Here is a 121,896-nt window from a genome sequence, read left to right as displayed (position 1 = left end):
GTGTTTTTCTCTGTTATTCTATATGAAGTATTTTGTTCTTGATACCTTTACTGGTTTCCAACAGCAAGAACTCGAGAGTTTTTAAGAGAAACTAAAAGATCCATGGAGCCGACTACAACAGCAAATATAATCTGGTGTTAAAGGCAAACATTTATCTTCATGTTTCATCTCATTACTTCCATGCAAAAGTCACAAGCGCTGGTTCACAACAAGAGCATGAACTCTTAGTATTTTTCCAGCTTAAATGTTTTTCTTCCCCACTGCAGAATCACGCAGATAAATCCTTCCCAATTCCCAACTGAGGACTGGAAAGAATCCTTCACAAAACACAGCCTCTAACAACCAGAATCTGGTAATGGTCTTGCTGTGCAAGAGTGCTTGAGCAGATCTCAAGCATCAGCACACAAGATTGCTCGAATCTCCTTCCTTTTCAACCTTGAAAAATGCTGAAGAACCTCATGGTTGTGTGCTTTCCTATCTAGACGAAAATCTACACACAAAGTACGTGCTGCTTTTTCAGTTTACAGTAACCATCATCTGCTTGAAAAGAATTTAAGCGTCACTATCTTAAAAACAGGTTAACCAAGATCTTTGGTTTCAGTCTGTAAAGTTGCAGTCAATTGTCCTCAATTTGCTTTGCTTTTGGACTGCAGTTACACACAAATTGCAAAATCATCAACAAAAGCTCTGGAAACCACAAAATGCAGCGCCAAGAATACACTAATTGTTGAGTCTTACCCATTTCTGCTTTACCCTAAGCCCTCCAAAACACCTTTTTTTTTTTTTTTTCCCTCCAACAGTAATCAAGCAGCCAACCATTTTCCCACTGAAGAGTAAGCTACCTGCTAAAACAAGCCTTTCATGTGACAGCCATCGCATCAGATATTAATCACTGAGATTAGAGAAAGAGCCAGTCTGAAGTCAAACAACAAGCAGCAGGTAAAAAATTTTTTCAAGGAATGCAACCTCATTTTCAAAACAGGCACAAATTAGGCATACCACAGCTGTGAGGCATAAGCACCCATGGTGGCATTAATCAGCCAGAGGACTGTTTACTATGCATTAATTTGGAGCAGCACAGGAATGACTGGGTGCTAACATGACATCACTTCTTATTTATAATAACTCTTAATATCCTGAAGGATAAGATAAGCTGAGACAGAGAGACAATCACAATGGCTGGTATTTTAATTCTACTCCTACCTCCAATTATCAGTTAGGCACATACTCTTTCCTATCAAGCCAGAACAAAGATCTCCTGGAACATGGGAGATACGGGAGATGCATCAGGAGGCTGGAATCTGGGTAGTGGTCCACCCAGAAGCAAGAGTTTTCCTGCCCTCAACAAGTTAACACCAGGAGAAAGCCCTAAAACAACCAAGAAGGAGGGGGGCTGAGAACCCCGAGGCAGACAGAAGTTAGTAGAACCTCGATAGTTTTGTCTTCAGTACTGGAAGACCCACAAGAGCAGTCTGGCAGAGAGCTCTGACATTCTGAAATACAGTTAAGAAGAATCCAAATATTAAGGTCAGGCAGGCTTCAGGAAAGCGTGCAGAAAATCCTCGGAGAGCGTGGCTACGTGCGTAATTCTGGACTCGCACCACTACCGAGGGAATGGAAGTTCACTAAGAGCTAGAACTCTCATGGCTCCTCTGAAATCATAACCAACAGCACAAGCCAGTTAACGCACAAATCTACCAGGCTCCATTACATTTCAGCTGGAACTTCCCCACTAATTTGACGTGGTACAAAGATCCACTACACACAGACGTCCACTTAAGCAGAAGTTGACATTAGGTAAGTTAATTTAGAGAACAGTTTAATCGAAGGATTAGTTTAAAACTGCCTTTAAGTCCCCAAAGCAGATAATCCGAGTCATGTGATGAGCAATACTCCTACCCGTGGCACACAGCTCTGGAATTACCATGTAGTAACGTTTCAGTCATTCGTGCTGTGACTCAGAATTACACAGACAACAGCAGCCACCACTTACACAGCAGTTTGGAAACAGCTGAGCGTATCTAACAACAAACTCCTAGGCCCAGAACGCAGAGGTTGCACGCCTTCAGCTCTTCCAGCACCTAGGTAGCTGCAGCTTGTGGTGCAAGCACCAAGCACCTGCTCTAGCTTAGGAACAGACTTCCTTTGATGTGTCACTTAAATCTGAAGGAAGACACGCACAGCTGTTTCCAGTCAGCTGCAGCAAGTTAAATCAGTATTTTGTCAGTTGTGTCACAAACATGCTTCCCTAACTGAAACAATACATCCAATCTAAGAAGCATTTCTTAGCCTCTGAAGAATTATGTGAGGTTTCCATCCACTTCCTTTCCTAAAATTCTGACCCACCCACTACTGCTAGTAAATACAGTTTTCATTTAAACACTCAGATTTAAGTTTATTCATACACAGCAAAAGTTCCACCTGCATATTAAAAACAAACAGATTAGAAGTAAATGTTTTATTCTTCCAACTAAATTCCAGTACTACAAGGGCAGTAAAACAATGATACACTGAAAAATTGCAGCAATAAACATTTGTTAAAGACTGATAGAATAAATAAAAACTACAAAAATGAGAAATCATATAAACCCATTCTTAACCCCCAAAAAAGTCATGGAATACAGAAATGCCCTCCTTCACTATTTCACAGGCAGTACTGTGGGCTATTTGCTTAAAATTGTCCTGGGATTACATTCTAATTTAACTGTGATTACAGCTCTGTTGTAGTGCACAGTTATGAAAACCACACTAACTTCAGCCAGAAGTGTCATTCTACATTTTTATTTACACAACCAGTGAAGGGCAACTTCTAGAACACCAGCTTTAATCCTTTACTTTTTCAAACTTATTAACATAAGAAGCCAAATCGTAATGATACAGCAAATGAGGCCACTGGTATTATTACAGGTAGCAAAGGTCCACATCCAGGTGGTACTGACATCAGGGAGCACTCCAAAACCAGTTGCTGCATAAGAGTGGTTGCCACTGACAAAAGCTTGAAATAACCTGTGTTCACAGGGGGAAAAAATATGGCATTGCTGCAAGTCATTACTGGGACAGCTTGCAACAATAAAACGGGGTGTATAGGGCAGCCCACATATGCAGAAAATGTGATTCATGAAACGTCTGAAAAAAGAAAAAAAAACAAGAGTTAATGATGAAGGTAACAAAAGGCAGGGCTATCACAAACCTGGTATAGCAATATCAAAACCTTTTTCAACATCAAAAACCAGCACCTAATGGGTGACAGCTCTGCATGTTTTAAAACCAAAGCTGCATTTTACCGCATATCTTCCTTTCAACCTCGGCTCTCCATACTACCAACATGAAGAATTTTTGCCTTGGGTCCTAGTCGAAGCTTAACAATGAACAAAGGCCATTTAAACTATTGAACGTTTGGTAATCCAATGCTGCTACAGGAACCGCAAGAAATAGATACTCACAACTGGCAGGCTGTTCTCCATATCGTCGCATGATTTGATCATGCGTGAACTTCACAAATGCGTCGTATTGTTCTGCAAGCATGAAACATTAGAAGTGTGAGTCTATTAAGTTTAACTCAGGCTGAAAAATATTCAAGGCTACTTTTTATACCATATAAATCATATCAATTAAACACACATCCACTAACAGCAGTTTTAAGTGACTGCACAGTTCATAGCTGCCATTTCTTTTCCATCCCCCATGAACGATGCAGCATGTCCCCTTAATTAAAAGAATTTCCCTTAGAAAAACAGTAATATTATCAAAGATAACTATATTGCACATACACAAAGACCTCGATACACCCAGTATATGCTAAGAGTCAGAATCTGTTATTTTGAAGTAACTGAGTATGCTCATTTCACAGATGCTAAGAAGGGCAGAGCAGTTCAGCAAACACAGCATTATGGTCAGTGCTAGGGCTGGAAATGTAACTTCTCTCTGCTCTTGCCACTACCAGATGTAGAACCAAATTAGTTTAATGGTATGGAAACAAAGGTACAGGAAAGGGACTTGCTACAAAGTTAGAAACTCTTTTTGGTGACTAGCCGAAAATGAAAAGCAAAAGGCAAACTAAAAAGATGAGATGCTAAGTGACTAGCACTTCACTAATCCCAGCCACAGAAGTAGCCACACAGCTGACTGTGGACTGCATGAAAACAGCCACTGCGTGATCTGAAATGAAATTTAGGTATCAAACATTCGTTTAGCTTTGGACTAAGCACTGTTATTTCCCAGACAGATTATTTCTATACACACATACATACACTCACAATATTTTATTCAGCTTTAATACTGCACTCATCAGCAGGATATCACCTTTCAGAATTAGGAAATTGAACAAGGAGAGTAATATCTACCAGATGCCGCTCCTCTCCATTCCCCTTCCTCCCTTGTGGAAAAATACATGTGCAGCAATGTGGGGTGTTCTGAGAAAAGGGCAAGGTCAAAGAAGGCAATCTTCAACCAAAAATGCAGTTACATTGGTAGTGGTTCCTAGTCCCACAGGTTTGCCCCATTAAAGTCCCCATCCTCTTGCAGGGATGAGCTTCACCTTTGAAGTAAACAGCGTATCAGTAATCAGCAAGTATTGCAGCAGCCGCAGCAGCCCCAAGTATGGACCTGACTCAGTGATCTAAGGACATTCATCCTTGCCTGAACGGGCCCAGTGTCATGGCAGCCAGTTCCCCTCTGCCCACAAGCAGAACCTCTGTTTCAGTGCAGTTCTGATTGATGGCTTTTCAGCAGCCATGTGAGGATCTTAGCCAAACAACAAAATAACACAAAGAGCAGATTGAAGGATTTGTTGCCCAGAAACCATTTCCAAAAACAACAGCAACCAGAACTTTTCCTAAAAGTTATGTATTAAAGGCCAGAAACCATCCTGCAACCTTTCTTCCTTAATGGTTTAAGTCAACATAGACAGCCACTTTTGTAGTGTCATCTTTGTTAACAGTATGGCTTTGGCAATTTAAAGAATCCACGGTTACTAAAAATCCCCTTTCTTGTGGCACTCAGCTTGAGGAAGTTAAGCAATCCAAAGGCAAGAGTGATCTAAACTGAACTGTTTGAAAACTGAAGTGAACAACTGTAAAGATACTTGCCCAGCTGGAATCCCGCACCATACATTCTAACAGTTTAAGTCAAAAGATGGCCATATACCCTACACACAAATGATATTGCTATACTCTAACTACTCTATAACTTGAACCACAGTAATAGAGAGCTATTTTTCACAAGCAAATTCTAGAACAGCTTTCAAGCTAAAGTTTCACGGAGCCCCTTGCACTCCCTCCTCTGGTTTTCAGATCTGCAAAGGATTTTGCAATCCCAACTTTATGCTAACACAGAGGTTTTGAGTAACAGACAGAAAGGAAATCAGGGCATTACAGTGATCTGAGTTTTCCATTCATCAAACGCTAACTCTGTATGAAAGGCAACTCTGCTCACAAAGAACATGGCAGAGAGGGGAAAAAAGGCAGTATCTGGCTAACTACTTACAAGAAAACTGTGATTCAGACAGGAAACAAGGAAAATACCTGAGATCCAAGCATTCAGTTAAGTCCCTTGAAAGAAGCTATTCAATTAAGATCTCTTACAGAATTTCCAGTTACATTTCCACTGATTTCACTAGTCTGTAAGGAGTAGTATCACCTTACTGCACAAAGTTTAGAAAAGCATATAATCACTGTCAGCAGAAAAATGCTACTGGCCGCCTAAGGAAGGAATTAGTCTGAATTCTTTTGGCAGTCTCTCTTTCTAAATTCCTACATAAAACTGAAAATTTACTAACAGCTTGATATATGGGATGCAGTAACTTGACCTCTTTCAGCAATGACCCTAAGAACAAATACACCTCATCTCATCTCACTGTAAACTGCCCCATGCCCCCAGCAGAAGCCACCCTTCCTTCCTAAAGGACTTTCAGACTGACACAAAGAGCACATGCAAGAACTTGCCAGAAGGGTTCCTGCTGTAAAGAACTACAGAAAATGTCAGAAAACATCTGGGGCAAATCTACAAACATATCTGCTCTTCAACTGGTTACGATGATCACTGTTAACCGAAATATGCTTTAAGAGAACACAAGAAGTGACCCAATTCCTAACACACAAATTAGAAGAAAACTCTACAGAATCCTAGTTCATCAGTCTGAAGCAGGTTAAAAAGAAAACTGGAGAAATGGAACATTAGGCCCAAACAAAATTAAGTATTTAAGGCTAATTATGTATTAAAGAAATGTAGATTTAAGAGGGACTTAGAACTATGCCAGTTTTTATAGAGCAGTGGCAGACCAGCAAGCACAGAACATGAACATGGGCTCAGGTGCAGAGACAACACTGTCATGGACAACCCACAACCCTGACACAAGCCTGGTGACCTCCTGTGTGGGCATACCCGCAGAAGGTTTTACTCCCATACCTGGATAGACTTACAAACTTTAATCCTGGTGTGTGTTCAGGTGGGATGCAGAATGGTGATGGGTGGGTATTTAAAAGCAGATTTGCTGCCAAAGAGTGCACTCAGAAGATATTCACTAACCACTAAGTATTAAATTAGACACCAGATCACATTGTGAAGGCACCTACCTCTGAACGCACCAGAATTTAGGTGCTCAGACATTACCAAAATGCTTAGAAGTAGAGGACAACGACAACTAAAGAAAGGTCCTTTTTTCAGTGCCGACATTAACATGATCCTTAACAAAATATAAGTTGGCATCAGGCACCAAAAGTATCAGTTGAGTGGTAGGAAATACAAGAATTCAACACACAGTATCAGAAATGCATCTCAACTAGTGATGCTCAAGCAGCAACCAAACTACTCCACTGGCAGCAGTGTAATATAAGTAACTGGGAAGAGAAAGGGAAATCTTAGGTACTGTCTTCTTGCCAAATTCCAGAAGAAGGAAGTCAGTTCCCAAGCAGGAAAAAAAAAGTCCTTCACAAAGAGCTCTTAAGCCAGTAAAATAGAAAGTCTTTCTGGCAAAAAAACACGAAGAGGAAATGATCAATTCAAACATGATAGCAAGAGAAAATTCTATCTGAAATAAAACCTCTGTTTCCATTGATTGGTAATACCCAGGAGTCACAGTTTCTATCCAAGGCAGCACAGAAGAGAAAATCCTATCAAAGAGACTACACATATTTTTTTCTGTCCCGTATACAATCTCATTCCTTAATCAGATTAGGTCAGAAAAAAACACAGCATATCACAAAAATGACAAAAGAATTACAATTCTGAACTCATCCTAGCACATTATTTTGAACTATTAAATACCTGCAAGTTTTGTGGTCAAAATTTCTTCATACTCTTCACGGATTTTCTCTTCACGCTCTTTCAGCAAACGTTCACAGATCATTCCAACTTGTCTGAGAGTAAACAGAGGCTGTTCTTTTTTCAATGGTGATGATGCTGCAGATGAAGTACCTAAGAAAATATTTGGGTGCACCAATTTACCACTCGTAAGTAGTTCTGAACCAGTAACATAATCAGTTTTCTTCACATCTTTTACGTTAAAGAAACTTTACAAAACATTTGGAGAAAAGTTTGTGTCATTTGAACACTTTTAATTAAAGTAAAATTTGACTGAACACTCAAAAGGAAGACATCTGTGATTGATGATACGCATCAGTATCAAAACACCCAGTGTTGTTCCACAATGTTACACAAATGGCCATTGCCACTTACATTCAAGCTTCCATTTAGTATTAAAATTGTAGCATATTTTTGCAAAGACAGCTGCTCCACTAAAGCCTATTATAAGATCAGCTGCAGGGTAAGCAGGATGGTCTCTTGAAAACCTTAAAAGCTTTGCGTCCCACTGACTGCTAAAATGAGAAGGTACAATCTTCCAGATCAATGCTGGTATTGCCCAAAAAAGAGTAAGTGATGAGAAGGTACCATAAAACACAAGACAACTAGGGAAAATTATTGACTCGGAATCCGAAAACATAGTGAAAATTACACAGAATTTTCTGGGTACCTGGCAAAGCTGGTCCAGTAAGGAGAAATGCATGTGGCTGTGCATCAGTAGAACAACAAGGATCTGTCTGCTGGAAGCTATTTTCTAAGTGTCTCCTCTTCTGCATGCGTTTGTACTCCTGTTTTATGTTGTACAGAATTTGTTCTAGAAGAAAAACAACAGAAGAATTAAAAGGCTAAAATAATTACATTTCAGAATTTCACTTAAGTTTATTTCCACTCAAACGCCAAATACTGTAGATGACAAGAGCTAGACTCTTAAAAACACGTCCTGCAAAAACAACATTTTACCTAAGACACAAGCCAAATAATGAAACTTAACCAAAAGGAAGGTAACTCCAGACTGTTTCACAAGGAAAACACTAGCGAAGTATGTTGTTAGTTAAGGTCAAACATCTGTGCCAGAGTACTGCTAACAAAAATTAACAGCAGAACTTTAAAATTTAGGAACCATCAACTGTACAACACACGTGGTAAAAAATAAGCTGTAGAACTTCCACTGGCATTCATCACCTTCCCTCCAAATGTTTCATCTGCAATCACCTTTCTCCTCCACACACCATGGTTATCATTCACAGAGCTAATGGGAACAGAAGACTCCAGAATACCACATCTCCAAGAAATACCACTCCTCCCTGTACAGTTACTGGCACACAATCAGCAAAGCAGAGAGGGAAACAATTTAGACAAAGTATTTCTAAAGCAACTACAGCTTAAAACCTCCAAGAACTAGAAACTGACAGGCAAAATACGAATGTATTCCTCAACATTTTTTCATAGCCCCAGATCTATTCAAATAAACCCTGTGGATGGATCAATAGCCTATTTTAAATTAAGTATGGCAATTGGTCAATGGTCAGCATTTGATCGCACCGTGAAAAATACAGCAGGTGCTTTCAATAACATGATTTCTGTTGAAATGAGAAATGACAAGGAAAAAACAATCCTTGCAATAAAACTATCAGGCCTGTGTGCTTTTTCTCTTAAATTCCACGTGACAAAAAGCTCTCAGGAACATCAGTGCCCTGAATGGATATCCCCTGGCTATGTCAAATATTTAAAAAATGCATTCCCCTCCCTCACCTTCCAGGGGACCTTCACAGAAAGAGACCTCCAAAGACTTCTTCCTTATGACAATTCTTAAACACTCAAATACATTTTGAAAAACCATTTCCCTAAGCAATCGGCTTCCATTGAGACTGAGCTTCTAAGCTTCTGGCAGACAGCTTTCCAAAGCTCACATACACACAAATCAGCATCGTCGTGTCAGAGCTAAAAAGGACTCCACTCGGTTCCTTCCTGCTTCTGTTCATTTTACCAATACTGTTGAAATTTCTCTACCAAATTTCAGTGTTTGAGAACAGAAAGTTCTTGAGGTTCCATATTTGCACATTTCCTTGTAAGCCACCAGCTGAAGCAGGTTTACTTCAGCAGACAGCTTTTTCAGTTCATGGCTGAAGCCTATGCTAGCGCAAGCAGAAACAAACATTTGCCAATGCCTAGTTCAGAGGTTTAACGATTGTGTTGGGTCTCCAATTCCATAAATCAATCCAGGAGCTTCCAGTTTATTAGAGAGGAAACCATTTCCAGTCAACAGAAATATCAGTGCCTTCTCAGCAAAGGAGCTTGTTTGGATTTTGTTCGCTGGTGAAGAGCCCTGCAATTTCTACCTTGTCAGTCCCATGCCTACAGTGCTTGAACAATTTTCAGTCTCCTACAAGGGGAACAGTAACTTTGCTGAAAGAAACTGCAGCTGCAGAAGACATAATAAAGAAATACAATCAGCAAATGAAGGAAGTGAGGAAGGGGGGGGAAGAAATGCACTCAAGGCTGACTGGAGAATTTATACTTCTTGTAGGACATATTTATATATACACCTCCACTGTGGTACAGAAATACATAGATCAGGTTAAACCAAGACAAAGGTAGGCTTCCAAAACGAAGCAGAATCCCATGTAGGATTTGTCTCATGCATACACACTGCATCAGACATTTGGAGGCAGCGCTGCAATGTTTTACTCAACAGCATTATGGCCACAAAACAGTATTTTTCCTCATAATCCTGTGCTGCTCTAGCTAAAGAGATACTGCTCAATTGTGAGCAAGAAGCGAGTCAGCTCCTAAGATAACATCTGTCCTAAAGCATGTCCACACTACAAGGACACACGCTGTATTTACATCAACAGACAAACACAACACGCCACGTGCAGCCCTCACTATGACTACGTGGTCTCGGGCAGGCTTTCCAAATTCTGTATGTAAGCCAAATTTGGGGTGTAACAACTTAGATAGAAATCTTCTAACTCTTCTTAGTATTATAGTTATGCAGAAATATTTTCAAACCAGATTAACCTCCAAATTTGTTAAGAAAAAAAAAAAAGCTGAAAAAAAAGCTGGTCACTGGATAAAACCACAGGAGTTAAAGCAACAATCATCAGCTAGGTTCCTTCCAGCCCTAACAACCTCTGCAAATCAAAAAGAAAACAATTCAGAGAAAACGTAAAAATGACAGGCAGAAAAGAAGGATCAAAAGCAAGATATACAAGCAGGGGAAAAAAAAAATCATGTACTGACTTTAGGAAAACAGCTTCAACTGGGACAGGAAATGAAGGGCTGTGCACCAAGGATACACAATTCTATTCAAAATTATATTGAATTGTGGGCACAGAAATCTCAATAATATTAGACTAATTTCACCTACTTCTAATTTGACAATACTTTTTCTTAAAAAAAAAATAACTCGCTTTCTTCTAATCTTGCACTGACAATCAAAAGCCTTAAGAAAAGCTTCTGACAGGCACACTGGGACAGCCCTCCCCCCTTTAATAAAAAGCTGCTTTGATGGCTTGCACAGCTGTAACTTGAGGGAAAGGGCTAAAACTAAACAAATACAGGAGGGAGCAGGGAACTATGTCGAAATGACAATGCACTGCCTGCACTGCAAACAGCTACCAGAAAAAAAGGCTGGAAGTTGAAGTCCTGGCTGCACACGTGAGCATGCCGTTAAGCTCTTTGGGTTACCAGCACTCCTATATTTGGTCTAATGGGGGGATTTAAAGTCCTGCTGGTCAGCGTGTAGAGCAGGACTACAGAGCGCTGCGAGCACAGGCAAGTGACTGAGAATGACTCAGGCTTCCCCATTTGTGACATGGAGACCAAGATGCAAAAAGTGCTCCTTTAACACACCATCAAGCCATTCAATCTGGACTAGTAATACTTCAAATTACGCAGGCGCATTTTTGCAGCAGGCAGGACCACATCAGTATATTCTTTACTAACATACAGCGGCATAAAATCCATTACTTCAAGCTAAATGACTTCACTGCAAAGTGTAAATTTGCAAACATTTACAGCCAATTTCAAATGAAAATTAAATAACAAATCCAAGTCACTAAAACTGGATTAAAACTGGCCTAGATTTGATCTGTATTACACTTGTTTATAAAAACATTTCAAGTAACTATTAAAGGATGCAAATAATGGGTTAATACATTATGTTTAGAAAAGCGTAAAAGAGCTAGAGTATGTCCAAATTCACAGAGGTCACACAGACAACACACATTTATTCACGTTCTTAATTTGCATTTATGTTTATAAGTGAACGAAGCATTCTGGATTTGCCAGAGTGCATTCACACAAGCACTACCCAAAGTAAGCGTAAACCATGATTATGACCTTAAAATTTATTTATTTTAACTGAACCTAGCAGAGTAAGAGTAGTTGTTGAATGCATCAAGCCACTTTCAGCATTTACCGTTTTGCTTAAAAAATCCAGTCAAATATGTCCAATGAATAAACATTTTCTTTAAAAACAGTTTTTACAGTGCATCAGTACATGAAAGCAGCCATGAAATGCTAAGGCAGTGAGAACCAAGCAACTTCTGAACAGTATCTACAAAGCAGACGTCGAAGTGTCAAGCCCTTTAAAACTCTGGCCTAGTTAAACGAAGTTTAAAAATTAGCAGATCTCATTCTCCAACCTACTTTGGATTCCAGAAAACCTTCCTGCCTTTTCACATTGTTTCTTCACTTCCTTCACTTCCAGTAGGTGTACCTACTCTCTCTGCACTGACAACTAAATTAAAGCATTCATTTAACTGGTGTCAAAGACAGGACAGGTTTGCTCCTTAGATATGAAGGCCCAAACTGTCTTTTTCAACAATGACGTGCATTTTAATTAACAAATTTCTTTATACGTAGAAATCTAGAATCTGAAAGTGTACTGATTAGAGAAAACCTAAATTTAAGCAAGCTTCTCTAAGACTGTAAAACTGAAGTGAGAACTTGAATCATATGTACTGGAATTCATTAGGTGTTCTAAATAACACTTGCATCCATCTTATTGGTGGTGAAGTTCAAGCCAGCTATTGTGTTTCATGCAGCAATGTTACGTATGAGACGACAGAAGGCACATATTTAATACAATCAGACCTACATCACGGCGGCCTACCTTTGGTTTCATTTTAACTTCACCATATCCCCCGTGCTCAGTGTTTCCTATGGGCTAGGGGTAGCTCAGAAAGCACAAAGACAGCTACAGGAAACCCCGGGCAGAGGGGCTGAAAGCGAAAACCAGGCCTGCTGAATGTAGGGCAGCAGAAAGCCAAGCTCCTAACACACTGAAATGAAGCGGCACTCCTAAGTGATGTTCCCAATTCGAGATGACTGTGGATGCCAGCGGTTACGCAAGACCGAACCGTGCGTCCCCTTCTTCTAACCCTCATGTAGAAGGCCAGGTTCAATGCCAGGACAAAGAAGGGTAAGACTGCTGTGGTCGCCATGACTGCGCAAGGCACGGGGGATTTGGCTACATACACCTGAACTTAATGAAATGCACAGATACTCCTTCTCATCTGGAGTGCTGTCTGCTAGGATCATCATGTGAAGTATCTTTGCTCGTGAAATCTTGCATTCGGGTGACGGATGGCACTCGCCCAAGCCTTCTTTCCAAATCTGAGCTATGATTCAGGGAAACAGAATTACACATTTATGTTGCTTTCGCACGCAACGAAGAGAGGTGAAAACCTGAAGGGGCAATTCAGAATTCACATTTGACAACTGAAATATGATCTGTCACACTGATGCATTACCAAGCCAAATATTTACTTCCTGGGAGTGATGTCTACTTCTCACTTCCTTTAATTCATGACAAAAAGACGAGAAATTATTTTTTTTCCAAAGTTCTGTCATCTAATTACTTCATCCTGACCTGTAATTACCCAGAAATTATGTACAAGGGAAGCAGCAGTTCAATTTGAAAAGGTAACAAGGCAAACAATTATTTTCTCCATTTTAATAACCTCTTATCAACTACAAAAGTGATGATTGTTTCCCCTGAAGGATTTTTCTTTTTTGGCTTGATTTTCAAACCGGCAGTCTCGCATCTCAGTTCCCAGCTTCTCTCGTTTAGCTGAAGGAAACGTTGGCAGAACAAGGAGGTAGGTGACTCAATAGGCTGAAATCAGAGCAGCAGTTTTCCTGCCCTGAAATGGAACCTGAAGCTCGGGTTTCAGTCTGCAGTGTCACTGTTCAACGTGTGCATTCGGACCTGAACCCTGCCTGAGATTTCTTCTAAGCGAATCCGTCGAGCGCTATCCCCACGTCAGCAGCTCGCATCTTAAGGGCGTTCGGCTCCCTCTGAAGCAAAACCACTGTCCTACTTCAGATCCATCTCCCTTACTCAGCATTTAGTTGCTGCTACCACATTCCTAATTTTTATCTCCCCACCACATTACTGACACACAGAATCGATTTGAAGCAGCTTGTTGCCCCTAAGGACAGCCCTGCCGCAGAGCAGTGGGTTAACAGCATTCCTCGCTTTTTTATCTCCTCATACAGAGCATCCACAGACACAGCACAGAAATTAAAACGGTCCAGATACTCCTCTTTCCGCTTTGGTCACAGACATCCATCACTCCAGCTGTGTTTCTGAATTAGGCATGGTGTGTTAGGCTTCAGTAATCAAATGTATACTTTCAGAAATCACGTTCATCTCAGAGAAGCACACTCCAAGACAGAAAACCCTGTAACGGGTACAAGCTGACACTTCACAGCCAGCGTCTCCGGCTCCAGAAGCAGCTCGTGGCGGGTCCTGCGGCACACGACCGGCTGCCTCGCGAGATCCAATTACTCGGCTGCTCAGCCTGATGAAGGTTCTGGTTCTGCCACGGCGAGCCGGCTGCTCGCGCAGCCGTTAGCTCATCCTGCCAACGTGCTATTTCAGGAAATCCCAGCTCTCCTGATCAAGGGGTTGAGCAATGAAAAATAAATCAAGCAATGCAAAATGTATTAGATACAGCAATTAGATCTTTCTCTTCGCACACAAAAAAATGTCACGTTGCATTTATCAGACTTGCCACTGAAATGAAAAAACTGCCTCTACGTTTTACGACATCTAAGTCCAAGGGTACTTAACATTTATAGACACCACAGGCATCTATACAGAAATTTCTCAAATAAATTAAATGATCAAGACCAGATGCAGCCGTTACGATCCTTCCCCCTGCCCCCCCTTTTTTTTAGGGGATGGGAATGTTTTGTTTTTCAAATCCTGATGGTTTCTGCAAAACTGGAGCACAATGAGAAGCCTGGCATCTTGCCATGGTAATTTAGCAATAAATACACATGCCGATAAATGTTAACAAAACAGAAATTAGGCAGAAAGAGATGCTGCAGGACCTACACTCCTCACTGCGAAGCTGCTACGTTTGTTCATCTAAAATGCAAACCTGGACGTGGCCACTGCCCAACCCGAAGTTTCAGAGAGAAGTCCCTCTAAGTTTGCTCAAGAGTACGGCGGAAAGGTCATGGGAGGACACTATGGGGCAGGCCAACTGCTCTTCCTACTCAAAAAGTTCAAAGTCATTTTCTTGCCTAACTTTGAAAATTGGTGCTAATTAGTCCACTTTTTCAGATTATTCTGTGAAAGACAAAGGCCTTGTATTTAAGACATTTAACTATTTTCTGTTTGTAAATATTCGGTCACCTCCCAGAAGGCAGGCTCTTCCAAACCCCTCTCTTTGCCATCTCCAACCAGAGACGTTTGCCAAGAGGCTGCCATTAAAGCAGCAAGCACCAATTATGCCCGCCCATTCCTAAGCAGCGCGTAACTTCAGGAGTTTCCATACACTCTCAGATTTTTGACATTATCTCCGCTTGGCTTTCGGCCAGTGACCTGAGGTGAAGACTATTCTCAATAACCCCACCCATACAGTTTTTGGTTTGCAACACCAGTGAGTAACTGGGGAAACGTTCAAGCAGATGAATGTTTCAGATGGAGAGAAGCGTTGCACACACAGATGCAAGAGCTTGCTTGGGGATTTTTAAGAGATTTCACAAACTGTTTTTAAATACAACATTCTTCTGGATTCTACAAGGTTCTGGCTGCAACTTAACCTCTGATTTTGAAATAGTAGTAGGCAAGAAAGCTGCTGGGCTGGGTTTGTCTTCTTAGCTACTGTGTATCACGGACGAGGAGATTTCAACTTCTGCCAGCATTATCCCCCCTCACCCTTGGCCGGATGGTTTTGTTTGGACTGCATTTCCCACTGCAGCTTCTGTCTCAGAAATACCCAGACAGGCAGGCTTCCTAACACTGACCTGTGCTCTTTAATTCAAGAAAGGACTTGAATGTCATTTATTCATATATTTATATGAGCTATATTTTATAGTAAATATTTTATTCATATGTTTATAAAATTTTCTTGCCCAGAACGCAATCTTTCTTTGGGGTAAAACTGCAATTTATCAGTTCTAAACCAGATCCTCCAGCAGAGAATACAAAAAATACCACCACTTCTGCCCTTCAGCTGCTGAAATTTAACAGCTTGAAACCAAAACTGTGTACTCCCTCAGGACTTCCCCGGGAACAGAACACATACAGTGCATCACCCAGACGTCCCGACCCAGTCCCCTCCTTACCAAGTCCGCCCACTCGGCCATACTCCTGTGATACCGCAGCGCACACCCAAGAGACCTGCAGAGGAAGATCTTCAACGCCCTCAGTAACATCAGGAGCTGCCTTCCTGTCTCGCCCAGCGTGTCACCAGAGTCTCACCTATAGCCAGAATTTGCACCGAAGTAAAACTCATCTGTAGGATCCGACCAGGAGAAAACTCCTCAGAAGAGACACTGCTGCAGGATCAGGCCCCCCTCACGTCAGGCAGCTATGGATGGGTGCTGCTCACAACAAGCTTACTTTTCAGAAGATAATTCTAGATGCAAACAATGCTATCCAAAAATTACCAAACGTACTCACAGAGTATGCTTAAGTAAGCATAAGGTCAATTCCACAGAAAACATAGATCGTGAAGCCACAATTACAGCTTGGCTGCCAAATTCATTGAGAAACTGGAAGTGACCTAACAGCTGTTCAAATAACCACAAAATATTAAAGTACTCTTGTGAGAGATAAATTTCATCATGAATAAGCCTTCCCTGTCTCAAGCAGACTTATCGTTTATTTGTCTGCAAGCAATCCACAAAGACAGCTGTTTTCTCATCTGACTGCCCACACTGTGTTCGTGGTTCTAAACCCCCCCCCCCCCCCCCCAATCAATTCGTATTCTGCTTCCAGATAATTCGTTCCTGAAATGATTAACCATGTGCTAAGCAGTTCTGGTGCTGATAAGTTAAACAGTACCACGGCACGGTATTAGGTTGAAAAAAACACTTTAACATGAAGTTCAAACGAAGTACTGGCATGTGGCTTTATATCCACACCTCTGGTTTCATACCAACATAATTTTCCTTAAATAAAATTCAGACAGATACCTTTTAAGTGTCGGTAATCTCAGCATTACAGCTACACCCTGAGAAAACCATAAGTGAAGTCAACTGAATTCTGGCTATTGTTACTGAATTTCTCAATATAAAACCGAACAAAACAGTGACTCAGTTGGGAACACTTTGAAAATCAGACTGGAATTCTTTTCAGACAGAAGGCAAGATTTATCTGACCCAAATGGAGACATTTGCATCAGAAATGGTCACATAAATTCATTTTACAGTCAACGGGAAGCAATACATATTTCTAAAGTAGGCTTTGCCTCAACCCCAGGCAGAGCTCTAGAACAAACCATCTATTTCTTCCAACTGACTATCAAGAATACCACAAATTATTAGGTCAGATGTACGTTTACAAAATTAGATTGGATGAATCCCGCAAAATCTCTGTGGCCCCTTTAAAATGATAAGCTCTATTTTGTCCACTGATGGCTGAAATAAAATATACCCAACATCATTATCCTCCTAAATTCAACCAAAAGGAAAAAGCAAGCAAGCTCCTTTACGGTGACATTTGTACTAGCACTGCATAAAGGTTTTTTTTTCCTTGTAACAGAAACCAGAGGGAGCTTTTACACAAAAGCCACGTAAATGCGCCCAACTTGCAAACACATCCAGCTTTGCTCAGGATCTTTCGGTGCTGGAAGAGACATTTTGATTCAGTGCCCTTCACTTTTCACTACTTTATATGATGCCTTCTATAAAAACATCCTCGTCAGTGCAGAACCACCTTTTCGCATGGATTACAACCTCCACCTCTAATTTTTTCAAGAGAGGCCTGTATCTGCTCAAGTTCAGTAGCAATTTATTTTTTAAGGGCTTCAATCATTACGATAGGAATGGAGGCATTACCTCAAATACTGCTGCAGCTATAATCTCTGCTGAAAATTGTATTGATTTGTCTCCTTTCAGCAATACACATGTACTGGCCAGATAATATTTATATTAAATATTCATAACCTAAGCTTTCCAAATCCCAAAGAAACAAGCCAAAATAAATCATCGCTATGAAGCAACGCTTATCTTCTAGAAAGAATCAAATGATTTCTGATGTGAAAGATCTATCTCAAAGCACATATAATGCCTCACTGTACCGGGGAGTGCAATCCATCACAGCTCTCATCCCAGACCGCTGACTCATTCAAGATCTTTTCCTAGAGGTTCAAAAAATATCAACGCGCTGATGCCAAGTGTAAGTACTTTGTATGCCCTCTATACACTTCCCTCCGAGCAATTTTTTTTTTGTAAACCCATGAAGGAAAAGAAGTGTTCTACTGTACAGCTTCCAGAACTAAGAATACAGAAACGAGGGACGTGGAGGAGATGACAATCTGAAAACGCATTCAAACTTACTGCCTGGTCAACACTGGCAGTTATCCGGGGCAAACTTCTGCACAGAAGGGCGTAATGAATGCAACAGCAGAAGGAATTCTATTGTAACAATTACAGAGGGCTTTTTCCTGCACACAAAGGACACAGACCTATACCTCATCACTGCAACCACTCATGGCTGCAAGCATAAACGTTCTTAAGTGCATTACTGGAAGCCACCCACTAGACTAACCATAGGAAGGGCCAATCAGTCCTGCGTGCCCAGCCAAGATTCATTCCTTTCTTCTCTTCGTACTCATTGGTAAAACGAACTCGGTTGATTTTTAATTGACACAATTACACAAGCCGACCTGAAGCCTTCAAGGCCACCAGTTGAATCATCCCTCGCACGTTAAGCATGGGGAAGGGTTTCGTTCTCGCCCAGCGTCTCCAAGAGACGAGGAGACTGCTTGATCCCATTTTATCTGCCCTAAAGGCAACTCTCACACCGGCACACAATCGCTCCCATCGCTCCCTTTTCGTTGGAAACTCGAAGGATGCCGCAGGATGGGCCATCCGGGACGGCAACGCGCCTTACGGGGCTGGAAGCGGAATCCCCCCTTTGTTTTATCTGCTTTTGCCTTTTCCCACTGGCGTTCTGCGGGTGATTGATGACAGGCCGCCCTCCCTCCCTCCCTCCCTCTTCGCTCCCTCCCTCCCACCCCCCCGCCGTCTGGGCACGGCGAGGAGGTGCCGCGCCTCGCCTCGGGCCCCCGGGAACGACCACAACGGTCCCGATGGGGGGGTCCCAACCCCAGCGGGATCCCCCAAGGAACGGGCACGCCCCCCCCCCCCCCCCCCGCCCGCCGGCAGCCCCGGCCCCGCCGCCCCCCGGCATTTCCGCAGTCCTCGCCCCTGCGGCTCTCCCGGCCACAGCCAGGCACCCGTGGAAGAGAAGGAGGAAAAAAAAAAAGAAGAGCCGTAATTACCAAAAATAAATAAATAAATAAAGCACAACCCTCCCTCCCTGCCGAGCCCCCCCCAGCCTCGGCACCGGCTCAAGCCTCCCCCCAGCCCCACGCCCCCCCCACCCCTCCACTCTTCGGCTCCCTTTCCCCAGCCCCCCCACCCCAAAACGCCCCCCCCCCCCCACCCCGACCCCTCTCCCCAGCCGCCCGCGCCGCCCCCCTCCTTCCTCGCCGTCCCTCCTCCCCCTCTGCTGCTGCAAACGGCCATTTCTATTGTGTCTCTCCCCGCCGCCGCCGTGCCAAGCCGAGCAGGGATCGCCCCCCCCCCCCAGCCCAACCCAACCCAACCCAACCCCCGGCTGCGACACAAAATGGCCGGAGGGGGGGCGCCGCGCCCACCCCAGCCTCCCCTTCCCAAAAATAAATAAATAAATAAAACCAACCCCAAACCCCGCGGGGGGGGGGGGTGTCTCCCGAGCACGGCGAGCCCCTCACCTGTGGTGAGCCGGGACGACACCTCTCCGAAGGGCGAGGGCTCCATGCGCAGGTATTTCTGCGGGGAGGCGGCGGCGAAGGACGAGGAGGAGGAGGAGGCGGCGGCGGCCGAGGCCGGCGCTGACAATGGCGCACATCGCCTCCGCTTCGGCGACGCCGGGCTGAGCAGCGGGTCGAAATCCAGAGTCCTTTTCAACGTGGCGCCGCAAGCCATGGCGCCGGGCGGCCGCCCAGGGGGCTCGCAGCGACGGGCAGGGGGCGCGGAGGCGGCCGGCCCTGCCCTGAGGCGCCTTCCCCGCGCTGCGCGGCGGGCGGGAGGCAGGGACAAGGGGGGGCGGCCGCGTCAGGGCCCTCCGCCGCCTCCCTCTCGGCCTCTCCCCGGGCCCCCCCGCGGCTCGGGCTCGGGCTCGGCCGGGCGCCCTCCCCTCGCTCTCTCTGCGGCCGCCCTGCCCCGGCGGCGCCCGATACCGGCCGCGAAAGGTGGCGGGGGGCCGGGCGGGTGTCGGGGTGCGGGGCCGGGCCCGCTCAGCCGGCCCTCGGCCGCCGATGACGAGCGATGGCGGCGGGGCCCGGGCGGCGGCGGCGGCGGCGCTCCCCTCCGTGCCTCCCGCACCAGCAAGATGGCGTCAATAACAACGCCGCGGATTCAAAAAGCAGCCCGCCGCACCGCGCCTGCGCTCCCCGCCGCTGGGGGGCGGGGGGGGAGGGCCATGGGAGGCGTAGTCCGCGCCCGCCCTCCCCGCCGCTCCGCGCAATAGCGGAGGCGGACCGCAGAGACTACAAATCCCGGCATGCCCCGCCCCGGGCTTCCGGGGTGCCGGTTTAAATCCCCCCTCGGCGGGGATGGCGGTGCCGGCCTTGAGATGGCGGCGCCCCGGGGGAGCGGAGCTGCCAGGGGGGAGCCCTCGGCGGGGCCGGGCTGCCCGCACCCCGCCTTTATTCCGCTGACAGCGCTTGTGTGCCCCGAAATAAGGGCAGGGTGCGGGCAGCAGCCCCCCAGGAGCGTAGAGCAGTCAGCCCGAGCTGAGGAAGGGCTTAATTAGTCCCTAATAATGGCTTAAACGCAGCCCTGTGTCCGTGGTGGCACCGCGGCCGTGCGGCGATGTGTGCAATTCTGGTGTAACTGAGGCGTTAAGCGCTGGGGTGACCTGGCAGAGCCTTTCTGCAACAAAAATAGAAATAGTAATTAATAACGTGCGTTCTCCGTGACGGAGAAGTTCACGACAACGTTGGGACAATTAGGAGACGGTCTCCTCAGGTTTACCTGGCTTGCCTTGGCCTAAAACCAGTTACGGAAAATAGCAAATCTATCTAGCTGTTATCTCTGCCCCTGTGGAGGGAATACTTGGAATGCTTCCTTAGGAAGGAGGATGCTGACGAGCTTTTCTAAAGCAAAGACAGGTCCTGGTTCTCCATAGCAAGGCTGAGGAAACGCACTGATGTTGTTAGCGTTGTAATTGTCCTCCTATTACTATACCGGTATAACTCCTTCTGTGGACGCTCTTCTTAGGAATAATGATGGCTGTTTTTCCATTCATTTAATTCTTAATTTCCATTGCATTTCCCTTAGCAGATAAGTTTCCCTATGGTCGTGCAATAGTCTTAAGTATTCTTACCAAAGTGTTTCTCCCAGGAAGGCTGAGGCGAAGCTGTTCTTACAAACTTTGAATTAAGCAAACCTTGCATGTCTCCCAGTGTGTGTATGAGGCACTTGCTCAGGCCAAGAGCCCTTTGAGCCCACACAGGGCTGACACAGCAACTTCTGCCATAATCTGTTTGCTGAGAAGTGCCTGTGTTTGGGTGCAATATCGAAAATGTTGACCTCAATTTTAGAATAACCACCACTTTCCCACTTAGTGTTGGTGCTGTTTTATCTCTGTATAGATCTCTGTATAGATATTCTGCCTTCCCCAGCAGAAAAGATTGGTTTACGCTAACTCATGTGACACTAGATCCTAAAGACCATTCAGCCGCAATTTAAGTCAATTAAGAGTCTGAGAAATCCGGCAAAACTTCATCAAGATAAGCTACTAGAAAGCAAGCTTTTGCCAGCACAAGCAGCACTGTAATTGTAAGCAATTGATTAGAACCATGATTGTCCTAATCAACAGAGCTGCTCGGGCTTTATCTGACCTCTAATTTGTTGAGCTAAACTGAAATAATTCTGATTTAAGTCAAAATAAGAATTCACACGTCCCTTTGCAGCAAATTAAACCCAGCTAAACCAATGTAGCTTTGCATGTAGACAAGCCCTAAGGCAGCAAAATGTCCAACAGCAGTGACAAAGTGTTTGATGGTTGTCAGAGAACATGTGTTTTTACTTTCATTGTGGCAGGAAACACCATAGGGTCAAGGCTGCAAACCACTGTTTATATTGTTCTTTCTTCTACTTACTTATTATATAACCAATTTGCCGTGTCCCATTATGTGCTGCATAGGGTGCCTTTAAAATTAAACCCTGTTATGGGCATATTTTTAAATAACATCCACAAATTTTATGAATACTGGGAATGGGAGAGCTTATTTACAGCCAGTGCTCGTACTAAATTTTATTGGATCCGCACTTCAAGCATGACACCTGCTGAAAGGACAAGTCCAAATGTAGGACAACGTTTTGACCTTTGTGCAGTTCGGAATGGAGTAGCCCTTCCAGTATATTGCTCTGGGACCGTGGTGAAAATTTAGTTGTCTGAGTACTACTCTTTATCTTCCCCTTCCTTCTGCAATTGTTCCACTCCCCCATTGTTTTTAGGTTGCTTTTTTTTTTCCTGTCTTCCTCTCATTCTCTTTAACTTTACCTTGACTCTGCTTCTTCCTTTTCCTTGAGACATTTTATTCATTTCATGCAGGGTCCACATCACAGTGCTTTTCTTTTGTGCTGTCTAACTGTATTCCTCCCACTTCACAGTGTCTTATTTCTCATTAACAGGTTGTTCTCACAAGCAAGTGACCTTCAGTTAGCAGAGCTCTTTTCGAGGCCTTGTTCCATCTCACCCTGGCTGAGGAAAAGTCATCTTGAGCAGTGTCTGTCATTCCGCTCCAATTTGGTCATACATATTGAAGGTTTTTTACTGATGTATCAAGCACTCGCCGTTTGCAGATTGTGTAGATAAAATGCAGAAAAAATTATCTGTCAGGACTTCAGTGAAGTGTTTATGTGGTGCTGAATAAAAAAAAAAAAAATTAGTTAAGAAAATGGGGATTAGTGAAGAAATTGTAAGGCAGGAAAATCAGCTGAAAGAAAAATCGAATGATTTTCTCAATCTGCTTTGCTACACAGTTGCACAGTGCTGGCAAGAGAAAAGGATAAAAAGGAAAAGGAATGAAAGCCAGAGGTCAGTGAAGGTCACCTGTGCATATTTCAGTGCTGACTTACGCTGGTAAAATGTACCAAAAATTACAGCCTAAACTTGCAAAACGGAATGACCTTCAATAGGACAATGTGTTTCTCAGATTTAAGGTATTAAGGTATTTCTAGCAGAAAGTATCTTTGCCAACATGAGAGGCATTGAAAACACATTTCAGTTGAAATACTGTGTATAATTCCACTCATACACATTCAGGAAAGATTAATTAAAACCAGAAGTTCACCAGAAAAAGGTGATTGGGCTGCTTGGGAAAATAGGAGTAGAAAATGTGGTTATTGCAAGAAATTAAAGGATTATGGCATGTTTAGCCCAAATAACTGTTAACATCTTTATTTTTTTTTTCTCTAAAAGTGCAAGGAGCTACATTTTGAAAAATGTTAAGATGTGTTTTATTGATAAGGAATACATTGACACAGGAACTGGCAGTTATCTCAACCAAACTGGAAATAAGAAAAAGAGCTGTAATTGTCAGAGAGGAATGAGATTCCAGAGCACTCTTCCAGTAACAGTAGTATGGGTGAAAATAAAATCAAACCCAAACCTCTAGATGAGGCTTCATGCTTTAAGAAAAGGGTTTCTATGGTGTGGCTGCTTTCAACGACCCAGGCAGCCCTTGCAGTCATTTTGTGATGCAAGGGGGCAACCATGAAGTCACGGTGAAACAGAACTTTTTACTTGCAAGGAGGTGAAACAGCGATAACCCATTTGAGTCGGTTCACATATATTCAGGACAATACATTGAGGCTATAAAAAGAAAATTACTGAACTCACTGGTGTATAAGTGCGAATTCTGATAGCAGACCTGGATATAGAATAATTAGGAAGCAGTGAGTAAAATTTTGCAGCTCTGACTACTGCAATTACCTCTACAATTTCAGGAAGGTATCATCACTGGCAAAAGGTGGAACAATTTTCCATCTGCTGTGAATCATACCATTGAATACCAGGGTAAGGTGGATCGGGAGGGCAGGTGCTGGAAATGTTACTGCAACCTGAAGAACAAATGCATTACATCCACATGTCCTGCACACCCTCACACTCCGCTGTCAATAGTTTCAATAAAAAAAAACAAAACAATGCTTGCATTACCTCTATCTATTATCTTCCTTCCTTTGTCTCCTCCGAAAGAGTCCATATTTTCAAACTTCATGTAAAAGGTTTCCTGACTGATTTTTTTTGAGAAACACTGCACCAAACTGAATTCTGCTTTTATCTTGATCTTCAAACAAACAAACAAAAACAGCTGCCATGGCGTTCAGCAGAAATGAAAACTACAATTTTTCCTACAAAGACTTTTTCCAAAAGACTTGATTACGTCTTTGTAAGACAATTGCTCATCAATGATTATACCGGTAAAGGAGCAGTATGGTATTGCGTATTAACTGGAGAGTAGAATCAAGTCAACTAAAAATACGTTGAACTGGAATGTTGAAACAAATTACAGGCCAAATGTTAATCACATGAGTAATACCGAACGTGTGAACTAAGAGCTGTTGAAGTTAAACACGGTTAGGGTTGTCAATGTCTCAATTGTTGGGGTGGAGCGGAGCCCAGATTCTCCGTGACCTTATGCAGCTGTTTAAGGCTGAGATGTGAAGATCGGGTTTTTCTTCCACGCAAATGTTAGTGAAAAAACTAGCATAAGACACAGGCACAACTGAGACTTATTAACTATTTCCTACTAATTACTTGGACTAGGCACAGAAGTGGTATCTCTTAGAGCATCAACCAAGCTGTAAACTCTGGGGATACTCTTGTTTTTCAGAAGTGGGTTTAACGTTAAGGTTGATAGGCAGCTGTTTAGATATTCCTCAGGTGGAAGGAACCACACAGCTCCTTTACCAGTATAGACACCTTCCATTCTGTTTACTCACAAGACCTACCCCTCTACTTTGGTGTGCACATTGAAGAAACGAGCTCATACTTGTAGTTGCAAACTTGTTGCTTCTTTGGAAATTTTGCATGTAAGCTCTGTGGAAGCCAGTTGAAAATTTTGCTTCTTTAAACTCACTTTTCTACAAAGAACAATGAAGAACCGAGGACTTTAATTAAACCTTGTTTTCCCAGATCATTTACTAAGTGTTCAACTTCTCTTTCAGTATCTTTCAGTCTTCTCCATCCTTCTCTTTTTTTTCACGTAGTATCTGGCTACATTCTGTTCTCAAAAACCTCTGTAGCTGAGCTCCACCCTCCCTGGTTTTACAGGTGGTATACGTGCTGTACGATCTATCTACATCTAATGCTTAACTTTCTTCTTCTCTTCTCATCTATGCACCCCTGCACTTCGATACCTCTGCCCCCCTGCCAGTCCCATGCATTACCCCTCACTGAACGTACATTTTCTGTTCACAAAAGTTTCTTCTTGTTTTGCAAGAAGAAAACCTCTTGTCCCTTCCTTGTCCTTTCTCCACCACCGCAGAGAAAGGTGACATCCTCCCAGCTCCTTGTTCCCTTTTCTCCACCACGTGAGAGCTGCTTTTGGGCTGTGCTTGTTCTTCCACTATTTCCACAACCCTAATTTCTTTTCCCCATCGCAGCAGATAAAGTTTTCACTGCCCTTTTCCCCATTCTCCTCACTGTACAGCAGCACCTCACCACCCTTTCGCCCCTTCTTGGGCTGCTGGTGTTCTCTTCAGTTTCAGGCCTTGCCTTTGTGGTCCTGCATTGTTCTGCCACAGCTTTAATTCAGGGTTTGTGTCTGTGCTTCTGGTCCACCCCAGCTTTCCTCTGATCACTTCCTTCCTTACCTCCTCACGCTTTCCTCTGAGGGATCTCATTCACGCCACTCTTTTTGCTTCAGCCTGGAACAACTGCACTCATCTGGTGAACCAAATCCACTCTGTCCTCATTCAAACCTCCCTATAAAACAAACTTCTGCCATAAAGCCTACCCAGCTCGGATTGCTCTGCTGAAATATATCCCATTCCTCTATAAGAAAAACAAAGCCTGTTTCATAACAAAACAAAAAGAACTGAGCGAGAGGCTGAGTACACGATTAATTTTTGCCAGTTGCTTTCTGCCAAGAGCAACATGCTCGCTCTTATCCCGCTCCTTTGATTGTCCTCCCCTTGTGCCTCGTGTTCGTCCTTTTGTTTCGTTATCAGCTTCTGAGTCCTTCCTGACGGGTCCTGACCAGATCCCGTGCTCGCAGTGGTGTAAAGCGAGGAGGAGTAACGTCACTGCAGCGAGCAGAACTTTGCCATGATTACATTTGTCTCAAAGGAAGGCGAATCACCCCTTTGTTTTAATGTTAGCTAATAAAGACTGCCCGGCTTCATTCCGGCATTCTGGTTTTAATTAATAAGAATTAGCATATACATCTCCATGCGCTCTTTTTTCCCTTTGTGGGCTCGGCCACTTTGAAGAAAACCTCTTTGGCATGCCTTCCTGGTTTTTCTATATCTTGACGTTAAAAAAAAAAAACAACCCTGAAAACCGAAGTAGCATAAAACTCCCACGCACACAGCAGGATTAGCTGCTCCGGTGCCGGGGAGCCCTGGGAGAAGCTCTCCCCGCCTGCCGAGAGGAGCTGCTGGGGAGGCATCCAATTCCCAGCCCTCCGTCCCTTCCCTGGCGTTTGCACAATCCGGCTGCAGCGACTTCCCGGTCCTAATTGGAGCCTCTGGGCATTATTGTGTTATTATTATTTAATAAACAACCACATAAAACACTGGTTGACATTTAAATAAGAGTAAAGAAAGGGAAGCTCTGACTCCTAGGCTCTTTTGTTTTCCTGTTGACTTCGGTGGAAGCCGGTTCTCTCTGCAATACCTGCGCTGGCATGACACACGCTCACCTTTATGGTTTTGGGGAAAGCACTAATGCGGATGAGGGGGCAGACCTACTGCAGCTGTCTGCCCCTGTCGCAACATAAAACATAACCTGGGCATTCCCAAGTAAAATGCATTAACGACTTTTCCTGCCTGAGTTATCCTGAGCGAGTATTCAGCGTCATTTTCTACATTGTTACCCGCAGCATGTAGTTTCTAGTGGTTATCTGAAAGGCACAGCCATCGGGATGCTCTTAGCGGGAATAAATGGAAGGGAGAACTTTGTTTTTGCATTTGATTGTAAGTTTGAGACATTTCAGAATAGGAGTTATCATGACAAAAGAAAACATTCTGTCCTTGAAGTGAACGCAGAGGAGCACAGCTCGTTCAATAAGGTTTTGAAAGAAAACAAAGAGCTGAAGGCCAGAACTGACTCCTTCAGAAACAAGTATAAAACGAGACAGGACTCAAAGTGCTTAAAATACTTCGGTGACAGGCAACAAAGAAATGCCTGTTACCATAATTGCTTGAATTAAGTAAAGAGCCAGGAAATCTTGAGAACTTTTTAAAAAGTAGAGGTTTGATGTGTGGGGAGTGTAAGAACAAAATTCTCTTGGGCCATGGCCGGAGCCCTGAATCAGCAGAACTCTTTTCCTTGAAGAAAGTGAAAAGCAGAGGAGGGTGAGTACATACACCCTTATTATCCTTGCTCATTGTGGATCAAAGAGGTGGAATTCTCAGGGCTGCCAGCTCGCCAATTTCCTGCAGTGAATCTGGTGCAGGTTGGGCTTATTTCTCTCTGTTCGGCAATTTCTCAAATGCTCTAGATGATCAGGTCCTATAATGGACTTCTTATGAGATCTGAATCTTATTTACTAGCTTGTATGTGGTATAAATATTTAAAAAGTATTCAGTAGGAGTGAAGCATTCCTGCCATTTACAAAAAATTATACACATGTATGCTTTAATTCCAGGGAGTTCACCCCTCGTTCTTCCCACCATTTCATTACATGCTTGTTCTCCCTGTGTTATATATTAAAAGCTTCGTGGAGTGGTTCGCTTGCATTTACATATGTGGACGGTAATGATTCTGTGATGTTGCTTGGAACTTCTGCATGAACATGTTATATAAAGTCAGTGTGGGCATGACAAATGTATTGCAGATTTTTCATAGATAAACACAGTCAGTGATTGCAAATATGAATGAGGCTGTGTGCAAGTTTTAATATCTAGGCAGAGCTTTTAAGTGCGTAACACCTGTAACCACAACTGTCAGTGCAAACAGGGAAACTAGTTTTAAGGCATTTGAGTTGATTTAAAAGTGCTGGACTTTGAAATACTTCAGCTGGCGTGGTGCAGATGTGTTCGTCCTCCGGCAGGTATTTAAGTGCATAAACTCTGTTATTAAAGAATACAAACTTTATTAGCAGATGATATACCAGAGACGTTGGGAAAACTGGTATCTGAATAGTGAGACTGCCTTATGAGGTGAGCTGTGGGTTTTAAAGACATGTAAATCTTACTGGGAAATGGATTAAAAAGTGAGGGTTGATGGTCCTAGGGAGTTGAGTGTTAAGCACAGAGAATTTTTTAGGTGCCAAAATGCAAATGTACAGGAGGGGTGGTGGATTTGCATCAGTACCCATGTAGCTGGTAATAGGGTTAGATTAGAAGCAGAGAGCTTTTCTGTGAAAGACACTGCAGGGCTATACAGCATAAGGAGAGAACGGGGCTGTTAGAACATGGACTGTAGTAATCTCCCCCTGAAGGGAGACTGAGTGACTGTTTCTTGTGAGAGTACTGAAACAATAGTAAATTGTTACCAAAAATGTAGAGACATGTCCTGTAAAGTTTTCTGGTGCATTTTATCAAAGTTGTTAATGTTGCAGGAAGAAAAAGGTATGTGACGGTCCAAGACTTTAATCAGCACAAAGGCAAAACAAACCTCTCTCAGCCTTTTCTTTATGCAAGAATACAAACCTTTGCTTGTTTTGTTATTTGTTGAAGGTAAAGTTGGCATGAATTGGCCTGCAGAAAATTTCCTAAATATAGAGTTCAGGTTCAACATGTGAAGGAAATTTATTCTCAGATTGACAGGTGTCCACCTACTCAGTCTAAATAATGCCATATTAAGTGTCTGTTGAACTGCTATAAGAAAAGTTATGTTTTGTAGTGAAAGGAAATGAAATAGTCTTTGTGATTGCATCTCTTTAGAGCTCAGTCCGAGCTGTTATTCATGGAAAATCAAAAGAAGGCCATCTTCAAAATGTCCAGTAGACAAAAGAAGCTGGGCTGGGAGCACCTGTATCTCCTCATTTGACAACCTCGCCTGTTGTTTGCTCCTACAGGGTACCTAGAAACACCAGTAAAAAAAAAAAAGAAAAAAAAAAAGACAATAGTCCCATTGTTTTTTAGAAACTATTTTGTCTGTATAACATTAGGATGATGTCAGAGGTTGATTATTAGTTATGTTGTCCCAATAAGAACAATTAATTTGGGGGCAAAAGGCGGTGAGGACCCTGTCAGACACTGAACAATGTTTTTGGTTTTCATGCACTGAATCATCACTGTTTATAGGCCTCCAACATGTAAATCACCCTGAGGTAATCTGGAAGGGAAGGATATGAATAAGCCAATTAAATTGGCAAAGAGCCTAAGGAACACCCTGTTTAGGGATAAAATCACATGCCTGTCCTAGTGCCAATAGTTTGGGAGAAAGAAATGGAGTTAAAACCTTTGTAATTCATTTCTTTGCACAGAGATATGATTTAGAAGACTTTGGTCTTCTCCTTTTGTATGTGCGAGATCAGGTGACTGAGATAAGGTAGTCAGTAATGTGTTTTGTGCAAGTAACTTTTATTTTGATGACACAAAAGGATGTCATCCAGGTTGCAGAGGGTGTAGGAACTGGTTGCCTCACTTATGGTAATTATTTCTTATTCAGTTTTATGATATGAGCATACAAAGGACTGAATTGCCCTTTACCTTTCTAAGTACTTACCTTTTTTTTTTTTTTTTTCCTTTGGAAAGGGAGGCACTATTTTCCATCCGGAAGCCTTCTTCACCCGACTCAGCAGTAACTAGCATATTTTAAGATGCCTTGTATCTAAGTAACAAAAACAACTGCTCTCTTCCTACCACATGCCAAGCCCATACCTTCGAAGGTGTGAGGTAACGGGGAAAAAAGGCAGAGGTGAAGAAAACTTTTCACTGGAAGTTGTGCAGAGGAAAAAGTATTTGCATTCTTCGTTTACTTTTCACAGTATGAATGGGCAATTGGGTCCTTTTTGTGTTTTTGAGAGGCTTGCTGCACTTGCTGGAAGTCTAGCTAGGTAGTTCTGCCATCCTGCCCAGATCTTTGAACTCAAAGGCCAATTCCAGTCAGGAAAATAGCTGGCTCTCTAGAAGAGACATACCCTGCACGTGCCTCCTCTGTCAGAAAAGCTCAAGCAGAACTCGTGGTAGACATCAGACAATTTACATGGGAGTGGAACATTATGACCTCCCCAGGTGTGGGAGAAGCTGTAATTGGCATTTGTACATTATTAGGCATCCGAGATATAAGTCATAAACACAAATCCATAGGAAATCAGGAGTCACCAAATACGCTTCTCACTCATTTAAGGCACTTTTGGGCCTTAATTCTTCAGACACCATTAAGAGCAGGGGAGATGCAACCTCTTCTCTTGCTTCTCCATCTTCTTTGGACTTCTAGAATTACATTCCTGGTTAAAGGCATGTAACTCCCAGAGAACAAAACCATCCAGAAAGCAACAGAGACATCAGGTCACTAGAGGCACCACCTAACACCCCTCTGGATGCCTTACAAGTAAAAGCACCAGGAGATCCTGAATACAAATGCATGGACTGGCAGAAGACCCAGATAAACATAGCCATTCAGGATGGTTTAGATTCCTTTCACCTAACCCCAGCCATCTGATAGCTCGCCATCTAGCCTCAGCTGGTCTCCACTCCCTGTGGAGACAGAGGCACCTTCCAGGAACAGTTAGCTCCAGCCCAAAATAAGTATAAAATGGGTGTGATGAGCTCTTCTTTTTTTGTCTTCATGCGTTGCGTGCTGAGGAGGCCTCGATGACGATCTGAACTTACTAGACAGCTCGTGTTCAGCGAGGTGAGGCCCACCTGGGCGCTCAGCTCCTTTGGGGCCTGCCCATGCGTTGCTGGCAGTGGAGCAAACTCCCATTACCAGAGCAGGGCTTGAAGTTTTGCACCAGAGGGTTCCTACAAGGGTCCCCTTTGTTTTGAGCTGGAACCGAGTGGATCTGGATGTCCACTCAGCCTCTTGGCTATGTCTCTGGCCCTTACTCATTTTCAGCCATTCAGTGGCACTGCTCAGCGCTGTGGAAAGAAACAGAAATAGCCGCTTTCACTTCTCTGTTGGTGTATGGGCCCTGCACAGAAACAGGAACCAAAGTAAGGTTAAGCAGGGTTTAAAGGAACAAGACAGTGTTCGGTAGAAGAAGGGAGAAGCGCATGAGCTGGCCAAGCCTAGCTGCAGAGCAGTGTCCGTAAACTGTTGGTATGTCCCCAGGGAAACAAGGGACAGGGGAAACGGCAGAAAGCTGGGTGGCACGAAACACAGAGCACACGGTCCAGTCCAAGTCCCTTTGTCTCGACAGACAGCGCTCTAGAATCGCTGTGACCTTACTCCTGCCCTTGTTAGGCTGAAATATGTAGCGCAGCTGTAGGACATAGTTCATCATTTATCAAGGGTAAATACAGTTCTGGATGGGAACGTGGAGGTGAAAAGTGTTCTGCACACAGCGTTCGCTCGCGTGTTGTAACTTGCTGCTCTGAAAAAACAGAACGCTTTGTCTTCTGGTAACGCTGGTGAGTGACTCCTTATCATAACCTTGCAAGAGGTTTCAAGTGCATTCATGAATAGGAAGATGATTAAGATGACACATCAAGGTTTTCTGAGTACTTATTACTATTCAGCAGCATCCTCATGTTTTTCTTAGTTTTCCTTCCAAAACAAGGTGTTTCTAATCGCTGATGTGATTGGTAAACCACATCCTCTCACTCTTGGTGGCCCTGCTCGCTGTGAAACTCAAGCAGAGCAATATGAAAGTGAGTTTAAATGAGGAGCTGTCAGAGCCACAGCAGATAATTTGGCTGAAAGACACTGAGGTGACCTCTGCAAAGGAGGCCTCCCTTGCTCTGAGCAGTCGCTGTGACAAAACCCAAGGCTAAAAATGAAGTGACCTGACTAAAGAGCTTAGGGGGAGAGAGGCTAAATGGGGGATTTAGAAGATACGGTTTGTAGAAGAGATAGAGAAAATAGCTGTGTAGTTGGGGAACAGTTGAAAGTCTTGCTCTGAACGCATCCATAAATCATCATGCCAGGTAGAGTATTTGCTCTTCCCCCAACTGTTTTGCAGGCTGAGAGCCTGCTTTTGCCACAGCTGCTTCTCTTCAAGAGTCCATTAGAGTCCCGAGTCTCGGTTTGGAGCAGGCTGCGTATGAAAGATGTAATGCTTGTCTCTGTCATGCAGCTGGAGAGTTAGGTCTGCAGACTGACTAAAGTGCCTTTTTCGAGGAGAGGACTCATATTAATTACCCTACATCTAAGGAAATCTAATTTCAGAAGCACAAGGACACAGAGGGAAAAAAGGAAGCCTAATTTTTCCAGAGCTGAAGCGATGGTATCAGATGTGTGTCACCTGGAGCGCCTCTGGGCCCTCTGGCCACCGTGCTTGTTAACAGGGGAAAGGAAAATGACTGAGGCTGATGGCTTCAGTGACAGACATCCCTGGAGTGCAGATGATGTCTTTTGCATAGGGCTGAGGGGGCTGCAAGAGACAGTGCAAGGGCTGAAAGGTTTTCCCAGGTGTCTGATTGCTTCTAGGGCTGTAAATGAGTCCTGACCGTACAGATCAGCAGAACAAGTTTCACCATGCTTGCAAAGAGAAGTAGCTCTGGTGGTTTCCTTTTCTTCGAAGTGTTTTACACTTTCTGCAAAGCCGTGTTTGGGGTACATGCATTATAGGCATGCCCAGTTCAGAGGAGGTAGAGTTAAATTTACGTTGTAGCCTTATTTCCTTGATTTGATAGGGCAGAGAGAGAAATTCCAGGAGCCACGCACCTTGAGATTTATTCCAAATTGGTTCCAAAGAGCAAATGAAAAAATAGGTATGCTTCTTGACGTTGCCACCTGTGGCACAAAGCCCTTCCCATCTGCTTTTCCAGCTCGTCCCCCTTAGCTCTGTAGCCCCAAGGACCCAGTTAACACCTGCTCCTTGCTATCTGGTGCCCTCTGGTGCTGCAAATACCTGTCCAAGCTGATCCCATCACACCCTTGTGCAGGTGTGGGGACCAGCAGGTACCCCAGCGGGGGATTCGTGAACTGCTATCTGCTTTTTCCCCATTGCAGCCTGGTTGTGGCACGGGCCCTCAAGTATGAGACAGTGCAGGTGGGACTGGAGCTGGGAGGTAGGAAAAGCTAGTCCTGTTCCAGTCAGCCATGGGAGAAAGTGCGAACTGGACAGGCTTGCCCCCCACCTCCACCCCCATCCAAGTGCCTCTCCCTTGCTGTACTCTCTCCCCTTCCCTAGCTTTAGCCCTCTAGCTCCTTTCCCCTCTTCTACCACCCGTTCCCTCTTTATAGTTGCCTGATCTCACTTCAGAAAGCCTCATCCTTTCTTCCTCCTCCAAGACACACCTCCTCTTCCCCTCAGATGCTATTCCCAACACATGCAGTCTCTGACCCCGCTCCAAACACCTCCTGGCTCAGGAATGCTTGGACCTTACACGTGCTCAGATCCATTGTTCAGAAAACAGGATTACAGTATCTTTACTGTCCTTCATCTCCCCTCTAATTAATCAATGCTAATTGATTGATTGATGGTGGCTTTCTGGCACAACAATCTCCCAGGTCCGAAAAGCAGCCACATGCCTATCATTCTCACGTATCTGCCCCGAGCATATGGAACGTATTAACCTCCCAAAATTAGTTAGAGCCTCTTCTAAATTAGTTTGTAGGAGCTGGCAGGGCTCGTCTCTCTGAACTAAAAGAAAGCTGATGACAGAGGCAGATAGCAACGACAGGCTCACAGGTCATTCTCTCAGTCTTGGTCCAAGTAGACTTCACCCTTGCAGGGAAGGAGTGGATCACATCATGCCTTCAGGGTGCACTCTCTGATTTGCAGACACTCGTGTGTCCCCAGCTTCTGCATGAAGCCCCAAGTCACTGAGCCCTTCTCTCCTGCTCCAGCACTCATCTCAGATTCCTCAGCCTTCCCTCGTTAGGCTTTTTTGGGACAGCCTCACTACTGGGATTTCAGAGTAGCAATCAGATGACTGCTCCCATGCTGTTGGTGCAGTTGGGAGTAGCCACGGTAAGGAAGGGCCATCTTCACCTACTCACCTACTGTGACCCCATACAGTAGCTTGTTTGTGATCTGATTACCACCAGGAGATCATTTGGCATGGTCTTTCACGGCAGATTCACAACCCGAGGACCATCAACAAATATCAGTACTCTGCCACAGGGAACAATTGTAGGAAGAAAACAATCTGATTCTTTCTTTCTTTCTTTCTTTCTTTCTTTCTTTCTTTCTTTCTTTCTTTCTTTCTTTCTTTCTTTCTTTCTTTCTTTCTTTCTTTCTTTCTTTCTTTCTTTCTTTCTTTCTTTCTTTCTTTCTTTCTTTCTTTCTTTCTTTCACGAAGATCACTCTTGGAAACAGCTGAACTGGTTAAATGGAAAGTAAGATATCCTCCCCAAACTCAACCAAACCAAACCCCCAAGCCCAACAAGCAAGCAATGAGCTGTAGGCAAGCACGAAGCTTGAAACACGTCAGCTGGAACTGATAAAGGGCTGGCAGAGCTGTGAGCAACTAAAAATGGGCTCTTATAAAGACGAGTTGGGCAATCTTAAAAAAAAAGTGGTGCTACCAGTCCTGCCAATGAATACTTAGATATGGCCCTTGCAGATTGCAGGTCCCTTGCTGCCGCGCTCGCTGGTGAGTCATGTGGAAGATCGCTAATTGAAGGATAGAAAATGGCCTGCTGTGGCCTGCAGCCATTATGAGCTGCACATTTTTTCAGGGATGCTTGTTGCAATCCCCTCTTCTTCTGGAGATGGGGTGTGGCTCTCCCATTCCTGGCAAAGTGGCTGGTGCCGGCTTTGGTTGGGAAAATATAGGTGCTGTTGCATGACAAGCTAGGCGTCCCCTGGGGGGGATGTCACCTTCCTCTCCAGCACAGCATCAGGGGTGGGACAATGCCCTAAAGCACAACAGAGCCACACACAGATCTGTCAGCTTTATCCAGCGTGTGGTTACATGGATCCGGCTCATGGAAACGCCTGAAACATCTTTCACACTATTCACATACCTAACTACATTAACACAACCTGATCCTCTTCTTAGGATCTGAGCATTATATTCTGACTGTGCCTCCTTTTCCTTCTTTCACCAGAGGTCTCGTGACTCGTGTCCCTTGCATAATTATTCGTGCTTGTGTTCAAATCCCCCAGCCAGCACTGAGAAGTCGCTCTGTCCAAATTTAAGTGCAGGTCCCCCAGGTTTCTTTGGCAGTGACGCATTAGGCAGCTCACTCTCCATGCCGGATGGGGAGGAGCACAGCACTCAGACCTGCAGATGATGAAGCTTGGGCACCACTAACCCTGCAGCTGACCTTATGGTGGGTGAGACAACCCCTACAATTCCCTGTCTCCTTTGTGCCTTTCCACTGCTTTGCCCTCCAGAATTCACTTGCTTGGCCAGTCCAGGATTGCCCGGGCTCATGCAGCAGAAGAGAGGCTGGGGCACCACGCTGCAAGTACACAAATCACAGAATCATAGAATCACCTAGGTTGGGAAAGACCTTCAAGATCAAGTCCAACCATCAACCCAGCCTACTGAGTCCCATCACTAAACCTTGTCCTTCAGTGCCACATCCACACGTCTCTTAAATAACTACAGGGACATGCACTCTACCACTTCCCTGGGCTGCCCATTCCCATGCTTGATCGGTGTTGGGTGAATCATCGGCTTACTTTTGCAGAGGCTGCAAGGAGGGAACAATCGGTGAGTATTCTCACAGATATTGCATCCAGCCTGGCAGGCAAAGAAAAAAATGTACCCTCATTTATAGGAAGCCATGGGCTGCTGTGCTAGTCGAGAGTGATGAAGTTTGGTATCTTGCTTCAGACAACGAGCACTGGCTGCTATGGGAGGTGCAAGAAATGCTGTAGTAAAACAGATTAAATCATTCACTGTGGACATTTATCACTGTCCTACTGATAACTAGGTCACTAGTTAGCCATGTCACCAACTAGTGACCAGCATGAGCTGGGAAGAATGAGGGCTTTAAGCTGGACTACTCCCTTTGCTATCCTACATGATTCCTCTCACTTGGACGAAACAAAAATGAAGAAAGAATGAAACCTCCATCCTGTTCCTTCAGAAACCGATGACAAACCTCTCATTGTTCTCAAAGGTGCAGGATCAAACCTGTTGTTATCTCACACAGAGCGCAATTAATATCGTGACTAAGACCGAACAGTGCGTCAAAACTGATCATCTCTAAGTCTCGTTGGCAAGGCTTTGCAGGAGCTGAATGAGGTGGTCAGCTGCCTTCTTCAATGACGGTACAACAAACTACCCTGTAAAAACATTTTATCTCACTGTATGTACAGGTGATAAATGCAGGTGAGCAATATTTTACACACACTGATACAAAACTCGTAGCATTACAAAGAACTGAGTGAACAAGGCATTTTTATTTTTATTTTTATTTTTTAGGAAAGTGAGTGATGAGATCTCATTACCTGGAATCAGGATGCATCTTGCATGGTGAACACAATAACAGAAGGGTTCTTCAAATCCCTAGTTCACAAGCATTTCAGAGAGAGGCAGTTCAGCAGCACAGGAAAGATGTACTATTCCTAGAAATCTCCTGACTCAAGTCCTGTCCTGCATCTGTCAGTGATTCAGTAGCATGGCAGTTGTAACTGAACACAAGAACACTTCTGTTAGCAAGCAGGAAGAAGCTGGTTGGAAGCACCACGATGGAGATGGGCTGTGTGGGTTCCAAGGTGGAGAGCACACCTGGTCGGGGCCCTGAGGCCAGTGATATGGGCAAGGCGGTCAGGATTGCAGGGGGAAGTCTGAGTTGCCTGTCACTGTGTGGTGATAAGAGAGGTAGATGCACAAGGAGCATAAGTTTAATGGGCAGTTAACGAGGCAGAAATGAGAGGTAGCAGTACTTAATTTCTATTTCTTTATCTAGTAATTCACTTAGCTTTTCCTTTAAACAGAATACTTTGTATACAAAAGCACTGGCTACAGCACTTAGAGGCTTTGCACATTGTGTGTAGACTTCTGTAGGCTTCCAGACATCGTGGTGACATGGATGGAGAGAGAATGAATCAGGGAGCAGACAGCCAGCCTCCCGGGAAGAGGTTCTCGAGATTTGGCTACTTCCATATGCATCTACTCAATTTCACTTTCTCTGCTGAAGATCTGAAACAAAACAAAACAAAACAAACAACAACAACAACAAAAAGCAGACTCTGTTCTATTTACGAAAGTGATAGTGATGGCATAAAGACAGGAATAGAACATAGAGGTGATTTCAAAAATTGAGATGATGCATGTAGGTCCTGAAACTAGAGATTTCTTCCAATGGCTCTTCAGCGAGAGAAGAATCTGCCCAAATTATCCCAAAGAGAGATTATGGCTTTAGTGATTAAACTCCTTGGGACAGTAATGTGCCTAACAAGGCTGATGCCTGCAAAGGATGTTTAGTTTCAAGCACAGTTCCAAAGGGAAGAAAGGTCTTGCTGCCAAATCCGAGTGGTTTTCTAGGCTGAAATGTTTGCTGATGACTTTTATGTGTGAATAGGTCATGTCAGCAAGCTATCTTGCTCAAACAATCTCAGTTACATTGGTTTTTTTGCTAACTTCTTCTGACAGCCTTTTGGAGAGAGGAGAAGATGTCATGAATGCAGAAGTACATCTTCATTAGTTATTTCTTTTTCTTTTTACCAGCACGTGGATCTAAAATGGCCTTGCTGCCCTCTCACTGTAACTTAATTGCATGGATCGGAATTTAATTCACATTAATTTTCTGGCCCTAAATGTTTGAAGTCCAGAGCTAATCCAAAGAATCATTTTATTTCATTACAGCCTCATTTTCCCCACTGGTTCTTATTCTCTGTGCCATGAATGTTTTGTGATGATCTTTATTTTAGCCATTCAGAGACAGACATCTGAGCTATTCTTAGGGTTGTAAAATGGTTTCTGGCAGTCAGTGCTTGAATTTTTTTGGAATAACACAATTTGTAGCACAGAAATTTCAGAAAGGCTGGGAGATCATCAGGGAGTCGATTACAGGACGGCGTTGTCCTGATTCTTCCGTGTCGTAATGCAGAGAGATCCAGCTGTGTGACAACACCAAACCACACCGAAGCCTTGGCCCCTGACAGAAACAATCCCCCCGTGTGCTCAGGACGATCGGTGCTCTGCCCCAAACAACCCAGGACGTGGCTTTTCTCCCTGCCTGTGCCGTACAGGGCTGTGGCTTCAGGGAGCTCCCCAGTGATGTTAACTCTATGTCGGTAAGTTCAAAAGAGGGCATGAGCTCCCAGCCAGATGCACAGTTCTGTGGGGAAAATCTGGGTGCATGTGGCATGACCACCACGCAGAGGCTGTCATCTATGGCCCTGCGTTGTAGCAGTGCCACCAACAAACGGCTGCTGGGGACAGCCATGTCCCTGCAGTGCTCTTGGGGTACCTCGGCTCTCACTTAAGCAACTGAGCGAATGTCCAGGGAGAGAGGAGGATGCCGTCCTGCAGGCATCCCTTCCTGTACTTTGCCCAGTCTCTAATCTGCAGCTGCTGTGGACTTTCCTTTCAGCATAGAGCCTGCTTTGTCTGAATAAGCAGCAACAGCATCTAAAGAAGCGATAGATTTTGAAACCGAGGCAACTGGAGCAATCACACTTTGATCTCTGGCAAAGCCCAGGGGCTTGACTGTTTTCCAGTGGAAGGAGCCGAGATAAATGAGTTTTCGGGAGTAGGGAACTCGAGGAGTTGAGGCTGGAGGTGGATTAGAGCGAAGGGTTAGGGGGTGCACCCTCTGCCTAGGATAATGAGGCCAGTCATCAGCGAGCCGCGGGGTCCTCTTGCTCCCTGGCACTCCACGGGGCTCACACGCATTTCGGAGGAGCTGGCAGGAATGTTTCTTTCCATAGACCTCTGCCACCTCCTTGGAAGTCGATCAAACCCGTTTTATTAAAAACCACCACTTGACTCCTCATGTTTTTATACTGATTAAGAACACTGCCTTGGCCAACTGAACAAGGGGGCTGATTGTAGCTCAGCTGCTTCGTGCTGGAAAAAGCTTTGATCGGGCTGAGTGGGAGTTTATGTTTAAGGTACCATATAAAATGAATTTTGGTGATAAGCTTATAAACTGAATTTGAACCTTGCTAGGCTCCAGAGAGAAGGAATAAACAACTCAATTTATATTCTCCGCAGATACACACCAAGATGTCCCTTTGACCTTCAGTTATTTTCCTTGGGGGGTCAAACTGCTTCTTAAACTGTTTGAAATTATTTGTCCAGATTAGCTGTCCATGCTAAAGATGGAGAGCTTTCAGGGTGGCTCCCAAGAGCCCTGAAGCCAACTATAATGAATGAGTTTGGTGTTTTACTCTGAGGAGAAAAAAAAAAAAAAAAAAAAGCTGAATGAATTACAGAGCTGCCAAATAGCCCTGGTTCATTCACACAAACTTGAGGATAATGCGCTTCTCCTGATCCCAACACGATAGCGTTAGAACAGCCTATTTCAAGGGCATTCTTGTCTGACATCTTCTCTCCCTCATTACTCACCAGCCTCTATCGTTATACACAGCAGCGAACTGCAATTAGAAGACACTGGGATCTGGCAAGAAACCCTGAGGAGCATGTAGGGTTCGTCTCCCATTGATGCTGAAGCTGGGGACCAAACTTGAAGCGGACCCAAGTGGAAGCAAGGTCAGATGGTCATCCTTGTGAAAGCCTCTGGTCCGATGCATCTTGGGGTGTACATGCGTAGAAGCCAGTCTGATGAGTTTGGTAATTGGTCAAATAATTATTCATCACCAGCAGTGCGTGCAGTGCAGATCCCAACACGGACATCACAGAAAGTCCGGGGCTGTCGCAAACCCTGGGCATGAATGAATTGCCCACAGAGACAGGCTGCGTGGGGGTCTCTGCCTGGGAGAGATTTTCTTTAGAAGGAGAGGTTGTGATCTCTCTGAACAAATGTCTGTGCATTTTATCGGAGGAGTCATCCAGCTGATGTGCAAGTCCTACAGCTGTAGGAAAAGAGAGTTTTGTTTGTGTTTTCTTGAGGCAGAGGGCTAGAACTGAGAAGCCCAAGGTTAGGCTCAGTGATGGCTTTCTGCATACCTGTCTGCTCCAAAAGATGATTGCAGAGACACCGCAGCACCCTGAGCTTCCACAGTCATTCTCCCTTCCCTGCCTCAAAACTAATCTGCTCCATTTATCATAATAAAGGGAACATTTTTTAAACCTGGCTCACAGTTCATGCCCTGTGCCTGTGTATCTGCCTCTTTGTTCCTCCCAGTGACTTCTGACCCTGATGCCCAGCTTCAGCCAAGAGTCACTGAAGTGTAGAGGTTTCGGTGACATCAAAGTTCAATCAAGTTTCCAGAAAATTGGGAGCTGAGTAGAGGAGAGTGAGTAATGCTTCAGATATCACCTCTGCTGAAAGAGAAGTCTTGCCAGATACCAGAGGATCCCAGTGGGGAAGAGGAAAGGGGGACAGAGAGACACATAAGAAACCAGACCTCATTTGTTCATTCTGTTGTGCATGCTCAGTGTGGATTTTGTTTTTGATTTCTCATCAAAACCTAGTTATCTAAACCTTTCTGGGGATTTGAAGTGTAAGTTAGTATGCCAGCAACCAAAAACTCCTCCCATTAGTCCTCAGTTGCTCTCAGCAGGGTGCCCAGAGAGGATCAGAGCTCACTCAGTGTTGACTCTGCACCCTGACAGGACTGAAGGATATGCAGCAACAACACTGAACATACCCAGGGAACAGCTCTAGTGGAAGCTGGAACAGACCCATTAATCAACCAGTCTCACCGTACGCTAAGGGAATGCAATAATGTAAGAGACAGATTGCAAAGACTAATTTGTGATCTGGGACCCCGTTCTTTGGGGTAAAGTTCTTTTGCTTCTAACCTAGCCCCACTAGCTTTGTTTGCACACAAGTAACTATGGGAAAGGATGCCATGCACAGTCGGGTTCTGCAAGCCTTCCGAGAGCGTTATTGACTTCTTCAAATGCTGCTGTTCAGAAACCACAGACTTCCTGCATACTCAGCTTCCACCTGGATAGCTTTACTCTCAGGATACTCTCTTCATCACACATTATTTTATTCTACTCTGCCCTGAAATAACAAGGTTTAATTGGCAATCTGGCTCTGATTTACTAGTATCTCCTTGTGCACGGAAGGAGACCTCAAATTCAATGCACTCATTCTCAATCAATGTCAGCTTGGTATTAACTCCATGTTATTACACTATTGATTTTATTCATCCCAGGAGCTACATCAATTTATCCTGGAATTTACACTTCTTTAACAACCAACACAAATCAAGAACATTTGTTACGCTTGCAATGTAGACTGGAAGGTTTTTGGAATCTGATCCTTATTTTCCTTTACATTTGTTTAGATTTCCAGTTAATCTGAATTCCTATCTTGCCCCTCTGAACTTTCAACCAACTGTAAATACTTTTGATGAATTTCCCTGCTAAAAACTGTATTGCAACATAGTTCTGAAAAAAATGATCGGCAACTGCAAAATACCCACTGCCTTCTAATGAATTGATATAAGTGGTTTGGGGAGATAAATGGTTGGGTGCTTTACGTTACACAGTGGCCACATGTAAACAATAAAAACTGTTTGTAGTCTCGGTCATCCGTTTGGTTCCATTATACACAGTATAACCATTTGTAGCTTTAACTCATATCTTGAAGGTGTGTAGCAAATTAAAAATATAGCGAAAAGTTGGTCCTTTTCCACTGCATTTTACTGGCTGACTTGTTTGCAACAGATAAAGAAATTCTGGGAAAGTTCATTGTCTGTTTCTGCATTTGTTAGGTCTTCCTCTGGCTGGACTCTGTGATGGCTGGAGAGATACTGAAAGGATGATGTCAGAAGAGTGGGAAGTGAAAGCTGAAGGGGTTTTTGAAGTTGAAGCTGAAGTCTATTTTTTATTTATTTATTTTTTAATTGGTTAATGTCTACATAGTTGAAATGATGATCTAGCATTTAGGAGAAAGGATGTGGGACTTTGGAGCAGTGCCTGCACTGGCCTGGGTTAACAGAGGTACATTTTAGAGAGCTAAAGCACATTTAGTGTCCTTCCTCATTCACAGAGAAACCCGCCGCTGGCTGGAGAGCAAGGCACAAGTGTAAACCCTCTCTTCTGTACAGTAATTTTCCACTGCTGTATATTCAGCCTGTTGTGTCTGTTACCTGTGTGCAGTAAATATAAAACTTTCAGGATGTACTGTTCCTTAGTAGTAAGAGGATAGAGACCAGTCAGAAACACAAAGAGGGACTTTACTGAAAATAAAAGGGACGATACAGCTGTGTTTAAGTTAAAGTGCATGAGTAAGCTAGAAAAGGGAGGATTGCAAAATCTGTGTTTCCATGGCAATGCCACCCTTCAGTGTTACCTAACACGGTCAGGATTACATCATCAGAACAAACTTTCATCAGTTCATCACAGTTTAGGCTATATGACACTGTTTTGAGCTCACTGTGGAAGTGATGTTTTTCTGAAAATTTGCAGGGAACCCCATCTGCCCATAGCCTGGCACAGGCTGCCTTGGCAAGAAAGGCCACACCACCCAAAACACTACATGAAAAATTCAGGAGAAAGAGGATTTGTAGGGACTTTCTCTTCAAAGTCACCAAAGCAGAACTTTCTTGGCCACACAGCTCAAGAGAATCTGGGGGACATATAGCACCAGTAGTTCCCAGTTAAACATCCTTGTTTTGTGTTTCATGTCATCACACAGAAGCGAATGGTGGATACCAAAGTGACGGAGCGCTCACAAGGTTTGAAATAGAGGCATGCAGGAGGCAGGGAAGAGAAGACAGAATCCCAGAACAGCGGATGCTGGCAGGGCCCTCTGGAGGCCACCTGCCCCAACCCCTGCCCAAGCAGGGCCACCCAGAGCAGGCTGCCCAGCACCACGTCCAGGTGGCTTCTGAATATCTCCAAGGAGGAGACTCCACCACCTCTCTGGGCAACCTGTTCCAGTGGTCAGCCACCCTCACAGTAAAAAGCGTTTCCTGATGGACTTGCTTTGGATTTGCCTGTGTGGACAAATGTTTCTACTGTGCTTTTACTTTGGTAATACAGCTAGCTTCATCTGTGCCAGAAGCCTTATGTGTGAGGTGTTCCCCTAGAGCTACCTGTGATGCTGAAGTGCTGTGGAGAGGTGTAAAGTATCCTCTCAGACTGAGAGGTGCAGAAGAAACCCTTCTCCAGGTCAGACCTGGGACCACTGAAGTGCCAGGAAGACCACAAACCACAGCAGCGTGGCAATGCTTGTGGCAGGAGGAGGAGACGTAGTGGCTGTGGAAGGTGTCAGCCATCCATGCCACCTTCCCCTCTTGCCCTGGACAGGGGGTGAGTGAGGAGCAAGCAGTGCCCCCACCAGCATCAGGTATGGTCATGCAAGGTTAGCTCATCAGTGTTTCTAAACAAACGTGAGCAGCCAGAGCTGATTTATCAAAGCTTTGCACTGTGTGGCATTTGGCTTGGCATAAGGCATACTGAGGCTGGCTTTGGGATACTGCTGAGTCGTGGCTCTGAGCTGTGGCAGAGGCTTGGCCGTGGTGCCTGGAGGGCTGGTGGAGGTGCCTGTCCTTGGGGTGGAGGTGTCGGTGTGTTCACCTGCACTGCTGGTGCCGCTGGCGCTGCGACTAAAAGTCCCCGTCCCCCTGAGCTGAATCCCTGGCCTCCGCAGCAGTGTTGGGCCTGCACCAGCTGCATTGTGCAACCTTGACCATTAAAATATCTTCACTTGTTGCTGGGACTCCATCATTTCCCTTTTGCTGTCTGGACGCAGATCGGTGCTGTTTCGAGGGTCCATATCAGCAAAGGTCAACGAAGTCAGATTTCCACACATAGGGAACACTTTTCTTACCCTACCCCGTAGCCATGGTGACTTGTTTTCTTTTAAATTCCTTCCCCTTAGGTTCAATGCTATCTTTAGATGTCATCCTGTTTTGACAAATGTGCGTGCAGTTCCTGATACTATCAGGGAGCTATGGCATGACAAGGACTGGCTTAAGTAACAGCTGCATAACTGTGTCAGGGATGAATGATGCGGCTGGTGCCCTTTCTGGAAACGCTCCCATTTTCTGTGATTCTTGCTCTGGCCCCACACCCAGTGGTGGATTGGCTTACCCCTCTGTGGGTTGTCATCCTTTTTCCTCTGCAGATCTTGTGCAAGCACCTCCTCACCACAGAGTTTTGCTTGCACTCTGGACTTAGGGAGGCCTTAAAGCGGCCTTCCAGCACCTGAAGGGGGCCTACAGGAAAGCTGGGGAGGGACTCTGTCAGGCAATGCAGTGATAAGACAAGGGGTAATGGTTTTAAATGGAAAGAGGGTATGTTAAACTAGCTATAAGGAAGAAATTCTTCCCTCAGAGGGTGGTGAGGCCCTGGCACAGGCTGCCCAGAGAAGCTGTGGCTGCCCCATCCCTGGAGGTGCTCAAGGCCAGGCTGGATGGGGCTTTGGGCAACCTGGGCTGGTGGGAGGTGTCCCTGCCCATGGAAGGGGGTGGAACTGGGTGGTCTTTAGGGTCCCTTCCAACCCAAACTATTCTGTGATTCCATGAGTTCAAAATGTGAGAGGTTGGAGAGCTGGGGTGTGCACGGCTGGCAGGACAGGGAGATGGGAACTGAGGTCTGAGGTGATCAGCCCTGCTGGGAGCTCACAGGGCACCAACAGGCTGGAGTATGGACCTATAAGTTATTTTCCTGGCTCACAGCACAGGCCAGTTGCGTTCAGGACACTGGTGAAATGGACTTCCTAGCAGAGGTCATGGAGACAGAGGGCAAGTGAAATGTTGTCCTCTGAGGTCTTGAAGTTTTGTCTTTTATTTTTTTTTAATTTTTTTTTTATTCAAAGGCAACCTTAAATTTGCCATGCTTAAGTGATGCAAATTTTTTTTGTTGTTTCCTGCAACATTTTGCATTAAACCTCTGATGCTCTGGATATAGCAGCCTGTCTCTCTGCAGGTGTGTGTTTACCAGGGGTAACTCTACCGTACCGCCTTTACTCGTTCAAAAGCCACAGTTTTCCTGATGGTTTTCCCTCAGAGTGGTGGGGGTGAGCGGGGCACACACCTGCTCTCACACTTCCTACTCTCTGTTGCTCAGGTCTGGTCAGGGTGAGGCTGCTGTGTGTGTGCAGCTGTTACTCGTGCGAATACAGCAAATACCACCCCAAAAGTTGTTTTGACAGCTAGAGGAGATGTGCGGGGCAGCGAGGCTGTCGGCCATTCCCTTGACATCTCCAGCTATTTTTGCACCCCCATGCTTAAGGGTGCTCAGAAGCCAAAGTCTGACCATTCAAGTCCATATGTCAGAGACATCAAATCAAAATATTATTGGAAATCTGTCCTAAATTATAGACCATACAGTGTGACATCACCTTCAGCTAAATCACACGATGACATTTCCTTCTTATAATGGACTGCATAAGCCTCAGCTTGAAATGGCTAACGAAATTATCCCTTCATTACGCAGCTGATTTAATGCCAGTGTGCATTCGGAGTCGCAGAGGTGATCTTTAGCATCACACATGAATTTTATTTTTCTTTAATTAACTGCATCATACTGCACGTTGGCAAGAAGCAGTAATGATATGTCATCCTCCGTTGACCAAACATCAGAAAGTTGCAGTGATACTATTGTCAAGAGACAGACTCTGAATACCACAAACCAGAAATATTTGAATAGTTAAACATTATATGCTCAAAATACTTGCACTGTAAGTGTAATAGTTCCTTGGTATAAATAGTTGAGACCAATATCAGTGCTATAGCTGGGTCAAATGTATCTTTCCAAACAATGTTTTGGATCCAAATAGCTACAAGACCTGGGCATCATGCAGGTTGTTGTAGGTAGGAGGTGCAAAGCATGATAAAGTTAGGTCAATCGTGTTTACTCACAAGAGCATACTTGGCTTTTCCTAAGACACGGCCAGGGTTCAGGATGTGTCAGGCTTCCTTTCCAGGTCCCAAGAGCAGAATACTCCTGGTCTGCCCCCGAACACTCAGCATCGAGCCAGGCCGGTGTGGTGGCACTGCAGCCAAGGTCTCCAAAAGCGGTGTCTGCGGCACAGCTATCGGCTATGATCTGCTTGGAAAGAAGCTGACAAAAGGTCTCTGAAGTCAGAGTTGCTGTGTGCACACCCAGATTTGCCTGGGTTGGGAAGCAGGAGTTTTTTCTCACTCTGAGCCAGCAGCGCTATACAGCCGGTTATGTTTTCTGATCCAAGTCCAACAGGTCTGCTTCTGCGTGTTGTCTCACCGCTCCTTTCCCTCACCCACCCCATGCTCAACGTGATGCTCAGGGTGCAGCACCCTGTGCATTCCCTTTCATACTGAGCCAGGCTGAGAAACTCCCCCTCCGCCCCTGCCCCTGGCTGCTCATTTCCCCTGCTGAGCCCCAGGTCACTGCCCTAGGGCGACCATCACCAGCCCAGGGCATGGGAAGGGAGTCTCACCCTCCAAGAAAATGTGCAGCAACTCCACCCTTGGCCAATCTCCTCTGCCCAGAATTTAGAGCAGCTTGGTGTTTGCTTTTGTTTTGGGTTTAAATACTTGTTCAGCTATCTCTCAGAGCTATCTTAAATGAAGGGGTGTGGTGAAACTGCCTAATTTAACCCAGCCTGGGACATCTGCAGATGGATGGCCCATCTCCATAAAGCCCTTTTATCCTTTTCATTTAGAGTGCTTTAAAAGTTGACCATTTATAGACTGTCGCCACTCTTCTTCTGGCTTAATGAGACGTAGTCTATATTTGCTGGCAATCAAGACAAATAAAGTAAACCCTCCCAGAAACAGAAAAGGCCCCTGCGGACATGTGAACCATTTTGAGAGCATGTCTTTCAATGGCCGGCTGAAGGCCTAGGAGAGATTTGGTTGCGCACCGGATCACGCTTTGAGGAAAGAAGAAATTGCGGCATGCTCTGGTTGTTCCTCTCCAAACTTTCATCATCTCCTCACCATTTCCCATCCTAGGGTTCTGCAAACCCCGGCTGCCAGGCAGAGTGTCTGCAGGACGAGCCACCTCCTTCCCAGATCAGCAGCTTGGTACTTGAGCTTGGTACTTGGGTACTGAACAGGGAGAACTAATTCCCAAATCCATAGTCACTGGAAAAATGCCCCTGGCTTTCACAGGGCTAGGATTTCAGCCTAATGAGTGCTCTGTAGCTGAAAAGCTACAGGCCAAACACACCCACAGGATCCAAAACATACATCTCCAGCAATCTGTTCTGATTTTAATGTATTTGCATATAATCTTCTTGATGAGGGTTTTCTCACTGAACTCCTGCTCTGACATGACAAGGAATGTTTAAGGCAGCAAAATGGAAAACACAGCAGGGAGAGATGAACACCTAAACAAAGATGAGAAGGGCAAGCATCATTAGCTTTTTCTCTGCTCTGCTTTCCCTTTTTCTGGCCATATCACCATCATTTTTTTTTTCCAGAGGTACTCCATGGTGACCCCAAAGGAAATGCTGGTGGTAGCCTATTCCTTGTGCTTGTGCTTGCTCATGTACATCGCAGTGTACGTTGGGTCTGCACTGAGCTTGCATGCACATCTCTGGCTGAGGGCCCCACAGATATTTTTTCTCCAGATCTGGTGGATCTCCAGATCTCCCGAAAGGCGGATCCAATTCTTCTTTTTGCTGCCAGGGCCTTAGAAAGCACACAGTGATGTGCTGTCTGTTGGGGATAGACAGCAGGAGGATAATTACAATGCTGTCATTTTTTACATCACAGGGTAAGGTGTCACCGAAAGTATGTTTTTAGTTGTCCAGAAGATATTTCTGTGCCACAGTCTTTTCTGTATTTACCCCTTTGTGAGAGAGAGAAGTGCTACTACTCACTTTTCATGGACTACCTGAGGTCACAGAGCACGTGAAAAGAGAGAAACTGAGCCCTAGGTTAATGCCGCAAACACAGGGCTAACTACCCCCCTGCAGCTCTGGACTCATCCTTGGGAAGAGAGAAAGAAATGGGTGCCTTTTCTCAGATGTGGTCACTCCCACCCATCCAATGGCAGTGGCACACATTTCTTTCCTTCTCTGCTATTCTTCTAAGGAAATGTTGAGTTTACTCCTGAGGCATAAGGATCCTGGCCACGTTATGTCGTTCTGTGGCAAGCAGTTGTGCTGTGGTTCCTGCCTGGGGTTCAGATCCTCTGCAAGGTGCTCTGGCGAGGGCCCTCACCACAACGCCTCTCCCTGCTCGCAGCACTGCCAAGCCCTGGCAGTGATTTCCAGACATCTGCCAAGTCTGGTCTGGAAGAACCAGCTCTAGGTAGGAACAGACTTCCAGGGCCAGCTGCACACACCAATACTGATTAATGCCTTTTTATTTTTCCAGATACACCCCAGTCCAAGAGGGACTAGACACAGACCACCAGCAGTACAGATCAGTCATTATATCAGGGTAGGATTTTTTTTGTTGTTTGTTTTTATTTTTTATTTTTTTTTCCTTTTCAGTAGCTATTAATTTGGGATGCATTTCAACTGTTGACCTCAACTGGAAAAGTACCAGATCCCATGCTGTGTATCTCATGGGTACTTCATCTCATTAATAAGCACCTTCATTCCAGAGTATTGTCTGTTTATTTTGGAAGGTTTTCCTCCCCTCCCTGAAAAAACAGAGATGAATTGGGATAAATACAGGCAGGAAATGGTTTCCCTAGCAACACTAAGAATACATAAGAACAACCTCATCATTCACTTTTCTTCCTTAGATACACTTTTAAAAGAAGTTTGAGCTACATTAAAAGACATCTCCTGTTCACAGTACAACACCCAAGTCAACAGAATTAATCAGCCCTGATTTCACTTTCAGTGCAAAGGGAACTAAGTCCCTTTAAAAAAACAGGGACATAAGGCCTTAGATTCCAGGGAATGAAAGCTGAGTCAAAAGAGGAGTTCATTCAGATTCAGCACTGGTCAAAAAAAAGGCGCTTTATGTAATGTTCAGCTTTGCTGAAGTGTAACTTACACTAACGAACTTCCAGCATGTCCTGTACAGAGAGCCTCGGGTTTTGGTAAACCCTGGGTTGGGCTGTCTGTAAGCAAAATCTAATCTAGTTGTGTAACTATGCTGGAAAGGAAATCAGAAAAAAACTGTTTCTGAGAGGTTATTAGGGGAGACATCAAAGCTTGGTGCTGTGTAATTCCTACTCTCATCACGTTGCACCAACACAACCCCCTCCCTCCTGATCTGCTCGCCATTGCTGCCAGCCTCCACACACACTGTAAGTTGCATGAGGGACATTTCCGCAGCTGGGATGGCTTCATTTTTTCATCTGGAACAGTGTGTCCAGCCTCAGAGGCCAGGGGAGATCTCTCTGGGCACATCCCCCTCACCCAGGTTGGTCTATCTCCATCCTGTAGGGAGGAGGGGGTGTTCCTGAGGGGAAGCCATTAGGGGAGCAGGGTTTCAGGCTTAGCTCTGCCAGATTTCTACCTCCAGGGCGGGCAAGATCTATCCTTTCTCATCATTAAAGAGGGATCAGGCAGGCTAGCAATGTTCACAGCATCCCAAGAAACTGGTGTTCAGCCTGCTTCCTTATCTCACATCCTTTTTAGGATCACTGCTTCCAAGACAAGATCCTCCATCCTGTATGAAACGCCTACTTTCTTTGTTCCTGATTTGCCTAAACAGCAATAGATTTGTCTGCAGTTACTGCTGGGAATAAAACCATAAGCATGGATACAAATCATTATCCAGAAGCTGTGTTTCTGTTGAACATTACTGATGTTGCGGAACAACATCAGCACCAGAGAATGGCTAAGGAGTGGATAACAAAGAAGTCAGGTCATAGGGGGATCAGTTGTTCCTCTGAGCACAAACATACAACATGATCTGCCCAAAGTGTGTCTGACATGAAGCCACAGATCTGGGAACAGAGGTTGCAGCACATTGGGAAGGCTCCAAGGGCCTCCTTCTATCTGGCTCATTGGATAGAAGGTTGAGAAGTGGGTTGGTCACTACTTACCGTCATCTGGATGAGGACAGATATTAGACGGTAGAATGCTCTTCATTCTAGTAGATGAACAGAAAAAAACAGCCGGTGAAAGCTGAAAGTAAGCAAATTCAGACAAAAATAAGATGTGTTTTCTTAGTGTGAGTGCAATAGCCATTGGAATGATCAACCAAGATTGAAGCTGAGTTTCCTTCCTCACAGGAAACTTAACATTAATGGTTCTTTTCTTAAAGGTGGACCTTTGATCATTTCCAGGAGGTTCACTGGGCTATGCTGAGAAGATCAGAAAGGATAGTCTCAGTGGTACATTTCTGGTTTTACGTTCTATCATTTCCTACTCAAGAGGCGCAGAGCAGCTGGAGAAGGTAGACCAATATCATGGCCAAGCCAGTACTGCTTAGCCTCTGGGAAAGCATGATGGGGAGAAAGGGGAATATATTGTGCTTTCACACCTTGGAAGGGCTCTGATATTTGCATGACTGTGCTGATACACAATTTTGTCCCTCAGGCCTGCTTGAAGTAAAGATCCCTAAGAAGGAGAATGTCTTGTTTTACCAGTCCCACTAGCATAACTCTAGGGTTTGTTTGGTCTCAACATCAGACTAACTCTATGCTCAGTAACATTATTGCTACTTCATGCCAGAGGAATGGGTTAGTGGTCTTCTGGGATAGACTAACAGCATCTTTATCTGAATTTGCTCTATGTGGTCCAGCTGATGGTGTGCAGAGAACATGTCATGGCAGCTTGTGCTACAAAAAGTTGGAGGAGAATGGTGGGATTTGCCAAGAGCCTCAAAACCTGGGTCTGGTTCCCATTGATGTTCTGCCACTCTGAACCAGCTCATAATAGGAACTGATGCTGTAGTTTGAGACAGCTCTAGAAACTTAGTCACTTCCTCATTTCCAGGGTACTGATTAAATTCAAAAATGGTTTCTCAAGCTGGTTCTCTATTTTCCGTCTACAGTAGTGTTAACCTCAAAGTTTAAAAAATCCCAAATGCTGCAATGCCATAATGATGAAATATGACAGAGTTGGTGGTGAGGCACTGGAACAGGTTACTCAGAGAAGTTGTGGATGCCCCAGCTCTGGAGGTGTTCAAGGCCAGGTTGGATGGAGCCCTGGGCAACCTGCTCTATGGGTGGTATCCCTGCCCATGGCAGGGGGGTTGGAACTAGAAGATCCTTAAGATCTCTTCCAGCCCAAACCATTCTATGATTCTCTGACTGAGGTACAGATGGTTTTGTTCTGTAGTGAACATGTATGATTTGTTACAAGACAAAAATCCAACAATCATATCCAATAATAGAACTTCCTCTCTGGGGTGGGATTCTCCCAAACACAGCTCTCAGTCAAGAAACAATCAGTCCTTGGAGGCCCAATGAACCAGTTAACAGAGACCAAACCAGATAACAATGGTGCCCCCTTCCTGGCTTTAAGCTGTAAAAGGGGATTTCTTGAGCATGAGGGACATGGCAGCCACAAGAGGTAATCCAATGTGATGGCCGCCTAGGCCCTGACACCATGGGGTCCTAGGCCCACCTTTTGGGAAGTAACGATGGGAAGAAAGGAGAAGGTTGTTCACATGGAGGACTTTGCAGGGCCCATGTGCTGGAAAGAGCTCTTTAGAGCAGTGTGAGAGTTGGGCTGCAGGCCAGGAGCAAGAGCAGCCAGGCATGGCCCAAACTTGCACGATCCACAGTGACAAAACACGCAGGGCTCTTCTTTTGGGAATGAGACACCTAAGGGCTTGGTTGTGCCCCTGCCTGCCCCGGGTGTGTGCAAAGGGCAGGACTGTGAGGAGGAGGTGGTGTAGGTGCTCTCTTGAGCTAGGGTACAGCAGGGTTTGGCTGGAGGATTGCTCTGCTCCTGCCCTGGATTAGCTCAGCAGCAAAACCCTCACTGATTTCAGCCCCTCTCTCCGTGCTTCTGTGCTTCCCTGCAATGTACAGCAATTAAGCACAAGCCCCAGACATCCCCTTGCTCATACAATGCTTTAATTATAAAGCAGTTTGCTTCTGATTGGCAATTACTCTGCCTGGGAAAGGGCCTCGCAAGCGGGTGGGCCTTTGAGACCCGGCTGTCGTTTTCATCTGCCTCGTCCCCTTCTCCATCTGGCTGCTGAAGAATAAGGCCTCACAGGCTTCCCCATTAAGTAATAGCACTATAAAAAATTAAGGAATGGACAGGGTTGGCCTTCACCGAGGCTGTAGCTTTGGCTTGTTTCTTTGTTTCCCCCTCTCCCCCTTGGTTGTTAATAGGAAATGTCTGATTCATTACCGTGGCCTGGCTAATCCCATCACGCTGACAGCGCCGCGCAGCACCCGGCTCCTCCTGCCAGACGTGCCGTAAGCAGAGTCGTGACACGGTGGTGGCAAGCGGGTGACCTGCCACTAACCTTCTCCCCAAGGCAACGGGACTGCCCTGGGAGGAGCACTTACCAGAAACACAGTCCTGGCCCCAAATATTGGGGTCTATGTGCAGTCTGGGGGGGCATGATGGGGGTCTCTGCAGAGGATCAGGCTGGATCTTCTTGCTGTGGAGTCCCTGGCACTTGCTTTGCTCAAGGCTAAAAGACCAGGGAGAGAGAGAGAAATGCAGAAGTCTCCTCTGCATCCTGACCCTACTTTGCAAGATGCTTCAGGTTGGGGATAGACGTAGGAGCTTGGGCAGAGCCTGTGGTCCTGCTCCCGGCCTGGGGAAAGCCACGGCCATCTCCTGACATCAGCTGCCCACAGTCCTTTGCCCTCCCATCCCACAGTATCCTGGCTGGTGGCACAAGCCAGTCACAGCTCAAAAATACTGTGGCAGGTGGGAGTGCCGTAGTGCTGGGTTGGCTTCTGACATGGTCAAAGGCCACATGCCACCAGCATAGAGCTTGTATCAGCTCACCCGTCAGACCCCGTCCAAGCCCTTTCCCATGTCAGGAGGCATTTACAGGCAGAAGTGATTTCCTTTCCCTACCAGGAACTCCACGGGATTAGGTCATAATACCATGCACTTTGTTTTTCTTTGGCACAATCACACCGATTGTAGGTAGCTGTTCAATAGTAAATATTGGCAAAGAGCAAATATTTAGGGGCACAAAGATTAGGAACCGAGCATATTTTGGATGAAACTCTCCCTTTCTTTAGCAGGCTGTGCTTTTTTGAGCTATTTAAATTCAGCCACTAGAGAGCAAACTTCTTCTTTTTATCAAACAGCATTTTATATATTTCTTTTAAAAAGAATTGTACAGTACTTCAGGCTAAAAAACATAAAAATTGAAAACAGCTTTTAGTTTACAGAGGGGAAAATAAGCTTGCTCTTCTCTCCCCTGCTTCCCCCTTCCTGTCTTGCTTTCCTTCTCTCTGTTTCTTTCTCTCTCTCTCTTGCTCTTCACAGGCTACATTTTAGGAAGGAAGAATAGACAAGTGTGTTTTGTTGAAGTGAAGGCCTCTGCTAATGACTGCCTAAGCTCTCTTCCTTCACGTCAATCATCAGAGGTAATTGTCCATCCTGACGCGTGGCAGGCTGTGTGAGGAGCATCTCAAAAGGAGGCCTTGGGATAGTAATAGGCCCTGCAGCGCTGTGCATGCGATTGAGCAATACTTAGAGAGGGGGAAATCTGCAAATTGGCAGGATTATACCCATTAATATTGGAGACTGCCTCTTTCTGGAGTAGCACCGCAGCAGCTGTGATCCTTAGACCATGGGGTTTAAATGCCCTTGAGATTTTAATGCAAACAGGTTGGAGAAGTCAAATTTTTCTAAGAGCCTCCAGCCAGAGGCTTTCCTTTGCCCCTTGGTCTTTCACAGAACAGAAGTGCCCTGCTTTGACAGTTCCTGTGCAGCTGAACTGGGGGAGCAGGGCTAGGGGAGAAGGGAGATGCTTTTGATGGAAGGAAGGCCCTCTTGTCTGTTCTTTCAGTGAGCAAATGTTGTATGCGCAGATAGGAATAATGTTGAAGATGCTAAAAGCGATAATAGAAGAGCAATGGCATTTTACTAACTTGCTTGATTGCTTCAGGAAAATAAAACAAAACAAAACACAACATACAAGGTGCTTCTGGGCTGCAAGGACTGTGGGGCCAGGCTCTGTGGCGTTCTGTAATTGCTGCGCTACAGCTATACGTCCTTGACGAGGTAATGGCTCATGTCAAGGCTGCCTGCAAGCTTCCTTTAAGCCAATTCTAATGACAATAAACCCTGCAGAGGTGCTGAGGTGCACAAAGAGGCTTCCTAACGTGACGGTGGTGGCAGAGACATTTCAGAGCCGGCGGGGGCAAGCTGGAACATCTGTGGTTTAACAAGAGGCCTGCCTGGGTAGCAGCAGCAGCGAGGAACTGGCTTTCCTGGGAACCACGTCCAAATGGCCCAGCGCACAAGCGAAGCAAATGCTGCTTCAGTCAATATCTAGAAACCCTCATCAGCACCTGATCAAAAGCAGCCGTTCCCGGGAAAATGAAAGAGGATTTTGTGAAATACTTCGTGTTGTCAGCGTTGTATGCACAGTGGGTTATCTCCCTGCCTTTCTCTGTGAGCTGGCCAAGGGGCCAGCTGCAGATAACACGCGTGTTGCCTAATGTTCAGTGAGGTGGCTCTTTATGGGGACTCGCAGGCATGCTGTTAGGGCCCACGGCCTGCCATGGGCCTTTACAGAAAGACACTCCATTGGGCTGTGGGTGGTATGTGATTCGACTGCTAAAAGGACAAGTCCTACCGCTTAATGTCCCATTGACATTATGAATTGCCCCACGGAGTGATGTGGCCCAAATTTAATCTGTTCAATCTACTGTACCAAACTGGAAACTAGTGTTTTAGAATGAAACTGCTTTATTATCTCTGTGAAGCTTCAAGCACGATCATGTGGCTATGAAATGAATTAGTTGCACCCCTGCAGCATGCTGTGACAGGCTCTCCAAGCCAGATGTTTTGCGAGCAAAGAGGGACCTTAGGATTTTGGACCCACTCAGAGCAGCTATGAAAGTCATGGTTGGCCAATCTCACCAGGTCAATCTGTTGCAATGTAAATTTTTTATATTTTGCTGTGAGGCCACTGATCTTGAGATCAAATACAGCTTAGGAAAGTGCTATCTGAATGCAGGCAGCAGGTGATAAAATCCTTCCTGTTCTACTCTGTGAATATCAAGGTGCTGGGGAGATGATGAGTCAGTTTGGAAAATGGGGCCCCACTATCACCACCCCCCTTTTTGATGCAACATAGCTACACATGTGACCTCAAAGAGCCATGCTTTTCGGGGCTTGGATATGAATGACCTGTATCTCTGTATGGTCACAGAGATACAAAGCCTGAGAAGCAAGGATATAAACAGGATGTATCAGACTTCGGAGTGTCCCATGCCACCACACATCCAGATCAACACAAAGGGCCGGGGATTGGTGACAGCTCCTCTGACCTTCTACTGATGCCTCCTCAGAAAACATCTGACAACCCATTGTGAAGCGTGGCTTTGGGCAAGCTCACTTCACCGGAGAAGCTCCTTGCTGGTGCATGCTTAGATAAAAAACAGCCGCTGGACAAAACAAACAGCTCACAGGGCTCGTTGGCAGCAGCTGCATAGCTCATGTCTTTGCTTTGTGCATGACAGCACAGACTAGTGTCAGCATAAATTCAGCCAGGGGCACATTCAGACCTCTCGTGCACTCTTACCTGCCCAGATAGCTTTTCAAAGCATGCCAGCAGCAAAAGCTGATTATCAGCTTACGTAGTGCTGTCTCTCCTCTTTGGCTCTAAACACCGGCCACAGAAGGAGCAAAACTGGCACCTTGAGTTTTATTTAGGAGGGGCTTCCCGATGGGGACTGCTCAGTCTCCAGGCAATCATCACCTACTTCTTTTGGGCACATTTGAGAGCGCTTTGTGCTGTTTCTCTATAGGAACAACGTTCTCTCTCTTTTTCAAAAACATAATTAACATCTTGGTGACTTTTTTTGTGTGTCTGAAAAATTATTTCCCCCACACATTCATGCCTCTGAAATTAGACCCCATGGGCCCTGAATAGGAAAGCTCTTGCACACTTTCTCCTAAAGCAACTTTTCTGAAAACCTCCCATTATTGGTAATTTCCAGAGTTGCTCTCTGTGTTGGAGTATCTGTTTTCTTTATTCCCTTTGGGATAGACTTCATTGCCATTACCACGCTGCAGTCGCTGAGGTCCCCATCTGTCGATGCTGAACCAGCCCAGCACCTGCATTTTGTGCCCCCCACATGCCAGAACCTGTGTACAGGGATGGGAAGGGGATGCTTGGCTGGCACCGTGGGGGAAGGACCACGCTGCTGAGCTGCGGCTGGGGAGTGCATCCTCCTGTGGACTCCCTGGGTTACTTTAAGCCATGGCTTCCCTACTGAAGACCCAGAGCTAAAGCACTTCTGCATATGTCTGTCTTATCAGGCATGGAAATTCTTCCTATGCTTCTAAACCCTTTGCAAAATATTCTGCCAAGCCCTGGGTTGTGCCCAGGGACTGGGATTTCATTCTTGGCTTCTCTTCACTCTGAAGAACTCTTTCACCTTCCTTCTTTTCCACTGAGAAATGTATTAATTTTCTTAACTTTTCTCTCTGCTTCTCTGCCTAAAATTAGACCGCCATTTTCCTTATCTCTGACCAGCTCTATGGTGCTATACTTTTCCATTTATTTTTTGCATTTTTTTTTATTTACCTTCTCTGTGATTTATTTCTGGAAAAACGTGGCTTGCAGAGAATGTTTACTAATGCTGGAAAAGAAGACAGGGCAAAGTACAAACTGGATTAATTCTTGCCTTCTTTACTGTGCACTTTTCAGGAATGGTCAGTTATTTGTCCTTCAGCCAAACCTGTGAAACTTTTCCAAGGCCTGGGGTCTGGATGTGGGTAGCCTGATGGCATTCAGTGTTGTTCCTGGCTTCAGAGGGGTAAGGCCGGTTGTACCTGAGCCCAAGCCTTGCCTAGCAGTTCTTTTCTGCATTTTTAGGCTTAAGCTGGCAATTAATGCTGTTATCCCCCCAGTCCGTCAGCACGCTTGTTGTGCAGAGAACATCACTGACTTGGAGCAGTCCCAGTCCTGGCCTGGGGGAGTGGATGGGGGAGAAGGAAATGGGCGCAGAGGAGGGGAGAGAGGCCAATCACCTCCAGCTTTTATGAAACTTATGCCCTGTAAAATACTGCAATTATATTGTTTTCTAAGTCCAGTGGGAACTGTTGTTTTTCATGCAATAAATATCTTCCTGCAGTGCTGGCAGCTGTAATATGGCAGCTCTGAAAACCTGAAAGTGAAACTCATTCCAGTAACTTGAGACTGATGCTAGTGACTTTCCATTAGCTAAGCTGAGAGAAACAATCAAAAAAGGTAAGTGATTTTATTGTTTAAACTTCTTTCATTCTCCATTTTAGTAACCCCTTCCCTAGGGATAAAGCCCAAGACCTCACCAGCAGTGTTTTTGACAGCGTTTTGCTTGAATGATGCAGGAGGAACCACTAATGACCAGTAGACCCAATACCATAGTTTTTCTTAAGATTGATGCCCAATTTTTTATACTTCAAATGTTTTGAGGCAAGATGATGTAAGTAATCCTTCATTCTTTGAACACCAACAGTATTTTGTGATTCTGTGATTTTCTTTTCCCATCTTCAAGCTGGTTTGGGGTCTGGGATATACAGAATATTCTATTGATATTCCTGTAGCACAAATTCAAGTGAATAACATAATAATGAAAACCAGCATGCCTCAAGTGACAGGATTAAGCTGAGGTCCTAATTCATCAAAGCCTTTCTTAGCTCTCAGCAGAGCATCCCTAGAGTTGGGTGCTTCTTGGCACAAATGAGAATGAATGTCCAGAGCATTTCACTGTGAGATACTGAACCTAAGTCATGTGCACTGTTATAATTAAACCAATGCTATTTTGTATGAAAACAGGTTTATGAATTATCTGTCATGGCTTGAATGACAAGATCTACAAGCTAGGTTTTCACATTTATTTTTTCACAGTGCAAAACATCTCTAGTTTGGTTCTACCTAGTACTTTCAGGTACATTAATAGGGTCCATGTGTACAAACAAGCCCATTAACGTATGTTAGACCAGATGATAAAGGTGCAATACAAATGCAACCAGCTCCCTAGCATTCCTAGCACGTAGCAGCCCTAGCATGTAGCATTCCTTGGCAAAACTCTTACAGTGGTGCAGGTAATGTGGAGAGAGCTGTGACAATGTACAGAGCCTCCCTCCTCCGTGAATGCTTTCCTCCACTGTTTGTTAAACCACGTGATTAATATTAATTAAAGAGGCAGACCTACTGGAATATAACCTCACATTTCCCAGTTAAAAGGGATCTATTTTCTCACTAAATCATTTTTCTCTGGTCGTGAACACCAACCATGTGCTACTGTTACCTGGGTGTCTGTGAGACATATCCATAGTTCTCATACCGTATCTTAGTTGACAAGCTGTGTATTGGCGCAGCTGATCCTAAATTAAACCTTTGGGTTTTGGTCCTCTGGGTCCTACAATTTAGGCACTGTAATTGAGTTCAAGATGTACTCAGATGAGAATAAAGTTTGCAGCAGAACTCTCCCTATTGCAAGAACCTTGCAAGTGCATTTATAATTATTAGTCCATTACCAGAGACATTAGCACAGACACGATAAAAGAGATTTATTTTATTTTCCTGCCAGCCCATGTGTGTGCCTTAATTGCATATCGAAGATACTCTTAGAATCCTCTCTTTCATGTAAATATACTCTATGGTTAGTAAATATTAATGCTGCTCTCTGGCTCCAGCTGTGAGAAGATTTTATTGTTGTGTTAGAGGTTTTGATTAGCCTCCAAAAGGTTTCAGTGTCTACTCTATTTATCTGAAACATACAGAACTGCTGCAGGCAAGGGTTGCTACAAAGAAAATCATACACTTTCTCCCATTGTTTTTAATTTTCTCTGTGCAAGTATAATTATTTCTGCCTGTTTAATGCTTCAGCATCATCCTCTGTGCAATTCCAGAGACACGGAAGAAGCTGCCTGGTACCTTTTCGTTCCAGTTTTCAGCAGACGGTGCTGAAGTAAAAGAAACATATGTCACGTCTTCCCATTATTCTGCCTAACTGTCACGGCGATTTACCCACGAGCTGACGTGATAGCCATAGAGGGAAACGGAGCAAGACCTTTTGCATAACTCAGGGCTCGAGGAAATCCTAGACGCAGACGTGAGGGGGCAGCTCGGTGTCCGCCGGTCAGCACCGCGGGGCTCTCCCCGCTGAGATCAGCTGGTGAGTTGGGTGGCCTGTCTTGACCTCTCCTCACCCAGCTGAAGGAATGAAACCCTGCTCAGCTGTCCCTGCCATATCCCTTACAGCAGGCAACGTCTTTCCTGCGGAGTCATCCGAGTTGCTGGGTGCTGGGTTGGTGTCCACCCATAAGAGCTGGTTGGTGTCCACCTGTGGGGCTGGTGTCCACCCCACACAGGGACCCTGGTGCTGCTGTGCCCATACAAATGCAGCTCTTGGCAGCTCCAGGTGCACCACGGGGCTCCCAAGTTTTTGCAGTGAGTGGGTTATCCTGAATTCTGCATTGCAAAGAGCAGAAAAACTGGTGTTGCACCCCTTCTGGCTTCTATGAGGGCACAAACTCAGACCATCATGCAGACAGGCCACTTGGTGGTAACAACTTGTATTTACTGGTGACTAGGTCTGGACTGAGGCAGTTGTCCAGAACTGAATTGCCAGTCCCCAGCGTACTCAAGTCCCCTTTAACCTGTCGGATGTTCATCCCACAGGCTTTTTGTCTTTTCAGAAATCAGTGGCGTATTGGTGGGGCTGATCTCTGTTAGGAACACTGCTCTCACGTGGAGGTCACCAGCATCTCTAACATCCACGTCTGCTTTACATAAGCCTTCAATATAAAACCACAATAGCTTTGCATGCTGAAGGGCAAGTCTTGTTTGTGTTATGCAGGCATTACCACATTTTCAGCTGATCTTTTAAGTGGTTCCTAATAAAATTATTAGGCGACTGGAAAATCTTCAGTAACATTTTTAAATGCAATCCAGCTTCACAATAATAAACTCAGCTTTTAACAACCCTCGTTTATAACAATTCCAACAGCAAGAACTAATTTTCTCTTTGGTAATGAGGACTATTAGAATGACTGTTCACACAGAGCTGACCTGGATTCAATAGTCATGCTTTTTGCTATTTTCACAGCACGCTGTGTTTAGCATGTAAAAATGTACAGCTTTCTGTCTTTAGAAATTGTTTAGAAACTCCTCTCTTTAGAAATTGTTTAAAGGTTGCTAAAATGAAAGCACAGAAGTAAAATACAGCGATGTCCTATGCAAATAACAGGTTTATTCGTTATTCTGATCCAGAAAATTGCTGAACCCCGCTATGATGTGTACTTTCACAAAGGGAGCATTCATCTCATTCCCACTGGGGTTTGTTATGGTGAGATTACTCCACTTCAGCTTTCAGTGTGGGGAAAGGACATGATTATTTTAGTGTTAATAGTATTTATCATTCCACGGGCTCTAGCTTGCAGAGCTGGAAGATATTGTCTCCTGAAAGCCCCGGTGAAACTCAAATTACTTCCGATGTAGCGAGGTGGTCGAGCAGATCCCACCAAGCCTTGTCCATCAGAACTGGCAGCGTCCTGCTCCTCACTGCCCCCCGCACAGGGCCAGGGTCACCACGGTCTCTCTGCTGCTCTTCCCCAGTGACCTGCTGGTGGCTCAGGAGCGAGGCCGAGCTGGCTGCGAGCTGCAGGACCATGCTGGTGCTCCTCATCCAGGTCTCACCTCCCATACTTCAGCCAGCTGTGTGCACACGTCCTTCACTGAGCCTCCAGCAGTTCTCAGGGAAGGGCCCTGCACGTACCTTCCTTCTGCTGAGCGGGACATCTCATCCAGGAAAAGGTAAGTTTGGTCCTATTGCCCTCTTGTGGCTGCCCAAAAGAGGCTACAGTAGAGTCTCACCGGCTGTCATTTGCAGAAGTGGCACCTGCTAACATAACTTTCCTATAGGCTGAAAGCAGTGCCGGGCCCCTAGGTGTAGCTGTGCAGGGTAAGCTGGTGCACCAGCCATGGGACCGTGATGTTTCTGAAAGGGACATGGGGGTACGGCACTGTGACAGCAGGAGACCAGGCATGAGGACATCTCAGACCAAACCTTCCTCCCCTCTTCTTCCACCACCCTTGCCTTTGCCTTGTGCCTATTTTTCAGCCGCATGGGAAAACCCCCTTGGTGTGGTTTGGCAGCATGCCCTGCTGCTCTCCCATTCAAAGGTGGCCGCTAAAAACATGCCGGCAGCCCTAGCAGGAAACCCTTTCCTTACCGTGTGTCCTGGACCCCATAAGTTTACAATAGGGTGTATGGGAGTAGCACTTCTCTCCCTGTAGGATGGTGACGTGTGTGCAGAGCTTGGAGAGGATGCATCCAGTGCCTCTGGTGTTGTGACAGGTGTTAAAAGCTGAAAAACCATGCCCAGGAGGTTACAAAATAGTTTTAAGAAGAGAAGGGGATCGTTTTGAAGGGTTTCACAAAAACAAGGATTAGAATCAAACTGTGATGAAAGAGAGCAAAACAAGAAAATGAACACTGCACCTCTCCCAAAGCCTGAACTGCCGTCCATCCATGCACGAACATCCTGGGTTCAAGTGCAACCGAGCTGCTTTCTCTCTGCTGCTCCTTCCATCAAGCCCTAGTGCTTCTGCTGGTGCTTACACCTATGGGTAGCCTGAAAATTTACTCTTAAAAGACACAGCAATAAAAATCAAAGCAAGCTTGTACGCAAGTTAAATCTTCTGATAAGGAGAGGTAATGTTATTTGTTTTCAGTCAAACAAGGGCAATAAAAGCCAAGATGTTTAATGAAACCCCACCTGGTGTATATTGGCCTTGACACAGTATTTTTATTCAACATAGCCTGCACTTAATGGAAATCCTTGGCAAACAGCCCAAGCCAGGGCTATAATGTTTGTAAAATAGCTGTTGCTTTCAGCGTGATTTTCCCCAGCGAAAGCCACGCGAATAAAAAAGCGAAGATTCAGTAACAGTGTAATTGTGTCACATAAAGGCCACCCTGGGGGAAGCCATCTGAAGTTTTAATGTTTTAAAATGAGTACTGAATTCACTCATCTTTGGTAACGAAGGCGGCTCCCGCTCCCGGGCGCAGCTGTGCGAGCGCACCGAAGGGCTGCCGAAGGAGAGCAGAACGAACGCCATTTGCAAGTCAAGTGCCTTTAGACCCCAGATGCTGCTGCCTCATAGCCGCTTGCCTGCAGTTCTGTGGCCTTGACGAAGAATAAAAGTTTTCCCTCCAGCACCAGCGCTCGCCTGTGACCAGCGAAGGCCCTGGCTCACGCGGGTGATGGCCCTCCTCAAGGCAGCAGAGGAGCAGGTTGGTGCCAAGCCAGTGAAATGACACCAAGTCAGGCTGGATTTGAAAAGGGGCTGTCACATACTGCTTGCTAAAATAAACACATCCAGCTTTGGTAGGACAGAGCTGGAGCTTCAGAGCCTCCCAAGCTTGTCCTCAGGGTTTGCCCATGCTTGGGCTCCCCTCCTGGTGGTCAGGAGCACCCCAGAGCCACCTCACGCTTTCTGGGCTCTTGGTCTACTCCTCTTCCATTTGGTGCTCGACCACAAACAGCTACAGGTAGCACACACCATACATATATAGTTTATGAAGAAATTAACTGTTTTTCATCAACAGCACAGCCACCCTCTTGCTGTGTCTCCAGTTACTGCTGTTCCCTTGGGTCTCCAGAGGCTAACCCAGCCTCTCTGTCCAGTCCTGGATGACATCTCAGTTTGTAACTCTTCTGACCCTAACAACCCTTTCTGGAAGCCACAGAACCAGTTAAGCTCTCAGAATAACACCCTGCAGCATTAATTTCCATTCATTAGCATTTTTTTTTTATCGGCTGTTTTTACCGACCACTACTCATTCAGGTATTCTTAGTGTCAAGGTGAGCACCAGCACCTTTCAGCATGTAGACAGGGCTTACGGCGGGTCCTGGGGGAGGCAAGCATATGTGCTGAGGGGAAAACAGGCTACCGACCGAGCCATGTCACCCTCTCAAATAAAGGCAGAGGGTAACAGCATTTCCTTGCTAACCTCAGGAGTAGTCTCCATAGAGATCAGCAGGCTAAGCATGAGGTGGAATTTGAGAGGAAAATCTCTCTGAGTGGGGATTTTGGTGAAGAGAAGCTTTCAGTCATCTCCTCTGTGATGCTGCCTGTGTATGGCTGCCTTGCTATGCCCAGCTGCTTCACTGCTTTACTACTCAAAGCTGGCAAATTTGGCATATTTTTAGGGGATGCTTACCTTAGGGGATGCTTACCTTAGGGCATGCTTTGTGATCATCTGGCCTCGGTCATACCCACAGCTGAGAGATTTTAACATGACTTTAAGAAATACATGGAGCTCGGATACTGAAGTTTTAAGCTACCAAAAGTAGTAAGGCATTTATTTTCAGGGGAAAGTTCTTTATATTGAACTTAAAAACGACAGAAGCTGCTGTCTGTCAGACAGGCCAGGCTTCCCCAAGCGTGCCTGGAGCATCAGATGATGTGGAGGGGGAACAACTGGTGTTTTCTGCAGCAGTGGTTAGAGCCCGTGTGTGATTTTGTTGTATCCTTTTGAACATGAGCTCTGCGTGATACAGAGCATTTAGTGAGGATTCATGGGCCACCATGGACCAAAAGATTACTGATGAGGAATCCGGAGATAGGCAATTAATGTTTTATTATCTGTGCTCTTAAGATAATGGCTGTGTCTTCTTCATACTTGTGCAGCTCCTAACATAATGGGGTCTTGTTTCTGTGACACTTTTTCCTTGTTCCTTTTTCACAACCCCCCCTCAATAACCCAGCCAAATGTAAATAGCTAAGAGAAAAGTGACCTTTCTCCTGATATCCCTCTGTGCGTGGAGAGTGTCAGCAGTGCCTGGTGTCCTCTTTCAGCTGAGTTCGGTGGGAGCTGTTCAGCTGGTTTCACAAGAAGCAAAAGGAGGCTCTTTGGTCAGCCCGAAAGTCCATCCTTTCCACACTGGACAGGAACTGAGGGGTCCCCGTTTGGTGGACGCGAGGACCTGTCCTCCCTGGCAGCTTCCACCAGGCCCTGGCTCTGCCACTGGCCTTGTATGTGCACAGCCAAGCAAGAGGGCACTTGGCCACTCCTGGCTCATGGGTCTTCTTCATGCTCCTGACGTGTTGGAAAGGGTAAAGACAGATCCCTCTCCCTCACCTCCAGTTGTGTTTTTCTGCTTCTGAGGAACAGATTCACGAGGTGACCCCAGGCATATGCTTGGATGAGTGAGACGTCAAAGGTGGAGTTTGCCACCACAGCGACCTTCTCCTGGTAGCCCAAGCCATTACTGATCCACACCAAATGCTACAAGTGAGGCACAGGTACGTTTCAGGGTACACTTGGAGGTCCGGGCCAGCCAAGCTTTCCACGTTGCAAGTGCTGCATACTCATGCTTCTCCCATTCCTGCTGCAGAGCCCCGTGCGAAGGTTAGCCTAAACTCGCTTTGGTTGGGTCACTTCACAATTTGAACACAGTAACTCCTGCCTGGGCACGTGCCCTGCCCTTCTCTATCCATGAGGGGCATATTAGTGCTAAAAATCCTTGAGTTATTTGCACTTCTTAGCCCCAATAAGCCTTCAAATCAAATAATAGTTCCTCTTTTCATTTTTTTATTATTTTATTTTATTTTGTTTTGTTTTGTTTTTCTTTATATTTGGAGAAAAAAAAAAGAGTGTTTTGGTTTATGTGGGTATGAATAATACCTTTTTCACAGTCACATTTGTTTCCTCTGTTTAATTTCTCTGAGATGACTAATTGTTTCAAGAGCTTCATTCCCAGAGCAAAACAAACAAATAAACCCCCTGTGTTACACCCTCCCCAGCTTTCACTAATCCAAATAAAGACAAAATATATTTTGCCCTCCGTAGCTGTAAGTTTTCTCTTCCATCAGACTTTATGTTTGAAACAGATAAGGTTTTCTTTGCATAAGCAATTACCTAGCTATCTCTTTTTGGACACATCTGAATTAACCGTCATCCTAAGCTAAGATCAGAGGCATAGGTAGCAAAACTGAATGCAAGTTCAGCAAAGTAGAAATTTCAGTTCAGGAGACAGTTATGAATTCAGGCTTTATTAAATTAAAAAGAAAAATTCTCTTGGGATCCAGTAGTCTTCAGGAGAAATATCTTCAAGACATTTTTATTTGTCTATAGGTTTTCATTCCCATTGGCATCACTGTAAGGCAAAGCAGGCTAAGAAAAATGCCTTGTTTTTTAAGGGTGTTCCATAGGTGTCTGCTTTGGTAGCAGGATGTGTATTCATTATTTACGATGCGAAGGGTTGTCTCCCTGATGAATTTCTCTTTAGTTCATAAAACCTAGCATTTCCTTCCTTGTGGTGTTGACCCAGCTTCCTAAATTAATTTTTTTGATCTCCACCATGTTTTCCAGACACCACAAGCACTCACAGAGATGCTGTTGAAACGTGATCGGTCTGCAGCAGGCACTGAGATCCTGGGGGAGATAGAGTGGGACATCAGCCCAGAGCAGGCGGCAGGGCCACCTGCCTGCCCCCATAACCCTTTCATGGCACGGGCTCACCAGTGCCATGGTGGGAATGCTGGTGCATGAACAGAAGAGACAGCCAGATACCTGAATTTTAGACAGCCAGACTTAGGGGAAAACGAATCCTGCCCTGGTGATTAAACTACTTTCATGTGAACCACACTGGTATTTTGAAATAAAACCACTGGGTTTCTGGGACTTTTATGCACAAGGAAGCAGCAGGATTAAGGGGGGCTTGTGGTCCAGTGAAATAATCCATATAATTCGCGTTATCTCATTCCTCCTCCCCTTTTAATTTTTTTTTTTAACTTTTTGTTAAGTCAGTGACAGCCATTTCCCAGGTGCTTTCAGCAGCAGTGAGGAAGTATATTGGTGCTGAACTTCATCAGGCTTCTGCAACCACATTTATATTCATGCAGCGACTTCAGAGCCAGGCTCCTGAGGAGTGTGAGACTAAACCAAGCAGACACTTCTCTCAGACTTGTTTCTGCAGTAGCTTGTGAAGAAAATGGATTTGAGACTCAAAACCGCTACTTTACTGCCATGTGTGTCAGCAGTGTCCCAGCAGAGCTGATAGCTGTGATGAATTAACTAACGACTTATAATAATGAATAACAATGAATTAACTATTACTGAAAAAGCACATGCAGTGGGATATAAGCTACTTTCTGAAATGGGTGATGTGATTTTTGAATTCACGTACTATGGACATCAGTGCTTTCCATTGCTCTGTTCATTTTGAGGAGCCCAGTTACTCTTCTAGTTAATTGAAACGTTTCAGTGACCATTGGGAGTGAAAATACAGATCTCTTTCAGCATATTCTGTGTAGCTGGAGAATGATCAGAAGATGGAAAGGTGGATGGAGGCTGATGAGGGGTGTCTGCCTTATACCACAGTTGCTTCCTGTGTGTTTTATGATCTAAGAGCAGGGAGTGAGGGTCCCTTGCCAAAGCATATGGCAGAAAAAGGCATTTGGCAGAGCAAGTGTCTCTAGGAAACTGTTCCGGGTCTAAGAGCACTGTGTCTCTAGCCAGAAGCCATATGTCAGCTTGTTGCTTGACTGGTTTTGTATTGGACATGACTCATCAAAACTTCCCATAAACTAGCGTGTAACTGCAATAGCAGTAAGCTAGCTTCACACTTCGTGGGGCACTGTGGTAGGTTTAATTAATCATGCTTTAGTGTTTGATGAGTAGAACTGCAAGGACAGTATGATTTACTTTTTGGTACATAGCACTAGGTAAGAAAAGTTAAAATGTGTAAGAAGTAAAAATATTGGACAAATCCAGAGCTGAGCAAGGCTAAAAAAGCTGCTTAAGATGGTGAAGGGAAGTTTGTGCTTGCACAGAAAGCTGTCTGTGCTTGCCCCCCAGCTGAAAACTTTGGCTTTCCATTTCCAAGTCACCTCTTTGTACACTGGTGAGGATTCAAGGAAACCCCAAAACTCCCAAAATGTAAAAAATATTGCTGTTTCCAGAGGGGAAGAGTGTCTTGGTTTTCAGCAGGGAAACAAGCAAGAAGGCAAGAGCTCCTGTGCTTCTCAGACAGGAGCATCATGATGGGCTGGCTCTGCACGAGCCACTGATGAGGGAGGGCACAAGCCAGCCCCAAAGGCCCCAGAACAGCACAGCACCCTGAAAGTCAGGCTGCTTGATGCGTGGCCTTGGCATAGCACTGTGTGAAAGCAGAGGGAGAGCACTGCAGGTGCAGCAGCTGCTTTTCAAGGATATTCATCCATTTCCAGTGTGTATGGGGATGCACGCTCTCTCCATTTTCACAGAATCACGGAACTGTAGGGGTTAGAAGGGACCTCAAGAGATCATCGGGTCCAACCCCCCTGCCAAAGCAGGTTCCCTAGAGCAGGCTGCCCAGGTAGGCGTCCAGACGGGCCTTGAATATCTCCAGATATTTTAGTAAAGTTGTGTTCAGGTTAAAGCAGTGTAAAGTGCCAGGTGATTTTTGATAAAAAGTGATGCACAGGAATTCTAACATGATAGACCGTGTATCAGCCTGCGACAGATATACAGCGTAGGCAAGCCTTAGGTCAGAGATAGTACTTCTGGGAGTAGAGAAGCGCCGCAACTAGCCAAGCACTAGTGATAACAGAAGTTGAAATTTTCACATATGGAAATCTCCGGAAATATTAAATGGGGTGCCTGAGCAAATCCATAGGAAATTCTACAGATTTATGAATATTATTATCTGTGAACTTAAATTACACTGACATTTAAAATGAACAGAAATGGCACTTTAATTGCACTGTAGCCACACTTTTATTGCATATATTTTAATACATTAGAAAGTAGTTAGAGCTGTACTGTACTGTATAGGGTCAGCCCAGGCAATTAGACTTTAAAAATGTGGAAATAAAAAGATCTCAGAGCTCCCACTCAACTAAGGAGAACTGGCTCTGTGGTTCTTTCTCAGTATCACAGAGCAGCAAAAAGAAATCTCCCAGCTTTTTGAAATTGTCCAAGGTGCTCCAGGGCCATGGGTCCTATGCCTACTTGCATGAAACTGCCTGTGGGCTTTGGGTAGATGCACTCTTCTGCAATGCTATTCCAAAATAGACAGTGTTTACAAGCACGACTTTGCATAACCCTACATAATCATGCACGTTGGTGTAGAAAGGGTCTCAAACCAGACCCTGAAATATCTGAGATGCTTCCACTGGAGCTAATGGGCTGGATGTCACTTCAGACCCATTGAGGCAGCTTCTGGGTCTAACATTGCCTATCTACTTGGCCGTGGTAGAAATCAGGCTCCTGCTGCGCTTTCATTTTTGCAGAGAGTGCTGCCATATGGGGTCTGATATTGCACCTCTTCCCTGCAATCTTTTTTCTTGTTTGTGTAAAGTCATTAGCAAGGAATTATAAAGAAAAAAAAAGAGTTCTGCTCTTTCACAAACCCTCAGAAGATATGTTCTGTTAGTGTTTCTTCCAGCTGCTCTGGCAAAGGAACAAATAAAGCCAATGTTAAACATCCAGCAATATCAGAATTTCATCCCAAATCTTCTTGGTTCAGGCACTGAAAAACTTCATGCAGTTCTTCAGTTTTTATGTGTCTCTAGGCAAGTGACTCAGTGGTCTCTATTCAGCTGTGCAATATTAATGACTGCGAAGCAGTGTTCTCAGCCTCAGCTCTGCAGCTGTAAAGCCATACTAGTCCCTAATGCATAAATGTTATTTGCGATATAGGGGTAGGCTTGACTACAGAAGAAGGCTTCCTGGTGCAAAACTTTCAGAAATGGAAACCAATGGTTTGTGCAGCTTCTGCACTTACAGGCTAAGACTTTGGGCATTTGAAATGGAGCGTTGCACGCTCCTCTGGGTACAATATTTTTTTGTTCCTTGTCCCACACATCCATCTGGTGCCTTGAATACACAAATCTGAGTTCAGCTCTCATGTTTGACAACTGCACAAATGTATCCTCTACTTTGACTGAGTAAGCAATCACATTGACACTGCAGATCCTATGCACTGATATGCATATATCATATGATATCTTTCTGGTAGAAAGGATCTGAAATGAGTGCATTTGCTGGACTTTTAAAAAACAAATTGCTACTGTAATTTTAACTTGGGAAATATTTACGTAAGAGAGATTCTGACTACCAAAAAGTATCTTCCTAGGAGGATTTTTCTCTCCATGATTCACTGCTTGCTTAGGCAAGGGTTGTTGTCATGCCCTGCCACTGTGTTGCTTCAAGATCCCTTTTCAGTGGGTTAAGTCTGTGTGTCACTTTTTCCAAAACACTGTTCCTCATCCCACAGATGTGACCTGCATTCTTTGTTTCTAAAGATGTTTGGGATTTGCATTTTGGCAATTAAAATTTATGCGTCTCAGATGAATCCAAATTACAAAATGAGCCAGATCCCTTTGATATATTTGCCTTGCTATTATTTAGTATGCTACTGTTTGTATCACCTGTAAACATCAGTGATCATAGCTTTAGAATTTCTTCTTTTAGATTAAAATGCTAGATGCTATTCTTTGCTCTAAAGAGATGCTATGATGATGCCATAAGTCTGTTCTGTGTTCCCACTGATGACTTGGATGATGGACTAGAATATGTATGTTTGCTAAATTTGTAGGTGATATGAACCTGGGAGGGACTGCTAACATGCTAAAAGAAAGGACTGGAAATTCAAAACAGTCCTCCCAAATGGAAGGTATGATCTGAAAATAAAGAGAATGGTTTCAACCAGTAAAAGTACAAGGTAGCATACTTGGGTAGAAATAACCATCTATAGAAACACCTAATTTTGAATACTTGGTTTTCAGAAAATCTGCAGAAAAGACTGGATTTTTCAATGGATTGCAGGCTCAATACGCCAACACTGTCTACATAATGAAAAAAAAAAAAAGAGGTAAATGCTACAATGGGGAATATAGACATCTGTTTAGTTTGCAACATAAATTAAATATTCCTCCTGATCTGGTCAGCACTAGTATGTCTTCTGCTGGAGCTCTGTGTTTCAGATGCTGTACTTCGAAGAAAATGTGAATCAGCTGGAGGGAGTGCAGAGGAGAACAACAATGTTGACTGATCTCAAAAACATGGGCTCCACAGAAAGACAAGACTTACTGGGTCAGCAGAGTCTGAAAAACGAAGGAGTGATAACAGCCTTCCAATTTGTAAAGCTATCCCTAAAGAGAAAGAGAATAACCTCTTTCCCTATCCATAGGACAAGAAGTACAGAGCTTAAATTGCAGCTACTAGAAGTTTTTAAAATCACGTTAAAAAAGAATTTGTCGGGGCTGGTAAAAGTGTTGTTCGACCTCTCCTTGGAATGAGTGTGATTTGGATGACCTCTGAACTTCCTTCTGGTCCTCTTTTGCTACATCACAACCACTGATATAAAGACCTATTGTTGATATATTTTGCTATATTTGATAACATACTGAGTTTTGAAATCACAGACAAGCTTTGCTAAATGCCTTTAGAAATTGCCATTGGATTCTAGTGTAAGGATATGTGGAGTGTGAGGCTGTTCATTCCTTGGAGAAAAAATTGTCTGACTAAGGTATTCACAAAAAAAATCAGGGAAACAAAGGAGGAGGGGGAAGAAAAACCATTTACAATCAGAGAACCTGATCAATTGGTGGAAACAAAGACAATGACCAGTTACAGTTGTGCTAATGGATAAGAGAGGGAATGTGGGGACGTTTATTTCAGAAAGGCTGTCTGAATGAGGATTTCTAAATTGGGATAAGAAGAAAATGAAGGCCAAGCAATAAGCAAAATGCAGAGACACAGACCTGACAAAGCAATAACGGAGGCAATGCCAAGAAACAAACTTCCCAGTCGCACTGGTTGATGGGCTATCAAACTACAGGAAACACTTCCAGGAAGGTCAGCCTGGACTTTGCGTCTGATAAGACTGTGAACCACATGGACAAGGATCATGGGCCTGGACTGGGAGCGTGCAGAAACGGCAGAGCTCTGCAAATCCATGGGGGTGTGCAGGGGAAGGGGGAACAAAGATGGGAATAGGTAGAAAAGGGTTTAAAAGGGCCAGCTGCATGTAAAATGGGGCTGGTCAGTATGCTTGTCTGGCTGAGCACTGCGCTTGATCACTGCAGCCTGTCCTGTCTTCTTATTTTTTTCCCATTAAATCTTTTCTTAATTCTCCCCCTCTGTATTTGCACTCTCTCTCCCGTGTGTGTGTGCTCTGCGAGGCAGGCCTGGGATCTGGGCAGGAGTGCTGGACGGACAGAGGGGCCATGACAGGACTGGAGGGATCTGGGAATGTTCATGTGCTTGTGAACCTAGACGGTGCTGTGTGTGTGTCTGCACTAATGAATTTCTGCCTCTACCAGCTGGAGAGGAGGAAGGGGTCTCAGCTGCCTGTGTTTGTGTGTGAGTCCTGTGTCTAAGTGCTGCTGGAAGCAGCCCTTTGCTGGGCAGCCTGTGTGACCGGTCATGTCAGCGTCCTGTCTCTGCATATGTGCCTTTATATGTGCTCAGCTTTGCAACTATCGAACCTGCAAAGGAGAAAGCTGCAGCTGCATTCCTGAGCCTGGGCAGGGGCCCTGGGTCCCAGACCCCGAGCTGAGGCCCAGCGGATGGACAGGAGCGGCCCCAGGCCGGAGTGGCTGGAGGGGGCCATCTTTGTTCTTCACCTCACACATTCACACGGTGTTGGTAAACCTGTAACTCTAAACACCTTAAATAAAATGAATACTTCCAGAACTATTCTGTATCAGGTCTTTTTTTTTTTTTCCTTTTGACTTGGACTTTATCTACTGTAATTTCAGGGAAACCTCTCTGGATTTCATAGGACAGAGGCCAAGTTCACTTCTGTTTGGCACCTGCATGTGTGCTTCCTTCTCAAAGTAGCCATCATGCCTGATTTGCACCTGCTACCTTATTCTGGGGCTTATGAAATCCTGTGTAAAAGTTTCTATACTCAGAGGCAGCAGAGGACAGGGAGATGTGAAAAGTGGGATACCCCAGCTGCAGAAAGCACACAGGCAGGTTCAACCTGACAATTTCTTTGGCTCAGACTTCTTGGTTCTGCCTCAGGAAGCACAGAAGCCGTATTGGTTTCTCTCCAAGCACAAGGTGCTGATGCCCCTCAGACACAACATGGTATCTCTGTTCCCATGGTGGTTTGTTAGTAGTTGTTTCCACACAGCTGGACTGCGGTCCAGAGTTTGCCCTCAAACCGGCTTTGCTTGACCAGACATTGCCACTCTTGAGGTGCATTAACCTAAAACATTAGGTGGGATATGAGCATTTTGAGGGCACCTGCGCCTGTTTCTTACTTATTCGCTCCCCTGCTGTGTTTGCCAGCTCCTCGGGAGTGAGTCGTTTCAGGTATGCCTGTTAAATTGACAGTGACTGACATTTATTGCTGGCACCCAGGGATTCCCTGTCATTTGACAACTAGAGGGACCTGTCTAAAAATCATACTTTTCACTTGCACCTTCCCATCCAACCCTTCCTTCAGCCAGTATTTTCTAATATGATCAAAGCATTTCCCCGTCACATACTCTCTCTTCGCTTTGTCGCTTGTGGGGTCTGATGAATCGCCCTCGTTATTATTCTGCATCTGCAGGTCAGCCAGCCACAACACAGTGCCAGCACAACGGTGACAACTGAATTATAACAATTTCTCAGCTTTCTTTGCAGCGCGGATATAATATTTATGGCACTATTAATGCACAGTGCTGTCAGGATATTTAAAAGGAGAGTAACTCACCTGTCCCTGTCACACACGCATGTCCTTCATGTTTCAGAAGTGTTAGGAGAATCCTTATCAATTTTTCTTTCTTAATAGTCTCTGCTGTGAAGCCCAAGTCAAAAATGGCAGGCTCCAGCACCAGAGGGCCTGATGGATCTTTCTGTGGAGACAGCCAGGATAAAACTTTCAGTTGTGCTGCTTACGAAAGTGACTTAGCCTTCAGGCCGTAGAGAACTGTAAGCACTTTTCCCCTTTATCTCCTGAGTTACGCAGAATTTAAGCTTCTACATATCTTTCTGTATTTGTCCCATAATGTTGCAGGACACCCGGTACTTGGCAAAACCAATACGTGGTGCAAAACTCACTCTGCTGAGTCAAAGAGACCAAATGATGCTGACAGACGTGCTGGGTTGGATGTCAGCTGTCTCCCCAGGGCCAGTCCTGGAGCTGGCATCAACACTGCAATTGTGTGCTCTGGCTACATTAGCAGAAATATGACTGATTGCCCTTGACCACAAGTGATTTGGAGCGTATTTGTGCTGTCAAGGGATGGGAAAACACAGACATTTAGCATGAAAGAATATGGCAACTCAACTTTTAGCTTCAACCACTTTTGAAATAAGACATAGACCTTGCTAACACAAAAAAACTCTTCACATTTATAACCAGATGTGCAAACCACTCCTATGGCCAGTGAAGATAAACCAGAAAAAAAAAGATTTTATTTTGCTAGTGTTGTTAAACTGCTTCAGAGACCAGAATAAATTCTAGCAGTGGATACATACTATATGGGACACACTAAATGCACCAGAACCAGACCATTTATCTGATTGATAAAGCTGGTGGAGTTTCTATTCACCCGAAAGCAAAAACTAAAACAGACCATAGGATTTAGAGCTTGGAAAAGCCTGCACCATAGCAACTAGGAGGAAACCAAACTCGCATGGGGACAACTATGTTGCTGCTGTTGAAATTAGGTGAGTTGCACCTTTGGTTCTCCTTGTCCCTGGACTCATCTAGCAAGTAATGTTGGAGATTGAAGTAGACATCTCTCAAACTTGTTTACTGGTCTTTTCCTGCATGAGGGTCCTGCAGCACTGCCAGCAGAGTTGGCTAATGCACACAAAAGCACTCCAGTCAGACCAAATCATTGCCTTGGAAATGGGACTGTTCTTCTAAGATACTTCTTGCAGACCACTTAGCTACCATCCCACCTGATTTTAAACAAAGGCAGCTCTTCCAAGTGATAAGATGAGGGGAAATGGCCTCAAGTTGCACCAGGGGAAGTTTAGGTTGGATATCAGGAGAAATTTCTTTACTGAAGGGACTGAGCAGCATTAGAATAGGCTGCCCAGAGAAGTGGTTGAGTCACCATCCCTGGAGGTCTTCAATAAATGTGTAGATGTAGAACTTAGTAGCATGGTTTAGTGGTGGACTTAGTACTAGATTAGAGGTTGGGCTAGATGATCTCAGAAGTCTTTACGAACATGAATGATTCTATGATTTTGCTCAAAGCTGATGAGGGACCATGGACGTGAACTGTTCTGAAGCAATATGGTGGGGCCTTACACTGTAGCTGGTGATAAGGACTTATACCTACAACTAAAAAGGTTGTGGTCTTGCAGTAACTTTGGGGAAAAAAAATGTTTGACCATTTATGACCATCACTGCCTTTCCAGCAGAAGTTTTGGTGTCTGGTGACCAGAAGTTTTGGTGTCTGGTGGGATTGTAAGTCATTTAGGTACTTCTGGATTGGTCTTAGACGTCTCCTGCACTTTCAGATGAAACTCCAGAAAAGAACTGAGAGAAAGCTGCAGAGGAAGGGAAGTGGATGTACAATTGGCCTTCCTCCTAATTTTTCACAAGAACTTGCTTTTATTTTTCTCCTTGAATAGCTGGTTATTGAATTTCTCTCACGTTTTTGCATTGACCTGGACAAAAACCAACCTCTATTATACTCACTAAAACAAATCTTGTCTCAGAGAGACACACATGCCAGTCGTGACGGACATTTCATGGCACAGCCTTTCACTACCCCCAGCCCAACTCTTTTAAAATGACAAACCTGCATTTAGGAAAAGGAAATTTACTGTGTTTTTTCTGTGCAGATGGTGGTAAGCGTGAGTTAGCATTTGTAAGCTTATAAGCACATATGGTTTTGTACATATCAATTAAGGCAGTTGGCTAATCACTCTAATATCGTTACTGATTCATCTGTATGCCTTCAAATAGGCATTTATGCTCAGCCTGCTGGTTTTTGTACGTATGGACTGGATTGTGCAATTCTTCTTGTCACCATTTGTAGTCAATAACATTTCCTTGGCACCAAAGGGATTAAAAGGGTACATTTCAGAGCTGTGTGGGCAAGTCGTTTGGCCCATGCCTTATGTATAAGGCATGCACATAAAATATTTGTGCGTGTGTGGTTTCTTTTTAAAGGCTCTGCTAGTCATGCCGTGGGCTGAGTGACAACAGCACTATGTCTGTGCACATGGGACATACATGCAGACTCATGTATGCGCTCATCCTGCTGTTTGTGAGCTTGCTGTGCACAGCCACCGCATCCTGACCCTCCCAGCCTCACCTCACAGCCCTGACTGGGCTTACCATCATACCTCCACCTCCAGCAGCCCTGGCAAAGCTAATCTCACCCCAACCTCTCTAGTGTCCATGCAGATACAATATACCCCCCAAACAAGAGCTTAAATACACTGCTGGCCAGGCTGTGGTCTCAGCATGGCACACCCCCCCCTTGCTTCACTGCCCATGCATAGCTCTGGGCTTGCACCCCTCCCTCCTCATGCCATTTCCCTTCCCGTTGCTGTATGGATCAAGTTTGTCTTGTGTCCAGACAATACCTGTGAGATCTGTACCCTCCAGAGGCAAGCCCAAGAGCTGGCAAGCCTTCCCCTCAAGGGCTATTGCTCTTCAATGCCCTTACATCCTCTTCAGATATGGGTAGGCTTACCAGTAACCTTGGGACAGATGGACAATTATTTCCTTTTGTTGTTGGGGAAGTTTGACTCACAGAAATGGGAATGAGGTTTTCATATGTCAGACAAATCATTGCAAATGGCATCTCTGTGCTTAAATCCACTTGATTATCAACAGCAGTTAACAACTGTAAACCTCTGGGAAACCCCAGCTCCCTTAAACCAGGTATCTTGATAAATGCTAAGCCACCTGAGTCTCTGTTTGGACTTTGGGAGGTATTTAGGATCAAAGAATCATGTGAGCTGTAGCTGTTAGGAGGCTTTAGGAACTGGATTGCTTTGGGGTGCCATGATGAAATAACATGGGTCCTCCCCTGGCAAAGGAAAATGGGACCGGGGGCGGCCTGACCTGCAAGGCCACCCATCGACCAGAAGAGGTCCACCCCTGCTCCATGGGGATTTTTTGTAGTTTTACTTTCAGGCTATGGACCATTTTCACAGTATGCAAACACTCTTTTTTTTTTTCTTTTTTCTTTTTTCTTTTTTTCTTTTTCACTTTTCAGGACTTCATGTCCACTTGTATTAATTTGCAAGTGAATGGTGCCACTCCAGAGCCTGGAAGAGAAGTATTTTGAAGAACATTGAATTATTATTACTTTTTTTTTTTTTTTTCATCTTTACCTCTGTCTTCAAATTGCTTTTAAACCTGAAGAGTTCCTTTTGTCTTTAAAATAAATAAATAAATAAACTGCTTTTCGTCCAAAATTTATTTCTGGTTTTGATGCTAAACAATACTTCCTATCTGGACAAAAACCTTAAGTTCCTGAAAGAAAGAAAACTAAAAAGGACATAAAATTTGTGACTGGTTTGCTCCCCCGGCTGTAGTCCTAAGGAAAATTTTTATGTAAGTTCTTCACAGGAGATTATTTATAGCCTTTTGCTAGCCACAGTGTTAAAGCTGCTACCAAGAGGTTGCAGGATGGTATTTTTAGCATCCTACCTAGAACCTGGCCGTGCGATTTCCTCATTTCATCATCCCTGAAGAACTACATAATGGAAACTGTGTTATAGCTATAGCAAAGTGAGGACGAAACTGATAGGTCTATGAATACTCAGCACGGAGCTCTGCTTTTGGGCAGTTGCATGAGGATTTTCTTGTCACCCAAGACATTCTAGATTTTCTTTTCTTCCTAGAGCGTTGGCAGTGTGACGGATGAATTTCCAGCTTTTCTCTCCTCCACCAGCACTCTTGTCTTTAGTCAGCCTCTCACTTAACTAGTTGGCCTACAGGGACCTGAATCCTGGTAGAGCTGCACATTGGTAGTTCCTGCTGGCATTAATTGAAACGGGAGGTGCAAAGTGCTTTGGAGACTGGGTCCAGTAAAAGACTTGGCCAGATTTCCATTTTCACATTTATAATTGCCCTGTGTACAAATTAGACTTAGCTAGCAAATGGGTATTTTCTTACGAAGTTTTTCAAAAATGTGAAGGGGAGGTGAGCAAAACTGTCCAGCAGAAAATGTTTTTTTGTTTGTTTGTTTTTGACAAAAACTCAAAATACTCCTCATGAGTGTAGGTTAGCTGCATCACACTGCCACTTTGGCTCTGCAACGTGACCATGCCTGCTGGGATGGATCATCGTGCCTCCGTGGGGGTGGCATGGGGCTCACCTGGCTGCGGCACCTCACGGAAGGGGTGCCTGGCTGGTGGCTTCGCTGATGCTGAAGCGTGGGAGCATGGGGAGACCAGGCTGTATACAACACCATAACAGCACTTCTAAATCAAAGCACCTTAGTTGTAGTCTGAAAGGATATTGTGCTCATTTATAAATTTTTGCAACCATAAATTAAAATCTCTGTGGAAATCAGACCTGGTGAAATATTTAATAGAAATTTAACTCAAGCTTTTCTTTTTTTTTTTTTCAATCAGAAAATTGATTTCATTTCAGCCCAGAGCAAATCTTGCTATCTTGATTAAGTGAGGCAGAGAATATTTGCCAGTTGCTCACATCTCTCATTTAGCTGTGTGCTTTTGGAGGGCAGAGGTTTCTTGCATGACATCTTTGCGCCCTGGCTACTTCGTGACAGAGGTCTGGACCCAGCTGAGGCTGCCTCGTCTATTTTTGCCAAGACCTCTAAGTGTCGTACTTTTCACTGGAGTTGAATGTTTTGAATAAGACATTTAAAAATCAGAGCCTTGCCAGCTCTCTAAGGACATCGGCTCCTGTTTTCCTCTCGTGTAAGTGTAGCTACTGAAACACGGGGCACTTCATCTCAAGTAAATGTCTGAGCCTCCTCTCCAGACAAGCAGTGATGGGCATCTCTTGGAGAGCTGCTGTTCTCGTCTGCTTTTAGGAGGGAATAATTGGAAGTGCTTATCTCTCTCTTCGTGGGCAAGAGGGAGAGCTTAATTTGTAGGTGGATGATGTCAGGTGAGATAAATCAGACCCTAACTGGTCTGAATTTTGAGCCTGTGTTTATTCTCCCTGTGGCCCTTCTTGAATTTTTGGGCCCAAGGGGTGGTTATATTACAGTAGGGTGGAGTGCATTTTTGTAGACAGATTAAAGGGGCCAAGAAATGTAAATGTATAATTAGCACGAATAGCTTAGCTTTCATCATCCCTGTAAAAGTTGCTTCTTCTTCAGTAGGTGCTGGTGCATTAACAGTATTGGCATTTCCAGACATCAAGAGTTGCAATCTTGAATTGGAACATTTTCTTGACAGAGAAATTTTTACAGAGCACTCACAGAAAAAGCACCTGCTTGCCTGAAACTGACCCTCACCCATGGTTTACTTTGAGCAAAATTAGTCAGTGGGACAAATTCTGCCATCAGGAGATGGAGAACAAGAGGGCGTGTGACTTCTATTTCAGATTCACTTTTAAAGGTTAGGCTCTCTGCATCTCATATGGTTATAAAATGGGTTTTTTTGGTGTGCTGGGGGATTTGCTCAGCCCTCAGGGTGCCCCCTGACTTGTTCCAACACTTTTCCATCACCATCTCCTGCCTGTCCTACACTTGCCCCATGGGATGGGGCAGCCAAGCAGCGGCTGAAGGCTGGGGAAGGGGTGCCCACCTGTCCACCCTGGGTCCGCAGCTCAACACCTCTCCACAGCTCTGTCCCTGCAGTCTGCACAGGGCAGCAGCCCCAGCCTGTTCTGCACAAAAACCCCATGTGCTCACCGGCACACGTCCGCTCCGTGTTTTTCCCCCAGTGCCAGCACGAAGGGCTGCTTTCCATCCCCATCATCCCTGAGGCCAGGCCGGTCCGTGAGGAAATGTGGCAACCAGCACTTTGTCTCTCTGTCATCGCCTGTCCTGCTGGGACTGCTCATGTATGGCAACTCTGCCCTTCTAAAATCCAGGCTCGCTTCAAAATGGCCATGAATTTTCATGAAAAGCCTTCAGAGATATACTGCATAATGACCCGATTTCATGGCTAATGTATATTTCATGTTAGGGTTGCTGTACCTTAAGTTTCCCCTCAAAACCTCTGAGCTTTGTTCTCATGGTTACCGACGTGTCCTCTGAATCCCTCAATAAAGTGCATTAGAGTGGTACCCACTGGAAATATTACAGCCAAACTTTAGGAGACCAGGCCATTATCATGCTCTGTTTTCACTGGCTCCCTCATTCTCCTCACAGGAAAAAAACTATTTCTTCAGAGCTGAAACCTGGCTCAGAGGATCTCTCTCAGAGACTGAATTCAATAAAAATTCACTGCAGACATTTCTGACTTAGAGAAATACAAAATAAAACAAAGCTTGGCAGGTTTGAATTTCTTGGGGGATGCGTTTATAAACTCAGAACTCTTTTGTCTTGGAAAATGAGTTCTTATGAAGAAATGGATCACTGATGTATATCTCTTTTATTAAAGAAAGAACCATAGAAATTAATGACAATACAGAGATAAATAGATTATATTTTAATTGTTTTTCTTTTCCTTTAGAAAATAGAAATTGTTCTGAAAAACAAAAGCAATGTTTATGGATTTTGCTGGATTTCAGTCTTGGAAAGTACACTTGCTGGTGACTCTGGCCTGCCAGAAGCCATATTGCTCACATAAATAATTTTGTCTCAAAAGCAATTTTTTCTTTCATAAACCTAATGGCTTCTGACTGATTAAAGATACATATTTTAAATCCTTATCAGGAGAAAGGTCAGTCATACAGTGATGTGATTTTATTTGTAGAGATTCCACTTAGTATAATGCCTGATGAAAGAAATTCAGTTTAACCTTTTGAATGACTTTGGGAGCCTGAAGAAATGTCATGATGCTGTTTCCTTTAGGCATTGTCATCTTCAGACTCTTTCATATCCCATCTCAGCTGCCTCATCTCTCTGTAACAGTTGCTCATAAGAAATATGCCTGCCTTCCTTCACAGTTTGTTGACATTAAAAGAAGAGAAAAGGAGAGAAAAGAGAAGAAAGACCTCTAAAAAGGTCTTGCTCCTGTTTATGTTCATGTTCTGTCCAACTTTGCTTATAACTCACCCACTTCTGCGCCTGCCCCGCTTGCGTGATGGCCACATATTTTTGGTACAGAGAGCATGCTTAACTCCAAGGAGAACAGCAGTACGAAGAACTGGCTTTCAAGAAAGCCTTACACTTATTCTCCAGGTACTTACACTCCTGATTGCCTGTGGCTTTTGATTCTTGCCATTTTAATAGGTCTATGTTCACGTTTTGTTCACTATAACAGGCTTACTACAGGTTGTGCCAATAGAGCAAATATCGCCTGAGGTGGAGTAGCCCCTCTCCTAGGCTTTGCTACAAATGGATTTTGTTGCAGCCACTAATCAAAGAGGCCTCCTCCTTTTTCCTGTTTCCTAAGATGTTTTCTTCATAGGTGAAGTCCTCATAGAAACTGCAGTGTTGTTTGCTGAAAGCCTCCAATTTTGTGTGAAAATATTTTGCTTACTGAAAGCATCCAGCTGAGCCAAGCATCCAACCTTTCAGCAGTGGAGCACAGGGGTATCAGCTGCCTTACTGCCCCTAAGCAAAGAAAACCAGATTATTGCTGCGTCCCCCCATGCCTCTGAAGCAGCTCCGGTGGCTTCAGCTGCTGTGAAAGCAGCCACTGAAGTGAGGTCTGTCGTCTCCCTTCTTATAGCTGTGATGCTATAGCTGTAATTTTTGTTGGTCATATATTGCTGGGAGACTGACTGAAATGCGACTCAAACCTTTGAGCACCTACGGGAGTAAACACCAGTGACTCCTGCCCAGCACTGCCCACAGCATTCCCCCGTAAAGCGGCTTCTCCCACACACCAGCAGTGGTCATACACTGCCTGGGGAGCAAAGCAAGAGGAGCACTGCCTGGTGGGTGGGAAGGCACCTTCACACTTGGGCTGTCAAAGGGAAAAGAGCATCAGCCTTTTGATTCTTGCTCCAGGTGCCTGATCCTTCCCCACCCAAGGAAGCTGTGGCCGTTCAGATTTTGGGAAAGGCTTCCTAGCCACCTGACCGAGCCTGACACCTCTCCTTACTCAGTCCCTTTTCCCTCCTCGTTTCCACTCCGGTGTTCAAAGAGCATAAAGTTTTGCGCCATGCAAAACTTGGTGACTACTTTTGTAGCCATTTCCTTCAAATACCCTAAGCACGAAATTGCATACTGCTCCTGCAGATGGGGGCCAAATGTTACTGCTGAAAGCATCGCTGACGTCTCTGCTGAATTTGGCCCAGAGACTTCCAAGAAAATGTAGTCTGCCTACTCCAAGCTACATTTAGCACAAGCCAGTCATTTGTGACTGTAGCTTATAAATACTCTCAACTACTGGCATACACAATGGGAAATATAATACATCTTATCTGAGGGCCAAGTGTTCGTTATTTATTGCGGTCATTATTCATTTCCATTGTAGCTCCTAATGGGGCTTTAACACTTGCTGGGCCATTAGCCCAGCTAAAGGTCCCAGATTTTCTTGGCATACCTATCATCTGTTTTCTCTGATGTGTGGTTCGTGGCTGGTGCGTACGCAAAGGGGAACTGGGCAGCACTAAAGAAAATTCACGCTTATTATTGTGTCTCACAGTTCATTATAATGTCATAGTTCGTTCATTTTTTTTCCGTTTTCTTCATTGAGTTTCTTGTAGCCAGATGAGGATCATTAGCTTCTGAAATGAAACATTCTAATTAAGCTGATCTGCGCTGTGCCTTCTAACTCTTCAGATAACATTGCCAAATTAGGAAGGCACAATCGCTTCTGTGTTTGTGTTTAATAAATATTTCAGCACTGCTTGATAAGGCTGACACTACTACATTAAGGACACTGGGAGCCATGTCCTACTGACTCACTGCACTGTGTCTTCCCTTCAGAGGGTGATGTGTGAGGCTGAATCATACCACACTAGCTGTGTGTGCATGGGATTGAGCAGGGAGACGGTTGGCATGATGGGCATGTCCCTTGTTAATCCGATGGAGAGAAAATGTGAGTGATAATTAATCATCTTCATTCATTACCTCCAAAAACAGCCTGTTCCATCCTCACCATGAAAGGAGAACTGCTGTGAGCTTAGCTCCTCTTCCTCTCTCTGAAAGTTCAAATGGTAAAGGAAATGCCTTTCAGCATGAGTGCAATGGGAAACTACTACAAACATATATATATTGTCCAGTGGCTGGACTGCTGTTAGCAGCTCATGTCTCCTTCGCTCTTAGCCAGGGCTTTGTGAGAACTCATTGGCTCCTCAGGTCTGCTGCTTCGTCTGTCCGAAGGACCGTGTGTGGAATAGGCACAGAGATTGAGATGGATAAAAAACAAAACAAAACCAAAAACAAACCAAAAAAAAGCCAAAACAAAAGAGTAGAAGAATATTTCCCATCTCTGTGGGCTTGCAAATAACTGTGCCAGAAGAAATGAGAGGTTGCAACAGAGCCGTGATGGAGCGGATGGGCTGAGCTTGAAATGCTTAAGGGTTGCTGCAGGCATGCCTGTAGGTGTGACTCTCTGACCTGCCTAATGCCTGGTTGTGCAGAACCACGTACAGCTGACAGACAGACATCCTGATCTTTTGGCACCTTTAGCTCTTTTTGCACAGTGATAGAGGGCTGGGAGAACATGATGATGGGGTCCAGGTCTGCACTTCCAAATGTAATGGGCATCAAAGGCTTGTTATATTGAGGGTGGCAGCCAAGTTGGAATTGGGTCATGGCCAAAACACAAATTGGACCAGAGCAATGGCCACAAGCTTGAAGGCACTAATGAAACACCAAAGTGTTCTCAAGCCCGAGTGCAGACATGACTGCCATCTCCTACCTGTCTACTAGGTCCAGGCCAGTCACTCATCTTTTTGGGCCATACAGTCACAGGACAGAAAGTGACTTCATAGACTATCATCAAATCCAGTCTTGTGCAATCACAAGCAGCTGCATCCCTTAAGTAATATGTCAAACTCCACCTTGAAATCAGACAGGTTTCTTTGCCATCTGTTCCAGAACCTGCAACTAGTTTAATTAGAAGAGAAAGTCTCAGGTTACTCAACACCACCATCACAATGATCATTTTGAACCTTTACTTAATCATCTCTCTGATTCTCCCCACAGAGTGGATGTTTCAGGTATCTTACTGCTGGCATTTCCACTCAAAACTTGTTTGTGGTGCAATAATGCAGGCGCAGTTTCTCATCAGTACTTGCAGTGATGGAGACCTGATTAAACCTCGCTTGAAAGTCAGGCCCTCAGGTCCTAATCCTCAAGCTGGCATGTACCAGGGGTGGAAGCTTGTTTACCTGCTCTCTGAAATGCCTCTTCACATTGGCATTCACTTAGTGTCTTCGTCACCCCAGCTCTGATTTTTTTCTCCCTTCAGTGAATCATTTATGCACTTTGCTGCTATCAAAGAAAAGTCTTCATTTTCAGCACACTGTCAGAAGAAATTCCTTTGAAAAAAAAATCTTACTTAGGCAAGCCTTTCAAATGAAAGCAAAAATACCTAGTGTCACTCCTGCTCCTCAGGTTTATAAAAAAAAAAGAAAGACCTTTTTATGTAATTCTGTCCATCTTTCTACCTCTACAGGACTATCTATTTATTAGTATTTTCTCCAGGGTCAATTCAGTAATTTTTTATAATGTTTCCATTGCATTCCTCTGGGGGGAAAATTATTTCATAATCTGCGGTGATCTGCTCTTTCTCTACATAGAGGAGTTGACAGTTACGATGTCTCCTTCCTACGTAATATCTATTGCATAGTTTATCCCTCTTCAGTCTTTGTCATCTAGCAAATGCCTATATAACTTCAAAAACCCTCCCACAGGAGTCAGTGTGAGACACGCATAGGCTGTCACAGCCACACCTAAGCCTGGGAAGTAACAAAATTGGCCTAGTTTTGATGGATTTCTCACTGGTTTTGTAGCTCTGTTTTGAACTCTCTGACTACTTATCAACATCTTCTTCGGAGGAGGAGTGATCTTAGCTAAAGAGTGGTTGCATTAAGAGCATCACTCTGCCAGTGAAATTACACATGGTAATTTTCTGTGTGGAGAGGTCGTTTGAGAGTGAGTGAGTGAGCCCATTACTGTGAAAGAGAGAAAATATCCTGTCTTCCAACACAACACTCCTGCTGAAGAAGCCCAAAATGGTATTAATCTGTATTTGTCTCAAAAGCTCGTTGCAGGTTAATATCCCCTGAGCATTGTCACTGCTCGGTCTTGCTATCGCTGCTGCTCCACGGACTGCTTCTTCTGGTGGGATATTTTTATAATGCACAACTGATCTCCTTGTGTAATTGCATTCTGCCAGTGACTCTGCTCCTCTTACTTAGTGAAGAACGTGGACTGGAAAGGACTCTGTGGGTCACCGAGTTTCCAATTCCAGGAAATTGTGACCTAGATTTAGAGTGCCAAGGGGTCCCAGAACAGGAGCTTGTGCCTTTCCACACATGTATCCCAAACACCCTCCAGCTTCCTGGAAAAGGAATTTTTAACCCCCCAAACCTCAAGATTGTTAGTGTGGCTATTAAAAAACAGTGCTGGACACTATGGAAAAAACAGTGTTGGGCAACTATGCTGCACCCCCAAAAAACTAAGCCTTAAAGTTTATGGAGGTTGAATGTTCAAGACAAAGGGCTGCACAGGGTGTTTGTGGCTGAAACTGGAAGCTGGAGGTGTTTTTCGGTGATTGCTGGTCATACCAGCCTGTGGATCCATCCTTACTGTGGGGAGTACTTAGAAAAGGAAGGGAAATAAAAACAACCAACACATTAATCTCTCACAAAACACTCAGCATTGCCAGCAAGTCATTGGAGGTCCTCCAGGACATGGGGTTGGGTGATATCAACATACCATAGACTCACTGCAGCTTGTAAATGATTTTTCTGGTACTCACGCTGTGGCCATGCCACTGTCTTCGGTGAAAACGGAATTCTAATGCTGGGAAAATAAGTGGTAATTCTATAAAACCACTATTACTTGTGTAGACGAAGACAGTCATACTTAAAAAAAAGCCACTAGCCGTGGTATGAAAAGCATGTTTATTACAAAATACAAATGCTTTCAGAATATGGTGAGCGTTCCCAGTGCAGATGGCCTCAGGATGCAGGGCATGAAGCTAAAACAGGTAAATTATGCATTGGCTTTGGACTGAGACTTCAGCCTGGCTGATGGGACTGTCAAATCCAAAATGTGGTCACTGCCCTGGATGGTTCTGGACTGTTTACTTACAAAGCACGTACAAAGCCCCATTCGTCTGCACGCTGCTGGTAGGGCTGAAATTGGGAAGAATGTTTCTTTGCTGACAGCTCCTGGCCTTCATCCTCCCTCAGCCCAAGAACTTCTTGGTTGCAATGACTCCATAAACCCTTCTCTGTTGGGTCGTTGTTTTGGTGACATTCACCACCCTTAATGTGTATCCCTGTCCTGTATACGGCTGGTGGGACTGGGTTTGCTTGGAGATGATGGGCAGTGTGGTAAGTTGCCTGTGTAAGGTGCCCAGGGTTGTGCTGCAAACCATCCTCTGATCTTTCTCCAGCTTCCTCCATCCGCTTTCTCTACCTTGGTGCGGAAACAGGCTCCTGGACCTTCCCCTCTCTAACACAGACCAATTACCCCTGGGTATTTGCATTTGGCCACAAGGAGACATCTGCCGTGCTGGGCGTTTTGAGCAGCAACTCCCATAGTTTTAGCTATTTCAGCTCACGTGGGAGTCTCTCAGCTTCTGCAACACTCCCGCACAAAGAGCATCTCTCACATCCACCAGCTGAACCGGGCTTTACCCAGCCCCTGGCAAAACAATATCTTTGCTTTGCAGCTTGTTTTTACTGCCCTCCTGATAACGAATGTAAACCTTAGTTGTGTGTATGTGATTAAACTCCGAGGGAGGCACAAGGCGATGGCTCCCCACACTTCAGAGCACTTGTAGTGAGTTGTTTGTCTTCTGCAGTTTCTTTAGTAAACACTGCATAGTGTCAGCCAGCAATTTAATGCTTTGTACTTTAGCATCCCCCATTGCCAGCGAAAGCAACCTTTCCAAAAAAAAAGAGCTTTTTAGGGTCTTGCTAAGTCACTGAGAACACAAAGTGACTTCTGCCATGGCCTCCTCCTGCAAGCCCCAAACCTGACCTGAACACAAGTGTGGTGTCTGGGGAAATGAAGAAAAAATGAGTAACACTAAATAATCACTCTCTCTATTTTCCCTTTCCATCCTCCAGTGAAGTGCTCTGACCCTCACAGGAGGGTCATCCGACTGTGCTACGCTTCTTATTTCTGGAATTGTTGTTCCATCCTGTTACAAAACCAAACACTAAGAAAGGGGAAAAGGCCTTTTTTTAGACAGAGCATAAGTAATTTGGGAGAAGAGGAAACAAAACCTTGGGAAACAAAGATAAGCTCTAATGGCAGGAAACTATTTCTGAGCATCTGGCAACCTCAGGAAAGACAGACCTTCCAAATTAGGAACCAAATCCTGAGGCATTTGGGGCCAGTAATGATGCTTTTGTACTCCCAATCCATGAAGATTAAAACAATTATGGATTGGAAATAGTGTATTTATTTACTACCACTTTTAATGATAATGTTCATAACCTTGTTTGGTTTAAAGTGTTATTTCATTTGGTTGATTACATTGTTCTAAGTCTGCAATATCCTAAAGGTTTAACAACCATGCCATGTCTTCACACTTTTATATCCATAATGAATTTTTGTATGTGAATAAAATACCAGTGCTTTGGCTTCCAAAAACCTCTGAGGCAAACATTTTATTACATCATGAAATTAATTTTTATTGCCCTTCTGTTCTGTGAGGCAGAAACACAAAGCAATATGAAAAAAAAAATCAACTAAAGTGGCCTTTTCAGCAGCTTTGCAGCCAGAATTTCTTTGTAAATCTCAGAGGCAACATGCTCTTCAGATCGATGAGCAAAACTGAGGGGGTAATGACACATTGTATGAACTGAGTCTACTAAAAAATTCTCCGTGGTATGGGAGTGCTAACTGTTATGGGACTGCCCGGACCATCCTGCTGACTCGCTCAGAAGCACGATGGAGTTTCTGCCTCGTACGCTGGCGGGAGGTGCACACATTAGCGTCTGCTTTTGCGTGGTCAGAGTGTGAGCCCACCAGATACCGCATTAACTTTTAGGGCCCGCAGACAAGGAGCCCCGCTGCAACATCCGTTGCAGCTTTCTGGCCTGACAGCTGCGGCATAAACGCTGAATTACGGAGTTTAAAAGGAGATTATGGGGTTTATCCTCCCCGTTTGCAGGCAGGCAGGAGGTGTCAGGTGAAAAATGCATCCAGAGGCACCAGGGCAGCAGCAGTGCTGGGGATGCATCAGAGGGATGCTCCTGAGGAGGTGACCTCCAGCGGCTGCAGCAGATGTGGGACTGGGGGCCTCTGGGATGCAGGCAGGTGCAGGAAGATGCCACCAGGTAAACTGGCTGTTTATTTAGCTAATTGCTCCTGTTTATGTAGCTGCTCACCCAGGGAGGGAAGGCAGGATCAGGACGTGGCTGGGTAGGTGAACGGGAGGGCGTATGTGCAGCATCTGAACAATTAGATGTCTGCGGCTGTAAATGGGAGCTGTGTGCGTCCTGTGCTGTTAACACAGCGATGTGTGTGTGCTCACGCATGTCCTGTCAGCGTTTGTTTAATGCTTTGGTTGCGCTAGCTTTTTGCCTCTCTGCTTGTGTTTTAATGCGCAGGCACTTGCTGAAGTGCATCCACTTAGCGAGCATCTGGCCTGGCCGCGGCTTTGCACTGAACACACATTTTAACCATGTCTGACTTCTCAGTCAGCACTGAGAAAATTAATGGGCCCAATATCCTCCTGTGCCAAGAGGGCCAGCCTTCCTTCCCTTGCTTCTCTCACATCTTGTGTGTCCCACCTGGGCCTGGGGCTGGCAGGAGCCGACCCCAGGCACCACCTTGACTTCAAAGGCTCACCTGAAATTAAGGATTTGCTTAAGTATTTATATTAAGTGGAGATCTAATCACCACAGTTATGCATTACCAGGCACGTCACACGGCTGAGGTAATTTGCTTCGTTGGGTTAGTATTTGGACCAGTTATATGGAGTAAAGTGGCATTAAAGAACAAACGCAAGATCCAGTCTGTCAGGAAGCCTCCATCAGACAACCCTTTGCTCGGTGTGACATGCCATGCACCACAATCTGGCCTTTAGCTCTTTCCTCACAAGCCCCTAAAAGATCAAATAATTCAAACTTCCACAGCCTTGTGCTCACCGTCATGAGCCTATGTGATGGAGATGACCCAGAGATCCCCTGACACATACTGAAATGGGTAAGTGATACAGGAGCAAACTCTTTTTTTTTTTTTTTCTTTCTTTTTTTTTTCCAAGCTCTCCTCACAAAGAGTTGTTCCTGAGGAGGATCTAGGGCTTCTCGCCCCAACAGTACCACCCAGGTGGGGTGAGGACAGGTGGCGGGTGCTCGCTGAGTGACTGGCACATGTGGATCTTGAGATCCAGCACCTGCACAAGCCATTTTCAAACTCTGTTTCAAGGGTGTACTAGTTCATGCAGCCTGGGAACGCTCCTTTTACAAGTCTCTGTGCTGATAAAGGCCCATCATATGAGTATTCAAGAAAGCAAACACCACAGGAGGTTGCTGGCCAAATTCATTAGAATCTCTGAGTGACTGTGTAGGGGAAACGTCCTGGCAGAGCTCATTCAGCTCTCAAACTTGTTAATCCTTACAGCAAAGCCATTATATGGGGAGGATGTGATGGTGATTTGTTTTATCGCTGTTTAACAGTTAGATGAATTTTGGCAATGCAACACAGAGTTAAAGCCCAGTTTAAAGGACCCCGATGAAGGACCTCAGCTTGTAGCATGGTCTGGCTACCTCTGAGGCAGAGAGGACACCTAGCTTTTCCCTGCTGCTAGCAATGCCCTCTTTTGTTCTCTCCTGTGTTTCTGGAGAGGATTCTGATAACCAGTCTCCTCATTCAGGGGCCTCTGTCCTGTGCCTGCAACTAGCTGAGAAGATTCTGGGTCATTCTGGAACATCAGCTTTCGTGTTGTCAGTATTTGAAGTGCCCTTTGCAGGCAGGGTGAAGGAAAGGGGCCTTCACCCCCGTGAACCAGGATAGCTACTACTGATGGATGATCTATGAGGACTTCTTATAGACATGGTGCAGGAGAGTCCTCAGAGGAGTTTTGGGAATGGCTGAGCTCTAGGTGAGTGACAGGCTCTGGAAACAAGATTTAGTTGCTCTGTTATGATGCATTGACTGGTTTTACAGACATCTCCAGGAAGTGAGAGCTTTTTGAGTGAAAACAGACATTTCCAGCTCACATATATGAAGGCCTTTTCAGCATCATCAGGGGAGATGAGAAAGGTACTTTTGGTTCATACATAAGATGAAAGAGGTTAACAAGGAGCGGTAACAGGAAGGCATATATATGTGAATAAGTGAGCAGAACAAACAGACCTCCAGGTACTAGAGGCTTGTGTAACTCTTGAGAATTTCATCCTTACTGTTTTCACAAGTGGGTCGTGGAAAGTTGCTGATGGGGTCAGCCTTCAGCCTGATATAACTCAATGTAATTGATTCTAATGGGTTTCTTAGGTCATAAAACGTGATTTCCTTTAGGCCTTCATTCTGTGCTCCTTGGTTATATTTCTAAAACCCTGGATAAGTCAAAAATGCATACTGAAGTGGTTACTAATACTCAGGACTTTAATGAGACTGCTCTCTATCATTTTTACAAGATGATGACGAACAAGCTCTCCAGTTCACTCTACTTATTTTCCGTAATATATGTGAATAGGAGTATATGGTATTACAGCTACATAATATGAAGAGAGAAGCATAGGAAGGCTAGGAGCTTCCAGACTATACGTTTCTTCAGTATGTACATATAAAGAAGGCTTTGTCCACAAGGGAGATCTCTGCTGAGACCTCAGGCTAGCCCAAACCCACGCTTTCACTATACAATCATGCAAACAGCCTTTCTTAGCCCAAGCTGAGGGGCTTGGTGACAGGGACACGGATCCTGACTGCCTGCAGTGTATCAGCACTAGCTCACCTGGGCTCAGAGAAGCTCCTCCCTAAACATCAGGGTCACTTTTTTTTTGAAGGGCTCTGGAGCCCCATTGCACAGAGGAGCAGAGGCAGGGACCAGCCAGGCAAGGGAACAACACCCTACAAGCACTAGGTGTTACCTCAGCATGACCAGCCCCCAAGGTTTAATCAATGTCACGCAGCAGTCCTCTCAAAGTATCAAAGGATTAGTTTAAAAGCAATGAGATCTTTTCCAAGGAGGTTATGACATTTATTATGCACTGTCTCTCTGCCCATGAGGCTGATCCACAGGTGTCAGAAGAGAAAAGCAAAGCTAAAAATAGTCCTTGGTTCACAGACTGTACAGAAATACAGCTCTGCCCACACCCCCTTGGAGCTAGCAATCCTCTCTTGCTGCTCTCCCATGGTGCCCAACATCCCACTGGAAGCAGCAGTGCTGCCTGTGTCCCCAGTCTGTTCAACAGTATGAACTATCCTACACTGCCTTACAGGGACCCATTTCATGCCCCAGAGTAGGCTGCAGCCTGTCTCAAATGCCTCTCTCCATACCCTGCCAGGTGGCCTCTGGAGGCCACCTGCTCCAACCCCAGCTCAAGGAGGGACACCCACAGCAGGCTGCCCAGGCCCAGGCCTAGGTGGCTTTTGAAGGTCTCCATGGAGGAGACTCCACCACCGCTATGGGCAATCTGTGCTGGTGTTCACTGACCCACACAGCAACGCACTTCCTGATGTTCAGACAGAACCTCCCATGTTTCTGTTTGTGCTCATTGCCTCTTGTCCTGGCACCAGACACCGCTGAAAAGGGCCTGCCTCCATCTTCTTTGCATCTTCCCTTCAGGTATTTATGGACATTGATAAGATCCTCCAGAGCCTCCTCTTCTCCAGGCTGAACAGTCCCAGCTCTCTCAGCTTCTCTGCATAGGAGAAGTGCTCCAGTCCCTTCATCACCTTGGTGGCCTTCTGCTGGGGACTCTTTCCAGTATGTCTACGGCTCTCTTGTACTGGGGTTCCCAGAACTGGACACAGCACTCCAAGTGTGGCCTCACCAATGCTGAGTATAGTGGAAGGACCACCTCCCTTGACCTGCTGACGATGCTTTGCTTAATGAAGCCAAGAAATATCATTAGCTTCCTTAGAGGCAAGGGCACTTTGCTGTTGCTGTCTCCTGTTCAACTTGGGGTCCACCAGGACCCCCAAGTCCTTTTCTGCAGAGCTGCTTTCCAGCTGGGTGGCCCCCAGCACATACTGGTGTTGTTCCTCCCCAGGTGCATGACTCTGCACTTCTCCTTGTTGGACTTCATGAGATTCGTGTCAGCCCACCTCTCCAGCCTGTCAAGGTCCCTCTGTATGGCTGTGCGGCCCTCTGGTGAGTCTGCCACTCCCGAACTTTTGTGTCAAATGCAAATTTACTGGGGGTGCACACTGCCCCATTGTCCAGATCATTAATGAACGTGTTAAACAGGACTGGACCCAGTATTGACCCCTGGGGTACTCTGTTCATTACTGGCCTCCAGCTAGACTTTGTACCACAGACCACTACCCTCTGGGCTCAGCTGTACAGACAATTTTCCATCCACCTCACTGCTCATCCAGCCCATACTTCAACAGTTTTTCTGTGAGGATCGTATAGCCCCTCCTTGCTAGCTCTGCTTCCATCATCTCCTCACTTCTGAGCATTTCCCACATGTGTCTACATGTACCTGTTGCTGTCCTTGTGCACTGCTGCCACCAGCTTTACCACCATCCCTTTTCCTTCACCTAATCCAAGGCACAAGGCTTTTCCTTCTGGTTCTTCTCTACAAGGCAACATGAGGAATAGTGTTGACTGAGCAAATTTCTGACACTTTACTCTTCCTGAAGCCTTCAAACACAGGGGAATTTTCATGCTAACCTTTCCTCTGTACTACACAAACCTATGAACATGAAGGTGTATATATCTGGAGATACATGTTTCTTCCTACATTCCTTGCATAAGCTTCTAATTGAAGAGTATGCCATGTTTTCTTCTAGAAACATATTTCTTCTCCTTCTCCTTCTCCTTCTCCTTCTCCTTCTCCTTCTCCTTCTCCTTCTCCTTCTCCTTCTCCTTCTCCTTCTCCTTCTCCTTCTCCTTCTCCTTCTCCTTCTCCTTCTCCTTCTCCTTCTCCTTCTCCTTCTCCTTCTCCTTCTCCTTCTCCTTCTCCTTCTCCTTCTCCTTCTCCTTCTCCTTCTCCTTCTCCTTCTCCTTCTCCTTCTCCTTCTCCTCCTCCTCCTCCTCCTCCTCCTCCTTCTCCTTCTCCTTCTCCTTCTCCTCCTCCTTCTCCTTCTCCTTCTCCTCTTCCTTCTTCTTCTCCTTCTTCTTCAATTAAAAATTCGTAAAAGATGCTGTGTTGTTTGGAAATGTGTTAAGACCCTTGTGCAGCACCTAAAATCCCTATCTGAATCTCAACACCCCAACTTTATTCCACTCCCATTCAGGGGATGGTGGAAAAGGTGTTGTCTTCTGTGTGAGCATCTATTCCAAGGTCCTGGCAGTGGGAGAAGCGGAGGGTAACCTGGTTACTCGGAAGGAGTGGAGGAAGGGTCACTGGCATCCATGGTGGTCTTAGGCTTGAAGTTTCCCTTCGCATTGCAGAAAGCCAGCCTGGTCTGCAACATGAGAAAGGGTGACTGAGTTAGGTGAGTGGAGTGATGGCTGCAAGGAGTCCTGGGGTCTGAGATCTCTGAGTGGAGGCTCTGGCAGAGGGGATGCAGATGGTTTACTGATAACAGCATGAGGTGATGGGTGACAACACACAACGGGGTGCACGTTGGAGATCTGATGTTAACAGTGGTTACTTCCCAAGCAGTCCTCGCTGTCTTCTCAGAGGGTGCCTGGATCCCACAGTGGGAGGCACCCCGGAGTGCAGAGCTGCGTGGTGCAGCAGAGACGAGCCATCCCGGAGCAGCCAGCTGATGCTTCCAACAATGCCTCCTCGTTGAGATGGAGCAGTCTCCAGGGAGGAGAGGAGATTAACCGTGAGCAGCGTTGCAGCGTGCTCCCAGGGCAATTCTTCTGGGTCACTGAATGCAGATAAACAAAACCCACAGCAAAGTTAAAGGCAGCCCCTTCGTCTAGTCACAGCTACCAAGACAGTAGGTTTATGAATCTATTTCCTTCCGGAGCTGCTAAAGGTTTGGAGAAATTAACCGTAATATGTTGATGTGAAGATTTATGAGAGGACCAAGGAGATATGAAAATGAAAGAGTCAACAATATCAGAGCATGACACGAGATAGTCAAGTATTTTATTTCCATTGCATTCATTATTGTCTCTCGGTTGTCAGGAAATAATCTGAGAAGGGAGGCTGCATAGCAGAGGTACGGAAAATAGATGTGATCATTTTCCACAGACGCAAAGAGTACCACTCTAGATATTTTATAACTTGCTAATGTTTTATGTCATTTCTTCAGACATCTGTGCATTGGAGTGACTGAGAACTGCAAATGATGTATAGTTAAGATATCCCCCTATAATTAGGCTGAAATAATGCTGGATTATTCTAGCGTAATTATAGGGGGCTATTTTAACTATTAGCTCATTAAAAAGCTATGATGCAAATCTCGTTCTGAAAGAGACGAAAAATGAGGGTATATGAACAAAATGTCAGTGGTCCTCTGCTAAGACCAGATGGAGAGGTATAACTACACTCAATTTATCAGTCAATATATGTAATTACAGCCAGGGTTGCGTGGAGCCTGCAATGGCCTTTTATTATGTTTAGCATTTGCAGATGGACACAGTGATGCAGAAATGCTTGGGAAGGAAAGGTGGTACCTATGCAAGAGAGTGGACTTCTGCCGAAATCAGTTGGGGTTTCACATGAAGCCCTGCCATGTGCTCCTCTGTAGATGTGAGCCATCATTTAATCCACCTTGCACTTCAGCTGGGGCACACAGGGTTACAGAAGCCAGCACTGCAAGGCTAAAATTCGTGAATCAGTGCTTTGGTCCTGTGATGAGGCCAGCACTGGGAAGTGCGGAAGCGTTTACAGCCGGTGTAATCCCTGCTGGAACATGAGGCACTCATCTGTGTCTAATCTGCTTCAGGTCACCACTGGTCAAGTATTATGGAGCCAGGCTCCTTCCAGTGATGCACAGTGCCGGGACAGGGGGCAGTGGGCACAAACTGGAGCACAGGAGGTTCCCTCTGAGCATCAGGAAGCATTTCTTTACTTTGCAGGTGGTGGAGCACTGGCACAGGCTGCCCAGAGAGGTGGTGGAGTCTCCTCCTTGGAGACCTTCAGAAGCCACCTGGACGTGGCCCTGGGCAGCCTGCCCTGGGTGTCCGTGCTGTATTTGAGCCACTCTGGGATTCTGTGAATTCAGCCATTGCTGCCGCCTCTCTCAGGGTGATTAAGAAAACATTTTGCTTTGCAAATTCAGCATGGTGTGCCTGCTCTGCCCAAAGGGGCATCTAATCTCTGGCATCCGACAGCAAGTGGCAGGGCAAAATAAGCGAGCAGAGGAAAAGAAAAATGACTTCTTGCCCTCAAGCATTATGGCAACAAATGGTGAAGAATGTGCCCTCAGGGAAAGGAGAAATGAATGAGATGAATGTGTAATGTCCAATAAGTACATGTCGAATCAAAGAGCACACTCTCAAAGCATGAAGTTAGCAGTGTCTGGTGAGGGCAAGGAGCAGAGAGCCAGCCGGGAAATTTATTGTTGTGCAGGACTGCATGGTATGTAAATCTTGCTGGAGAGCTCTTTGTGGCTGCTGCAGGCTTTTGAAAGGGGAGGTAATTAGTGAAAGACTTTGTCTTACAGGAAAATCACGAAGGAGCAAAATCAATAGAAAGGCAGGAACGGCTCGGGCAAACCTGAAGTCCCAGCCAAGTCCCTTTGTGGTCTGGTCCTCAGCTCCGAGGGCTGGAGAGGAGAAAAGGGAGGGGGGGCTGACGGAGAAAGCGGGGAGGGGATCTGGGAGATGGGCTGGAGCTGGCTCCCCTCTGCTTTCCTCCCCTCTGCTTTCCCCCGTGGCTCAGCCCAGGAGCTGGGGGGGCAGCGTGGTTGGGGGCACCAGGGGAAGGGCTCACAGCAAAGAGGATTTTTACGCTTGACCGAAGGACAAAGGGGCAGAAGTGAGCGGGAAAGGAAGCCCCAGCGTTTCACCCAATGTTTTTATTTTTATTTTTTTTTTCCATTTGATTAAAGGCTGGGTGAAGAACTACCATTTGACCACGCACCCAGGAGAGCCAGCGGAAAGCATCGGTGTGTGCATCACATTTACAAGCGACCGGGGAAGGTGCACGTGGTGAGCCCGTGCCGGCTTGGCAGCACCGCAGCGCACCCCGAAACTGCAGGACGAGGCTGGGGGGCGACACGGAGGCGTGAGCAGGGGAGCCGGGCCGAGGTCTGCGAGGAGCAGAGGAGCTGGCGGGTCCCTGCTGCTTGGGGATGCTCCGCGGGAAGATTTGGGCACCTGCCGGGGGCTGTCTCGCTGGTGAGAGCGGTACCCAGAGCCTCGGGAGCCACTGGGTGGCGTGTCGACACTTCAAGACGTGGAAGAGCCGGGTCGGTGGAAAAAAAAACAAAAAACAAAAAAACAAAAAAACAAGGCAGAAATGGATGGAGATAATTTACGTGGCCTCCCTTCGGAGCGGGGCGAGAACAGGTGAAACCGGCCCGACGTACATGGGGGAAGTGGTTATATGTCATGCCTCCTTTAACAAATAAAAGTCCGGATGATCAAGTGTGCAGGAGTAAAGTTCAGGGGCTGTAAAAGCAATCAGCTAATGACAAATCACGGCTCTGCCTCGCCTCCGTCGCGCAGGGCACGGAGAGGGGATGGATGCAGGTCCCCTGGGCAGGCAGCTGCCCCAAAATCAGTCCTGATGCTTAAATGCTGCCCTGTCAGCAAACGGGAGTCTCTCCTCTTTGTGTCTAATTCTGCTGGGCACCAGTCAGGCCACGGGTGCAGTGGTTTGGGCTGGGGGCTGGCGGGGGCAGCGGGCCCCCAGGCATGGGCTCTGTGTTTCAAAGCTGTCCTTTGGTAGGGGGACGGCATCTCCTGGGCTGTCACCTTCACCCGCTGGGCTGAGGACAGCTGGCTCACCAGCAGCTGGCCCCGAGCTGGAGAAAGCCAGGAGGGAGATGTCAGCAGAAGTCAGGAGCCAGAAGGACTTTACCTCGGCACCCTCTGGACCTGCCACATTTTTCCTCCCAGCTCTGGTTTGTCCCTGCCTGATCCATCACCCCTGTTGCATTTCACAGGCTCGTTTCCCTCTGGTTGTTTAACATGGTTGGGAAAATATTTGTAATGCCTCTCTCTCAGTTGTGCTCGCTGCCTGCAGTTCTCCCTGAAGGAAAGCAAGCTCCAAAACCTCTTGCAGCTGGGCCCGCGAGCACTGCAGCGGAGAGCCACTTGGAGGAGTTCCTCGTCCCCTGGCAGGGTAAGGGCCTGGAGCACGGAGAAGAAGAGAAACTACCTCGATGTGACCAGCGTCCTGAGATGTGTTTTATCTCTTTTTATCAGCTGTCAATACCAATGAACAAGCAGCTCGCTCTGAGGATGTTTCATTTATATGACACTGGGGCTGGGACAGGAAAGGGGAGAACAGCGCTAAGACAAATGATGCTGTTTTCAGCTAATTCAGATAAGCACTTATTCTGAATGCAGCAGCGTTGCTACAAATGCTCCTTAGCATCTCCGAGAGCTCCCATGTTCCTACAAGCCACCGACCTGCCTTCATGGCATGGAGGCATCAGCAGGAGAACCTCACAAGTGGTGAGAGGCAGGAAGGTGGAGTTATCAGCCAGGCTGGGGCTGCGTCTGCTCGTGTGTGGGCCACCCCCAGTCCTCCACCTTCCCTCCTTTGTGTGAGGCACGGCCATTAGGCATGCCTGCTCTCAGCTACTGGCCATTCATCACTCACCACTGGCCACCAAGTCACTGCCCCTTGCTTGTGGCACTGCAGGTGAGAGGAGGGACCCTGGGCGAGCAGGGGCAGAGGGAAGGGGGTAGGCAGGGCAGGGGGTGGCCACCTGGAAGCAAACATGCACTCTTCTCTAGAGTTGTGCTCCGAGCGCCAGGCAGCATTTCTGTGCTGTGAGGTGACAGAGCGCTGGCACAGGCTGCCCGGAGAGGTGGTGGGGTCTCCTCCTTGGAGATCTTCAGAAGCCACCTGGACGTGGTGCTGGGCAGCCTGCTCGGGGTGTCCCTGCTTGGGCAGGGGTTGGGGCAGGTGGCCTCCAGAGGGCCCTGCCAGCCTCAGCCACTCTGGGGCTCTGTGATTCTTCTGGCTGAAGGAATCATTTTTAGACCAGCGTGGTGGAAATGAGGAAAGCAGAGGTGAACAGTCCTCTGTAGTTTGTCCGTTCTGCAGCAAAACCGTGGTGGTACTGGCGAGGATTTCCTGCCTGGCCTCGGGACAGTGCCCTCCTGCCTCCAGTGTCCCCCCTGTCAAAGCTGAAACCCTCGGTGCCTGCAACCAGTTTGAGCCCCGTGAGAGGAGTGTGCTCTGTGGCATTCGGGAGTCTGCTCGGAGGCTGCAGCTGTGGCTCCTTTTCAGGGTGAGCTCTGGGAAGGGGCCGGGCTGCTGGGAGGGCGAGGCTCCTGCTGCAAGGGGGCCATCTCCCATCCCTGGGAAGGACAATAAGAGGGAACCCACACTACAGCACCTCTCCTTCGGTGGCACAAAGGTGCCGTCTGCCCCATCCTGCTGCCAGGAAACCGAGGCAGAGAACAAAACCGAAGCAGCTCTCACCCTTTGTCAGGAGGTCTGTGGTGGGACAGAGACCAAACCTTGTGTCTCAGGGTCTCAGGTGATCTGCCCTTCTTGCAGGTTCTCATAAAGTTCCCTGTGGAGAAAGATGCTTCATCTGGATCAAGACCAGGACGTACCTCTCCTCTGAACAGCACCCCACGTGGCAGCTGGCTCCGGCGGGCTGTAGGAGGCACACCAGCAAAATCTAGCAAGATCCCAGGCACAGCGTCCCCAAAGTGCCAGTCGCTCCCGTCTCAAGCGGGATGGAGACAGGTTTTGTAGGGCAGCCCCAGCGTCGTGGAGCCACTGGTTAGCTGAGCATCCCCTCCGGTGGGCTGCAGGGATGATCGTGCTGTGCAGTCCTTACTCGGTGGGGGAAGGAGATCGTTACTCCTGCCTTTTTTTTTTTTTTTTTCTTTATTCCTTCCAGGATAATAGATTCCTCCCCTCCCCAATTCTGTTATTCACATGAGATCATGTAGTCCAGGACATTCTGTCCTTAAAGACAAAATGGAAAAATGAGCAGAAATAATGATATAAGTCAGAGAATATTACACTTAATGAGTAGGACTGCCTGCTTTGCCTCCCCCTGCACTGTCCAAGAAAGTGCCGATAAAGCAGGGTAGATATGTGACTTGATGCTGCTGCCTGAATACATTAGTCAATTTTAATCTTTTTATTTTGCAATAATTACAGCATCGACTGTGCCCCTTCTGTCTGAGAGAAAGTTTATAATGCTTGGGAGCACCTGTGTGAGAAAAATGGCTTTTATTGATGCCTTTCCATGTGATGCTTTTGCACAGCGTTGCTCGCGGCCCCAAAGCACCGGGAGGTGATGTTCCCGCTCAGTGCCAGCTCCAGGCTCTTGGCACCTCGGAGGGTTTGTGGGAGGGCATGGTGGCATCAGCCTCACTGCGAGCTCCTGGCCTTGCTTTCCCCATGCATTTGAATGTCTCCACAGCCCCGTTTTGGGGAGGGCACTGGAAAAAAAGCAAGTTTTGCCAAAGCAGGAATGCCTCCCAGGATGTTGGGAGGGACGCTGGGGGCACTGCAAGGGCTGGCTGGTGGAGGCGTGGTGTAACGCTCGTCTCACGAGGTCTGGCTGAAAGCAAAGCTGGTGGTCCCCTGCTTCCAGGAGCTCTATGTGAGGTGTGAAACCAGCATCTCCTGGGTCAGAGTCAGCTCCGTCCCCTTCACACCCACTTTGCTGCTGTTGGTGCTGCACAGCTGGAGCCAGCTCTGACCCATGGGCAGCCTTCCCCCTCCTGCTTTCGGCTTACAGGTGTTTTTAGTGTTCACCTGCTTGGGTAAATAACGCTTTTGCCTAGTGATAAATGTGCTCGGTTTATTTGGGAGGGCAGCCTGGATTCTGAATCCAGAGTGATCACTGAATTAGGCACGTGCTGGGTCACAGCGGAGCCGTAAGCCGGCGGGGTGCTGCAGGGAGGGTGCCGGGCAGGTGAGCCCACCAAAGATGTTGTGTTTATTTCATTTTAGCATTTCTCCATTTCAAAACAATAAAAGGCTGCTCGTGTGTAAACTTACTAAACAAAGGAGGCTGCCAATAGGCCCGACAACGTTTCCTTGGTAACATTTCTTAGCTTTTACCCCAGTGATTGATATCCAAGGATAGCCATTTGCTTTCTGCAGACGAGCAGGAGAATAGGGCTCAATGATTCCCTTCCTGGCTCCTGAAAGCCGAGGGAGGAGAAGCAATCCATTACAGTCGGTGTGGTTTTACTCATTATTTAAAGGGGAAAAAAAAACGAAGAAGAAAAAAAAAAAAAAGCAAACAACAACCCAAGAAAAACAGCAGGCAAATTGCACTTGGCACCTGATCCAAAAAATCCTGTACTTGGTAGAAAAACTCTTTCGCTTCACGCAGCTCCAGACCAGACTCCTGATGCGTGCTTCAGACTGGCTGTCATCTGACCACATTTCTCTGCTGTGCCCTTCGCTTTGCCTGATTAAAAACCTTTTGTGCAGGCACTGTTTCTTTCTCTGTTTGTTTTGGCTTCTGCCCTCGACGCCACCTACCTTGGAAAACAAAACTGGGCAGCCACCGGGGGCTGGCTCCTGCTCTGATGTAGCAGCCAGACATCCCCAAATTCAATACAAGCGAGGAGAGTGGCGTTTGTGAGCCCAGTCAGAGCTTGTCCAGCAGCAGCTGTAGGTGCAGAGGGGTCTCCCATGGTTGGAAACATTCCTGGCACATTCGTGTGAAGCCCTGGGGCTGCCCCAACCCCAGGGGTCTGGTGAAGGAGCTGGGGGCAGTGATGCTTTGGTCCCATTTGCTTCTCCGTGGCCGTGCCCCCCAGGCAGCCCCGTTTGCAGGGGGCTTGATGGAAGCTGTCACGCTGTCTCTGTGCTGTTTGTCATGTCCTCCCTGGGTTTTCTTCCTCACTAAAGGGTTTTCTCCCTACCTTGCCCCTTTTCGGGGTTTGAAGTGAAGCTAACTGCAGTTCTGCCCCCCTCTCCTGCATCCCCAGCAATGGGCAGCAGCAATGTCTATGGAAGGAAAGGGGATATGTTTTCTCCAGCACCCCAGAGATCATTGCAGCCAAGCAAAAAGAGAGAAATTCATACAAGGACACATCTGTTTTTCAGATGCTTGGACACCTGAGAGGTTCATCCTTCCCTTCTTTCCCTTTTCCTGCAGCTTACCCCAATTTTAGCTTCTTCCAAGCCTCCCCCAACCAGAAGTCCCTTTCTGCTCATGTCTCCTAAACCCATCACAGCCCTTCCCTGTCTTTTCCATGACTCCACTCCTCTGCAGCCCCCCCTGTACCACCGGTGGCCCCCAGAAGAGAGGCAGAGGCCAGCCGGTCCCCCAGCCCAGGCACAGGTCCTCATGGAGAAGGTGGCCCTGGTGGGCTGATGGACGGGTGAAGGACAAGCAGTGGGATCACAGCACATCTTGTTTCTGTTGGGAAAGGGGAGCAATCGATGAACATACAACAAATCAATGCTGTTTGGTTGGTTTTGTTTCTTTTTTTTTTTTTTCCCTCTTTGAAATGTGATCTTCTCCATTAGGATGCCAGCCGCTGCTCCATTAATAGTTCATATTCAACCGCCAGTGCTAGGTGGTACCCAAGGCCTGAGGAAATGCAAAATTTAAAAAAAAAATGGACAGCAATTGATCCAGCAAGTTGTGTAATCATATGATAGAAGTAGGAGATTTTATTTTTGTAAGCTGAGTACCTTACTTTCTGAAGCCTGAGATATATTCGCACACTATAGGAGCATTATATTGCTTATAAAATTATCCAGTCCTTTTTATAATCCAGCACCAGTACAGCCTGTCCCAAACAACTCTTTTAAAGATGCACTCCACAACCATACTGTGTATGTAATTATTCCTCTTTGTTTTTCTTCATGACTTGTTTCACCCGGTGTCTCCCTCTTTCCAATGACAGATCGCCTGTACCTGCGGGCGTAAAGTATCCTAGTCCTTTAAGGACACCGTCCATCTCCCAGCTCCAGCACTCCTCTTGCTGTTTCTCCTTCCAAAAATTGAGATATTTTGGTGGATGGGTTTGCAGGGTTTGGCAGAGGAAGGAGAGGGGACCCCCTGCAGAAGGAGGCTGCAGCCCGCAGGGACAAGGAAAGGCCAGGCTGCGAATGGCGATGTGCAAACAGGGACCTGCAAAAAAACAACCCCCTGCGCCCAGGCTCGCGATGTTTAGGAGCCCCCTGGGCTGGTGGGCTGCTTCTCTGGAGGCCTGCAGCCTCCCCAGAGCCTGCCCGTGACTCATCCTGGCTTCAGCACCAGCCCTGCTGCCAGGTCCCTGCCAGCCGCCTTGCCTCTCCGCTCACTCCGTGAGCTTCCCCAGCTGAGCTGCTCTCAGAAACCTCCCTTTTTTCCCCCCCACTCCTGACCCCAAATACAACCACCAGAACACCAAAACCGGCAGCTTTCTGCTCTGCCACCCAGCCGCCCCTTTCAGCACGGCTTATAAGAGGCAGAGCCAGTGCAGAGAGATGCGCTGTGGCAGCTGCACCACCCATTCCAGCTGCTCTCTCTCCACCTGCAGCACCAAAATGAAACTTTGCCCACGTGCCCCAGAAATAGGTTAGGTCACCAAAAATTTTCAGACTCTGCAGATACTGGCAAGCACCTTTGTGTTGTCAGGTTCGTGCTTCACAACTTCACCTGCAGCCGTGTAGATGGGAGGCATCTAAGAGGAACTGGCCTCTAGGAGCAGGTAATATTTGGAGATGTTTTGGAGATGTTCAGGATCACTGGTGCTGCCCGGTTCCATCTGAGCCCAGCTAGAGCAGATGTGGTTTATGAGTTACTGCTTCCACCAGTGTGAGGGGCATACATCTGCTCTCCAGAAAAGGAAACTCAGTCTTCAGTGACCTAGACCTAAACATTGCCAGGCAGAGAAGAAGAAAGAAAGGGCAATATCCTAGGAAAGAGACCCTACGTTACATCTGGATGATTGTCCAGGGCTTTGCTGACCTGGAAGAGGGGGACTTTCTAGCTGATGCAAAAGGTCAGGCTGACTGTTCAGGATATGTGCTCTTAGCCTTGCATGTACAGCTGAGGTAGTGAAACAAGCACACTCTAAATCATCCCTTTCCTTGCTCCAAACAATGGAAAAACATTGTTTCCTCCAAACAATGGAAACCAGAAGCTGCCAAAGTGCTGATATGATAAGGGGGGTGGAGGAGAGGCAAGGTCAGAAGTATCCTTGTTGCTGACTTCCTGGCTACAGACACATGCTCTATACTTCCCTAAAAATGAAGGCCGGACTCAGATGCTCTAAAAATCTGTATCGGCTGTGTCAGACCCTTGCCCTTACTACCTGGATGCATATGGCATGTAACTAAGGAAACTGAGCATGCTGCAGATGCCTTGGTTTGAAATGTCTCTGCCGAGAGCTGGTTGAGGCACAGGACTTCTATTCCTGACATTTTAAAAAGTTTGGTTTGGCAGAAAAATGAGTCATTCCCCCTGACCCCACTTAAAAAAAAGAAAAAAAAAAATCTGTGGGGAGGGAAAGGGAAAAAGAACGGCTTGCAAAAATCAAACCATTCCTATTCTTTATTTTCCCTGGTGCAGAACAGAGGAACAGCTGCCCCTGTCTCCTGAGGATGCCCCAGCCAGGAGCTGAGCAGCCTCCAGTCCCAGCGAGCCCCCGTGGCTTTGGGCTCCTTTAGCAGAGCTGAGCCCCAGCTGGGGCCGGGGATGCCGTCCTCGCCCCAGCATCACCTTGATGTGGGGCCCTGCTGAGCCCAACCCACTCCTGCAGCCTCATGTCAGTTTTATTTCCCACTCAGATTTTGGACCAAGGTTGGTTTTGCTGGAAATTTCCTCACTAGCTTTGCTTGATGCATTTGTATGGTATGCAGTCACACCCAGGTTTGCACTTTTAAAGAAATAATATTATTTATCGCAGGGAACCATCACACGTCTGTGTGGAAGCACCGAGGCTCACTCCTTGGCCATGACGACAGCACTTATGGACGCCGAAAGAGATTGTGCTGAGATGCTGGAAAAACAACTTGTTAAAGATGACTGGCTCATTGCTCGGACCGAAATGGCAACATTTGAACACACAATACGCTTGAAGATGATTAAGCCGGGGAACTGTAATGATATGTGAAACCAATTCTCATTAATACCGGACTGAAACGCATAGCCCTGTGCGAGGGAGAGAAATCTCCATGCGCCTAGTAATGGAGATCAGTGCCTTAATGATCATTACACTACTAAAACTATACACTAATACCACAGCAGGTCACGGGGGTCAGAGCAAATGCTTCTTTCTTTGTATTACATGCTTTTATGTCTTCATTTACTCCACCAATTCTCTCATTATTTCCTCCTCATCTGCTATTCACAAGCGTAATTTCTTTAGCTGACGTTCCCCTCCTCTCTCACCAAGAGACGATCGATACTACAGCATCTGCCTCCCTGCAACGCCTCGTGCACGACGAGATACGTCCAAGCAGGTTCCTCCGGGACCTGTTTTCTAGCCCCGCTCCATCTGAATCGGGGAGGAGATGAGGTTGCGACGCACAGCGCCCAGGCTTTCACCTCTCTCTCTGCGAGGTGATGCCCGGGAGAAATCCATACGCTGCCATTTGCTCTCGGAGCCTGCATTAATAAGCCATTGATGAGGTGAATAACAGCACAAATTAGCTGAGCCCATACGTGAATTAAAAGGGGAGCTCTCGGGTAGGCGGGATGGGGCTGGGAGCCTTGCTGGGGCACGGGGCAGTGTCCAGCATGGAGACGTGGGAGAGTTCAGCCTTCCCCCGTGCTCATCTAATGTTTGTGCTATGATAAATAGAGATTTATCGGAGTTTACCTCGGCGAAGCAAAGCAAGATCTTTCCCTGTTTGTCCTCCAGAAAAAAAAAAAAATCTGATTATCAAGTATTAGCCTGTCTAGCCTCAGCACAACAGCAGCAAAACCTGCCCGTCTCTGCTCCGTGCATGCACGCACCAGAGCACTGGGGCCGCTCTCATGGCTCGGTCCTTGGCTGTGGCATGGTAAATAGCTGGGTGATGAAATAGCTGGGTGTTAAAACCTTGCTCCTTTCTCACCGTGCTGATGGGGGCTTGGTTTGTCTTGTAGCAGGGTTGCCATATGAAACAGAGACCTCGTATCATCGTCAGCTGGGTCAGGAAGGAGAACTCTACCATGTTTATTTATTTATTTTTTTCTTCCTTTTATTTCCTGATTCAATACTGCCTGCCTTCCCTTGCTCTTTACTAGCCAGCATTTCCTACTCCTGGGCTGTCTGCAAAGGAAAGCTATCTAACTCTGAAATTTAATAAAAGCCTCTTAAGTGATTTGGGAGTGCGTAGGAGAGAGAGATCTTTAGAAGCAAACATTACTGCTGGGGTGTACATGTAGCTTAATAGGATTTTCTTTGTGAATCTGAGCTCTTAATAAGACAATGTGAGATTAAGGAAGAATGGAAAGATTTTATTTATTTAGGTATCCATCTAAATGTGTTTTTGTTCCTTTTAGTGAAAAGTGTGTCAAAAGATAGCCCCATCCTAATAACGCTGAGTTGGGATTGTATTTTTTTCCTCAGTTGCTTGTTGAACATCACTTCCCCATCCTTTCTGCTGTTTTGCCTGTAATTTTGCTTTTTCCTTTACCTAGTCTCTCCTCCAAATTTATTTCATCCCTCTCCAGATTTTTTTTTTTTAATCCTCTAAGACCAGTCTGTTTCTTTCCAGAGGATGACTGAGAGGAGTGTGAAAATGAGTCTCACCAGACTTACTCGCTGTTTCCTCTGTGTCTGCCCTGGATTACTGGGACAGACCAAAGCTCTACAGATGAAAAGATGCCCACGAGCTACTCTGAGTAAGTGCCTGTTCAGGATCCTTTAGTGCAGTGTATGTTTTTTCCTAAAACAAGATGCACTAACCCAGCAGCCCCTGTAAAAGAAAAGCAATTTAATTATAGCCAAGAGATAAAAGCAGAAATGGCTCTCAGACAAAAAACTCTGACGATTATATCTGAAGTCATGTGAAAGGACACCCACCGAGGAAAAAGGAACTCAGCACAGATAGCATGAGGCACTACCGCATGAAATACCACTTCCTAGGTTTTTTTTTTCAAAACAAAAAAATGTGGGAGCTTATATTAAAGGGACTCATGGTTCTGAGGCAGGTGTTTCTTCTCTTTCTTAGGTTTTCTGTAGCATCCAGGCCTGATCATGTTCTGCTATGGTGAATAGGAAGTGTAAGAGAATAGGGAAAATGACATATTTTGAAATACAATTACAGTAGCATGTCAAAAATAGAGAGAATCGCAAGGAACATCAGAAGGATCTTTAGACAGCGAGAAAGCTGGGCAACATTATGGCAAACGAAATGGAGTGTGAAAACTCCAGGAGGCGATGGAGAATAGAAGCAATAATTGACTGCAGTCACTCCAAGGGAAGCATATATCACTGTCATCAAGGGACGTAAAATCAAAGCGGCTGGTCAGTGGCGGTCCAAAAAGAAGTTGGAGAGATGCTAAACTGTGGATAGAGAGTGTTGCTGGGTAATGCTGACACCCCAAAGCCTGCGGGGTGTCCCAGGTGCAGGTGACACCGCTGGTGCCTCATTGCGCGTCGGCCAACAAGGCTTTTCACTGCCTGCATGCTGCAAGCTGCCTGCCTCTCCGGTGATTGCCAGCGTTGTCACAGGGACTGTAATAGCTGTAGCTTGCTTTCTGATGAGCTGCACGAGCCCAGGGCATGATCTGCCAGCAGCGACAAGCCAGGCTGAGACCTCCTGAGAGCAGCACAGCTGGGACAAGGTGGAGATACAAACTCTGGTGTTTGGGGAAGTGCCAGCACTGGGTGTTTCTTCCTAGCACCCAAATGGGTTTGGTGCCTCTTTTTCTCAGCCTGCTTTTCATGTCGTGCACCCAAATTAGCAAAGAGATTTTTACTTAAAAAGTAAAAAAAAATAAAATACATATATATATATATATATATATATTCTAAATGTTGTAGACCCTGCCGTATCAAAAATGAATATCTCAGTGTCAGCATGTGGCTTAGGAGAATCACAGAATCACAGGATGGCCAAGGCTGGAAGGGACCTCTGAAGGTCATCTAGTCCAATCCCCCTGCCGAGCAGGATCACCTAGAGCACACTGTGCAGGATGGCATCCAGGTGGGGTTTGAATATCTCCAGAGAAGGAGACTCCACAGTCTCTCTGGGCAACCTGTCCCAGCGCTCTGTCACCCTCGCAGAACAGATGTGCCCCCTCATATTCAGCCAGAACCTCCTGTGCTTCAGTTTGTGCCCGCTGCCTCTCATCCTGTCACTGAGCACAACTTAAGAGACCGGCTCCATCCTCTCGACACCCTCCCCTCAGATATTCATACACATTGGTGAGGTCTCCCCTCAGCCTTCTCTTTTCCAGGCTAAACAGGCCCAGCTCTCTCAGCCTGTCCTTGTGTGACAGGTGCTCCAGGCCTCTCATCATCTTTGTAGCCCTCCTCTGGACTCGCTCCAGTAGCTCCGTGTCCCTCTGGTACTGGGGAGCCCAGCACTGGACACAAGGCTCCAGGTGTGGCCTCACCAGGGCTGAGCAGAGGGGGAGGATCACCCCCCTTGGCCTACAACATGGAGGTGATTCTGGAACTTGCTAAGCTGTACCCACTGCACAGGGTGCCATCAGGGGAAATGCAGTGAGATATCGGGCATGGGAACACAGCACTTGTGTAAGGACTGAGGCCAGAGAGAGCTGCTGTGTTGCTGGGCACTGTGCAGTGGTCAGGCGTCACCCCTGACACGAGTCCCAGAGCACATGCCATAGCGGGTCAGGGTGTTGCTGTGGGAGGAACGGGGAGGACAAAAACTCTGCCACCTGCTCCTGAGCAGATCGGCCACTGTGTAGTTTCCCGACTACAGTTTTTCTGTCTGCCTCCCTCCCTCTCGAGGAGCAGATAACTCACCTCCCTGCCTGCCTCCTCCTTCACAGATATTCCGCTCCCTGATGCAATTAATTCACCCGTCTCCATTTCACAGGTCTCAGATGCTGGGTATCACTTAAGCCTTTGAGCAGTTGCCTTGACTTCAGTGAAACCATTTGCAGAAGTGAGAACTACTGAAGTGAAGAAGAGTTTACCTGCAATTTGCAGCAGTTGCTCACATTTCCACTCAGGACTGCGTAGCTTTTTGAGCCAAAAAGATTCAGACGCTCTATATGCAGGGTTGTTGCATTCTCCTAACGCAATGAATGATTCATTCCAGTCGTGACTGAAAAGCTCAGGGCTTGCCTGCAATTGGAAATTTACCAAAATAGTTATTCTGGAATAACTCTTGGGGTAGCGGCTCTTCTTCTGGAATGAAAATGCCCACACAGCGTTTGGCGACAACAGCCTGGTTCTGGAAGAGCTGCTCTGGTGCATTTGCAAGTGTTGACTTCCTAATGTCTGGGGCTGCCTCGCTGCTTATCCGAGCTGTGGGATTGCAGACGAGGAGGTATGAAAGGGTTTGTTTTGGTGCCTGAACATAACAGTAGATCTGATCTGCAACTGTGTTTTTGAGAGACCCATAAAAATAAATGGGTGGAAACAACAGAGCAGATTATTAGCACCGAGGTCCTCAGCAGAACCAGAGCCGTAACAGCACAGTGGAACTTATTTTATGACCTAATTTGTAGTTTAAGCTTTCCATCAGAGATTGCCTGGGACATAAGGTTACATTGCTATAGTTTAGTTGTATTTCTTTCTCGTATCACATTACAGCTGCTAGCAGAGAGAAAGGCTAGAATATTAGGGATTTATTTTGGCCCTTGCTACTTCTCAGCACCATCATTTCACCGCATGTCCCCCAAACTGACAGAGTGCACGGCCAGAATACCTCTTCTTTGCAAACAAGAAATCTGGGCAGTCCCTCAAATGCTTTATTTCCTTTTTTTATTTTATTTTATTTTATTTTATTTTATTTTATTTTATTTTATTTTATTTTATTTTATTTTATTTTATTTTATTTTATTTTATTTTATTTTATTTTATTTTATTTTATTTTATTTTATTTTATTTTATTTTATTTTATTTTATTTTATTTTATTTTATTATTATTTTATTTTATTTTATTTTATTTTATTTATTTATTTTTTATGAAGTCCCCACACTTGAGGGTGCAACTAATAAGACAAAGTAAAGCTTTTAGGTCCTCAGGGTACATACTAAGGCAGCAGAAGGCACAATTCCTCCCTCTCCCAGCCCTTTCCAGTTACCTTTAAAAACCAGCTGTTATCAATGCTATGGCCAGATCCAGCCTCCAAGCGCCATCCCTGTCCATTTGGTGGAAACACCAGAGCAGACATTGACCGGGGAAAGAATCGGAAAGAAATAAACCACTTTACTACCTGTGCAATAGCCTTTATTGTCTGGTTCTTAAAATATCCCCGTGGCCTAATATATGCTGTAAAGACAGTTTAGGCTCTTAATGGATAAACAGCCATAAACAGCAACGCGCAGGCAGGATTTAAGACCATCCACAAACAGTTCATTTTCAGGCATTGTAAACTGGCAGGAAGACATTAAAATCTATGCATATTGCTGGAGAAGGTATAACTGGGAAGGGAGCCTAGAACATCTCACATGTTTCTGCCCCAAGACAAATGTATTCTGGGCAAAGATTACCAACGTAATGACTAAAAATTACATCCAGGCTCAGGAGAGCTGTTTTCCATCCTCCAGGGTGACAGTGGGGACAGCAAAGCTCTGTGAGCAACGGAAGAGGTGCAGAAAAGGACTCGAACCCCTGAAGGCTGAGGAGCAGGAGAAGCCTCCAAGCACGGCCAAGCCCGTGCCCATGCTCCCGCTCTGCTGTAGGGTCTCCAGAGTCAATATTGCATGTTATGAGCAACACGTTCTGTCTTCAGGAGATGAAAGCTAGGAGGGTCTTATTTTCTGGGCACATTTCAGCCGATTGCATTTATCTATGAGCCAGATATGGGCACGGCAAGGGAGAATGTCACCGGTAGATTGGAAAAATGGGGATTTAACTTTTTATGCATGTGTTCAATCCAGGAGCCTGAATTATCGGAGCTAGTGTTTTCGTAATCACCACTATTCTCTGTGTACCCTCTTTCAGAGTATTACGTTCCCTGGAAAACTGATGCTAGCTTATGAATAGGCATTTACTTGTTTCTTCCTTCCCGCCTGGAGGAGGGATGAGAGGAAGGTGCCCCAAGGATGCCTTTCCACTTCTGGAAGATGGTAGCTTGCAAATTCAAATGATGCTTTCTTTGTTTTTATCCTTTACGAGACTCTAGGTAGGAAAGGCTTTAAAAAACAGCGCAGCATAGGCTTGCCTGTGGAGGTTAGGAGGGAGGCAAGCACAGGCTGACGTGAAGGCTGTTACCAGCACTCAGGGATTAATCAGGCCTCAGGAGAAGACCATTAGAGCTGGAAGATGTCCTCGGCGGTACGCTGAGAGAGACCAACCCATGGCTAAACTGAAGAGTGGGATGGAGAATTAACCAGTGGTGAGGATGGTCTGAAGGGCTGGGCAGATACAAACTGACTTCTCTCTGGTTAACAACCTGGGTAAAGCACCTGGATCCTGCCTGAAGAAGTCTGGCGGAGAGATGGGGCGGTGCAGCAGTGGCTGAAGAGAGGTTTAAAACCACACACACCAGGAAAAGGTTACTGATGCAGCAAGCAAAAAGTCTTCAGGTTCCTGAGCTAAGCTGGCTGCTTCCACCTCCCTGCCAAGCATCTCACCCTGGGAGTGATTATTTCCCTCCGATGGGTGCTTTTAGTGGTGGTTTCTGTGCCGCCAGCTAGCCAGTGTGTGGGAACAAGATTTTATTTGCAGGAGCCGGTATACCTAGAGGTTTGACTCAAACTTGCTTTGATGTTCCAATAACAAGATATTAAAGCTGTAATGTTTGTTATGTTAACAAGCTGTGGTGTTTGTTTTAGTTTAAGGCTTACATTTTCTGTAGTTCAGCATGGGGCTCCCTGTTCTTTATGAAAATTTTTAAAAAAGCAGTCGTCTCTCAGTGCTCTGTTTACATATTTTTCTTGCAGTCCTTTATTAAAGGTGCTATTAAAAAATAGGAAGTTACATAAAAGAACCTGTATCTCTTTATCGTAAGTGTGCTGGATGGGATTACCAACTCAACAAACATTTAAAATACATTTACTGACCCTCTTATCTTCCTAAATTTGATGTACGCTTTATATCACAGTTTAATTTAATTTCCATGTTAACTCTATTATCTGTAAATATAAAGGGCATGAATTCTTCCTTTAAGAGAGAGAAATAGATCGAATTGCATGAAATGGCAGCAGATGTTATTTTTCTCCAAGAAATTCATTTAAATGAACTGCACAAAAACCTGAAGTAAGAATTGGGGAACTGAGCCTATGCTTCTTCTAGAAAAATCAGTTTGTGGCAGTTGTGTTCTGGAAACATGGTCTATTACAAAATAATTGAAAACTCCAGTTTCTGCAGTAAGAGGCCAATTTTTAAATACGATTGATTTGCCGGTGATGTACCCAACGGACTGAAGAACAGTTGAAAGCAGAGTCATTTTTGCAACCCGCAGAGAGTCCTGCCCAGATCTCAGAGGCCATTTGCAGTCAGATGACTTTCAAGAACTTGTAAATCTCTCCTTGGCATTGCAGAAGAAAAACATGACTGCCCCAAGCGCTCAGCCGTAGCTTTATCAGCAGGTTGAGGACTGCATTTCCAGAGGAGAATTTCCTTCCCCCTGAACAATCTTTCAGTGCTGTCCGCACAGATACATCCTGTACTGACTTTGCTGAGGTGAATATTCATCAGGCTCCCCTTTCCCTGTGCCCACCTGATCTCAAGCTGCGACGACTGGTTTGGGGCAGGGGATTTGTGTGGCTGAGAGAAAGAGGATGGAGGAGCAGGTACTTCTGTTCCCAAGAGACCTGGCAGCCCATCTGCACAGTGCTGGAGACGAGGGCCATCATCCTGCTCCCTGTGAGTGGACTGCTTCCCATCCATGCCCTGGCTCTCCCTCCCTGGTACATCTCCATTTATTCATTTTGAAAATATCATCATCTCCCTAAGCAGACGTAGAGTACACTCCAGGAACATCCTCTCTTTCATTGCTAAAACAGACTGATGAGAAATTCACCCTTTCTCTCCTAAGATCACTTTCCCAACCTCTTATCATTACAGGCAGATCCAGCCCATAAGCTCAGCTGTGTCAGCTTAGCAGCTTCTTCTTAACATAGGCATTTGCCAGAGAAATAGAAACTGCAGATTTCTTGGAGCTTATTAAAGGACAGATTTCTCTGGTGAACCCTCCGAGGGGTCTCAGCGTGGAAAGCAGGAGTTAGCCCGCAGCTAACTGCCGATGGGCAGTTAGTGGCAAAAAAAAATCAGTCCCATAGGGTTAGGGTATACCGAAGCCTTCCAGACCCCTGCATTTCCAAAACACTACAAAGCAGACCTAAATAACCTGTTCTCTGCAGTGAAAAGCAGATGCAGTGGAAGAGATCCTCAATGGCAACTGAACAGAGCTTTGTTGACTGAAGCTTCTGGCCCTTAAATGTTTGGGTTTTTTTGAGTGTAAACTCACTGTTTTTGATGGTAGACTTACTTCAGCACCACAAATTGCTCCTGTGGAACTGAAAAACTACATTTTCCCCATAAATCAGGCCATGTTGGTTCTGTGGCCCATTAGGATGTGCCCAGTTATAGTTGCATGAGTTTCACAGGGCTGAGAGGATCCCCAGCTTGGAGGCTATCAAAAGCACGTGTGGCCTGCAGGGGAGCAGGGGCCACGTTGATGCAGCCTGGTGCAGAGTCAAGCACGCCCGTTCCCCTTGCCCACGTCTGCCCGTGGTGCTCTGGCCCCAGCTGGACCTACCTGCCACCCTCCTGGCAGCCAGTGCTTGAGCTGCAGCCAGTGGAGCAACTTTGAAGGCTTCTCTGAGGAAGAAAATGCAAATTCTTCTGCAGCTGTGCCAGCCACTGCTGCAGGGCTGCTGCACATTCGTATGGCTTTGACGGAGTCGAAGCACGACTGAAGAAATTCAGTGAAGAAAAACATCTACTGAGGGCTGTTAAATGAAAAAAGCAGGGAGTCCCTGGGCCCCAAACTGCAGGATACCTATGCCTGGTACCTATGGTGCCCTGGGAGAGGGGAAAGGAAGACACCAGAGACCCCATTTTTGTCCCCTGGCAGCAGTCTTCCTTGAAGACCTGCCCCTCCTCAGCTTTCTGGTTATGGCACTTGGACATGGTGGGAAAAATGGTGCTCCTAGGGCCAAAAAGGGGGTTCACCAACTCTCTGTCTCTGCACGGAGGTGTGCAAGTTCTGCCTCTGGAAGGAAGAACATGGAAAAGTGACCCAATAGGACCACCACAGGAATGTGCTGCCTCCATGGTCACTGCCAGTGGGCCTTCCTATAGGGCCTGGGGATGGATTTCCCATTCCCACCTCTGAGATTTATAAAATCACCAGGAGCTCGCTATGGGGCAGAGCAGCCCAAAACCTGCCAATCAAACATCCGGTAAATGTATCTCCCACTGTTCTTGTCTCAGCTGCTCAGCTTTAGAGGAAAAGGACTGACTACAAGGAGCATCACTTAGGTCCCATTAAGGGCACAGCTGGCGGGGAATGTCTTGTCAACCCTGATAGCCTGAAAGTGCAACGGATCAGCTCAGGACTCTTCAGCCCTTCAGAGCATGTAAGACACTGGCTGGCTCAGGCTGTCACATAGCAGCAGTAGCATACAAAGTGGCAAGAGGTTAGGAATGCTGGTTTTCAATTATTTTTTTAAAAGAAGATTTAATGTAATGACTCTGTCCAGAATATGGGGTAGCATGAAATTGCACATTGCCATTTGTTCTCCCGGTGCATTTTGAACATAGACCATGAAAACACCTTAGAGTTTAGCAGAGGTTTAAAAAGCATTTTATTATATGTGAAAATAAAGATATATCTTAAGCATCATGTCTCACATTCAGAGGAGATAACCTCAACCTTGACTTCCCTTCCAGCAGCACCTCCCTCCCTAATGGCACATTCTCTGCATGCACATTTAAAAGCTGAAGTGCTTAGAAGCAGCCAGACCCTGCAGATAAGCAGCCATTCAGCAATGGAGCATCTCAGTCATAAGGAGAAGGCAGTAAACACTCAAGGATTTGGATAGGGAGGAAGAGACCAAAAGGAAAAAAAAAATCATTTAGTATACTTGAAAATGGGCTTACTGCTTTCTTCTCCTTGAAACAGGATTATCACATTTCAGAAATAACACTCTCAGACCCACTTCTCATGGTATTTTTCAGTCTTCTGGCTAGGAAATCAGTCCCACCTTCAAGGTGAGGTCTTGGAGGCAATATATATCCCACGCTACAGGAGATACAAGTTAATTTCTTGTGTTGTCTGGTTTCTGAAGTTTAGGTGTGTTTTATGAGGGAGAGAATGCACTACTCCAAATTAAACTGGATGCCCAGTACCTGATTTTCAAAAGTTTCTCAGTCCCTTGAAAGTTGAGCTCAAGAGAAAAAAGAGTGGCTTTAAAACTGTGAGTGGCCCCATTGACTTCAGCAGAACCCCCATAGGCTTCCTCAGTGACTTATGAGGTTTGCTGGATTAAGATCTTCATGTCCTTACTGTGATGCAGATGTCAGTGCCACTGCATGCTCCCCACAATTAGGAATCCCGCTCTTTTCATGGAGAAAGATGTGGAATCAGTATCTGGCCAGATATGGAACCTAACTTTTTAACTACTGAGCTAATTTTTTTTTGGCATCAGCACCCAGAGCCCACCAACTCTCTCCCAGGTTCCTCTTCCCAGTGTTCCAAGTCTTCCCTGTTTCCTTTTATCACTGGCAACAAATTGTATTTTTCTTACTCTGTGAAAAAGTACGGCTGTTTTGGATAAAATCTGGTATTTGTGCTGCTGGAGAAGAAATGTTCTGAAAAATATATATATATATGTATTTTTTTTTCTTGATTTGCAACCCAACAAATTCTGCATTGAATTTAGGGCTTCAAATAAAAATCTGACAGTGCATAGTGTGGTCTTCAGTCAAATGCAATTTCTGCTTCTGGCTGGAAAGTGGAAATTCAGTATAACCTCCGTGTGAACCTATACATCACCACAAGCTTAGAGAGGAGTTTTATGGACCATTCAGTCCACCTGGTTGCTGAGATAGATAAATGTCTAATTTTACAACATTCCCAAGCAAGATGAGGTTCGTCTGCTTTGCCTACGAACCTCTTACACAGCTTCGTCAGTAACACAAAGTCCCGAACTGGAGAAAGCTGTTGCTGAAGGAATGGCCTTATGCCAGTTTGTACCATCTGAGACTAGCTCTGTCCAGTATATATATTAGCAATTATAGTGCAGGGTGCGCTGTACATCTGACAGAACGAGCTGCGGCATAATCAATAAACTTAATTACCTATCACAGCCTGCCCACATAGTACACAATTTTAATTCAATTAGAACTTCCAAAAAATGATACATAGCAGAGCAGATATATTTATCACTGAGGTCTAAATCAGCTGTGCGTGTCAAGGCTGACACTTAAAAATGAAGACATTTATAGTTTCTGGAGCCCAAAGAAACCCACATAGAAAAGCACATTCTTTTCTTCTCAAAATAACTAAAAATGATTTGTCACTGATGGAGAAGTCTCTGCCCAGAAAACGAGTCCAGAACCACAGTAAGTAGCACATTGCCTCCCCAGAGCCCTGGCAGCATGCAAATATACTCATGCACGTGGCGGTGGGGGGAACCACAGCACGGGCTCTAATGAAGTGGCCAAGAGACTGGCCCTGCCTCCACTGCCCCAGCCTCCAGGATGCAGCAAGTCAGGAGGATGCCTCCTAGCCCAAGAGGGACACAAACATTCCCCTGCCTTCCTATCACAATATTAAAAAGTATAAGCCTTCATCGCAGTTTTCCCAAGTGCAAAAACTTTCCGTGTGTCCTCACCCAACAGTTTGTGTTTCATCTGTACGGATTTCTTTAATCCATACTGCTGCCCCTGCATGTAAGCAAGTTTCAGCAACAGCCCCAGTTGTTAAAGTTCATGTAGCTCTTACCACTAGGTGCAATTTATGTAGTCCCTTCTTTTATCTCCCTGGCTTTCTTTCACCAACAGCAGGAACAGCTTTTCTCATTTCCTGCAGGACTTGGAATGTGGGTGGGGGGTTAGGTGCATTTGCTCTAAATATGTCCTTCCTGTGACAAATACACAAGGATGTTACACCGTGAGGAATTAAAAATGACTAGCTGGCAATGAGTATAAAGCTAATATCAGAAAAACTAATCAGGAACAACAGACAGGGGATTCGCTGCAGAACTTAAAACCAATGGGGCGTCCTGGTCACCGAGGCAAGTCCTTTGCTATTGTAGGCACCGTGTCCTGTAATCAAATTCACAAATGTATTCATGGCCTGTTCATACCCTTTTGTTCTCGTGCAAGTGCTGTCCTTCAGCATAACAGCTGTTTTCCTTCCCTGGTGTCTACCCCCAATATGTTTATAGGCAGCAATCAGATCCTTTGTTTTGCTAGCTTTAACAAGGCGAGCTCCTCCTCCTTCTTCTGCGTGAGGCTGCCTGTTCCCTCTAGCACGTCCCTGGGCTTGTTCCAGCTGATTTTATCTTCCATGATGTAGGACATCAGGTTGGCACAGGTGGACTGAGGTCTTGCTGGTGCCTTCTACACCAGCATTGCTCTTTGCCTTTCTGTTGTGCAAAATACCTGGACTCTGAACTGCTTTGACTTTTTTTTTTTTTTCTTCTTCTTTCTGTTACTGTTAAGTCAGGTTTGATAAAAATCAGCCCATGCCATGTTTCCAGACACTGTTCACCCCAAGCCATACGTAGGTCCTTCCAGAGGCTGTTTGTCTGAGAAAGTCTTGCAAGGATGGACCCATGCCCAAATTAAAAATGTCACCTTGCATCCTTCTTCACCTCAAGGCAATGTCTATTTTAAAATCCATTTAGGCTCCCTGGTCTGGAATAGCACCTCAGTTGCTGATCCCAGCTGTGTCTATCTTGTGCCCGTGACTGCAACACCGGAGCCCTGGGAGCTCTCCTGGAAGGAGCTGTGGTCACCCACAGCAGTGGGAATCCAGCAGGGCCCCTCCAACTCACATTGTCCTTCACCCCTGCAGCCTTAGGCCAAAGCCATTTGACCAGGCCATGCTCCCATTAGCTTGCCGAGGCCCACGTGGCCCTGATCCTCCAGCTCTCCCCGCAGAGAAGTACCAGTCCTACATCGGATGGGAGTACCTCATTTTTTTGTGCTTCCAATCTGGACCTGGAGCCAGAGGCCCCGGCAGCCATTTCAGCTGCAGGCCTTCAGGTAGCGCTTCTGAGGAACTCTGTCCACAGTGCCAGGAGCCGGGACAGCCGTAGGGCCCCCGAATAAATGAAGCTGGGAGAGCCTCATTCCCTAAAACCTCCTGTCTCTCCAGGACAGAAATGCCAAGCACCTGGCCTGTTGGCTCACTGTGTCAGGACAGTTTATGTGTCTTTATAAATTGGCCCTATCTTCATCAAGGAAAAAGACTGTGCTCCTGCTATGTGCCAGCTGTGACTGAGGACACCGAGACAGTTTGCAGAATTAAAACAAGCCACTAGGGCAAGATGTAATTTCTTTCCTTCCCCGTTCTGTTAATTTTGACACGTAAACAGCCATGAAAGCTACAGATTGCGTTGGCTTCAGCAGGGCTTTACCTCAGCAGTACTGCACATATTGGCTGATGTCAGCGAACAGCGCACCTCTCCCTCCCTGGCAAATCCTCTGCTTCTGCAGAATCTAAACTTCCATTAAAAAAAGAAAAAAGAAAAAAAAAGAAAAGAGGAGAGTTTCCAGCCTTCCTGATTACAAATTAACCCCCAAATGTGAACAGAGCGTAGCTGATGCTGTGCAGGCTCCTGCTGCTCCCGGCAGCCCGAAACGACGGCTCTGAGATGTGCGAAACCTGGGGCCCGTGCGAGTGCGATGGCAGCGCTAATATGGGGCTTCAGCGACAGCCCCAGGCCTGCCAGCACTGCAATTTTGTGTCACTAGGGTGTGTGTGTGTCGAGTAGGAGCTGGAGGACAGGGAAGGTGTGAGGAGATGTCATGGGGAAGGGAGTGCAAAGGGAGGAAAGACGGAGGGGAAAGAGAGTGGGGGAGATGTCTGAGGGCACCATGCTGCCGCCTCTTCTCTCTCCTGGCACTTTTGGGGGCTCTCCTCTCTGGTCGCTGAAGGAGATCCACAGCTCAGGACCAGCTGTTAGGTGGTTGCCTGTTATCTGCTTCCGGGGAGTTTTGCCCCCTGTTGCCCATTCCTCCATGGTTAGGATGAAGGCTGATATTTGCAGAATGCCTGCAGACAGGGCCCAGAGACCCTTCTGAAAGTGCACCTGGTGGCAGGATCTTCTGGCTCAGACTCAGGGTCTAGTATGTTGCCATTTCTTTCATTTATTAATCTTTCACCTGTGGCTGGTAGCAAAGACAGAGATGAAATCTGGGGGATCTCGCTGGTAATGGATGAGATGTGGGGAGAAGTGCTTTCCGGCATCACAGGCTGCCCCAACAGAGGTGCATGGGAAGGAAACGAAAGGGGCAAGAGGCACTTTTAGGTGTCTGTAGGAACTGAAGGAAAGTTGGAAAAGGAGATGTGATTACTGCTGTGGTTGGAAAGATGTTGCACTTGAGAAATGTCTGGAAGACTTTTAAACATACCGAGGGAATACAGTAGAAAGAGGGTAAGAGAAGGGCATAGACTGAGGTGAAGGTCTAGGAAATGCATGTTGTCAGTAGGATGGTGGGTTATATGGCAGAGAGGCTGGAGAATATAAGAGAGAGTGGTGTGGAGCCTGGGACGGCTACTCCAAAGTGCCATGGAGCCAGAGGTGACTGGAGGTGTCTCCCAGCTGACTTTGGACAGGAAGATTCAAAATCAGACCTATTACAGAAAAATAACTGTTACATGTGTGATGGGGGAGGGACAAGTCAGATCTGCTCACAGGCTAATATTCTGTTAGCAGATGAAATGCCTGTGAGCGTTAACCAGGTTTAAGAAAATAATGTGAAGAAATTTCTGCAAATAAAACTAACCTGACACTTCTGCTCTCAGATGCAAGGATATATTTATGGTGATTACGGTGGATGAGCAACGAATGTTCAGTCTTTATATTTTTTTCTCCTGACATCTATTCTGATTTGCAAATGATAGGCCAGCACTCGACTGATTACAGGATTATGTGACTAACTTCCAGCAGAAAAAGAGAAATCTGTCTTTTTTTTTTTCTCTGCTTGAGATGGAAGCAAAGTCATCAGCACTGAAGACTTGGCATCAGGGCTCTAGTTTATTTTCAGCTGAATATTGAGAATTCTGGGCAAACTCAGCACAGTCCATCACATTCAGATCTTTTCATGTGAGACTTAGCAAGACTCATGGCACTGACGGAATAGAGGAGAATGCAGGAATTATTAATGCCAGCAGTATTATGTAGTGTTTGGTACCTACCTTACGGGAATAGTAGGAAACATTGCTGACACACAGCACAGTTTTATTTGTTTTTCACTACTCAATCTGTTTCCAAATTACATGAATCCCAGTTGTTAAGGCTGAGATGGAAGACAGGATGATCTGGGGAGCGAAGGGGAAGTAATCTGCCTGCATGCAGATATTTTGCATAAGTTGTGCCTCACTGGGATGTCCTGTGTGCGTCCCCATGCCAAGCTGGACTAGCATCTGATGTTTCACGGGATATGTCCGCATCCTGCCCCAGAAGGGCATGCAGCATTTGGAAATGCTCTGGAGGTCCTGAGGTCAGTCTTAGCCCTGCTAATGGCCATTGCTCACTCACCTAGCTTTCCTTTTACTTTTCCATAAAATTACTCCTATCAACATTGTCACCACCACGGCTCTGTCATGCTCGATGATATTAGGAATACAGGCTGTGGTCATGCAACAAAAACAGCTCCTGAGTGTGCTGTGGGTCAGTGTATGGCAGTTAGGGTTGGACTCAGGACCACAGCCAGAGAAGTCCCTGCTCCTGGGTAACAGGGACAGTGCCACAGCCCCAGGGGCATGAGCCGAAGGAGCTGGGGACAGGTGGGAATGCAGGGTCAGAGACTGGGGGTGCAGAGCAGAAGGGGGAGCTGTCAGCCTTCCCAGTCCTTCTGACAAATCCACACTGAATATGCAACTTCTTCATGAGCCCAGTGCAGTGATCAGGGTTTGTGCAGCTCCTGGAGAACTAAATGTTCCAGGTAAGTGCTATTATTAGGTGTCCTGCAAGCAGAGGAGCAGAACAAGCAAGCATCCAGCTTTTTAACCTGCGGGTACTGAATTTGAAAAGCCGGAGAGGACAGAAAGGCAGACTCCACAGGAAAGGAGAGGGACTGGGAGAAGGAGATGCTCCTCCTGTGGACACAGGAGCTGCCCTAACAAAGATGCGCATATAGAGTGGGCAGAGACGCAGGGCAGAGGCAAGATTGAGCTTCGGCTTAAGAGGTCTGAATTTTGGATATGCAGCGAGTAGCCTTGCAGAAAGAGAAATACTGCAGGATGCACAATGCTTCTCCGTCTGGGGAAAGAGCTGTACCTAGGAAAGCAGAAACGGTGAAAAGGCTGCAGTGATGCACGGGGAGTAATTATTTGCTGTTTCTTGTAACGCAGGGTTAGGGTTTCCCCTGGAACAAGCAGGTGGTGCATACACCGCCAGCTGCATGAATTTTCGCACACAAAGCATCGCTAACGGGGGATCTCCTTGCCACAGGAACCGGTGGAGAACAAGTGTGTTAACGGGCTCGAAACTGGATCAGACACATTGAGAAACATTAGATCCTGCGGTGCCTATCAAACGTGACGATCCACTGTGATCCACTGTGGAAGCTGACGAAGCTCGGCCCCGGAGGAGCGCAGCCCGGCGGGTGAGCTGCAGATGGGGATGGCCCAAAAAGGACCCAGAGAAACTAAAGAAGTGATGCCTTCCCCCCAGCGAGCCTTCCAGCTGCTGCCGCCTCCTCAGCTACTGCCCGACAGCAGGCAGCAAGGTCTGCGGGAGCCGGGGAGAGGGAGGGGAAGCTCTCCCTGCCCCTAGCACCCAGCACGGTTCATACAGCCAAGTGTGACTCGGGGGGAGCCCCAGAGAGATGCTGTAGGAGCACAGAATAAAGCAAAACCCCACCCTGCCCATTTTCAGCCCCCAATACTGCGGTCCGCCATCCTCAGGCTCAGGGCTGTACCCACACAGAGCCAGAACAGAGTCCCGAGGTGGGAGAGCAGGGATGCCCATCTTCTTCGTGCTCTCCTGAAGCTTCCCTGGGGACTGACTGAGCCTAACGGCACAGAGCAATAATTACTACTGCTTAATCAGGACTGTTTGAGGATAAATTCTATTTAATGAGAATCCGTTTTGCGTGCACCAGGTAATTAAAGAATGTTTAAACAGGAAAAGAGGTGTGAGATTCCCAGCACTGCTCTCTGGAGGGATGGAGCAAAATAAGGACAAATGTAGATTTGGCCAAGTGTTTCCATCAGGCAGAAGTGTCCAGAAGGATGACAAACGAATCCCTCTGCACCCCGTTACTGCACCTCCCCAGGATGGTGCTGGGTGTGTGTGCAGCCAGACCTGAGCAAAACCCCAGCACTGCAGGAGACCTTGTGCCTGGCTTAGCATGGTGCAGCGATGAGCAGCGCCGTCACCCCCAAAACCCACGGCCCACCCTAATGCAGTACCCCCCACACCGTGGTGCCTCCCTTCCTTTCCCTTGCCCTACCTTGCCAATGCCAGCAGTGGTAGCTACTGACAGAGGACGGGAAAAGCTTCACGGAAAGCAGCGGCTTAAATGATACATACACAAAAATGTCACGTTTGGATTTTGCTCGTGCTTAGAGCCCTTTCCTCCTCTCCTGGCACTGCCCGTCTGAGAATCCTGCACGTCTCCAGAGGCAGCATATTATGAGCACAGAAATAGCCGTGTGGGAATGAGGAACAGCTCAAATAACTAATTCCTATCAGCTCACACTCCTCAGCAATCCCCGAGGCTTTCACCCTCCAGCAGCAAATACCTCCGGAGGGCAGCTCACACCAGCTACCAGCTGGTAGCCGAGGGAGTAGATGAGACCCCTGGATGTGGCTGTTCCTCTGCCATCCCAACCAGAATGACCAGTTTAGACGAGACACGCGGAGAGAAATGCACCTCACCTAACTTTAAAAGCCTGCACTGTGATGCTAGCACTCTAGACTCTCTTTATAGTCGATGGAGAATAAGCTACTTCTACATGTGACTCGCGGGATCTCTTTTAGACATATTTTTTAGGATGAGATGTGCTTACGCATCAGAAGTGCTTATTTCTCTTCGCTGCCTATAAAGGAGCCAGTGTGACTAGCTCAGCTGTTGACGTGTGCACTGTAGGAATCTAAATTTGGGCAGATGAATCCCGTTTCCAACTTTCCGACTGCTGAAGTTAGGTAACATGAGTTCCACTGTGGGCATGTGCTAAATATTTGAATATATGCTATTTTTTAATTCACCCCCTCTTTGCAAGACGACCACATCAGTAGGGTTATCTGTGGGAAGAGGAAACACAGTGTGTC

General features: G+C 45.8%; 1 protein-coding gene and 3 long non-coding RNA genes across 8 annotated transcripts; 1 reads left to right on the top strand and 3 right to left on the bottom strand.

The window, feature by feature from the left end:
- Positions 1-2,443: 2,443 nt before the first annotated feature.
- On the bottom strand, positions 2,444-20,149 carry AKIRIN2 (akirin 2). Its single transcript, XM_080584480.1, has 5 exons — positions 19,527-20,149; positions 7,970-8,113; positions 7,264-7,413; positions 3,444-3,515; positions 2,444-3,126 (listed from the first exon to the last, which is right to left on the bottom strand). Exons 1-5 carry the CDS (start codon positions 19,738-19,740, stop codon positions 3,116-3,118), a joined length of 591 nt encoding a protein of 196 aa, XP_080440606.1. The 5' UTR covers positions 19,741-20,149; the 3' UTR covers positions 2,444-3,115.
- On the bottom strand, positions 10,232-19,261 carry LOC308191734. The gene is made up of 2 exons (XR_013948242.1): positions 15,889-19,261; positions 10,232-14,206 (listed from the first exon to the last, which is right to left on the bottom strand). It is a non-coding gene; the product is annotated as an uncharacterized lncRNA (long non-coding RNA).
- Positions 20,150-26,471: 6,322 nt separating the features above from the next.
- Positions 26,472-71,858, top strand: LOC308191731. Of its 5 annotated transcripts, none has more exons than XR_013948236.1 (5): positions 26,472-27,345; positions 57,181-57,296; positions 58,943-59,208; positions 62,647-62,902; positions 64,216-71,857. It is a non-coding gene; the product is annotated as an uncharacterized lncRNA (long non-coding RNA). The 5 variants fall into 5 exon arrangements; XR_013948238.1 differs by having other exon boundaries at positions 27,025-27,345; positions 62,647-64,346; positions 69,626-71,753; XR_013948239.1 differs by having other exon boundaries at positions 27,029-27,345; positions 62,647-64,346; positions 69,816-71,752.
- LOC308191733 lies at positions 48,423-53,345 on the bottom strand. Its single transcript, XR_013948241.1, has 3 exons — positions 52,411-53,345; positions 49,984-50,065; positions 48,423-48,621 (listed from the first exon to the last, which is right to left on the bottom strand). It is a non-coding gene; the product is annotated as an uncharacterized lncRNA (long non-coding RNA).
- Positions 71,859-121,896: the final 50,038 nt, after the last annotated feature.

Source organism: Anser brachyrhynchus (genome assembly GCF_964034855.1).
Source record: "Anser brachyrhynchus genome assembly, chromosome: 3".
Taxonomy (NCBI): Eukaryota; Metazoa; Chordata; class Aves; order Anseriformes; family Anatidae; genus Anser; species Anser brachyrhynchus.
Note: the sequence above shows the minus strand (reverse complement) of the source record. Positions and strands in the feature narration are given on the sequence as shown.

Bases quoted from the DNA above. Each gene is read 5' to 3' on its own strand.
- AKIRIN2 (XM_080584480.1), bottom strand. From the start codon at position 19,740: ATGGCTTGCGGCGCCACGTTGAAAAGGACTCTGGATTTCGACCCGCTG. The intron at 8,114-19,526 runs GTGAGGGGCTCG...TTTTTCTTCTAG, and splicing joins GTCGTCCCGGCTCACCACAG to AACAAATTCTGTACAACATA. The intron at 7,414-7,969 runs GTACCCAGAAAA...ATATTTTCTTAG, and splicing joins TACTGGACCAGCTTTGCCAG to GTACTTCATCTGCAGCATCA.